The 125160-nt window shown below is 33.9% G+C and overlaps 6 protein-coding genes across 8 annotated transcripts; 2 read left to right on the forward strand and 4 right to left on the reverse strand.

Moving 5' to 3' along the window:
• Positions 1–29215: 29215 nt before the first annotated feature.
• LOC134714025 (homeobox protein HMX3-like) lies at positions 29216–32580 on the forward strand. Its single transcript, XM_063575274.1, has 2 exons — positions 29216–29884; positions 32102–32580. Exons 1-2 carry the CDS (start codon positions 29617–29619, stop codon positions 32467–32469), a joined length of 636 nt encoding a protein of 211 aa, XP_063431344.1. The 5' UTR covers positions 29216–29616; the 3' UTR covers positions 32470–32580.
• Positions 32581–38917: 6337 nt separating this feature from the next.
• On the reverse strand, positions 38918–44106 carry LOC134714026 (U6 snRNA-associated Sm-like protein LSm1). Its single transcript, XM_063575275.1, has 4 exons — positions 43983–44106; positions 40259–40327; positions 39626–39741; positions 38918–39375 (listed from the first exon to the last, which is right to left on the reverse strand). The coding sequence occupies exons 1-4, from the start codon at positions 44026–44028 to the stop codon at positions 39205–39207; spliced, it is 402 nt and encodes a 133-aa protein (XP_063431345.1). The 5' UTR covers positions 44029–44106; the 3' UTR covers positions 38918–39204.
• An 11000-nt stretch (positions 44107–55106) lies between these two features.
• Positions 55107–59424, reverse strand: LOC134714027 (uncharacterized). The gene is made up of 5 exons (XM_063575276.1): positions 58976–59424; positions 58320–58585; positions 57326–57713; positions 56387–56566; positions 55107–55427 (listed from the first exon to the last, which is right to left on the reverse strand). The coding sequence occupies exons 1-5, from the start codon at positions 59043–59045 to the stop codon at positions 55216–55218; spliced, it is 1116 nt and encodes a 371-aa protein (XP_063431346.1). The 5' UTR covers positions 59046–59424; the 3' UTR covers positions 55107–55215.
• Positions 59425–86473: 27049 nt separating this feature from the next.
• LOC134715617 (NHL repeat-containing protein 2-like) lies at positions 86474–95432 on the reverse strand. Its single transcript, XM_063577913.1, has 11 exons — positions 95313–95432; positions 92872–93035; positions 92055–92644; positions 91478–91612; positions 91087–91219; positions 90588–90681; positions 89739–89964; positions 88607–88732; positions 87864–88055; positions 87184–87376; positions 86474–86717 (listed from the first exon to the last, which is right to left on the reverse strand). The coding sequence occupies exons 2-11, from the start codon at positions 93026–93028 to the stop codon at positions 86479–86481; spliced, it is 2085 nt and encodes a 694-aa protein (XP_063433983.1). The 5' UTR covers positions 93029–93035; positions 95313–95432; the 3' UTR covers positions 86474–86478.
• Positions 95433–99700: 4268 nt separating this feature from the next.
• LOC134715618 (negative elongation factor A-like) lies at positions 99701–117241 on the reverse strand. Of its 2 annotated transcripts, XM_063577915.1 has the most exons (12): positions 117009–117241; positions 112376–112408; positions 111154–111322; positions 110613–110774; positions 110095–110184; positions 108239–108381; positions 106543–106606; positions 105664–105791; positions 104268–104367; positions 103140–103399; positions 101932–102031; positions 99701–99950 (listed from the first exon to the last, which is right to left on the reverse strand). In XM_063577915.1, exons 1-12 carry the CDS (start codon positions 117207–117209, stop codon positions 99772–99774), a joined length of 1629 nt encoding a protein of 542 aa, XP_063433985.1. In that variant the 5' UTR covers positions 117210–117241; the 3' UTR covers positions 99701–99771. The 2 variants fall into 2 exon arrangements, with proteins under 2 accessions (XP_063433985.1, XP_063433986.1); XM_063577916.1 differs by lacking the exon at positions 112376–112408 and having other exon boundaries at positions 117009–117240.
• On the forward strand, positions 117159–120719 carry LOC134715619 (uncharacterized). Of its 2 annotated transcripts, none has more exons than XM_063577918.1 (2): positions 117159–117256; positions 119769–120719. In XM_063577918.1, exon 2 carries the CDS (start codon positions 119796–119798, stop codon positions 120576–120578), a length of 783 nt encoding a protein of 260 aa, XP_063433988.1. In that variant the 5' UTR covers positions 117159–117256; positions 119769–119795; the 3' UTR covers positions 120579–120719. The 2 variants fall into 2 exon arrangements, with proteins under 2 accessions (XP_063433988.1, XP_063433987.1); XM_063577917.1 differs by having other exon boundaries at positions 117223–117332.
• Positions 120720–125160: the final 4441 nt, after the last annotated feature.

Genomic DNA, 125160 nt, shown 5'->3' on the forward strand with positions numbered 1-125160 from the left:
GTCTAATGATGCCTTTTTCTTTTTTTCTGGCAGGGCGCGTCGCTGATGGAATCGCAGGTATGTTTTCTGTTAAGACCTTTGTGTATGTCTAATGATGCCTTTTTCTTTTTTTCTGGCAGGGCGCGTCGCTGATGGAATCGCAGGTATGTTTTCTGTTAAGACCTTTGTGTATGTCTAATGATGCCTTTTTCTTTTTTTTCCATTAGGTCGTGTGGCCTACAGGACATTTGAGGGTATGTTTTCTGTTAAGACCTTTGTGTATGTCTAATGATGCCTTTTTCTTTTTTTCTGGCAGGGCGCGTCGCTGATGGAATCGCAGGTATGTTTTCTGTTAAGACCTTTGTGTATGTCTAATGATGCCTTTTTCTTTTTTTCTGGCAGGGCGCGTCGCTGATGGAATCGCAGGTATGTTTTCTGTTAAGACCTTTGTGTACGTCTAATGATGCCTTTTTCTTTTTTTCTGGCAGGGCGCGTCGCTGATGGAATCGCAGGTATGTTTTCTGTTAAGACCTTTGTGTATGTCTAATGATGCCTTTTTCTTTTTTTCTGGCAGGGCGCGTCGCTGATGGAATCGCAGGTATGTTTTCTGTTAAGACCTTTGTGTATGTCTAATGATGCCTTTTTCTTTTTTTCTGGCAGGGCGCGTCGCTGATGGAATCGCAGGTATGTTTTCTGTTAAGACCTTTGTGTATGTCTAATGATGCCTTTTTCTTTTTTTCTTGCAGGGCGCGTCGCTGATGGAATCGCAGGTATGTTTTCTCTTAAGACCTTTGTGTATGTCTAATGATGCCTTTTTCTTTTTTTCTGGCAGGGCGCGTCGCTGATGGAATCGCAGGTATGTTTTCTGTTAAGACCTTTGTGTATGTCTAATGATGCCTTTTTCTTTTTTTCTGGCAGGGCGCGTCACTGATGGAATCGCAGGTATGTTTTCTGTTAAGACCTTTGTGTATGTCTAATGATGCCTTTTTCTTTTTTTCTGGCAGGGCGCGTCGCTGATGGAATCGCAGGTATGTTTTCTGTTAAGACCTTTGTGTATGTCTAATGATGCCTTTTTCTTTTTTTTCCTTTAGGTCGTGTGGCCTACAGGGCATTTGAGGGTATATTTTCTGTTAAGACCTTTGTGTATGTCTAATGATGCCTTTTTCTTTTTTTCTGGCAGGGCGCGTCGCTGATGGAATCGCAGGTATGTTTTCTGTTAAGACCTTTGTGTATGTCTAATGATGCCTTTTTCTTTTTTTCTGGCAGGGCGCGTCGCTGATGGAATCGCAGGTATGTTTTCTGTTAAGACCTTTGTGTACGTCTAATGATGCCTTTTTCTTTTTTTCTGGCAGGGCGCGTCGCTGATGGAATCGCAGGTATGTTTTCTGTTAAGACCTTTGTGTACGTCTAATGATGCCTTTTTCTTTTTTTCTGGCAGGGCGCGTCGCTGATGGAATCGCAGGTATGTTTTCTGTTAAGACCTTTGTGTATGTCTAATGATGCCTTTTTCTTTTTTTCTGGCAGGGCGCGTCGCTGATGGAATCGCAGGTATGTTTTCTGTTAAGACCTTTGTGTATGTCTAATGATGCCTTTTTCTTTTTTTCTGGCAGGGCGCATCGCTGATGGAATCGCAGGTATGTTTTCTGTTAAGACCTTTGTGTATGTCTAATGATGCCTTTTTCTTTTTTTTCCATTAGGTCGTGTGGCCTACAGGACATTTGAGGGTATGTTTTCTGTTAAGACCTTTGTGTATGTCTAATGATGCCTTTTTCTTTTTTTCTGGCAGGGCGCGTCGCTGATGGAATCGCAGGTATGTTTTCTGTTAAGACCTTTGTGTATGTCTAATGATGCCTTTTTCTTTTTTTCTGGCAGGGCGCGTCGCTGATGGAATCGCAGGTATGTTTTCTGTTAAGACCTTTGTGTACGTCTAATGATGCCTTTTTCTTTTTTTCTGGCAGGGCGCGTCGCTGATGGAATCGCAGGTATGTTTTCTGTTAAGACCTTTGTGTATGTCTAATGATGCCTTTTTCTTTTTTTCTGGCAGGGCGCGTCGCTGATGGAATCGCAGGTATGTTTTCTGTTAAGACCTTTGTGTATGTCTAATGATGCCTTTTTCTTTTTTTCTGGCAGGGCGCGTCGCTGATGGAATCGCAGGTATGTTTTCTGTTAAGACCTTTGTGTATGTCTAATGATGCCTTTTTCTTTTTTTCTTGCAGGGCGCGTCGCTGATGGAATCGCAGGTATGTTTTCTGTTAAGACCTTTGTGTATGTCTAATGATGCCTTTTTCTTTTTTTCTGGCAGGGCGCGTCGCTGATGGAATCGCAGGTATGTTTTCTGTTAAGACCTTTGTGTATGTCTAATGATGCCTTTTTCTTTTTTTTCCTTTAGGTCGTGTGGCCTACAGGGCATTTGAGGGTATGTTTTCTGTTAAGACCTTTGTGTATGTCTAATGTCATGTTTTCTTTTTTTCTGGCAGGGCGCGTCGCTGAAGGAATCGCAGGTATGTTTTCTGTTAAGACCTTTGTGTATGTCTAATGATGCCTTTTTCTTTTTTTCTGGCAGGGCGCGTCGCTGACGGAATCGCAGGTATGTTTTCTGTTAAGACCTTTGTGTATGTCTAATGATGCCTTTTTCTTTTTTTCTGGCAGGGCGCGTCACTGATGGAATCGCAGGTATGTTTTCTGTTAAGACCTTTGTGTATGTCTAATGATGCCTTTTTCTTTTTTTCTGGCAGGGCGCGTCGCTGATGGAATCGCAGGTATGTTTTCTGTTAAGACCTTTGTGTATGTCTAATGATGCCTTTTTCTTTTTTTTCCTTTAGGTCGTGTGGCCTACAGGACATTTGAGGGTATGTTTTCTGTTAAGACCTTTGTGTATGTCTAATGATGCCTTTTTCTTTTTTTCTGGCAGGGCGCGTCGCTGATGGAATCGCAGGTATGTTTTCTGTTAAGACCTTTGTGTATGTCTAATGATGCCTTTTTCTTTTTTTCTGGCAGGGTGCGTCGCTGATGGAATCGCAGGTATGTTTTCTGTTAAGACCTTTGTGTATGTCTAATGATGCATTTTTCTTTTTTCTGGCAGGGCGCGTCGCTGATGGAATCGCAGGTATGTTTTCTGTTAAGACCTTTGTGTATGTCTAATGATGCCTTTTTCTTTTTTTCTGGCAGGGCGCGTCGCTGATGGAATCGCAGGTATGTTTTCTGTGAAGACCTTTGTGTATGTCTAATGTCATGTTTTCTTTTTTTCTGGCAGGGCGCGTCGCTGATGGAATCGCAGGTATGTTTTCTGTTAAGACCTTTGTGTATGTCTAATGATGCCTTTTTCTTTTTTTTCCTTTAGGTCGTGTGGCCTACAGGACATTTGAGGGTATGTTTTCTGTTAAGACCTTTGTGTATGTCTAATGATGCCTTTTTCTTTTTTTCTGGCAGGGCGCGTCGCTGATGGAATCGCAGGTATGTTTTCTGTTAAAACCTTTGTGTATGTCTAATGATGCCTTTTTCTTTTTTTTTTGGCAGGGCGCGTCGCTGATGGAATTGCAGGTATGTTTTCTGTTAAGACCTTTGTGTATGTCTAATGATGCCTTTTTCTTTTTTTTCCTTTAGGTCGTGTGGCCTACAGGACATTTGAGGGTATGTTTTCTGTTAAGACCTTTGTGTATGTCTAATGTCATGTTTTCTTTTTTTCTGGCAGGCGCGTCGCTGATGGAATCGCAGGTATGTTTTCTGTTAAGACCTTTGTGTATGTCTAATGATGCCTTTTTCTTTTTTTCTGGCAGGGCGCGTCGCTGATGGAATCGCAGGTATGTTTTCTGTTAAGACCTTTGTGTATGTCTAATGATGCCTTTTTCTTTTTTTCTGGCAGGGCGCGTCGCTGATGGAATCGCAGGTATGTTTTCTGTTAAGACCTTTGTGTATGTCTAATGATGCCTTTTTCTTTTTTTCTGGCAGGGCGCGTCGCTGATGGAATCGCAGGTATGTTTTCTGTGAAGACCTTTGTGTATGTCTAATGATGCCTTTTTCTTTTTTTCTGGCAGGGCACGTCGCTGATGGAATTGCAGGTATGTTTTCTGTTAAGACCTTTGTGTATGTCTAATGATGCCTTTTTCTTTTTTTCTGGCAGGGCGCGTCGCTGAAGGAATCGCAGGTATGTTTTCTGTTAAGACCTTTGTGTATCTCTAATGATGCCTTTTTCTTTTTTTCTGGCAGGGCGCGTCGCTGACGGAATCGCAGGTATGTTTTCTGTTAAGACCTTTGTGTATGTCTAATGATGCCTTTTTCTTTTTTCTGGCAGGGCGCGTCGCTGACGGAATCGCAGGTATGTTTTCTGTTAAGACCTTTGTGTATGTCTAATGATGCCTTTTTCTTTTTTTCTGGCAGGGCGCGTCGCTGACGGAATCGCAGGTATGTTTTCTGTTAAGACCTTTGTGTATGTCTAATGATGCCTTTTTCTTTTTTTCTGGCAGGGCGCGTCGCTGACGGAATCGCAGGTATGTTTTCTGTTAAGACCTTTGTGTATGTCTAATGATGCCTTTTTCTTTTTTTCTGGCAGGGCGCGGCGCTGATGGAATGGCAGGTATGTTTTCTGTTAAGACCTTTGTGTATGTCTAATGATGCCTTTTTCTTTTTTTCTGGCAGGGCGCGTCGCTGATGGAATCGCAGGTATGTTTTCTGTTAAGACCTTTGTGTATGTCTAATGATGCCTTTTTCTTTTTTTCTGGCAGGGCGCGTCGCTGATGGAATCGCAGGTATGTTTTCTGTTAAGACCTTTGTGTATGTCTAATGATGCCTTTTTCTTTTTTTCTGGCAGGGCGCGTCGCTGATGGAATCCAAGGTATGTTTTCTGTTAAGACCTTTGTGTATATCTAATGATGCCTTTTTCTTTTTTTCTGGCAGGGCGCGTCGCTGACGGAATCGCAGGTATGTTTTCTGTTAAGACCTTTGTGTATGTCTAATGATGCCTTTTTCTTTTTTCTGGCAGGGCGCGTCGCTGAGGGAATCGCAGGTATGTTTTCTGTTAAGACCTTTGTGTATGTCTAATGATGCCTTTTTCTTTTTTTCTGGCAGGGCGCGTCGCTGACGGAATCGCAGGTATGTTTTCTGTTAAGACCTTTGTGTATGTCTAATGATGCCTTTTTCTTTTTTTCTGGCAGGGCGCGTCGCTGAGGGAATCGCAGGTATGTTTTCTGTTAAGACCTTTGTGTATGTCTAATGATGCCTTTTTCTTTTTTTCTGGCAGGGCGCGGCGCTGATGGAATCGCAGGTATGTTTTCTGTTAAGACCTTTGTGTATGTCTAATGATGCCTTTTTCTTTTTTTCTGGCAGGGCGCGTCGCTGATGGAATCGCAGGTATGTTTTCTGTTAAGACCTTTGTGTATGTCTAATGATGCCTTTTTCTTTTTTTCTGGCAGGGCGCGTCGCTGATGGAATCGCAGGTATGTTTTCTGTTAAGACCTTTGTGTATGTCTAATGATGCCTTTTTCTTTTTTTCTGGCAGGGCGCGTCGCTGATGGAATCGCAGGTATGTTTTCTGTTAAGACCTTTGTGTATGTCTAATGATGCCTTTTTCTTTTTTTCTGGCAGGGCGCGTCGCTGATGGAATCCAAGGTATGTTTTCTGTTAAGACCTTTGTGTATGTCTATTGATGCCTTTTTCTTTTTTTCTGGCAGGGCGCGTCGCTGATGGAATCGCAGGTATGTTTTCTGTTAAGACCTTTGTGTATGTCTAATGATGTATTTTTCTTTTTTTCTGGCAGGGCGCGTCGCTGATGGAATCGCAGGTATGTTTTCTATTAAGACCTTTGTGTATGTCTAATGATGCCTTTTTCTTTTTTTCTGGCAGGGCGCGTCGCTGATGGAATCGCAGGTATGTTTTCTGTTAAGACCTTTGTGTATGTCTAATGATGCCTTTTTCTTTTTTTCTGGCAGGGCGCGTCGCTGATGGAATCGCAGGTATGTTTTCTGTTAAGACCTTTGTGTATGTCTAATGATGCCTTTTTCTTTTTTTCTGGCAGGGCGCGTCGCTGATGGAATCGCAGGTATGTTTTCTGTTAAGACCTTTGTGTACGTCTAATGATGCCTTTTTCTTTTTTTCTGGCAGGGCGCGTCGCTGATGGAATCGCAGGTATGTTTTCTGTTAAGACCTTTGTGTATGTCTAATGATGCCTTTTTCTTTTTTTCTGGCAGGGCGCGTCGCTGATGGAATCGCAGGTATGTTTTCTGTGAAGACATTTGTGTATGTCTAATGATGCCTTTTTCTTTTTTTCTGGCAGGGCGCGTCGCTGATGGAATCGCAGGTATGTTTTCTGTTAAGACCTTTGTGTATGTCTAATGATGCCTTTTTCTTTTTTTCTGGCAGGGCGCGTCGCTGATGGAATCGCAGGTATGTTTTCTGTTAAGACCTTTGTGTATGTCAAATGATGCCTTTTTCTTTTTTTCTGGCAGGGCGCGTCGCTGATGGAATCGCAAGTATGTTTTCTGTTAAGACCTTTGTGTATGTCTTATGATGCCTTTTTCTTTTTTTCTGGCAGGGCGCGTCGCTGATGGAATCGCAGGTATGTTTTCTGTTAAGACCTTTGTGTACGTCTAATGATGCCTTTTTCTTTTTTTCTGGCAGGGCGCGTCGCTGATGGAATTGCAGGTATGTTTTCTGTTAAGACCTTTGTGTATGTCTAATGATGCCTTTTTCTTTTTTTCTGGCAGGGCGCGTCGCTGATGGAATCGCAGGTATGTTTTCTGTTAAGACATTTGTGTATGTCTAATGATGCCTTTTTCTTTTTTTCTGGCAGGGCCCGTCGCTGATGGAATCGCAGGTATGTTTTCTGTTAAGACCTTTGTGTATGTCTAATGATGCCTTTTTCTTTTTTTCTGGCAGGGCGCGTCGCTGATGGAATCGCAGGTATGTTTTCTGTTAAGACATTTATGTATGTCTAATGATGCCTTTTTCTTTTTTTCTGGCAGGGCGCGTCGCTGATGGAATCGCAGGTATGTTTTCTGTTAAGACCTTTGTGTATGTCTAATGATGCCTTTTTCTTTTTTTCTGGCAGGGCGCGTCGCTGATGGAATCGCAGGTATGTTTTCTGTTAAGACCTTTGTGTATGTCTAATGATGCCTTTTTCTTTTTTTCTGGCAGGGCGTGTCGCTGATGGAATCGCAGGTATGTTTTCTGTTAAGACCTTTGTGTATGTCTAATGATGCCTTTTTCTTTTTTTCTGGCAGGGCGCGTCGCTGATGGAATCGCAGGTATGTTTTCTGTTAAGACCTTTGTGTATGTCTAATGATGCCTTTTTCTTTTTTTCTGGCAGGGCGCGTCGCTGATGGAATCGCAGGTATGTTTTCTGTTAAGACCTTTGTGTATGTCTAATGATGCCTTTTTCTTTTTTTTCCTTTAGGTCGTGTGGTCTACAGGACATTTGAGGGTATGTTTTCTGTTAAGACCTTTGTGTATGTCTAATGTCATGTTTTCTTTTTTTCTGGCAGGGCGCGTCGCTGATGGAATCGCAGGTATGTTTTCTGTTAAGACCTTTGTGTATGTCTAATGATGCCTTTTTCTTTTTTTTCCTTTAGGTCGTGTGGCCTACAGGACATTTGAGGGTATGTTTTCTGTTAAGACCTTTGTGTATGTCTAATGATGCCTTTTTCTTTTTTTCTGGCAGGGCGCGTCGCTGATGGAATCGCAGGTATGTTTTCTGTTAAAACCTTTGTGTATGTCTAATGATGCCTTTTTCTTTTTTTTTTGGCAGGGCGCGTCGCTGATGGAATCGCAGGTATGTTTTCTGTTAAGACCTTTGTGTATGTCTAATGATGCCTTTTTCTTTTTTTCTGGCAGGGCGCGTCGCTGATGGAATCGCAGGTATGTTTTCTGTTAAGACCTTTGTGTATGTCTAATGATGCCTTTTTCTTTTTTTCTGGCAGGGCGCGTCGCTGATGGAATCGCAGGTATGTTTTCTGTTAAGACCTTTGTGTATGTCTAATGATGCCTTTTTCTTTTTTTCTGGCAGGGCGCGTCGCTGATGGAATCGCAGGTATGTTTTCTGTTAAGACCTTTGTGTATGTCTAATGATGCCTTTTTCTTTTTTTCTGGCAGGGCGCGTCGCTGATGGAATCGCAGGTATGTTTTCTGTTAAGACCTTTGTGTATGTCTAATGATGCCTTTTTCTTTTTTTTCCTTTAGGTCGTGTGGCCTACAGGACATTTGAGGGTATGTTTTCTGTTAAGACCTTTGTGTATGTCTAATGTCATGTTTTCTTTTTTTCTGGCAGGGCGCGTCGCTGATGGAATCGCAGGTATGTTTTCTGTTAAGACCTTTGTGTATGTCTAATGATGCCTTTTTCTTTTTTTCTGGCAGGGCGCGTCGCTGATGGAATCGCAGGTATGTTTTCTGTTAAGACCTTTGTGTATGTCTAATGATGCCTTTTTCTTTTTTTCTGGCAGGGCGCGTCGCTGATGGAATCGCAGGTATGTTTTCTGTTAAGACCTTTGTGTATGTCTAATGATGCCTTTTTCTTTTTTTCTGGCAGGGCGCGTCGCTGATGGAATCGCAGGTATGTTTTCTGTGAAGACCTTTGTGTAAGTCTAATGATGCCTTTTTCTTTTTTTCTGGCAGGGCACGTCGCTGATGGAATTGCAGGTATGTTTTCTGTTAAGACCTTTGTGTATGTCTAATGATGCCTTTTTCTTTTTTTCGGGCAGGGCGCATCGCTGATGGAATCGCAGGTATGTTTTCTGTTAAGACCTTTGTGTATGTCTAATGATGCCTTTTTCTTTTTTTTCCTTTAGGTCGTGTGGCCTACAGGACATTTGAGGGTATGTTTTCTGTTAAGACCTTTGTGTTTGTCTAATGATGCCTTTTTCTTTTTTTCTGGCAGGGCGCGTCGCTGATGGAATCGCAGGTATGTTTTCTGTTAAGACCTTTGTGTATGTCTAATGATGCCTTTTTTTTTTTTCTGGCAGGGCGCGTCGCTGACGGAATCGCAGGTATGTTTTCTGTTAAGACCTTTGTGTATGTCTAATGATGCCTTTTTCTTTTTTTCTGGCAGGGCGCGTCGCTGAAGGAATCGCAGGTATGTTTTCTGTTAAGACCTTTGTGTATGTCTAATGATGCCTTTTTCTTTTTTTCTGGCAGGGCGCGTCGCTGACGGAATCGCAGGTATGTTTTCTGTTAAGACCTTTGTGTATGTCTAATGATGCCTTTTTCTTTTTTTCTGGCAGGGCGCGTCGCTGACGGAATCGCAGGTATGTTTTCTGTTAAGACCTTTGTGTATGTCTAATGATGCCTTTTTCTTTTTTTCTGGCAGGGCGCGTCGCTGACGGAATCGCAGGTATGTTTTCTGTTAAGACCTTTGTGTATGTCTAATGATGCCTTTTTCTTTTTTTCTGGCAGGGCGCGTCGCTGACGGAATCGCAGGTATGTTTTCTGTTAAGACCTTTGTGTATGTCTAATGATGCCTTTTTCTTTTTTTCTGGCAGGGCGCGTCGCTGATGGAATCGCAGGTATGTTTTCTGTTAAGACCTTTGTGTATGTCTAATGATGCCTTTTTCTTTTTTTCTGGCAGGGCGCGTCGCTGATGGAATCGCAGGTATGTTTTCTGTTAAGACCTTTGTGTATGTCTAATGATGCCTTTTTCTTTTTTTCTGGCAGGGCGCGTCGCTGATGGAATCGCAGGTATGTTTTCTGTTAAGACCTTTGTGTATGTCTAATGATGCCTTTTTCTTTTTTTCTGGCAGGGCGCGTCGCTGATGGAATCGCAGGTATGTTTTCTGTTAAGACCTTTGTGTATGTCTAATGATGCCTTTTTCTTTTTTTCTGGCAGGGCGCGTCGCTGATGGAATCGCAGGTATGTTTTCTGTTAAGACCTTTGTGTATGTCTAATGATGCCTTTTTCTTTTTTTCTGGCAGGGCGCGTCGCTGATGGAATCGCAGGTATGTTTTCTGTTAAGACCTTTGTGTATGTCTAATGATGCCTTTTTCTTTTTTTCTGGCAGGGCGCGGCGCTGATGGAATCGCAGGTATGTTTTCTGTTAAGACCTTTGTGTATGTTTAATGATGCCTTTTTCTTTTTTTCTGGCAGGGCGCGTCGCTGATGGAATCGCAGGTATGTTTTCTGTTAAGACCTTTGTGTATGTCTAATGATGCCTTTTTCTTTTTTCTGGCAGGGCGCGTCGCTGATGGAATCGCAGGTATGTTTTCTGTTAAGACCTTTGTGTATGTCTAATGATGCCTTTTTCTTTTTTTCTGGCAGGGCGCGTCGCTGATGGAATCGCAGGTATGTTTTCTGTTAAGACCTTTGTGTATGTCTAATGATGCCTTTTTCTTTTTTTCTGGCAGGTCGCGTCGCTGATGGAATCGCAGGTATGTTTTCTGTTAAGACCTTTGTGTATGTCTAATGATGCCTTTTTCTTTTTTTCTGGCAGGGCGCGTCGCTGATGGAATCGCAGGTATGTTTTCTGTTAAGACCTTTGTGTATGTCTAATGATGCCTTTTTCTTTTTTTCTGGCAGGGCGCGTCACTGATGGAATCGCAGGTATGTTTTCTGTTAAGACCTTTGTGTATGTCTAATGATGCCTTTTTCTTTTTTTCTGGCAGGGCGCGTCGCTGATGGAATCGCAGGTATGTTTTCTGTTAAGACCTTTGTGTATGTCTAATGATGCCTTTTTCTTTTTTTCTGGCAGGGCGCGTCGCTGATGGAATCGCAGGTATGTTTTCTGTTAAGACCTTTGTGTATGTCTAATGATGCCTTTTTCTTTTTTTCTGGCAGGGCGCGTCGCTGATGGAATCGCAGGTATGTTTTCTTTTAAGACCTTTGTGTATGTCTAATGATGCCTTTTTCTTTTTTTCTGGCAGGGCGCGTCGCTGATGGAATCGCAGGTATGTTTTCTGTTAAGACCTTTGTGTATGTCTAATATGCCTTTTTCTTTTTTTCTGGCAGGGAGCGTCGCTGATGGAATCGCAGGTATGTTTTCTGTTAAGACCTTTGTGTATGTCTAATGATGCCTTTTTCTTTTTTTCTGGCAGGGCGCGTCGCTGATGGAATCGCAGGTATGTTTTCTGTTAAGACCTTTGTGTATGTCTAATGATGCCTTTTTCTTTTTTTCTGGCAGGGCGCGTCGCTGATGGAATCTCAGGTATGTTTTCTGTTAAGACCTTTGTGTACGTCTAATGATGCCTTTTTCTTTTTTTCTGGCAGGGCGCGTCGCTGATGGAATCGCAGGTATGTTTTCTGTTAAGACCTTTGTGTATGTCTAATGATGCCTTTTTCTTTTTTTCTGGCAGGGCGCGTTGCTGATGGAATCGCAGGTATGTTTTCTGTGAAGACATTTGTGTATGTCTAATGATGCCTTTTTCTTTTTTTCTGGCAGGGCGCGTCGCTGATGGAATCGCAGGTATGTTTTCTGTTAAGACCTTTGTGTATGTCTAATGATGCCTTTTTCTTTTTTTCTGGCAGGGCGCGTCGCTGATGGAATCGCAGGTATGTTTTCTGTTAAGACCTTTGTGTATGTCAAATGATGCCTTTTTCTTTTTTTCTGGCAGGGCGCGTCGCTGATGGAATCGCAGGTATGTTTTCTGTTAAGACCTTTGTGTATGTCTTATGATGCCTTTTTCTTTTTTTCTGGCAGGGCGCGTCGCTGATGGAATCGCAGGTATGTTTTCTGTTAAGACCTTTGTGTACGTCTAACGATGCCTTTTTCTTTTTTTCTGGCAGGGCGCGTCGCTGATGGAATTGCAGGTATGTTTTCTGTTAAGACCTTTGTGTATGTCTAATGATGCCTTTTTCTTTTTTTCTGGCAGGGCGCGTCGCTGATGGAATCGCAGGTATGTTTTCTGTTAAGACATTTGTGTATGTCTAATGATGCCTTTTTCTTTTTTTCTGGCAGGGCCCGTCGCTGATGGAAGCGCAGGTATGTTTTCTGTTAAGACCTTTGTGTATGTCTAATGATGCCTTTTTCTTTTTTTCTGGCAGGGCGCGTCGCTGATGGAATCGCAGGTATGTTTTCTGTTAAGACATTTATGTATGTCTAATGATGCCTTTTTCTTTTTTTCTGGCAGGGCGCGTCGCTGATGGAATCGCAGGTATGTTTTCTGTTAAGACCTTTGTGTATGTCTAATGATGCCTTTTTCTTTTTTTCTGGCAGGGCGCGTCGCTGATGGAATCGCAGGTATGTTTTCTGTTAAGACCTTTGTGTATGTCTAATGATGCCTTTTTCTTTTTTTCTGGCAGGGCGCGTCGCTGATGGAATCGCAGGTATGTTTTCTGTTAATACCTTTGTGTATGTCTAATGATGCCTTTTTCTTTTTTTCTGGCAGGGCGCGTCGCTGATGGAATCGCAGGTATGTTTTCTGTTAAGACCTTTGTGTATGTCTAATGATGCCTTTTTCTTTTTTTTCCTTTAGGTCGTGTGGTCTACAGGACATTTGAGGGTATGTTTTCTGTTAAGACCTTTGTGTATGTCTAATGTCATGTTTTCTTTTTTTCTGGCAGGGCGCGTCGCTGATGGAATCGCAGGTATGTTTTCTGTTAAGACCTTTGTGTATGTCTAATGATGCCTTTTTCTTTTTTTTCCTTTAGGTCGTGTGGCCTACAGGACATTTGAGGGTATGTTTTCTGTTAAGACCTTTGTGTATGTCTAATGATGCCTTTTTCTTTTTTTCTGGCAGGGCGCGTCGCTGATGGAATCGCAGGTATGTTTTCTGTTAAAACCTTTGTGTATGTCTAATGATGTCTTTTTCTTTTTTTTTTGGCAGGGCGCATCGCTGATGGAATCGCAGGTATGTTTTCTGTTAAGACCTTTGTGTATGTCTAATGATGCCTTTTTCTTTTTTTCTGGCAGGGCGCGTCGCTGATGGAATCGCAGGTATGTTTTCTGTTAAGACCTTTGTGTATGTCTAATGATGCCTTTTTCTTTTTTTCTGGCAGGGCGCGTCGCTGATGGAATCGCAGGTATGTTTTCTGTTAATACCTTTGTGTATGTCTAATGATGCCTTTTTCTTTTTTTCTGGCAGGGCGCGTCGCTGATGGAATCGCAGGTATGTTTTCTGTTAAGACCTTTGTGTATGTCTAATGATGCCTTTTTCTTTTTTTTCCTTTAGGTCGTGTGGTCTACAGGACATTTGAGGGTATGTTTTCTGTTAAGACCTTTGTGTATGTCTAATGTCATGTTTTCTTTTTTTCTGGCAGGGCGCGTCGCTGATGGAATCGCAGGTATGTTTTCTGTTAAGACCTTTGTGTATGTCTAATGATGCCTTTTTCTTTTTTTTCCTTTAGGTCGTGTGGCCTACAGGACATTTGAGGGTATGTTTTCTGTTAAGACCTTTGTGTATGTCTAATGATGCCTTTTTCTTTTTTTCTGGCAGGGCGCGTCGCTGATGGAATCGCAGGTATGTTTTCTGTTAAAACCTTTGTGTATGTCTAATGATGTCTTTTTCTTTTTTTTTTGGCAGGGCGCATCGCTGATGGAATCGCAGGTATGTTTTCTGTTAAGACCTTTGTGTATGTCTAATGATGCCTTTTTCTTTTTTTCTGGCAGGGCGCGTCGCTGATGGAATTGCAGGTATGTTTTCTGTTAAGACCTTTGTGTATGTCTAATGATGCCTTTTTCTTTTTTTCTGGCAGGGCGCGTCGCTGATGGAATCGCAGGTATGTTTTCTGTTAAGACCTTTGTGTATGTCTAATGATGCCTTTTTCTTTTTTTCTGGCAGGGCGCGTCGCTGATGGAATCTCAGGTATGTTTTCTGTTAAGACCTTTGTGTATGTCTAATGATGCCTTTTTCTTTTTTTCTGGCAGGGCGCGTCGCTGATGGAATCGCAGGTATGTTTTCTGTTAAGACCTTTGTGTATGTCTAATGATGCCTTTTTCTTTTTTTTCCTTTAGGTCGTGTGGCCTACAGGACATTTGAGGGTATGTTTTCTGTTAAGACCTTTGTGTATGTCTAATGTCATGTTTTCTTTTTTTCTGGCAGGGCGCGTCGCTGATGGAATCGCAGGTATGTTTTCTGTTAAGACCTTTGTGTATGTCTAATGATGCCTTTTTCTTTTTTTCTGGCAGGGCGCGTCGCTGATGGAATCGCAGGTATGTTTTCTGTTAAGACCTTTGTGTATGTCTAATGATGCCTTTTTCTTTTTTTTCCTTTAGGTCGTGTGGCCTACAGGACATTTGAGGGTATGTTTTCTGTTAAGACCTTTGTGTATGTCTAATGTCATGTTTTCTTTTTTTCTGGCAGGGCGCGTCGCTGATGGAATCGCAGGTATGTTTTCTGTTAAGACCTTTGTGTATGTCTAATGATGCCTTTTTCTTTTTTTCTGGCAGGGCGCGTCGCTGATGGAATCGCAGGTATGTTTTCTGTTAAGACCTTTGTGTATGTCTAATGATGCCTTTTTCTTTTTTTCTGGCAGGGCGCGTCGCTGATGGAATCGCAGGTATGTTTTCTGTGAAGACCTTTGTGTATGTCTAATGATGCCTTTTTCTTTTTTTCTGGCAGGGCACGTCGCTGATGGAATTGCAGGTATGTTTTCTGTTAAGACCTTTGTGTATGTCTAATGATGCCTTTTTCTTTTTTTCTGGCAGGGCGCGTCGCTGATGGAATCGCAGGTATGTTTTCTGTTAAGACCTTTGTGTATGTCTAATGATGCCTTTTTCATTTTTTCTGGCAGGGCGCGTCGCTGATGGAATCGCAGGTATGTTTTCTGTTAAGACCTTTGTGTATGTCTAATGATGCCTTTTTCATTTTTTCTGGCAGGGCGCGTCGCTGATGGAATCGCAGGTATGTTTTCTGTTAAGACCTTTGTGTATGTCTAATGATGCCTTTTTCTTTTTTTCTGGCAGGGCGCGTCGCTGATGGAATCGCAGGTATGTTTTCTGTTAAGACCTTTGTGTATGTCTAATGATGCCTTTTTCTTTTTTTCTGGCAGGGTGCGTCGCTGATGGAATCGCAGGTATGTTTTCTGTTAAGACCTTTGTGTATGTCTAATGATGCATTTTTCTTTTTTCTGGCAGGGCGCGTCGCTGATGGAATCGCAGGTATGTTTTCTGTTAAGACCTTTGTGTATGTCTAATGATGCCTTATTCTTTTTTTCTGGCAGGGTGCGTCGCTGATGGAATCGCAGGTATGTTTTCTGTTAAGACCTTTGTGTATGTCTAATGATGCCTTTTTCTTTTTTTCTGGCAGGGCGCGTCGCTGATGGAATCGCAGGTATGTTTTCTGTTAAGACCTTTGTGTATGTCTAATGATGCCTTTTTCTTTTTTTCTGGCAGGGCGCGTCGCTGATGGAATCGCAGGTATGTTTTCTGTTAAGACCTTTGTGTATGTCTAATGATGCATTTTTCTTTTTTCTGGCAGGGCGCGTCGCTGATGGAATCGCAGGTATGTTTTCTGTTAAGACCTTTGTGTATGTCTAATGATGCCTTTTTCTTTTTTTCTGGCAGGGTGCGTCGCTGATGGAATCGCAGGTATGTTTTCTGTTAAGACCTTTGTGTATGTCTAATGATGCCTTTTTCTTTTTTTCTGGCAGGGCGCGTCGCTGATGGAATCGCAGGTATGTTTTCTGTTAAGACCTTTGTGTATGTCTAATGATGCCTTTTTCTTTTTTTCTGGCAGGGCGCGTCGCTGATGGAATCGCAGGTATGTTTTCTGTTAAGACCTCTGTGTATGTCTAATGATGCCTTTTTCTTTTTTTCTGGCAGGGCGCGTCGCTGATGGAATTGCAGGTATGTTTTCTGTTAAGACCTTTGTGTATGTCTAATGATGCCTTTTTCTTTTTTTCTGGCAGGGCGCGTCGCTGATGGAATCGCAGGTATGTTTTCTGTTAAGACCTTTGTGTATGTCTAATGATGCCTTTTTCTTTTTTTCTGGCAGGGCGCGTCGCTGATGGAATCGCAGGTATGTTTTCTTTTAAGACCTTTGTGTATGTCTAATGATGCCTTTTTCTTTTTTTCTGGCAGGGCGCGTCGCTGATGGAATCGCAGGTATGTTTTCTGTTAAGACCTTTGTGTATGTCTAATATGCCTTTTTCTTTTTTTCTGGCAGGGAGCGTCGCTGATGGAATCGCAGGTATGTTTTCTGTTAAGACCTTTGTGTATGTCTAATGATGCCTTTTTCTTTTTTTCTGGCAGGGCGCGTCGCTGATGGAATCGCAGGTATGTTTTCTGTTAAGACCTTTGTGTATGTCTAATGATGCCTTTTTCTTTTTTTCTGGCAGGGCGCGTCGCTGATGGAATCTCAGGTATGTTTTCTGTTAAGACCTTTGTGTATGTCTAATGTCGCCTTTTCTTTTTTTTCTGACAGGGCGCGTCGCAGATGGGATTGCAGGTAGGTTTTCTGTTAAGGACTTTGTGTAGGTCTAATGTCGCCTTCCCTTTTTTTCTGGCAGGGCTTGTCGCAGATGGGATTGCAGGTATGTTTTCTGTTAAGGACTTTGTGTATGTCTAATGTTGCCTTCTCTTTTTTTCTGGCAGGGCGCGTCGCAGATGGGATTGCAGGTATGTTTTCTGTTAAGGACTTTGTGTATGTCTAATATTGCTTTCTTTTTTATTTTCTTTAGGTTGTGTGGCCTATGGGACATTTGAGAGTATGTTATCTGTTAAGGTCTTTGTGTATGTTTAATGTCGCATTCTCTTTTTTTCTGGTAGGGCGCGTCTTTTCATTTCTATACACACATTATGTAAACATGGTAATTATAAAAAGTACATTAGATTACAACTAGGATGATAAAGTTCAATTTCATTGATATAAAACTTTGACCAATATATAAATGTATTTGTTACTCTATATCATATATGCTGTATAAGATGAATCAATGTGCTTGTAACTTTGGATATAGTCTCATGAAATGGTAAAAATCACTGTATCCCAGTTCACAGGTTTGTCAATAAATGAAAACATAAAATTAGCAGAACTTAGTACTAATACATATATTACAACAACACTTTAAAGAGTAATTTTTTGTTGTTGAAAACTTGGATCAGATAAATATAGAAAAATATATTTTCTATTTATCAAATCTATTCATAACTTCTGACAGTCTACTTTCACTTTTTCCTCTCCCAAAGCAATTAAACAAAATTTAACAGTTTTAAGTTTTGATGTCACATGCTTGTTGAGTAAACATGCGTTTATAAGTATGACATTTGATTTCTATGATTTTTATACTTACAATTATTTTAAACATGATCATACATGTACTATTCATAATTTGCATGTTTTATAATATTTTCATTTCTGTTTTGTAGATTTTCTAGAGGAACTACATATTGAGTTACATTACACACATAGAGCTATCACAGTCACACATAATGTCTTAGAAGCAGAATTTCATAAGATATCAATAACTAGTCAAAGACATTAGACATACTACATTGTACCCTTTTGTGATGAATTATAGCCTGAAGAAGTTTTGATCTGACATTAAGGAATGGGCCATACAGCTTTTGTCCTAATCCTTCAAGTGGTTGTTTAGAAGGGACTGAATTGGCTTGTGTGTGTCTGCATCTTTAAAGGAAAAGACTTGATTGACTATTTGTAAACCAAAAATTTTAAAGAATTAAAAAGAAAAAATGCTAACTGATTTTTGTATTGCCTTTGAAAATATAGCTCTATATAAAATGTTCATCTATGAGAGACTTAAAGATTTACTGATTACTATATGGCTGCAGCAATGTAAACTATTTGTATAAAGCTTTATGTTTTAGAGGGGAGAAGACATGGATGCTTCCAACCTTTTATGCAGATACTTTATGCTAAGAAGTTTCCTTCTGTCAGGTGTACCTTTTCCTTGACAACATTTTCATGTTTCAACAAAAATATATCAGGTAGTTTGATCTGCTCCTGACCTCATTTTCATGATTCATTGGTCAATGTTAAGTTTTGTGTTTTGGTATGTTTGTCAATGATCATAAGCAAAACAAGATATAACTACTTTAGTGTACTGAAGTGAACAACTGTAAAATGTACATGTCTGTCTGACCTTGACCTCAATGACTCATTGTCATGGATCTTTAAAAAGGGGGCGCAAATACCTTTAAAAGGTTGTTTGAAAGATGTAAGTATAGCATCAATATTTAATATTTTTGCTCCTTACAATGATTTTGTACAGAAAATGATAGTTTGAACAAATTGTTTAAGTGATTTTAAACAAAGATTTTGTAAATCTAGGCATTTGTCTCCATGACGACCAAATTTCCTTCTCAGCTTTATTTCATCATTTTGAATATTTTGATGTTATAATGTATTACATAGAGAAAAATTAAATGCTTAATTTCTTTTTTATTATAAAGCATACATTTATCAAAAATGTGAAATTCTCAAAATCGGTGTGTTCTGTTTCCATGGTAACTGGTAGTTTGATTTGAGGATATCGCTTAATATTATTATAAGCAACTGTGTTCTTTACTTTGTTTCAATATTTAGGTGTTATAGAAGATAAAAAGACACAATCAAATGAATAGTGGTATAAATACATGAAAATAATTTAGCTTATTGAAGGGAAAAAAAATGCAAAAAAAAAATGAGACAAAAAAAACTTTTTTTACTGAAAAATCTAAAGGTGGTTACAAATGATTATTTTTTATATGTAATAGACAAAGGTATAATGAACAAATGCAAACAAACAGGTAATCCATAGGACCCTGCTCTTGGAAGAATATAAAATTTGAAAAACGTAAATTTCACACCTTTCAAAAAAATGAAAAACTGCAACAATTAGCTGCCATAGAAACAAGAGTTGCCATAGTTGCAACTTCTGTTTATCAACTTAAATTTTTAAAACAAATGTGGAACTATGATAACATATATTTGTTTTATCGAAATTAATAAGCAGTTTATAAAAAAATCTGTGATGAAAAATAGAAATTTTTAAGGTTTTATGACTTAAATTAAAGGGTTGTTAGGGTGCCATCGTAACCATAGCAACCAAATGTACAGCACATGTGTAATTGTGTTTTTTTTAGTATCTTATCAAAATGAACATATGAAGCCCTAAAAAGTCAATTTGACAACTATCACTGTATCACCTTCTGCATGATTTCCACAGGTGGAGCCATACTTAAATATGAACACAATCATTTTTTTCTATTTTTTTGCATTCAAAGCAGTATGACGGCAAAAGACACAAATATTGCTTTAATAAATTTGATCTAACAAAACCTATTAATGTTTTTGTTTGGGCTGTAACCATATGAAATGCATGTATTTTTAATGGTAAATGACTAAAGAACTCAATCAGACTAAAAAAATGGAAATAAATTGTTTTCAATGAGTGGTTAAAGGTGGCAGGTACCAGTTTTGGTGTACCAGAACATGTGTCCCACGCAGACATTTTGTTATAGTTAAGCATTGAGGTATATATTTGCATCATGTGGACTAAAAAAAATAAATGAATGTAAATTTTAGGCTAGTGCACTACACAAGTAAGTAGTTGCATATAGTATACACAGGTTGGGGATTTCCTTCACACATGGGTCCAATCAGATGTGGTCTCCTCACTTGATGGCATCCAATCAAAGTGGGGAAATATTCATTTTTTTGTAAACAAAAATATCTTGAGATTTTGATGGTAAGGATAGGTTCGGACAAGGCTCTAATTCACTAACAATCCTTTATCCCTTGAATTTTGCCTAAAATTCTTGTCGGCTTTAAGCAGGATTCTACATTAGATTGGTATCAGAGCATCAGATTTTTTGCCTTAGGCAGCAACCATTTGATTTTCGGGGGGTGGGGGGGGGGGGGGTGGCTATGGGTTTTTTTCTATGCAAAAACAATCTATTTTTTTAGCGACAAGATGAAAACAATTTTTTTCTTTCAATTTTAGCATTACATATAGTGGCATCTAAGGGTGAAACAAACATTTTTTTTTCTCAGGGTCAAAAACAAATATTTTTTTTCTCCAAAAACATGAAACAAAAAAACAAACCAGAAAATCAAATGGTTGCTGCCTTATTTGCAATGCATTTATAAATTTATAAAATTTTAAATATCCATGCTGGACAGACACCCACATTTAAAGGTTTTCTATATATTTACATAAGCACGCACACATCTTAGTTCCTTGAAACCATACATTTTATTTGTATATAAGCTTGAATGAATTTTCAAGAAATGAAAATCTTAAATCCATGAAATTCTAAAGATTTATTGTAAAATAACTGGTTTCTGCCACCTCAAATTTAGAAACGGTAGATCTCCCTCACATTTAGAACGTATGTGAAAGTAAGCCTACTCGAACAAAAAATAGTGCATTGGATTGTTTACTTAAACTACCAAACAAATTTGCAGAAATGGAACCTTTGGTGAAAGAGAAATATATTAAAACCATTTTGAACCCAAATTTACTTGCCTATGAGTTGACATTAAAAAATGAGGATTAATGCGCTCCATAATATACTAATTTAAGATTTCAAGAAAACCAGGGGTTATTTTTAGTGGTACATCAGTTCGGAATGTCTCTGCTTTCTTATATGGCTTTAAAGCATTCGGCTATCCTCGGTAGTATCCGCTACTCTCTATGAGGGTACGGAATCGGCCGAGTTGAGACGAATGGGCTTTAAAGATCTTCAAAGGTATGTTGAAAATTGACATAAAAAAAGGTGATACCTGTACGATTTAGGACATACGGTTACCTTCTTTGTAAGAGGTTAAACTTAAGATAAAAGATTTAGAAAGCTATGAAAATTGCAAAATTTGGTTGAACAGAGAGGGATTAACACCTCCATGTGTTCGGACACAAAATGCATGTCAACTTTTGATCACTTTTTGCCTCGAGCTTTTTGCACCGGAATCTTGCCCTAATGAAAGTAAAAAGGTGGACTTTCCCCTTCTCGGAAACTCTCTGGCTTTATCCATACCGGTGTCCCTATGTTTGTGGTTACAAGAAAATGAACAGCTAAGTTTTCTGAATTTTTGGTATGTTTTGGGATAAAAGTCAAACTTTCTTATCGGAAAAGAGCCGGTGAATATTTCTTAATTGTCATTTTGTTTTGATAGACAACTAGGGGAACAATATACTGTGTTCTCCGGCCTAAGAGGAAAAAATGGACATTTTGGTCCCCTGATATGCACAAGTTGTCTCAAATTTGAATTGCAAAGATATTTTATTGTTAATTTATAGAAAATGATTGGAAAATAATTTTTGGTGCCTATTTTACCATATTTTGGGGTTGTTAAGTTTAAATGTTGAAACGTATGCGTCAAATCTCCAACCATGTGCAGGGGGCTTATATTTTTTCTATTTTGAGAGCCTACTCATTCTGATAAGAAATATTTCATTTAAATGACTTATTCAAAATATTGAGCAAAATTACAAGAAAAAATTCCCCCAAAATAACATTAAATTTCACATATCTTTTTGAAGGATTTGGGTGATCCTTAAAAGGACCTTTGGTTGAGTTTCTGGGTTGCTTTCTCATCCATGGTGCTGTTGGTAGTTTTCTCTTGCAGTTAGTACTATGGCAAAGAAAGGCAGGCACTGGGTCCAACTGTACTTTTCTGTAAACATCTTGCTCTTTACTTTTTAGCTTGGCCTTTCTATCTTCCACTATTTTTCCCACTCTGTGTAAGACGTCTACATTTAACTTCATTTTTTTCCCATAGTCTTGCTTGCATTAACCATTTCTACCTGTTATGGTATTTATTGCTCATTGTTGAAAGTTGTATATGAACTTGTTTGTTTGAATCACCGTCGTTTTGTCTTTGGCGGATAGTTGTGTTATTTAAAAAAAAACTACAACATATTTAGAATTTCTATATATTCAAGCCATCTTTCAGTTATCAACCTTTTTGAGTGCTTGGTGTAGTATAGAATATTCATTGGGGTAAATGTGATCTCCGTAACTGCAGTTACGTATATCCAAAGATGTCGGGTGATGTTTCTGGACAATTTTTCTTTTGTCAATTTTGTTATAATAATGTAGTTCTTCGGTGTTTCGTGTCTTTTTTAACGTTATACTAAATTTGAAACTGAGATAATAAGTGTTTTATTCATAATTCAACCGCGAAATGGAGAAAACAGCCATTTAAAATGTTATGATGATATAGATAACTGAGTTAAATAAATTGTCAATGGTATACGTAACTGGAAATATTGATATCCGTAGCTGAATTTGTTTCTATAGAATTCAATCATGTTTGGAATGAAATAAATGTCTCCGGTTATTTACAGCCTATCTCATTGAGTGTGTAGGGAAAGGTAATATGTATTCAATCTAATTAAAATGTTGATCTCTGATTACGTTATACTACATATGAGTATAAAATAATCAGAGATCAACATTTTAATTAGATTGGAGTTATTTAGCCACGACAATAGTCTTACTACCTTGAGTTTATATTTTCAATGAGATGTACTTGTGACGAAAAAATTACAATACGGTGCAATAGTATCCTTATAAAAAGAGCACTTTTTTTTCTCTCTGCATTTCATGAAAAGGGTGTGTCACTTCAAATTAGCGTTATATTGACTGATTGGCCGCTCGAATTCGCATGAATTTATTATTTACGCCAAGTTATCAATCAGCCTTATTTTTTTGTCTGTTCAAAATCTGTAACATCTATGAATCTGTCATGTGTTGCAATGCAGCTGGTTAAATTCCATGCGTTTTCTTTGGAATACTAAGGCTTTTCTACATCAGGGATATATTACCTTATGCCGGCGTCACACATTGGCGGATAGACCGGCGTGCACCAAACGTACAGAGAAAACTGACAAAGTCGGTGTACGTTAGTTGCACGTCATAAGAACGCTAAGCAATCGTGCAAAGCGCGTTGATAAGTTTGAAGTACGTCGAAATACAAAGGTTAAATTGAGAAAGGAAATGGGGAATGTGTCAAAGCGACAACAACCCGACCATAGAACAGGCAACAGACAAAGGCAACCAATGGGTCTTCAATGTTGAGAAAAACTCCCGCACCCGTAGGCGTCCTTCAGCTGGCCCCTTAAAAAATATGTATACTAGTACAGTGATAATTGACGTCATAAAAAACTCCGAATTATACACAAGAAACTAAGATTAAAAATCATATAAGACTAACAAAGGCTCCTGACTTGGGACAGGCGCAAAATTGCGGAGGGGATAAACATGTGTATGAGATATCAACCCTCCCCCTATACCTTTAGCCACTGAAGGAAAGGAAATACGCTTGATGAACGCTACAACCCGAGGAAATTTTTATGCAGCATAAAAAGCATACAACATACGCCAACATCTGATTAATGTACTTGTTAACTATGTAACTGACAAATTGGTGCCGTTCATATCAATGAAATAGAATCCACTTGATATATGCGACCATTCTTTGATGAAATTAATATTACTTTGATTTTACACTTTTTAAAATCATTTCTAAGACTATCAATTTTCAGATTCCATTTTCTAAACTTATGTTTCATTGTTCATGTTTTGTTTAAGAAATAATCCCTTCATGTCATGCTCTATGCTCATTTTAACATGGGTAGGCATTATATTTGTCGATATTTTACACTGAGCGTTATTCTAGCCACTAATCTTGAGCCTATCTCTTTATTCAGATAACACCCTATATAGTAATTAAATTATACTAGTAATGTCATTCATAACTCTTAACAGACCAATTAACAGACCGGGTTTTATACATCCGACCCATTTAAAGACCATATTTTTATCAAAAATTGATTTATGTCACCAAAAAACAGTTTTTCGTGTAGATTTTTCACATATTGATGTTAATATGGTAAACAAACATAATGCCATTCTTTTTTCGATGTTCAAAAGATTGCATGCAAGTAAACTCAACCAACTTGTCATTTTTGTGTACATTTTGTGAGTGTTAAATGTGTATAAATTTACTGATGAGTAACTCGCCTTTTCATTTTATAGATCGTTTATTGAAGCTAGAAAAAAAAAATTACACCACTGGATTCAGTACTCCAAATCATTTTGTCAGACATGAATAGTTTTTATGATATAAATATAATTAAAAAGTTATACAATGAAACATAATGACCTTGCACTGATTTTCACGATAACACATAATTAACAGACTTTAGCCAACCCGATTAACAGACCCACCACCGATATAGCCGCATACTCAATATAGATTAACCGACCTATCTCTCGGTTAGCCGAGTGTCGGCCGTGTTTTTGACATATTTTTGACATGTTTTTTTTCAGTATTTGGAAGTTTCAAACTGTTCCCTTTGCTCTGACGGTAGTGACAACAACTGTAGTTTCATATGATATTGGTTTCGCCTTTGTTAAGATTTTTTTTTCAAATGGAGATCTTAGATTTAAAAAAAATAATTAACGGACTTGGACTCGAACATTTGTCAATCTTGATAAAATCTTGATAAAATCATTAATGATATCATCCATGTTTATGTTCGACAACGAGGGGACTTTGATATGTTTTGTGAAAATTGCAGTGTTGGACCTAAACCAACTATATTTCTTTTATTCATTAGTTATAAAAAATCTATTTTTGTATATAAAATAAGGCCGTTTTTTTATGGGTTTTTTATGTGATTTTACACAAATAATGTTTGGTCCCTTTATAGCTTACTTTTCAGCAACGAACCTATGATTGTTTTGACGAGAACGGCTTGTCATACTGACCTACTTCCTTCTTAGTCTGAGTTTTGCATCGATGGCAGTTTAAATTGACATAGTTAGTCATTTCAATGAAAAATAACCTATTAAAACTTTAAATAGATAAAGGAAGATGTGGTATGAGTACCAATGAGACAAATCTCCATTCAAGTCACAATTTATAAAAGTAAATCATTGTAGATCAAGGTACTGGATTCAACACGGAGCCTAGGCTCACACTGAACAGCAAGATATAAAAGGCCCCCAAAATACAAGTGTAACACCATATTTTCACTTGTTATATATATATGTTCTGGACCATATGAGTATTTGGACCATACGCGTATGGTCATGACTATATACGTATATTCATATGGTCCGACCATACGCAAGACACAATTATCGTGTTGAATCACTACTAGACCCCGTATACGTAAAGTAACAAAACTTTCTTTCACAATATGTGCATTTATTTTTGACATCCGTTCTTCTGTTGATGAATTAGAGGTGTAGTAAGGCATGCATGAACGGTAGACATAAGGTCTATGACCGCTCACGACAGCGCCCTTGTAGGGTCTTGTCTTCGCTCCCTGTAAGCTCGGAGAACTAAAACACAAAAAGAACAAATTCAGGCCGGTTGGATTTTCTGTTTCTTAACAGTTCCTTTGTTTTGTTTTGTTTTTCATTTTCTTTATAATTGTTTTTATGGCAAGGTCTGATATATAAAATTGATAATAGAAATGGGGAATGTGTCAAAGAGACAAAAACCCGACTAAAGAACAGACAACAGCAGAAGGTTTATATATATAGTTGTACTGCGATAACCCGACAAGAATATGGAATTATTCAGTGAAGACATTTTTAAGTTAATAAACCAGAATAATCTCAAGCTGGTTATTTGCCAATTGAGTATATTTTAGTACTAGACGGAAACACCTCGACCTTCAGAGAAAGATGCAAACTTTACAACATTGTTCTATCTATCTATCTATCTTCATATTTCCGCACTCAGTCACAACTCTGACTATTACGTGCCGTTCTATGTATATATATAGGTAGTAATGGGATATTATGCATTTTATGCAATACAAAAATAAGATGAGCTATGGTTGCCAATAAGACAACTCTTCATCAAAGACCAAATGATGTAGAAGGCTCCCAACTTTAAAATATAGGTCACAGTGAGCAAAGCCCATACCGTCGCACCGTCGACTATAAAAGTCCCCGAAGTGACAAATGTTTGCTTGACACACCGACATGTGTGAACCATAAAAAAATGCATGTTATAGTCAAGTGATAAAGCAACTTAAAGACAAAAATTAAAAAGTAAAACGGTAATATATGTTAACATACACATTGAACACTTCTAAATCATTCTTAAACTTAGTTTTTCAAACATCCAAAGCACATGCATTTGTCTCAGAATTTTGTTTCCCTACACTATTTACCTTAATATAACGGTATACAGGATATTTTTTTCAGAGACAAGTGCCTGTGGTCCAAAGCATGCAAATTGTATTGGCAGAAATCAACGTGTCATACAGCTTCTATTCTGCTTTCCGCTCTGAAACTCGCATTTAGATTGTTTCATAGCGGAAAGTAGTTTTTTTAAAGTAATTATTATACAGATGACCAGTTTTATAGTTCAAAGTATATCATCCCCTTTTTAAATATTGATTATTATACATTGTAGTTTGAATTTACCCAGTAAGAAAGGGGAACTCGTCGTAGTTCACCAATTTGTCTTAATTAAATTTCAAGTTATTATCCCTCGTCACGTCTTCTTTCGGAAGTACTCCAATATTTAAGATAGTTCGTAAGACATATTACAGAACTCGCATGCTTTATTTGCTGAATCGGATGAATTTTTAGGCATACACCTATAAAAAAAAAAAAAAAGATGTGGTATAATTGCCTATGAGACAACTCTCCACAAGAGACCAAATGACACAGAAATAAACAACTATAGGTCAACGTACGACCTTCAACAATGAGCAAAGCGCATACCGCATAATCAGCTATAAAGGGCCCCAAAATGAAAAATGTTAAACAAATTCATAACTAACGGCCTTATTTGATAGGCATATATGTTTTATCTTGTCGTTTCTTATCCTTTACTTTATCTTTTTTTCTTTTTTATTTCAAACAAGGAACCCGTCTTTAACATTTTTTACAAACTCATTATAGTCCATTATTTTGAAAAATTTAAAACAGTGTCACACTGCATGACTCATAAGTGTCTCATAAGTCGTTTTTGATTGTTTTATGTGTATACATGTATATTTATATAATGTTGTTTGTATTTATGTCAATCAATATGTGACACTTAATAAACTATTTACTTACTTACTTACATGACAATTTTCCCCGACATTTTGAAAAATGAGCGAAAATTATTAGCAAATAATCATGCTTTAAAAATTGAAATTAAAAAAAAATATGTACAAAAATTTGTAGACATTCTGAAAAAATGCCGGAAATTTGCAGACAGTTTACAAAATGCATGTACAGTAACATATACATATAGAAAGGTCATATTGTTCTTTTTAGATTTTCACATTTACTCCACCCGGAAAAAAAAATCAATTGATTTTTGGACCAGTGGGTTACTCTCAGTTATTCTTAGGATATTTTAAAGAAAAAAAAGGTCTTTGTAACACAACAATGAATGTTGATGGCTGTTCCCATTGAAATTAAACAAATATACAAAAATAAAGTAAAAAGCAAGATAAGACAAGATAAAATAATTATAAAACATTTTTTTTTAAACTTTGAAGAATTTGTTCAAATTAAATATGGTTCTCAATTGTATATAATGTTTTTATTTGTTTTTTGTATTTTCTGATAGCTAACCGTCCAACATTATACATTCCAGGGAGAGACCGCCTCTTTAATTTCCCTGATGTAATGTTTTGACTGACTGCTTTAGGAGCTATCATTTACACTTTGTGGTCATTGAAAACATATTTGAATGGCTAGATAAAAATGGAGATCTAATTACATTTGACCATTAACAATTGGTCCTGTTACGACTGTGTTAGATTGTATCTATTTTGACTTATCATAATGTACCATCTTAATCACCTAGTACTTTATAGAAATGTAGTCGTGTTGGTCATAACACCTATTTTAACTGTAATCATTTAAAGTCGGCATTGAGTAATTCATTTCGATAGAATCGTCAACAAAGAAATTATAAATACTTTACTTTATTTGAGGGAAACACTAATGTTCTTTCTCGCCTATTCATATTTTGAGTATAACGAACGCATAAAATGCAAGCAGATAGTTATAATCTTTATATTTTCCAACTTATAAACGTAATACTAAAAATAAATTAAAGACTGAAAGTATAATTATATACATAATACCTTAAATTATGTTATATGAATTTAAGGCGCAATTACTACATAAGTAAGCCGCCTTCCAAAACCAATAACAACAATTTTCCAACTTATTTTTACGAGACTTCCTTTTCTTTACTATTCCTACACAAACGTTTTTTTTCAACATTATATCGCTGTATGCATGACTTTGTAAATAACAGACATATTGTGGCAAATTTTATATATTGAAGGTAAAACTGACATATTTTTCGACTTTAATTTTAGGAGTATATAAAATTAAGGTCCGTATAATCTTGTACTTTGACATTAAGATTACTTGAGAATACTACAATATTTATTTTTTTCCTTCCAATTTCTCACTTCCCACCCACAATATTGTAACTTAATTATCGTAATGGTAGCGCATCTTATTTACCCAACTCACAGCAATACACATAAATGGAAGTTACTATAGTGCTTGCATTGACTTAATATTTGTTCAAAAGAATAGGGGTTTCATCCAAGATAAGTGTACCCATTCCCCCTAAATACACGAGTTTTCGAATACAGAGTGGTATATTTGTAGACATCGGCCACCTGGTTTTGTGACACGTGTTTTTTTATGCTGAACTATCTTCAACTATAAAAATTGTAACTTTCTTTGACTTTCAAAGTTCGTTGAAAAGTTTGGCTACATGATTTTTTACATTGCTTTTACGCCCCAAATTAATATCAAATCGTTACTAAATGCACATTCAAAGATTTTCTTAAACCAGAAGTCACTTTGAATAGAAGTTAATTTGTCAGTTTCTCTTTACTAAACTGTGGTCTTTTTCTGCTTTTACCAGCATTGTTTGAATGAGGGAAAGTACGACTTAGATACAATAATAGTTCCCACCATATGCCAAACAGATAGTCTTACACTGCGATAATTATACCCGTCTTATTTGTACCTCGTCAAATAAATCTGCTGCTAAAATTAAATAAGATAATGACAGGCTTTAGTACTGTCAACTTTCCTACAAGTACACTAAATTTAATTATTACATGTGCACAAAAATCATTTATCATGACTTAGGACACTCCACCAGTGGTCAAATCTCTAACAAGCGATTGGTCATTTTCACTGTCATACCTTTATGGTCAGTTTAATACCTATCAGTAGCTATATCATACAGATGATACTTATTAACGCCCTATTAAGATTAAACGCCCGTGGGTGTGATGGCAGATAAAGATACAAGTTATTAATCAGCGGTCACCATACCCTAAGAAAGTCGCGTTATCGCTTTCGTCATCGCGAGAGAAAACAGTCAATAATTGCTACCAATGATTATCGGTGCCTCATTCACTTGACTCCAATTTAACAAATGTTTCTCTACATCTTAAGACTAAATGTTTCAAGTTCAAACAATTAATTTTATCACGCAAATATCTTGTCCATCAATCTGGAACCAATGTCGTGTTGACCAGAACCAATCCTTTGCTGACCATCTACACTTGACAAATATTATCACCACAAATAAGTTTGACATTCTTATTCGGTGTTTGGTATTCAGCTAACCTGCTGCTTCTGAATAGTATTTCCAAACATTCAAATTTGCATGCAATCGTTCATATCAAATCCTTAGCATAAAACTGTTCCAACAGACTTTAAGCAATCGGCTAATTACAACAGAAGATCTTTATGTCGGTTGAACCGACGGAAGTGCAGTTTATTTTAGAAACTAACTGATTTTTTCGAAGAAAGACTTTCCCACGAGAGAGAAATGGCAGACCAGGATAATGTAGAGAGGGTAAAAGGACACTCGTTTCTTATTGACAATATTTTAAGTAAAGACGACCGACCGGCAAAAAGTTCCAAGGACCAACACAGTACAAGAGAATGTCCGAACCAATCATCTGATTATAGTCCAATAAGCACGTTCGACCGAGTAACAAATTGTTCTACTGACCAATACAGTCCTAAAAGTAGGGACGATGGAACAACAAATAATTCCAATGACCAATACAGTCCAAGACTCGAAGAAATACAAGGTAGTTTAAATTTCTGGAAATAATTTATCTTACATGGAAGCATAATGTGAAAAGAATAAAATAAATTCTGTTGAATAGAATTTCTATTTTTCGAAACTAATGCTTGATTTATGGATTGTATTTTATTATCGATTAATTTGTTAGTTATTTTATTTTTAAATAAGCTGTTAACTTTTTTCTGTCGATATAAGAAGCACTTTATAGATTGTTATTCCTGAACGTAAAGTTGTAATGACTTTTTGCGTTTAAGATTTTTATATTCAAACTACTTTCATTTATGCAAGGATCTTTAATATACGATAATATTTTTTGTTGTTTATTTCATACTCCGAAAAGACCATATGAATAGTTAAACATATCACAAAATATTCCGTCTATCATTAAAAAGTAAAAACTTGTTATTTCAACATGTTTACTTGTATTCTTTTTTTTAAGTTCGTCTTGGTTATTCAAAACTGAAAAATGAATTAATTTTAATTCCCAAATATAAACTGTAATTTATAAAAAGAAGATTCTCTGCATATAGAAGAATGGCAAGTGTATTTCATTTTTGGTTAATACAATCATTTATTTAATGTCTTAATATAAACATTATAGCGACTATATTAATTTCAAATAAATCAAACATTGGGCCTACATCGGAAAGTATAACCGAAAGAAATTCCATTTATAATTTCCAATCTATACATTTTTTTCTTTTTATCCTTCGTGTTTATCAATTATTTTTCAAGCATTTTATGTTTCAATTACATGGAATATGTTCTGAAAAAAAAGGCTGTTAACAACTTTACTAAAATAAGGAATAATTTGTTGTTTTTTAAAAATTCCTCCATAGTTTATAAACACTCAAGATTTATTTACGGAAAATAATTTTCTTCTAACTAAATTGATAAATTTGGAAGAAAATTATTTTCCGTAATAAATCATCAACAGCATATGTCTTTCGTAGACAGGACCAGACTTGTGGCTATAGTTTGTCTTTGTTTCTAGATATATCTTAAATCATAATATGTAGTTATTATTCCTTATGCATGTGTAAATGTTATTAATGAAAAAAGATTGTCTCGTGTTGTTAGAAATAATGAATGATAGAAACAATTAATATGTATTTGTCTTTGGAATTTGCCGCATCAGGTTTGTTCAATTTTATTTCTATCTTTGTAATATATTTTTAGTTAAGAGATGAATTACTGGTCGTCCTCCGTGTTTTTTCTTCTTTTGATAATGCAAATTAATACACCTGCAGTGCAATCGATTTATGTATCTGCGAAATGAAATTAAAAAGTACCTATTAATCCACATATTTTTTTAAGGAGAGACGGAGGAGAGTACATTACAGAGAAATTATAATATTTTTTTTTTAAATATTTGAAATTCCAAGAGTTAACAAAAATTTAACATTCCAAGATGAAACAAAAAATTAAACAGAACACGAGAAAACGGAGTTACATTCCTGATCATGGGGGTAAAAATATCGTGCTACAATTTCCATGTAGAGATACAACTTCGACGATTTGAACATTGTTAGAAAACCGATATGCGCTAATCTATTTGATGAAATATGGTTAAATGAAAACAAAACACAAACACAAAAAAAAAAACCAACATCATATCTCTAAAAGTATTGCTTTAAATAGACTTTTCAACGGTTGAAAATGTTATAGCTAGATTTTCAGCTGAAATGATTTTATGTAATTAAGCCGACTAACCAAGCTTGACAAGAGACTGCATATACATGAGTTATATTTCTGGTTTGATATACTTCAAACAATCTATATATTTTATAAAGTGTGCATTTGTATCAGCTTGAAGTCATCCATAAAACACTGTAAATGTTAGACCACTGAAAAAAATATATTGTTGTGAAAATTTCAACGGATTGAGTTATTCGTCTTTGTAAACTTTACTAGTCCGCTCAAAATTCATAATCGTTAAAACGAAGATGAATTTAAAAACTGTTAATAAAAAAGTCATGATCGAAATGGCTTAATATAGTTCGCCGTTTCATTATAAGATTTCAGGCAAATGAATTTTCGACAAAACAGAAATAAATAAAAGATACCAATACAACACATTGCCTTATATATATTATACGACAATAGGCAGTGACCAAACAAAACATTAGTGAATACTATTAAACATGAAAAGGGTGACAAATTGTCTCATTTAAAAAAATTGCCTATAAAACATACACTTATTCACTTCTTGTACTTTCAGGTATATGTAGTTGTTCGGAAGATAGCAGCAATGCCTCTCCAGACTGTCATTTGAAACTAAGACATAAGAAAAAAACGCGCACCGTGTTTTCCCGTCATCAAATATTCTACCTTGAATCCGCATTTGAAATGAAGCGATATTTATCTAGTACAGAGAGATCAGAGATGGCAAGAACATTAAAACTAACAGAAACACAGGTTAAAGTCTGGTTTCAAAATCGACGAAATAAATGGAAATCACAAATGAGTGGACAGGATTCATATTCACCAGAAACGCCAATGTACCCTCCTTTCCCACCAATACCTGTAGATCCAAGAATTCAACAAAGACTTGCAATGTTGCATCATGTAGCACCATTTTATTATTGAAACACTTGACATTCTGTGTTATATGTTCATATTGTCACATTATTATCACCATACACTAAATATGTAATTATATTATAGTTTTGTTGTGAGCTATGCCGATTCAAACAAAACTTAAACACGATTTTTTATAAATAAATTAAATCCTCGTCGTATTTTATAAACAAGATCTGTATTAATACATCTCTATATGAGGTGTTAATCTGATATATAAACACCTACATGACCTAAAGCATAAGATATGTAGATGTCAACATACCGTGGTCTTCAGCATTACACAAGTGGTATCACTGGTTGTCTTTCGTTTTGATAGAATGCTGATAGTTTTAAAAGAAACCACCAAAGATTGTTCAACATTCCAAATTTTTAGAATTTTGGATTTATAAGTGTACACAGAACAACAACCAATACAACCACTAAGATGGTACAACGCTACCACAACAAAGCTCCTGACTTGAGACAGACACATTAACGTGTAGTTTTTTACTTCTTTTATTCAGTGAGCACTCGCCTTGTTTCATCAAATTAGTGGAATCACAAAAGAACAAAAGAAAAACATTTTAAACATTGATATCCTGAATTACTAAATATACTGAACTTTCAGGAAATTCAGGATACTGAACTAAGAGAATTGATCATTCAAAACGGAAAGTCCTTTTTTCAAACGGTCAAATCAAAAATATAAATACTAAAGTACATCAAACCAATCGGATTTGGATAGTAAGACAAAACAATACAAATATTTGATCAAACGATTTTAAAACAACTGTCTTATTCCTTACTTAATGTTTCCGATTAAATCTAGTTTTAAGGTTAACTTAACCTCTCTTTCAAAGTTATGGCAGTCGCATATATAATAATTCCAGCATATTTACAACATTGTGTGAGCAATGAATTTTAAACAGACTCAGTAGGTAAAATTGTCAGGTATTGAGATTAAACAGTCAACGTGTTATAATCTTAATCACTATATTAAAAAAACTAAACCATTTTAACAAAGTAAAACTAAACGGCATTCCATGTTTCTTCATTTCCATGTATCAAATCAATCACTCATTTCCATGTAAGTACTTTTAAATATGTTATGGTATCATTGTCTTCTAATTTCAGACTAGTATCAACCATGATACTTTGACAAATTAGAATTATCGACAAACAAGAATTATGTGTCTGGCAAATCAGAAAAGGGTTCACACATTACTTGTTATTGTAAAGCTGCCGAACAAATTAATATGAAAAAAATTCTAGTAGTACTTACATCATGTGTACTGAGTCAGAGATCAGTGTAACATACATGTAGCTATTGCTTCGATGAACAAGAAAAAACGGATAAACAAACATAGTGAATATTATAAAGTCTACATGTTTATTGCCATTTCACGAAGTAGTGTATTTTATAATGTCTCAATATAAAATTCTTGGACATAATATATAGTATTGTAGTCCCATAATGCCCATTCTGTTGGGTATAAAAGAGGGACGAAAGATACCAAAGGGACAGTCAAACTCATAAATCTAAAACAAACTGACAGCGCCATGGCTAAAAATTAACAAGACAAAAAGACAAACAATAGTACACATGACACAACATATAAAACTAAAGAATAGACAACACGAATATAAACTGTTTGATATTTTAGTCTTGGAAAAATTGATTGTTTATTAGTTTAAATATGTTTTATTAGATTTCAGTAACTGTGAGATCCTTTTGATCAGTTCTTTGTGTATTTTTGTCATTTTTGGGGGGTTTTGCTCATTGTTGAAAGCTTTATTGTTACCTTTAGATTTTTATATTTCATACTTTATTACTTTGGTTGATATTTGTCTCATTGGCAATCAAACACATTTTTTTTTTATTATGAATATGCATACAGAAACATACATCATGTGACACATAAAATAAAAGAAAATACAATATTCCATCTTAGCTTTTGTTGTTACAAACTTAAACAAGTCCTGGTTAGATATGCATTGAAAATTGGCTCATCTTTAACCTGTTCCCTCAAAACTAATATTTAACTTAAAATAGTGTATTGATATAGTATAAAAAAAATACCAATTGATTTTTTTAAAGAATTATACAACATTGTTTTTTTTTTATTTAATGCATTACTGACTAAGGGACACAACTCTAAAACACTGTACACGAACTGTGACACATTTAAACTGCTGTATGTCAGAATAGTTTTTTGTTTATTGTTTTGTATATAAAACCAGGCATTAGTTTTTTCTTTGTTTTGAATTTGAATTGTTTTACTTTTGTTGTTTTGGGGCCATTCAAAGTTGACTATGTGTTATGGGTTTACTCCTTGTTGAAGGCTGTATGGTGTCCTATATAGGTTAATTGCTGTGTCATTTTGTATCTAGTCATCTAGTGGAGAGTTGTCTCATTGGCAATCATACCACATCTTCCTATTTTTATAAAAACTCCTGTTTGCAATCCTGATAATATGTTTAAATTTCATATTATTTCAGTGATGTAAATAATCTCTCATATCAAACTTGGGAAAACTTGTACACAAATTAATTGGTACAGTATCCCTAGAACTATGTTCCACTCCAATAAATGGATAGTACAGACAGCATACTATCATAATAAACACCAAACAAAAAATAGACATTAACATCCAATGGCTTTTAAGCAAATATATTGCATATGTTAACCATATACAAGAGCCAAAAGTTTACAGAAGTTTTGACAAAATTCCAGGTGTGAATCCAGCCATTTTAAAAAGGGGGGGGGGGGGGGGTTGGTCTGAACCCAGGATAAAGGGGGATGTTCAAGCTATATGTCCCCATTCAAAAGCTTTGATCGGACAAAAATAGGGGGTTCCAACCCCTGGAACCCCCACCCTGGATCCGTCAATGAATTCGGTTATATGAAGGATCTAAACTACTACTAGTGAGTGTTTATTGTTTCAAAGACATAACTATCCATAAGGGTCTAACACAGTTGGTGAAGATCTTAAAAGGCTTGAACTTGCAATTTTACTTAATCATCAATGTTGGGAAGGTTCTAATAAACTCTGCAAGAATAGAAACAAACCAGGAAAAAAATCTGATATACTAGAATGTCTCCTTTTTCGTTGTTTTACAAATGTTAAATGATATTGGCAATATTTGCTGTCAAACATTGTAGTCAATATGATGGAATTCTATGTGACAGTCATACAAATGAGGTTTAACTACCTATTAAACTAGGTTTAATCCAACATTTTCTACATCAGGAAACTTGTACCAAGCAAGGAATATGATACCGGGTAGGTGTTTTCCAATCACTGGTGTGTTTAAGTCTTGATTTTTTGGGATTTTGTTTGCCATTTTACTCAATACATTTGAAGTCAATGGACCTGATCCAATGCTTATATGTGTGAACCAGATGCTCCGCAGGGCATAGCTTTATACGACCGCAGAGGTTGAACCCTGAACGGTTGGGGCAAGTATGGACACAACATTCAAGCTGGATTCAGCTCTTAATTTGGATTGTGATTAAATAGTTGACACAGCATAGGTTTCTGACACAGAATGAATGTGTTCTAATGAACTTAAAATTTTTGTTTTCTCTTAGAGCAATTCACTATGCTGTTGAATATTAATCCTCTCAAAAAAATGTTTGAAGAAATTTTCTTTTTATTTATGAAATTTCAAATGAGAAAAATTGAACCCAATTTTTTAAACACATCCCCCTTTCCCTTATTCCAAAACTAATCTCAATTAAAATATTCTAATGGAGTTTGCAACAATAACTACTCATTTAAATACATCATAAAATATTAAGCTGTAAAAAAACTGCTTGTTATCACTGAATGGTAAAGATTATTTAAATTTATCAGTTGGTAGTAAAACGTGAATATACATTGTATATTGTATATAACAAAGATTTAAGTTGATTCTGGACAAAGAAAGATAACTCCAATTAAAAAAAAAATCTTTGCTATTGCACAATAAGATATTTCTTGATTACTATTCTGGACAAAGAAAGATAACTCTAATTAAAAAATACTGTGCAATTGAAAAGACTTGCTATTGCACAATACTTAATATAATAATTTTAGATCCTGATTTGGACCAACTTGAAAACTGGGCCCATAATCAAAAATCTAAGTACATGTTTAGATTCAGCATATCAAAGAGGCCCAAGAATTCAATTTTTGTTAAAATCAAACTTAGTTTAATTTTGGACCCTTTGGACTTTAATGTAGACCAATTTGAAAACAGGACCAAAAATGAAGAATCTACATACACAGTTAGATTTGGCATATCAAAGAACCCCAAGATTCAATTTTTGATGAAATCAAACAAAGTATAATTTTGGACCCCAATTTGGACCAACTTGAAAACTGGGCCAATAATCAAGAATCTAAGTACATTTTTAGATTCATCATATCAAAGAACCCAACCGATTCATTTTTTGTCAAAATCAAACAAAGTTTAATTTTGGACCCTTTGGGCCCCTTTTTCCCTAAACTGTTGGGATCAAACTCCCAAAATCAATACCAACCTTCCTTTCATGGTCATAAACCTTGTGTTTAAATTTCATAGATTTCTATTTACTTATACTAACGTTATGGTGCGAAAACCAAGAAAAATGCTTATTTGGGCCCCTTTTTGGCCCCTTATTCCTAAACTGTTGGGTTCTAATCTCCCAAAATCAATACCAACCTTCCTTTTGTGGTCATAAACATTGTGGTTAAATTTCATTGATTTCTATTTACTTAAACTAAAGTTATTGTGTGAAAACCAAGAAAAATGCTTATTTGGGTCCTTTATTGGCCCTTATTCCTAAACTGTTGAAACCAAAACTCCCAAAATCAATCCCAATCTTTCTTTTGTGGTCATAAACCTTGTGTCAAAATTTCATAGATTTCTATTAACTTAAACTAAACTTATGGTGCGAAAACCAAGAAAATGCTTATTTGGGCCCTTTTTGGCCCCCAATTCCTAAAATGTTGGGACCAAAACTCCCAAAATCAATACCAACCTTCCTTTTATGGTCATAAACCTTGTGTTAAAATTTCATAGATTTCTATTCACTTTTACTAAAGTTAGAGTGCGAAAACTAAAAGTATTTGGACGACGACTACGACGACAACGCAGACAACGACGCCAACGTGATAGCAATATACGACAATTTTTTTCAAAATTTGCGGTCGTATAAAAACTAAATACCAAATACTATTAACCTTAATATTATTAATGGGTTCCTTCAAACTTACCTTTTATAGCTGACTTTGCAGTATGGGCTTTGCTCATTGTTGAAGGCTGTACGATGACCAAATAGTTGTTAATGTCTGTGTCATTTTGGTCTTTTGTGGATAGTTGTCTCATTGGCAATCATACCACATTTTCTTTTTTATAAATATAAACTTTTATTTCTAAACTATGCAAAGTTTCAAAGTTAATAGACCATCACTGAGGGGGACAGAGCTAAATAATCTCCATGCAATGCGATTTTCTAATACATATCGATGTCAACTATCATTGACTTTCCACTAATGGTTACCCTAAATTGTTCTGAACACAAACTAATGTATGAAAATTAAGCAAAAAAATCAAACTTAATACACAATGATGAAGTCGATGATTGTGGGGCCAAAAATCTCAATGGAGATAGATTCACCAATGTTGAAAACAATTGCACACATATCTGACATTGACCTACCACTAGTGGTTCCCCATAAACTGACGGAGCAATGACAAATTAATAAATTGTTGAATGACACTGCAGCCCACCAGTCTTCCTTCTTCCAATTTGTTGAAACCAGACAAAACATAATTTCATTTTTGAAAATACTGATAAAACAATTTCTATTTATAGCAAAAACTTAAATGATTATGCCCTGTATATCATTAATCTGATAAAAATATGATGCCGTTTTAAAGTGAAAAATCAATCAATAATAGATCACATTAAGACCGGTGATATTTTTACACTCCCAATATGTATCTGATCAGTCTCTTCTTCTACCACTAAATTATGTAAGGCAAATGGAAAGCCAGAAAATATAAACTTCATTGGCTTTGCTCATTGTTGAAGGCCATACAGTGACCTATAGTTGTTAATGTCTGTGTCATTTTGGTCTCTTCAGGACAGTTGTCTCATTGGCAATCATACCACATCTTCTTTTTTATATTAATTATCTTGAGATTTTCAATGGATCTGTAATAAAAAGTACATTTACACAAATCACAAAATCAAGATAATCATACTCTAACAAAAAAAGAGGGGGTACAATAAGGGGGGTCCTTATCCTGAAATCCAGGGCTTAAAAACACGAATCCTAAGGTCCCAAATTTAAATGAAGTTATATTCTGGATTCCGAAATTTGAAAAAAATATTTCCCAGATCCTGAAGAGGTTCATCCCAAAATCCCAAGCTTAAAAAATACCTGATCCCGGAGTCCCGATAAAAGTCCTATCCCCCCTCCATAAATAATTTAATTCAAACATATAATTGCAAGTTGAATTATCTTTATTCAACATAATTATTTATCATATAAAATTCATGTAGTTTTTATGTAAACATTTGTGAATTCCTTTCACAAAACATGTCTGACATCTGTAGAACAAAATATTGTATGGCAGATCATTATTTAAGCACTTTTTAAAAACATTTTTCATGATTATATGTTAAGTATAAATCTCCACATTGTGAATTCAAAGATCACAAGACTGTATTTTGCATGAACTAATTAAATCCTGATCGCTGTTTCACCTAGATGATGGAAAATTAGAATTTTAAAACATGTCATCATGTAGTTCAGAATGAGGCTGTAGTCCACGCTCCAACATTGCTTTCTTTTTCCGTTCTTCCTCTTCTTGTTTAACTAATTGTTCCTCCCTCTGCATTTCTAAAATTTCATCAATTGAAACTTCTTCTAATGGTAGAGTATTTTCATTTGCTAAATCCTAAAATAATAGAAACACAAACATTTCATTAAGACTGTTAAACCACATCATATTTATTTTAAAACTTATTGTTATATAAACAAAACAAAACAAGTTAATATAAGATTAGATATGTTAGAACTTTGCCTTTTCACCGAGTATTACCACCCTTATCCTTCCATAAAATTTAGAAAAAATGCATAATTCTCAATTCAGAAAAGAATAATTTAGGAGACAGGTATAATTGTACCCACTGATTCGAAGTACTTACAATTTCTCCAAGCAGGACAACATTTTCTCCTCTGACTACAAATATACCTCTTGGTATGTCCCCATACTTCTTACCAACATGTATCCTCTCTATTGTTCTGTGTAAAACAAGATTAGCTGAAAGTATAGACAATATTAGACTGAAAATAATTAATATTTAGATTATTCTTTTAATGATAGCCTTTCTACAGGAATATAATTTACTGAATGATGACTTAAGCTTAATCAAAGTATATAGTTCATTTATAACATTCTGTAAATAGCATTGGGGATTCAATAAAGGGTATTCAAGAAGTATATTTAAGGGTGATAAAGATTTTATTCAAAACATCTATCACAGTTTAAGGGCCCTTTTTTTTAACAGTAAGAAAATTTTCAAAAATTGTCTTCTATGACTTCATGGTAATTTATATATGCCACCTTCAAAAATTCAAACATAATAAATGTCCCAGTATTCTGTGTTCATAAATAAAACATCCTGGTCTCCATGGTCTCCAAACAAACACTCAAAGTTTATCACATTTTAAAACTTACATAATGAGTATATATTCACACAATACATGGAACTCTAAAAGTCTCAAAAAGTTGACATCAAAAGACAATAAGCCAGATGGAACAGGAAATAAATACAAACCAAATTGGTCAATGCTCCTGAGAAATCCAATTAGTGTTCTGCCGTCTCTTAGTACAACTAGTAACTTCTCTGCAATATTAAAAGAATAACATTTGTAGTTTCTGTTAAAATAAGCATGATTTAAAGAGAGATAATTCTGGTCCAGAAGACACACCTACATCATTGTACATAACCTATTAACATGCAGTTAAATGTATAATGCCACATTATATCAAACTTCAGGAATTTGGGAAAATAGAAGATACATTGTAGTCTAAATTAACCAAATGCAAAATCCTTTACTTTAAAAAATAAAAAAATTGAACAGTTTAGCATGCACATTACCTTTTTCTGGTTGGGCAACAACTAGTCCAAATAATTATGACGTCTGGCAAGGCTATGTCCTAGGAAGGCGTCCCAGAAAAAAATTAAAATAGCCTTGCCAGACGTCATAATTATTTGGACTAGGCAACAACCTGTTCTGTCCTGTATGATGTGTTGATAGACTCTAGCATGTTGTATATAATTTCATGCAAATTTGTCAAAAAGAATTTATTATATTATAAGGAGATCGAACATTTTGAACTTATTATGTCTGTGTATTATATACATACAAATTTTCTTAATCATTGTTAATAAAATGATTCTTAAGTTTATTTAATATATACAGGGGTTAAAAAATCCACTAGCCCGACGTACGGGACTACAGCAATTAGGCCTCGGGTAACCAAAACTTGTAACCCAATATGCCCGACGGACTAGTAAAAAAAATTCTTGGCGTTTCCAAAATAGAAAGTTGAAAATCCCCTCATCACTATTCTATCTTAGCTAATCAGATTCGACTACGTCATCCGGGATTCCCAGAATTTGAACTGATTTTTTAAAATAGAACAAATAACTCGTGGTGGATCCTGTACTTTCAATATCGATTTGTCAGTACAGGGGGTATTGTACATTGCCAATGCAACCAGAGAAATATAATGTAACCCGATTGTACCAGTAACCTCCTTCTGAAAAATTTATTTCAATATAAATGTGAATTCCTTTTGGCAGCAGAAACCTGACTTTTGTCAGATATAAATGTGTAACATGTGCACATGTTATGGATGCCATTTTGTCTTTGTTTACATACTGTGAAGCCTCCAGAACCAAGACCTAAACATTAACAGTCTTCAGAAAACTTAAACTTGATGCAATAATATTTCTTCAATCATGTTTATCTTCATTTATATTCAAATTAGTTTGATTTTTGAAGAAATAAAATTTATAACAAATACAATTTCAGTTTAGAGACTGTGCTCAGTTTGTTATCTATTTATAGCCCACAATTAGCTTAGCTAAAAAATAAATGTAAATATGGATATTACTGCACTTCATTTATAAAACAAAATGCTAGGTGATATTTTCTGATTATTACATGGCATTTTTCATATCGCATGTATTATCAGCCCTAGGTTCAATATCAGCCCAAGAGCCGCATGGCTCGAGGGCTGATATTGACCGAGGGCTGATAATACATGCGATATGAAAAATTGGCATGTTATGATCTTTTTATCATATGCTTCAACGATGGAGAAAAATCACAGATTTATATATTGATCCTTTTACGTGGTTCCCAAATAGATGTTCAAAGAGTGAAAAGATCACGGATGTCAGACCCCAAACTTAGTACATTCGATATGAAATCTTTCTATCATATGCATCAACATAGAAGAAAAACATTTAAATTTTGACGAAACGACAAAAAAATAATTCAAAATATTCATAATGAACACTGTTTGGAAAAGTCAAATTTTTTGTATAGTAACTTTCTAAATTATGTTTGAAACTTTTAAAAAATGCATTTATTTAATAATTTGATTTGTTTTTGTTTTGCTTTTGTTTGTTTAATTATTTTACAAAATATACTTTCCGGTATCCAAATAATTGTTTTGTACACTACTTTGTAATGTTTTTCAGTGAAAACGTAGCATTGAGGTGAATTTTCCGGAATTTGCAGAGTTTCACCGGAATGCCATGCGATAACGCTACGGAAAGGCATGTGATAACACTTGAAGCATGTGATAAACTTTTCATATCAGCCCGCTAAGCACCAATTAAAAAAATATGTTATTTACGTTAATCAAATGCTATTATCATACAGTAAAAATCATATGTTATTTAGTCGACTAAGTATATGATAATTATTCTTATCAGTCGCCCCACTGTCTATATCACTCTGTTCAGCTCTAAATATTATTCCGTATCATGTCTTTGTGACGTCAAATACGTTTACCGGGCCTGGACATATCAGCGACGTCATAATGTTTGAACCGACGTTAATAACTTTGACCCGAACTTATCAAGTCATCTGTTGTGTGCTGGTGAAACAAAGAAAACACTTCCCAAACACGCAAATATAGCCCGATAAATCGATTATCAAATTATCTGCATATTGATATTGTTAAATATCAGCTGCTTGACATTATACGTAGGCTTTTTGATCTCGTTCGCTACGTTCACTCGACAAAAAGCTTCATATTATGTCTCGCAGCTGATATTTTACGATATCAACATGCAGATAACCTGATAATCAGTACATATAAATATTTGAGGTCATTTGATTTATTTTAATAAATAGAACTTTAAAACTGAAAACAAATATGAGCATGATGAGCATTACATATAACCAGCTGATAATTCTTTTACACAAACGTGATGATGTATCTAATAGAAATCACTCCAATCCTCTTTTATATAACCATGTATATCAGTGGTCAAGACTTGTGTCATCTCAGGATTTGGACAAATCTTTATTACAGAATATTCAATTATCGATTAATTGAATATCTATATGCTAATGGGATATTTTTTGGGTATCCAATCTGCTTAAATCTTCTATACAACGGATAAAAATTGTTAAGTTTATAGAATTCATTGTATATTGCAGCAAACTCTGAATTTGTAGGCATACTCGGGCTAGCAGGTCAATCATTCAATTGTGTTGGGCTAGTAGTTCTTCCAACAGGGCTAGTAAAATCCTGCAACCAATTAGCCCTGGGCTAGTGAGCTATAACAAAATTTCTTAACCCCTGTATATATTTTAATTTTGGATGTAACACGTCTTCTGATTGGCTGACATTATTTTGTTATGAGCCCATAGACATAATTTAGTCATGTGACAGTAACGTCAACGTTTTTTTCATGGTTTTCTACGGTTTAAAATGGAATTTGAATTAAATTATAAGAAATGACTGTAAATTTTTTTCTGTCTATTCAAAATAAAATAAAAAATTTGGTGCACACTGTTAAAAAACCTGCTACGCGTGTTATTCAGTGTGCACCAAATTTTTTATGTTATTTCTTCATAGACAGAAAAAATATTACAGTCATTCCTGAAATAAGTAAATAATATTTACTTCTTCAAGTAAAAACAATACTTGTAAAAGTAGAACCCATGACTTTCACAATCAATGTTTAAAAGTCAACAATATGTGCTTATATCAAAATTCCAAGAGTTATTCGGTCATTACAAGTGTTATTCGGTTTTAGGTCATTCGAGGTACCGGCCTTCCAAGATGTCATAATTATTTGGACTATCATCCGGCCTTTCAAGATGTCATAATTATTTGGACTATCATTTTATATGAGGATATGTTCTCCCCAACATGTTTACGTTTTTCCTTAGTTCGACATGTCGTATTTGTCTTTTAAAGGTTAATTTAAAACTTATTTGTCTATATTATGGATGACGACACAAACATACTATCTATTTCTTCAATTAAACTTGCGGTGCCAGGTAGGTAACTCATTTTTCACATTTTTTGCAAAATTACAATTTTAAAGATCGGTGTTGTTTAATTGCTTCGATGTAATTGTAAAAATATCATGATTTCAAACGCACGAGTAACAAAGATGACAATCAAGTCTAATACCACAAAGTTAAATATGCAGTATTAGGTAAAAACGAACCATAAAAAAAAATCTTATTTTTATTGTTGTATAAAAAAATATTTTCACGTTTGATAACACTATGATTTCTTGCATTTTAGGTTATGAATGCATAGCCACAAATATACATATTTTGAGTGGTATATGATTTTAAATGGTATGTTTTAAAGATGTAAATTGTATTATCTGTTTCTGTCCTAGCCTTTACTATTAGCATTTTTAATAGTATTAAACAATGTTGTTTTCTTATATGTCTCTAATTTATGTCTAATCTTACGTACTTGTATGTTATGTCATGTTAGCTTTTTATAGGGCCCTTCAATTGGAAACTCAATATTCTTATTCTTATTCTATTTCATTTTCAGCTATTAAAAAGAAATTATGATATGTCGAAACTGAAAGAGAATCCTTGAATAAATGGGTACCTCATTTAATATACCAAGCCTTTTTGTGCTAATGCGGCGTAAAGCAACCAACAATCAATAATATACCAATTATAGGCTTTTATTCGGGGTGGCATTTTGTTATTGACATATTCATAATTAACTTGCTTTTTGAGTTATTTATTCTTTTCGCTTTACGATGGTTGATGGTACGAGGAAATGTTATGGTAAGGCTTATATGATAATTATTATTTATATAATTTATGAATACTGAACTTGAACATTCATTGGTCAAATAAGTTTTTTGTGTACTTACTACTGTAGCACAGGCACTTGTCTCCAAAAAAAATTCCTATATACCTTAATATAACACAAGGTACTTAACTAAATTTTTTGAATAATGAAACCCAGCCCCGAATTCCCGTTATTTTTTTTATTTCTCGGTTGTCAAACCTACTTAAACTTAATATGCCGTAAATCTAAAATTGATTTATCTACACAATGGTATATGACACGACTATCATTGTTGTCGGGATCATTAAGGTATATAGGATTTATTTTTTTGAGACAAGTGCCTGTGTACTGTAGTCGGTATAAAAAAATATGTGGCGTGATTGCAAATGAGAAAAAAAATAACACAACAAATAAGAACAATTAATAGGCCATTGTGCGGCCTTAAACAATGAATAAAACCAACACCGAATATACAGCGATGAAAGGCCCAAAAATAACTAATGTAGAACAATCCAGACAAAAATCATGTTTATCTAACATAACTCAAACAGTCCTTCTCGAAAACGCAATATCTGAAAAAATTCCAGTAACATCAGGCGTTCATATGGGCACTGTACTAGGACCAATACTCTTTCTTATCTACATTTATTTAGTGACTTACCGGACTACCCTAAACACAGCCAAAATAAGACTCTTTGCAGACGACAGCATTATCTACCGGCCTATTACCTGCCAAAATGATTGTCTTAAGCTTCAAGAAGACATAGAAGCAGCTATAAAATGGTAACAAGACTGGCTCATGTCATTTCACCCTGACAAATGTAACATCTTTAAGAGTATCAACAAAGAAAAAACAAATACACTTTTATTACAACATGTACGGTCATATCCTATAACAATCAGCTAAATATCTAGGCATTACAATCTCTTCAGATCTCAAATGGAACAAACACGTACAACAATCAGCAGCAAAAGCAAATTAATCTTTATCATATGTCGGACGCAATCTAAAAATTAGTTCAAAATTAGTGAACATGGTGAAGGAAAGAGCATATCAAACACAAGGACTTCTATATACGTCCCTGTCAAACAATAGTAAGACAAAAACTTGAATACTGCTGTACAGTTTGGGACCCATACACATCAGAAAATATATACAGACTGGAACAAGTACAAAGAAGAGCTGCACGATATACTTGCAACAGATTTCACAACACCAGCAGTGTATCTGATATGCTTCAAAATCTGAACAGCTGGCAAACCCTACAATAACGAAGGCTTAAAACCATGCAGATTACAAATATTCCACAAAGTAATAAATAACGAAATTGCACTACCATCTCAGGATATTCTCATAAAAAGTCAGTCCAAAACAAGATCTACTCGACAATTCACATTCAGACAGCTCTTTCTTCACTTAAACTAAATGTACCTATTGTTTTTATCTTAATCTAATTCAAAAATGAATTAAAAAATGTGAAAATTAATAGTTCAATAAAAATTGTAAAGTTAAAAATTAAAGAAAAATTGAAATTAATTTTAAAAAGCAACCTCAATCAGGCATTTGCCAGAAATCCTTTTCGTCTCAAGTGCAGGATTTTATCCCTGTGTTTAAGATCGCCAGTCTGGTGGCCTTTGTCTGTTTTCTGCTCTTTCTTCTTCTTCTTTAGTTACAGAAAAACATCAACATTTTGAATATTAATTTCATTCGTTAGAACGCCCATTTTAGTATTTACGCATACCAACACTGCTTTCTTTGACTTTAATAGACAGTTTTCAAACAAGCCATTTCGTAAAGTAGGACCAAAATGGCAGTGTGCTCTCTAATACAACTAGAGCTATACATCATAAGATCATATAGTAACTGCAGTCGGTTTAACACTGAGTAAATGGCCCTGTACCTCATTATTGAAAAAGAAACAAAAAAATCACTCTCCAAATTATCAGTCTCATTTCATTTACAGTAAACTTTACAACATCAAAAAATAATTAATCAAAGATCAATCATTTACGAAGTAAATATTTATTTACTATGTTGCACTGATATATAATCATTTTCTTTTAGAAGTAAAAAATTGTTGAAACAGTTTAAAGATGGATACTAAGTACTATAAATCTATTGTAATGCGCAGTTTTCGAAAACTTAGGCTTATGTTAAAGCATTCACTTGTAATAGTAATATATATATACCAGATGATGTATTTATTTGCACTTTGATATACCTCGTATATTTTCGACTTTTTGTAAGGTCATTCAAGAAGATAAGCTTTGGTGAATTATTTCCTCTCGAAATCAAATTATTTATTCATTGTAACTTAGATTGGCCTTTGTCATCTATTACGGGGCGCCGAATGGGACTCTTGTGGTTTTGTACTCAAAATTCAATTTTGTACGGACAAAAGTGACTTTTGTTCAACAAAAATGAGTTCAGTTTAACAAAATTTGTATCATACTACAAATTTGAAATTTTGTCATACAAAATTATCTATCAGCGGACAAAAGTCACTTTTGTCATGACAAAATTCATTTTTGTTACACAGACTTGACTTTTGTTACCTAATTTGAAAATTGAGCGACAAAAGTCAATTTTGTATTTAAATTAGTTTAGTTTGGTTTCTGTGAACTAATTTGCATACAAAATCGACTTTTGTTACACAAAATCGACTTTTGTTACACAAAATTGACTTTTGTTACACAAAATTGACTTTTGTTACACAAAATTGACTTTTGTTACACAAAATTGACTTTTGTTACACAAAATTGACTTTTGTTACACAAAATTGACTTTTGTTACACAAAAATTACTTTTTTTACACAAAAATTACTTTTGTTACACAAAATTGACTTTTGTTACACAAAATTGACTTTTGTTACACAAAATTGACTTTTGTTACACAAAATTGACTTTTGTTACACAAAATTGACTTTTGTGAGACAAAATTGACAAAATTGACGAAATTGACTTTTGTCTCAACAAAATTGACAAAATTGAATTTTGTCTCAACAAAATTGACAAAATTGAATTTTGTCTCAACAAAATTGACAAAATTGAATTTTGTCTCAACAAAATTGACAAAATTGAATTTTGTCTCAACAAAATTAACAAAATTGAATTTTGTCTCAACAAAATTAACAAAATTGAATTTTGTCTCAACAAAATTGATTTTTGTCTCACGAAAGTCAATTTTGTCTCACGAAGGTCAATTTTGTCTCACGAAAGTCAATTTTGTCTCATAAAAGTCAATTTTGTTGTTACAAAATTGAATTTTGTCATCACAAAAATGAATTTTGTCGTCACAAAATTGACTTTTGTCTCAACAAAATTGACAAAATTGACTTTTGTCTCAACAAAATTGACAAAATTGACTTTTGTCTCAACAAAATTAACAAAATTGACTTTTGTCTCAACAAAATTTACAAAATTGACTTTTGTCTCAACAAAATTAACAAAATTGACTTTTGTCTCAACAAAAATGACAAAATTGAATTTTGTCTCAACAAAAATGACAAAATTGAATTTTGTCTCACAAAAGTCAATTTTTGTCTCACAAAAGTCAATTTTGTCTCACAAAAGTTAATTTTGTTTCACAAAAGTCAATTTTGTCTCACAAAATTGAATCTTACCGTACACAATTGACTTTTGTGATTTAATTTCCATATCAGGTAACAAAAGTCAATTTTGTATGCAAATATGTTTATATTTGCATACCTTTAAAACAAAATTGACTTTTGTCATGACAATTATGAATTTTGTCTACAAAAATGAATTTTGTCATGACAAAAATGAATTTTGTCTACACAAATGAATTTTGTCATCACAAAAATTGAAGTTCTCACAAAACAAGTCTGTAGCACATAGTTTTGTAAGACAAAAATGATTTTGTTATGACAGAATTGAATTTTGTACAAAACCACAAGAGTCCCATTCGGCGCCCCGTATCTATGTCTAACTATGAATAACGAAACATTTAATACAACTTCTGTTTATTATGTAAACTTGACTTAAATATGTCCTGAATTACATCGTTTCCATTCAGTACACGGGTCAGCGCCGTTCATTTTTTCCATTGAGCACTACATTTTGGCAAGCTGGATAGTGAACTTGAACTATTGGAGAAAAAGGGTCATACTAAGCAAATGTGAAAATCATACCAAAGCACAAAGTTGTCTCTACTCGAGACTTTTAAAAAGATTTACAGCATGTCACCTAATCTAATCATCATGTCGTAACTTCTATCAATCTGACAACCTGTAAACCTATCAATCTTATTTACAGATTACTCCATAATTAAACTTACTGATGGTGGCATAATTAAAAGGCCTTTAATCTAAATACTAACTTTGGTCCAAATTTTTAAATTAAATTACCACTATATCTTTGAATATAATTATCAAAGTTTAGTAAGTAACACTGAAGTAATAAAACCTCCTGCCTTGAACTAATTTGTTTGTTGAAATGTCGAAATTGTTTTTGAATGAGAATCAAAAAGTGACCTGAACGGAAAATTTGCATGGATAGTTAAGCCCCATTTTATTTAGTTCATGCTTATGGCCAACGAACAATACATGCGATATTTTCCCTTCATGTTGTAAAAGAAGTAAATACTATTTCTGTGATTTGATGAAAATAAATTTCATACCTGCCAACTTTTCAAAGCCAACATAGGGGATATCCCTATAAATATACAATATATGTACACTGTCGGAAAATATAAACTTTAATTTATTTGTATGATCTTGGATCATCTTGTATGACTCAAATTATCAGAGCTTTAGAAACAGGACGGAAAGCGATGCTCGCTGTATCGCAGCGAATACAATTATTTTTTATATTTTCCGACAAATGAATGTTCACATTTTGTTTTTATCCAAAAATGTATCACCAACTTTAGTTATCAAATCAAAATCATTGTCTCTAAATTCTCAAAATAATCAACATCATTTAAACGCGGACCGCGAAGAGGACCCCAAAATGAACTGGTACGGTAAAATAAATATTCACATTACCGATGCTCAACATGGAAGCGGTGTAACATAAGATCAAGTTTTATTTGCACAAACTGTACAAGCAAACACATATTGAATAGTACCCTTTTTTGTACACAATTAAATTGGTTAATTGCAGGATACAAATTGAAAAGGGAGGGTGAACGTGAATTCTACACAGCATCAAAACGACACAAATAACATAAATACATGCAAATAGACAATTGTTATACATGTTACATTTCTGTTCTCTAAATAGCATTGCATATATGGTATTGTTTAAACTGATATTGCTATATGCTTTATTCTATTCTATTCTATTTTGAAATTAATGATAATGATTAAGTAATGCTATAAAATAACCACTGGCGATGTTTGAGTCAAATCTAGGGTCAGACACATGTACAAGTGGGGGGATCACACTTGTTTTGTTAACATTTCAATCCTCTCTCTTTTTCTTTCTTAACCGATTGTTTGTGTGTATACTTTGTTGTACTCACGATTCTGAAAAGTAATGTTTAACCTCGAGTGTTTAACACTTTTCAAAATCACATACAAGTGGTTTACAAATATATATGATATGTTTTGCTGCCGAGCGATAATTTAGCGATACAAACTGTGATTGCACCATGTTTGGACGTCTATTTGTTTTGGTTTATTTATTCTTATTTGACTATTTTGATCAAGGAAATGGTAAAATTAACCAATCAACATAAGGGATAGACGATTGGCCAAAATGTTTGGTCAATAACCTATTATCTGGATTTACGCTGATCTTCTTTTCCATAATGCACACCCCCACCAACAAACAAACACTTCATTTCGTATTGAATGTGTAAACTTTTTCTAATGTTAGAAAAACGTGAGAAATATGTGGCGGATTGCCCTTGGAATGTCTGTATCTGTCGAAATTATCAAAAATATTTAATTTAATAACTAGACACCACCCAGATAACAGACAGGGGAAGGTGCCATCATGACAACCACACAGAGTGTCAACGGAGGATTAGTTTAAATGATATTTATGTCAAAGATGATAGAATTATGATTATAAATTATGCTGTTTATACGCCTCGAAAATACATACACAGCTGTTAATTAATTGATAATGAACATGCAATATTAGATTATATGTTTCAAATAATAAATCCTTTAATCCAAGAGTTTGCATATAGTTGTCAGAAAACATGCATTCTCCTTTGAAGTCAAGTTTAATGCTTATAATATCTGGTTTCCATTTAGCAAATATACCTATTCGTATCTGCAGTAATAAAAACAATTCGTCTTCCTCTTTAAAAAAATAGTGTAAATTTAATCAAAGGTTTCGTAATATTTCGGTTTAAACATTTCACACCTAAAGTAAATATCATAAATACTTGACAAACCATTGCATTTGGAATAATGACTATTTCCTTTGAAGTTTTTTTCCTTCTAATGTACTGGCGATTTTGAATACCTACTGGTCTCTAAAAAATGAATTTGATGTTAATGCTTCATGAAATTTTTTAGTACATTTATTTAAATTTTTGAGCTACAGTATTCATTCAACAGGTGTCACAGTGCAGTAAACGTTCTGTAGACTACTGTAGTAGCGAGCACATTTTGACACAGGCACTTGTCTCAGATTTCTTTTAATCTAACCTGGGAACAGTATATCAATATATATGTTTCTGATCTAACACACCTTAATATAACACGTTATATCAAGGTTCATAGGTTGCTGCTTTTCTTAGACAACTTCCTGTGCATTTTAACCACCCTTTCCAATTACTAGTTTGTATTTTGTTTCCTTCTTTAGATTAGTGGTCATCCTGTTCTTAAATGGAATGTGCAGTATTTTACTTATATTTAAGACTTAAGTGTGCTGGTGGAAAGCACATGTAGATTATTTTTACTAACATACATTAGTGTTATATAAAGGTAAAAAAAAAGGTCTATATTAGTGTGTGCTGTGGAGAGATTTGTGAGCACGTCCAGCTCAGCACGTCGGTGTGGTTTCTTCCAACAACTATTTGCGCTTGTGTCTAATATTGCTTTTTTGAAGATTTGTTGTTAGTTGTTCTTTGTCTGCTTTTTATTTATTTGTTTTTTATTAGAATTTTGGTGAGAGCGTTTGCTCCATGTTGAAGATATCTCTGTATTAACATTGGGACGAAGAACAGAGATTGAAGCGCAGCTTTTTCTTCCGGTGTTGTCAAATGTGTACATGATTTGTGTAGTATGTTTTTGAAATACAGCATGCCCGATCTATTATGATTTTGTCGGATTCTATATATTCCAGGAATTTGCAATATAGACATTGTCTTTTTCTCAGAATTTTACGCTTCATAAAAATAGAAAGTCGCGTTCCATCCGGCACAAGATAGGAGGATAGAAAACTAAACAAAATACCAACAGTAGTTTTGCCAAGCAACATATTACTAGTTATCGGACCACAGATGTATTATCACGTTGTGATTGGTTAAACGCCGTCACGTGGTGACCCCCTATGAGACCGTATGGGGTTAGTAAGTTTCATATGGGGTTCATGACGCGTTAATGGCGACGTCATCTATTACTGTTGTTGTGTTTCATTGTTTATTTTTCAACAAAACGCCGCAGAAAAGTCCAGCGTCCGATAAATTCGTTATACGGTTAACTACTGACCCCCTACGGATCCATAGAGGGTGAATAAAATTCATAGGGGACTCGGCCTCCGGCCTCACCCCCTATGGATTTTACTAACCCTCTATGGATCCGTATGGGGTCAGTAGCGAACCATATAACTTATATAATGTACCCGACTGTTCAAGGACTAAATACAACGTCTTAAGCAGTGTTCTGACAAATCTTTTTTTGTTTGAGAGTGATGTGTTTCCCTCAGTTTAAGTTTGTAACTCGGATTTGTTTTTTCCTCAATCGATTTATGAATTTCAAACAGCGGTATACTACTGTTGCCTTTATTTTTTGTTGGTGATGATATTCTTGTTTAGGGTTGATCCGTGATATAATTCGTTTAAGTCAATCTAATTGAAATGTTGATCTCTGATTACGTTATACTGCTCATATGCAGTATAACGTAATCAGAGATCAACATTTCAATTAGATTGCGTTTAAGTTATTTACAATGATTTTGTCTCGCGAGGTTGCTTGGAAATTGACACAGTTCCCACATTGGTGTTGCCTTTATTTTTTGTTGGTTATGATATTCTTGATTAGGGTTGATCCGTGATAGAATTCGTTTAAGTTATTCACAATGATTTTGTCTCGCGAGGTTGCTTGGAAATTGACACAGTTCCCACATTGGTGTTGACTTGAATACGTAATTGGAATTTAACGTTTGGAATGCTTCGGCCAATAATATCATTCAGCAAAAATAATGGAATCGTATGACATCTCTAAACATTATAATTATATATACAAAAAGGAACGATTTCACGTTCCTTATTATCAATTTTCCTTTTCGACAGTCATTTAATGTTCCTTTGACCAATTTAAACGTGCTAACTCTTTCGCTATACATGTATATGTAACCCGTATGTTTAGTAGTGGTATTGCCTTTTAAAAATGAACATATTGTATGATGTTTCGTTTATACAAATAAACGAAAGTTCATCTAGTTCTTTTATATGCATTAATTTGCTTTCGAGGTTTAAAAAGGTTTGGAAGTTCCCGGATAGGAACATACAAAAGCCGTAAATCCAAGAAAATTAGTCCCATGAACAAGAAAAAGAGACCATAACACACTTCACAGAGACTTAAGACAATCTCATTTAAAATTATTCAGACCTCATAATAACGAAATCAGAGGTCTATATTTTAAATTGAAACTAAAGATTATTTGCACGAAATCACTGAAATATAGGATGAACTCAGGTGACCCATTAACAGTAAACAATTTCAGTTTTACCGAAGGCACCTTTCCCTCATTGGAAGCGGAACACAACCGAGGAAAAGTATACTGAATGGATATGTATGATAAATAACAAAATCAATGTTTTCTTTACTGTAAATTACTTTTAAGTTTTATCTAATTCGACATAGATAATATACACACAGAGAAGTTATTGGCTTCACCTTAAGCAATAGTATGAGAAATGGCTGACCCCATCCCAATTGTGATTGTAATGTTATTTATAAAGCTCGAAAAATAAACTGTAATTTTGTTTCATAAACTTCAATTAAATATTTAAGTAAGATCTTTGCCTTTTCTGAACTAGTATCAATTGTATTACCAATTTAGTTTGATACATAACTAAACATATATTGCTTTTCAGTTATGGATCATGTCGATACTTATATAAAAGGCAATGGACAAGATCAAGTTCTTCTCTGTATACTAAATCTCATGGAAGTGCATCGGTTTATACTGTAATTTAGAAAATATGGTCTATCGGTGGATATGGTGGAAGTTGTGCATTGAGATAGATTTCGATACTCTTGGAACGGTAGTTCATGTCTTTGACCATTTTGTAAGCTATGTTTGTGAAAATTGCAAATAAGCGAGTCAAGTCCCTTTTAACTGATTTTTAAAGGGACTTTAAAGTTTGCCCTATCCCATACAGCGTTAGACCTGGGATAGACGTTGGTTATCATCTGCCACAGGTTTTGTTTTCATTTAGTGTAATTTTTCTTAAATCTGACAGATATTTCTTTCACTTTTCAAAGCTTACAACTAGTATATGGCTTGAGTTTTGTCGATACAGAAGGCCGTTTTGTGACACGTAGTAATTTTTGATTGCATTTTTATGTGTATAAGATGGCTATTTGTTTCATTGGAATCATACCACATCTTTTTTTCAATTAATGTATTTTTTTTATATCTCAACCCTACCGAGTCAATTGTTAACCTACTGATTCAATCATTTCGTCATACATTGCTATATCGGCTGCTGAACCGAGTAGAATTAACAAAATTATAACAGTCATGCAATATGAGCGCTACTGCAAGCACAAGTAAAGGTAAGTGAAACGCAGTATTTATAAGCTAATATATTTTCATCTTTAATTCAATATATGCATTATTTGTGTTTCTGTCTTTATGAAGAAAATCGTTATGATTAATCTAGACGTCTGCAAAGTCCAACTCCTCATTCAAATCTTTTAGCGACAAGGTTCGATTAATATAAGCTTTACATTGACAATTTTGTTATTTCACTGGATCTTCTGGAAATTATTTCATAATACAATATATCAGTCATAACTGATGCAAATGTTCATTAAAGTGTAAAACAGTTTTGGTAATGTATTTTTTCTCTTGGAAAATTAGTAAAAACATTATAACTGCTTGAATTTTTTTATTCAACGTCAAAAAAACCAACATAAATAAAAAACCAAATCAAGAATTTACACAACAGCTTGCACTTATCCAACAATAGAAGCTAAACCGTCTTTGCGCGGTGGTATAACAGATCGTTTATCAGTGGCCAGATAACAAATCAGCTAGGTCTAAACTCAGCTTGCACTTTATCCCACAATAGGAGCGAACCCGTCTATGCGCGGTATTATATAAGAACGCTTATCAATGGCACAATGACAACCTGTTCTAACTCTCTGTGTGTACGGCTCCCATTCATCCACATCAACTACCTCTCCCGTCCTAATCATCATCCGACAAGACCCAGGACGACGTCGTAAAAATGTTAAATTAATTATACCGGGAATGCATGCACCCTGTGCTGAAATACAGAAAACAGAATATTACTACTTCAGTCATTTATTTAACGTATACACGATTCTATTACAAAGTTAAAGTATTTTTTTTATATGTTAACATGGTGACGTTCAAAAATAAGCTGGAACCTGTTACAGATTAATAATTCTAAAAGGGAGTATAGACGGGCATCCATACTATCGCTTATATTATGTGGACTAAAAATATTTAATTGCTCCTTGACGACGGTTGTCTTCTGTCATATTTTTTTCATTCGAAGGCTTTGTTAATGACAAAAAATCGTTTAAAGTCTCTGTTAAATCTTCTCGCAACAGTTGTTAATGACGCCTATATCTACGGTTGAGAAATGCGTGTTGACCTCTAAATGACTTTTTAATACTGATTTCGTTTTGTGTCTATCTCTTTGACGTCAACCCCCGTCTCCTTTATTTTCTTTATGTTTCATGTTTTTCTCACAGGCACTTGTCTCAAAAAAAAATTTCCTATATACCTTAATATAACATTAAGGTATAATATAAGACAAGTGCCTGTGGTTTTTCTTCTGCCAGGCAACCAATACTATTAATAATGTGTGGTGCATGTAGAACGGTGAATTTTCGATTGATTGCTTGTTACGTTTTTAGCGTCCAGTGACAAATAGTTCATGCACTTTCAGTATCATTCCCTACACCGTACACGTATTTCAAAGCAACTTAAAAACTCATGATTCAAACGTATCAATGTAACAGCAAAGAATTCTAGAAAGGTGACAATTCGTGAGAATAAGTTGTATCTGTAACTTTTTTTGAATATATGTGTTTTAGTACTACTTAGGTCATGTAACAACCTATAAATGGTATAAGAATGACACGATCGAAATCACTGACTGATGCAGGGGATAAAAAGGCGGTGCAACGAATATTAAACCAATAATATAAAACATTTGTTTTTAAATTAGAAAAAAGTTTCTAAAAGAGTACTTACGCCGTCCACTAAAGCTCAGACATGTCAGATCCTTGTTATCACACACAGCCTCGTTTAGTTTCCTAGGATACCGGTCTTGTGGTAGTAAAGTCGTAACAGCACATTCGCCACACAGGCTCAATAAACTGTTCTTAACAGGAGCACCTTTCTTTACACAATATTGTTGTATAGATGTTGAACCTGAAATCGGCAATGTTATTTTATTTCAATTACTATAGTTATTCAGATATTACCAAATAAGCTTTCTTCATTTCGTACAGGGATAAATTAAAAAAATCCGACTTTCCAACAAAGTGTTATTATATAAATTTTACATGAAATTTGATTTATTCTAATCGTACGAATTATTGAAACTGAAATAAACTGCTGTCACACAGATATGCTTGCATGCATAACATTATACTTTTATAATGTAGATGTTAAAATTAAAATAAAAACAGTTTTAAAAACATGTAAAAAGGACCAACATGGAAATAAGATGAGTCAATGATAAAATTCACTACTGTAAAGCAAATATCATTGACCTGCCATTAGTGGTTCACCTTAAACACAGGCAATTCAAAACTATTTAAAAGTTCACCAACCATGGCTGTTGGGTGGGCTATATAACCTCACAAGGGAATAAAATATATTGATTCTAAAAAACCTATACAAAACAATTTTAACTGGCTAATGGTTCCCTTATAAAAGCGAACAATCACAAAATTAACATATTGATAAGGATGCAACCAGCGTTTGCGGAAACAGCACGAGATCCCCGAATTCGTGGAGTAGATACAAAAGACCATTGTAAATAATACCGTGAAATTTAACATACTCGTCCTGTTTTCTTAAAATTTCCTCCGACTTTCCCCTCGGCTGCAATCTTAATGTAGGAATTCCCACCGAACATTTTGACCTCTCCTAAAATAGTACAACACAATATTTGTGACAACTCACCTCCTGCGTTTCGTTTCTTTCTTTTGAATTTGTGTTGTTGTAATGACATCAAAATTTTTGGATTAGTGGAAATTTTCATAGATTTCACATAGTCCAATAATTGTTGTAATGTTATGCCATTTTTTACGAGAAAATCTGAGATGGTATGATGAATTGCTGAGTTTGAACTCTCTGTCGTATGAATTTCCATAGCTGGAATGGTTGTATTGATATTATTATGAACAATGTCACTTGTAGATTTAAGTAAAGTTGTATTAGCACTTTTTGAACTATTTGCACTTTTAATGGAATTAATCACATGATTCCACTTCCGTAAATCGTCTTCAAGTTTGTCTTTATAAAGAGGAGATTTTACACTTTCAAAATGATTGTCTATACCCTCTTCATCCTGAAAATAAACAATAATTAAATGTATGAATAAATACTCTACCAAAATACACGAGGTTACACTAATGAGTACATGCACTCAAAAATATGCATAGCTCATAGAGAATTCTCTTCTAAACAACTGAATGCATTTTACAGTGGCATTCCATAATTCCGTGTCTACAACTATTAGGGCTTCAATTCAATATTCCACAACTCATTCATATCAAATGAGGGGATTTCAATGTAACTTCCCTGCACTCCACAGGGTAGACAACTGAGTGCATTTCAACTTCTCACAACTTCTCATTCCACAACTCCTTCTAGCGAAAAGAGTGGATTTCAATAAAAAAAAATTCCAAACATATATATATATATATACTGTGCAACCCTATTTATTATCGTTCATAATGTTTTTGGTTCACAGTGCACAGCAGAGACGTAAAACAAAATTTCAAATAAAAAAAAGAAAAAAAAAAAGTGTTTTTTTAAGATATGGACTGCCACGGAGATATTTTTTTTTGTAGCTCTATTACCAGTTTTTTCTAGTATTTATTATTATTATTATAATTATTAAATCTATGATTAATATTAATATCATCAATTAGTAAATTACTTGACAACGTACCACGAATGTTCCCAAATTGAGCAAGTTTTTAAATTTTCTTGCAGAATCATCCTCCGTCGCAATGAGTTGTGGTATTATTGCTCCCCCTTTTTCTAACAGCATGCTTTGTAAGCTATCTGCTGAATGTGACATTCTTTTTCGTATAATCTTATTCTGTGGACATGTAATTGGTACAGATTCGTTCACTATTGCCCTATATGTTTGTGCAGTAAGTTGTACCGGAGAAGCAGTTGGTGGCGGCGGTGTTGGGTATCTTTTAAATCTTCCTAAAATAAAAACGTAAAACTATAAAAAATAAAATAAAACAATAATATCATACAAATACTGAACTCCGAGGTAGATTCAAAAAGGAATGTTCCTATAACTCATTATGACTCTTATAAATGCAATGATTAATAATTTTAAATTTAATAATTGCCGATGATAATATGGTATGAAGAAAATCAATTTAATTTGCATTCATTCATGAAGAATTTACAGATTTTCTCACTCTCTCTTTAAATATATAGAGATACGAAAACAGAGTTTAAGTTTACCAAAATGTATATCTCAAGTTTAAAGAATTCATCAGCGAATAAATTATTTTATACGCGTCTGACAAGAAAAAATATCAACAAACATTTCATGTTATGGAGTACCGTCTATAAAAAGCTTACGTTTTAACATGAATCCTTCACTTAACAATATTAATGATATAAGCCAAATATTTAGTTGTAAAAAATCCATTCCTGCTTCTTAAATCCATTTGCTCATCTTACATAACGGCTTTTAATTGAAATGACTTTGGCAGAAGTCGTGAAGTAAGGATAAGACAAGAAAACCACGTGATTTTTTCACCAATGACAGCTGATAAATTTAATTCCAAAATATTAAGTAAATATTAATGTTTGTCCAAAATTACATATATCTTGATAAGTTATACACAACTATTCCTCTAAATTCATAACACGTCGATCTTGCTGGATTATCGTGATTATTTTTGGGGTTTGTTTGGTCGAGAAAGCATTAATGAAAGTAACAATATTAAAATAGAAAATGTGCTCTCTACGTAAAAACGTCATTTACCAATTTTATCATTTCATTTAACACGCATTTTTTATATTTGTTTAAGTAATTATTAGCATATGATTACAAATGAAAATATGAAGGAAGTAATGTCCTTTAAAGTTGACGTTCCAGAGGAGGGTGTGTATTGGTGATTCTTTAATGCATGTACGTATGTCGTAGTATACCTACGTCTGGATTTTAGCTTAAATGTTATGCACATAATTCTTTTGAAAGCGTGCAATTGAAGGTGCATTTGTTTGGTCATCAAACAATCAAATTTACTGGAGCTTCGTCAATCGACTCGTTACAATGTCTCGTCTGCGTAGCTGAATGATGAAATTCAGACCAATACACTGATAAAAATATACAGAAGCATATTACCCTTTGTCATTGAAAGCTGTAAATTGAACAAGTCGACAGTTCTTTACTGACTAAGGTGTATGAGCTTTGCTTAGTGTTGAAGGTCGATCATTGCATATTTAATCATGTACACCTTCAATCATTACATTTTTTAAATATGGTTGACCTTATTGCATATATAGCATCTATAAACTATACTTAACGAGGAAAACTTGAAATTGATCAATGAACCATGGCAATGAGGCCATGGTTAGATAATTCCCAGACAAACATATATACCTTGCAATCATTCCATACACCAACAGTTGACCTATCGCAGTATTAGAAACACAGAAAAAATAACAAACTTAACATTGAGCAATGATACATGAAAACGCGGACTTCTACACCTATATATGATGCCATAAATCACATATAATTGACATATTGCTAATAGTATCTAAGATAAAGCGCTTGAGCTCGAAAACTTGAACTCGGCCTTGAAAACTGGACTTTTAAAGGATACAATTTCGTGATATTTTTTACTGATAAGTATGATGTCTAGGAAAACTAATATGCAAAATGATCATGTGAAAGATATTTGGTAGCTCACCAGGCAGTAGCATCTGCCCTTTATATTTAAATTTCTAAATTTGTAACATTCTCTTGAAATAAGCACAATAGTGCATACGCTGAAATATCTCGCCTTCCTTACTAATCATTGGTATTACTAGAACACACCCGAGATATCGCGGGTCCGTGCCTAAATTAAAGTATATAACTATGCGCAAGCCTTATTTTAGTATTATTAGTCACGGTCATCTGAAAAAGTCATGCCAATTATAAGATACACAGTTTTCTCTGCTTTCAAATCTTTCCGTTTGAACCCGTCGAACTGGAACTGATCAATTTTTGGTAATAAAAATTATTTGGAAAACAAAAGGTCCTGGAATGGAGTATTTTTTAATCAACAGCATTGTCCTATATTAGTTATAAATAAAGTTGAATTCTTTGATTCGCTGTTTTACGTCATGCCTATACGCCTTATTTTTAGTCCAGATTTTTAGTATTCGTATTGTTATCTTAGGAAGTCTTACTGATTAAAATACTACAATAGGTAATTGACAATTTAGTAGTGTCAACCCTGTGATTATATAAGTCCTGAATACACCGTTTGTTGGTGCGCCTGTCAGATGCGGAACGTACAGATAAGGTAATAGGTAACAGATGAATATACTATTGGTTCGGTATCGGACTGGACCCGGAACTTCTTAATTATTGGCAATATTAATAACGCGGAAAACAAAAAGGCCTGGAGTGGTGTAATTTTTAATCTACACCTTTGTACTATATTAGTTATATATAAAGTTGAATTCTTTGATTCGTCGTTTTTACGTGATGACGGCTGACAAATTGGACCTCGTAATTTTAGTATTATAGATATTGATAGTCCTAAATATAAAGCTTTATTACAAGTCTTCCTTACTAATCATTGGTATTATATTGATAGTCCTAAATATAAAGCTTTATTACAAGTCTTCCTTACTAATCATTGGTATTAAATTGATAGTCCTAAATATAAAGCTTTATAACAACTGTCACATAAACTTAACATCAACCAAGAAAACTAAACATTGAGCAACGAACCATGAAAATGAGATAAAGGTCATCTGAACCATGCCAGGCAGACATGTACAGCTAACAATTCTTCCATACAACAAATATAGTTGAACTATTGCTTTTAGTTTGATGAGGTCAAGGTCAGTATAGGACATACAATCGATGTATTAACAAAGAAAAGTTTAAGTTACGAAACTACTATGGAACACGGAAATCAAGAATCTAACTGACTATTTGAAAAAAAAGGATAGAGAAAAGCGATAAGAGACATATACATTTAAAGATCAGAGAAAAGTATTATTGGCAAGATTTATGTATAAATACAGTGCATTCAATTTAACTTTTGCACTTTTAAGGTATGGGAATTCTTTTAGGTTTCATTGGTATTTCCTCTTGTACTTTTGCAATGTTTAATTCGTAATATATATTCATGACCAGAACCTTAGCTTGAACAATTATGTTATTTGTTTTAACTTTGCATACTTAGACTTCCTAAACATTAATGTACATTTGAACATTAACATGAAATAAAATTGAATAAAATTGCTATTGAAATACAATTACATCCGATTAGAATTAAACTTGAATGAAACTATTCTGATAAAAGTACACCAAAGGACGAAGGTTATATATACTAATATTGAAATGAAAGACGTGATATCCATTTTTCAATCAAATGAATATGCGACAGAACTATGGGCCCCATTATAAGTCGATTGAGGATAAAAAAAGAAGACGAAATGCCAGCGCACTTGTTAACTGGAAATATGTTGTTGTTAGAAAAGAAAACTCTAAGTAAATTAAAAGGCATTTCTTATTTTTAAAGTTTTTTAAGTTCAGTTTATGTTTTGTAGAAACGAAACGAAATAACTAATTTTTTTAGAAATGTCATATGATTGCTTATGAGACAGACTCATACAAAATACACCAAATGGAAGAGAGGCGAGGGATACAAAAGGGACATTTAAACGGATCTATAGTGCTAAAAGAAGAGACGATTTCAACTTCGCCAATTGAAACTCTTGGTTTAACAGCTTTCTTTTGAGTAGTGACCCTTAGCCAAGGAAATTAGGATAGGAAACACCAGACATCGAATATCGTAACAGCTGGGAAATATATAATCCGTATGCAGGCGCTGCTGAAATGTTGCTTCTTAGAAATGGAAAGTTCACAATTGGAAGGCTTAAATCATCTGTTTTATCGTAAAGTTTTGTTTTTAAACGATCATCATTGTTAATTTCTATATGTAAGTCAGCATATTAGGCTGATTTAACTGTATCTCTTGTATGCTTTGTCTCCTTTTCGATGAGATAGATGCTTTCAACATAGTCACCCAACAAATTTTGAATTATTTAGTGAGAGAACATCATCTTCATTGCAGAAATTATCAGTTTATAACCAATATACAAAGTTTTTGATAGACTGGTACCACGATAACTATAGTTTCTCAAGCCTTTTTTTACAGAATTCAGAAAAAGGAACTCCCAGACATTGAACTGAAACCACATTTTGGCAAAATTGAAACAGAACAGAGCTTAGCATAGCTGGTAAGGGATAGTTCTGTATAGAGATTGGAAAAAAAGGTTAATAGTTGAAGCTTTGGTTGTCGATCTATCTATTGACGGGATAGTTGGTTTAGATTTTAAGAAAAAGAATGATTGCAAAATAGATTTATAACAGGAAATCCTTCAGTGCAAAAGAAACACATATTCTATGGCGTTTTCTGGTAAAATAGGCTTTTACCGTATTTCAGTCGCAGAGGATATCAGTATATCATCAGGAAAAGAACCTTTATTTCGCATGGTAGGTTAAACGACTATGATACTTCAACCAGTAAACTGCAGATTGACATTCTTGAACCATGCGAGAATTTTGTAAAAATGCATAACGCTTTACTGGCAAACATCCTGGTTGAAGCGCGATAACATGTGCCAATAAGTTTAATCAATGTTTCAAACAATGTCACAACAATACGAGCCGGAACAATTGTTGGACAAATAATTCTAATAGGAGATGTCATCACCATGACTGGAAACACTAGCAAAAAGTAAAATCACAAAAATACCGAACTCAGAGGAAAATCAATACGGAAAGTCCATAATCACATGGCAAAATCAAATAACAAAACGCATCAAAAACGAATAGACAAGAACTGTCATATTCCTGACTTGGTACAGGCATTTTCAAATGTAGAAAATGGTGGATTAAAACGGGTTCTATAGCGCTAACCCTCTCTCTTTAATAACAGCTAATAAAGAGCACAGAAATCAAAAACTGGACATCGAACTACAGAAGTTGGTCAATGAAACAAGTTCCTATTTGTCGGAGAAGAAAGTACATCTAGTTAATAACTGTTTGCAGCTATACAAGTTGCTTTTTTACATAGGTTTATACATAATCATGTTAACAGAGGAAAAACTTCGGCAGAAGCAATATCATGACACACAATTAAGTTGGAATTAAACAATGTGTTTATTTTCTTTCCTGTACGTAAACTCGGACAATCCCCTAAGTTAGCAAGATATTGGCGGGGTCCCTTTAATGTGTTGAATCAAAACTCAGATGTAACCTACCCAGTAAATTGTGACAGAAAAGGCAGACAACAGGTATTTCACGTTCATCGCATTAGCAATTCAAGGAACAACGTTTATTAGGTGAACCATTACTAGACGCGCATTTACAAGGAATCGAGCTGTCAAATCAGGTACTATATCATAAATGAACGATCATGCTCAAGATGTTGGCAAAAGCGCCTCAATTAAATTTGATCTTAAAAAGAGAATTAATTGAGACCATTAAACAAGACGAACACAGAGAAGAAGACATCCAACATCGATATGAGAAATAGACGATACAGACATTAAAAGGGAGAAGCAAAACCCGTGGCCCTGTCAAATGTTCTCGGAGAACCAGAGAGCCAAAAAAGTAAAACAAGTACCTCTGTTGGCATCATAGCTCATCCAGGGCAGAGTGATAAGGAAGACTACTTCACCCCTTAACTAGGCTACCGGTGGCCCATTCCTCAAGAAACAGGCAATTAGACACCAAGAAGAGTTCTTTTGGACCACATAAGATAACGTCAATCTACTTCACATTACCAAGAATGCCAGCAAACACGATGCCAGCCACTACCGCAACTATAGTGGCACCTTCTTTAACCAGCTCGTTCTTGGTTTCGAGGCTGGTTGAAACTGATACAAATGAATCTTTAATGTCAAACCCTACACCGTTGTTGTTCTCATCCTTACCAATGAATGTAGAGTGTATTACAACAACTACAAACGGAACCATCCCAATACCAGCACATGTTGTAAGACTAGCTGCCACTTCTGGATTGGTGCTGGCTGAGAGAAAATCGTGAGACGATACAAAGAAAACGACAGAAACAGAAATATGCAAATATCATAGCCAGGTAGACTTGATAAACAAGTCAGAATACAAATTTCTATAGCTTAGTTCGCGAGGGATCGGACAATACAATTTCGGTCCATTGCATGAAAGGCCCAAATGCCCACAATTTTCAAGAAAATTACAGAGGAATCATATGTATTATAGGAAACATAATGACCCAAACATCTCCTTCTCCTTGACTTGCAGCTTAAAATATGGGCGTCAAGTTGGTTACCTATTCCCTATTCCCTATTCGTTACCTATTCCCTATTCCCTATTCGTTACCTATTCCCTATTCCCTATTCGTTACCTATTCGTTACCTATTCCCTATTCCCTATTCGTTACCTATTCGTTACCTATTCCCTATTCCCTATTCGTTGCCTATTCGTTACCTATTCCCTATTCCCTATTCGTTGCCTATTCGTTACCTATTCCCTATTCCCTATTCGTTACCTATTCGTTACCTATTCCCTATTCCCTATTCGTTACCTATTCGTTACTTATTTGATTTTTAATATCCTTCCCCCTTTTTAATTATGGCATGGAATAGTTTAATAATGGCTGCCGTTACCATGGAAACGGCACAATTTTGAAAAAAATCAGTTTTTGGTTTTCGGTGAACTGTTTGGATATGCTTCAACTCAGAATCATCATATTTTAAAACAATGTAGGTGCCCACTATGTTCAGGTGTTGGATAATTTTGGCTATCATTGGAACTACTATTTTGCTATGGAAACTACACCAAAATTTTCAAAATTCTCCAAATGCTCAAAACTTCATAAAACTTCACAGTAATGAAGAGCAACATTGGTAGATGTGGCACTTGGAGTTGGAATTTCCAAAATAGGTCTTGTTTCCATGGAAACAATGCAAAAAGGTCTAAAATTTCAAAAATAAGAATTTTCAGCAAACTGGATGAATCTTTACAGGAATGGTAACTGGCATAGGCAGAGTTGGATTTTGAAGTTGGAATTTTCAAAATGGCCGCCGTAACCATGGAAACAGGAAAAATATCAAAAATTTTAAAATTTTCAATTGTGTCCGTGTCTCTGGTGGTAAAATTGTGTTTTTAGAGATGACAATACCCTTTTAGCGCGCATGTTCCCGTTCCAGCGCTCAGTTAATACCCTGTTACATATTCGTTACCTATTCACTTAAATAAAACGTTTGTTGTACGTTGTCCCTTTTAGAAAGGAATTTTCAATTGTGTCCGTGTCTCTGGTGGTAAAAAAGTGTTCTTAGAGATGAAAATACCCTAATTAGCACAAATGTACCCGTTCCAGCGCTCGGTTAATACCCTGTTACATATTCGTTACCTATTCGTTACCTATTCGTTACCTATTCGTTACCTATTCACTTATGATACGTTTGTTGTACGTTGCACCTTTGAGAAAATGATTTTCTATTAAATTCATATCTCTAGTGGTAATAATGTGTTCTTATAGATGAAATACCCCTATTACCGCGTATGTACCCGTCCCAGCGCTCAGTAAATACCCTGTTACCTATTCGTTACCTATTCACCTATAATACGTTTGTTGTACGTTGCACTTTTTAGAAAAGAATTTTCAATTGTGTCCGTGTCTCTGGTGGTAAAAATGTGTTCTTAGAGATGAAAATACCCTATTAGCACGCATGAACCCGTCCCAGCGCTCGGTTAATACCCTGTTACCTATTCGTTACCTTTTCACCTATGATACGTTTGTTGTACGTTACACCTTTGAGAAAAGGATTTTCTATTAAATTCATATCTCTAGTGGTAATAATGTGTTCTTATAGATGAAATACCCCTATTACCGCATATGTACCAGTTCCAGCGCTTAGTAAGTACCCTGTTACCTATTCGTTACCTATTCACTTATAATACGTTTGTTGTACGTTGCATCTTTTAGAAAAGGATTTTTAATTGTCTCCATGTCTCTTGTGATAACAATGTGGTCTTAGAGATGAAATTATCCTATTAGCGCGCATGTACCCGTTCCAGTGCTAGGTAAATACCCTGTTACCTATTCGTTACCTATTCGTTACCTATTCACTTATAGAACGTTTGTTGTACGTTGCACCTTTTAGCAAAGGATTTTCAATTAAATTCATATCTCTGGTGGTAATAATGTGTTCTTAGAGACGAAAGACCCCTATTAGCGCGTATGTACCCGTTCCAGCGCTCAGTTAATACCCTGTTTTTTATTCGTTCCTTATTTGCTTTTTATGCACGAGGTATACGTTGCACCTTGAAATAAATCGTTTTTTAATTGTGTTCCTGTCTCCGGTGGTAACAATGTGTTCTTAGAGATGAAATGACCCTATTAGAGCGCATGTACCCGTTCCAGCAGTCGGTAAATAACCTGTCATCTATTCGTTACTAATTCGCTTTTAATGCGCTGGGCATACGGTGCACCTTGAAATGAATCGTTTTTTAATTGTTTTCAAGTCTCTGGTGGTAATAATGTGTTCTTAGAGATGAAATGACCATATTAGCGCGCATGTTCCCGTTCCAGCGTTCGGTTAATACCCTGTTACCTATTCGTTACCTATTCGTTACCTATTCACTTATGATACGTTTGTTGTTCATTGCACCTTTTAGAAAAGGATTTTCAATTGTGACCATGTCTCTGGTGGTAACAATGTGTTCTTAGAGATGAAATAACTCTATTAGCGCGCATGTACCCGTTCCAGCGCTCAGTAAGTACCCTGTTACCTATTCGTTACTTATTCGCTTTTAAAGCGCGGGGTATACGGTGCACCTTGAAATGAATCGTTTTTTAATTGTTTTCAAGTCTTCGGTGGTAACAAGGTGTTCTTAGAGATGAAATGACCCAATTAACGCGCATGTACCCGTTCCAGCGTTCGGTTAATACCCTGTTACCTATTCGTTACCTATTCGTTACCTATTCACTTATAATACGTTTGTTGTACGTTGCACCTTTTAGAAAAGGATTTTCAATTAAATTCATATCTCTGGTGGAAATAATGTGTTCTTATAGATGAAATACCCCTATTAGCGCGTATGTACCCGTTCCAGCGCTCAGTTAATTCCCTGTTTCTTATTCGTTCCTTATTTTCTTTTTATGCACGAGGTATACGTTGCACCTTGAAATAAATCATTTTTTAATTGTGTTCATGTCTCTGGTGGTAACAATGTGTTCCTACAGATGAAATGACCCTTTTAGCGCGCATGTACCCGTTCCAGCGTTCGGTTAATACCCTGTTAGCTATTCGTTACCTATTCGTTACCTATTCACTTATAGTACGTTTGTTGTACGTTGCACCTTTTAGAAAAAGATTTTCAATTAAATTCATATCTCTGGTGGTAATAATGTGTTCTTATAGATGTACTACCCCTATAAGAGCGCATGTACCCATTCCAGCGCTCGGTTAATACCCTGTTACCTATTCGTTACCTATTCACTTATAGTACGTCTGTTGTACGTTGCACCTTTTAGAAAAGGATTTTCAATTAAATTCATATATCTGGTGGTAATAATGTGTTCTTATAGATGAAATACCCCTATTAGCGCGTATGTACCCGTTCCAGCGCTCAGTTAATTCCCTGTTTCTTATTCGTTCCTTATTTTCTTTTTATGCACGAGGTATACGTTGCACCTTGAAATAAATCGTTTTTTAATTTCGTTCATGTCTCTGGTGGTAACAATGTGTTCTTAGAGATGAAATGACCCTATTAGAGCGCATGTACCCGTTCCAGCAATCGGTAAATAACCTGTCATCTATTCGTTACTAATTCGCTTTTAATGCGCGGGGTATACGGTGCACCTTGAAATGAATCGTTTTTTAATTGTTTTCAAGTCTCTGGTGGTAAGAATGTGTTCTTAGAGATGAAATGACCATATTGGCGCGCATGTACCCGTTCCAGCGTTCGGTTAATACCCTGTTACCTATTCGTTACCTATTCGTTACCTAATCACTTATAATACGTTTGTTGTACATTGCACCTTTTAGAAAAGGATTTTCAATTGTGACCATGTCTCTGGTGGTAACAATGTGTTCTTAGAGATGAAATAACTCTATTAGCGCGCATGTACCCGTTCCAGCGCTCAGTAAGTACCCTGTTACCTATTCGTTACTTATTCGCTTTTAAAGCGCGGGGTATACGGTGCACCTTGAAATGCATCGTTTTTTAATTGTTTTCAAGTCTCCGGTGGTAACAAGGTGTTCTTAGAGATGAAATTACCCTATTAGCGCGCATGTTCCCGTTCCAGCGTTTGGTTAATACCCTGTTACCTATTCGTTACCTATTCGTTACCTATTCACTTATAGTACGTTTGTTGTACGTTGCACCTTTTAGAAAAGGATTTTCAATTAAATTCATATCTCTGGTGGTAAATATGTGTTCTTATAGATGAAATACCCCTATTAGCGCGTATGTACCCGTTCCAGCGCTCAGTTAATTCCCTGTTTCTTATTCGTTCCTTATTTTCTTTTTATGCACGAGGTATACGTTGCACCTTGAAATAAATCGTTTTTTAATTTCGTTCATGTCTCTGGTGGTAACAATGTGTTCTTAGAGATGAAATGACCCTATTAGAGCGCATGTACCCGTTCCAGCAGTCGGTAAATAACCTGTCATCTATTCGTTACTTATTCGCTTTTAATGCGCGGGGTATACGGTGCACCTTGAAATGAATCGTTTTTTAATTGTTTTCAAGTCTCTGGTGGTAAGAATGTGTTCTTAGAGATGAAATGACCATATTGGCGCACATGTACCCGTTCCAGCGTTCGGTTAATACCCTGTTACCTATTCGTTACCTATTCGTTACCTAATCACTTATAATACGTTTGTTGTACATTGCACCTTTTAGAAAAGGATTTTCAATTGTGACCATGTCTCTGGTGGTAACAATGTGTTCTTAGAGATGAAATAACTCTATTAGCGCGCATGTACCCGTTCCAGCGCTCAGTAAGTACCCTGTTACCTATTCGTTACTTATTCGCTTTTAAAGCGCGGGGTATACGGTGCACCTTGAAATGCATCGTTTTTTAATTGTTTTCAAGTCTCCGGTGGTAACAAGGTATTCTTAGAGATGAAATTACCCTATTAGCGCGCATGTTCCCGTTCCAGCGTTTGGTTAATACCCTGTTACCTATTCGTTACCTATTCGTTACCTATTCACTTATAGTACGTTTGTTGTACGTTGCACCTTTTAGAAAAGGATTTTCAATTAAATTCATATCTCTGGTGGTAAAAATGTGTTCTTATAGATGAAATACCCCTATTGCCGCATATGTACCAGTTCCAGCGCTCAGTAAGTACCCTGTTACCTATTCGTTACCTATTCGTTACCTATTCACTTATAATACGTTTGTTGTACGTTGCACCTTTTAGAAAAGGATTTTCAATTAAATTCATATCTCTGGTGGTAATAATGTGTTCTTATAGATGAAATACCCCTATTAGCGCGTATGTACCCGTTCCAGCGCTCAGTTAATTCCCTGTTTCTTATTCGTTCCTTATTTTCTTTTTATGCACGAGGTATGCAGTTGTATATAAAGCATTGGCATGTCTCATTTCCATGGAGATTATTTTGCTAACTTCTTAAAAGCTTTATATTTTAGAAGGTGGGAGACCTAGATTATTTCATCCTTTGTATGCTATAGATGGCTCATGTTACGACGTTTCCGTCAGTCACATGTCCAATGTCCTTGGCCTCATTTTCATGGTTCAGTGACCACTTGATTTTTTGTCATGTTGAATTCTCTCCGATTATAAGTAGTAGGATATCATGGATTAGTGATCAAGGTTAAGTTTTGAAGGCAAGTACATATCTCAGATGCTATAAGCAATAGGTCTAGTATATTTGGTGAAAGGAAGGCCTGTAAGCTGTACATGTCATCTAACCTTTTCATGGTTCAGTAGTTATAGTTAAGTTTTTATGTTTTGGTCTGTTTTTTTCATACTTTATGCAAAAGGTCTACTATATTTGTTGTATGGAATGATTGTAAGGTGTACATGTGTAGCTGACTGATATCATCTGACCTTGACCTCATTTTCATGGAAATGTTTTATGATCTATATGTCAGCAGGGTAGGTTTTATTTGACCTTGACCTAATTTTCACGGTTCATTGCTCAGTGTTAAGTTTTTGTGTTTTGGTCTGTCTTTCTTAAACTATAAGCAATAGGTCAATTTTATTTGTTGTATGAAAGAATTGTTAAAATCTCTGCCTGGCATGGTTCATCTGACCTTGACCTCTTTTTCATGGTTCATTGGTCAAGGTTTAGTGATCTTAAAAAAATTGGTAAATATTAACTTTAGGAGACACTTGTGATAAAGCTTTATTCATGTTATATATAGGACTATTTACATAATATCAATGATTAGTAAAGAAGGCGAGACATTTCAGCGTGTGCACTCTTCTTTATAAAAAATACATGGTTTCTTTATACTGTTGCCAAATATAAGGGAGATAGATAATTGAAAATTTCTGATTGTAAAGCATTTGTTACACTCAGACATGACAAAATAATTGTCTTTTTGATTAATATAAAATTTTAATAGATTATTCTATGCCAAATTTTATTTATCAAAAGTGTTTTTGAATTTTTTTTTTAGGTAGACTCTATTGCAACCAGAAGAAAAATCCGGGAAGATCTTGGTTTGTAGAGAATACCCAAGTTGCATCTATTTTGACTATTTTTAAACTGCTTTTTTTTATGATCAAGACAAACATTTCCATTTTGTGTTTATTTTGTAGCCATATCCTTCTTTATTATATAGGTACACCAACTTGATTTTCAATTCATATGAAATCCTAGAAAAATTGGTCTGAACTAACCTCCAAATCATCAATTATTTTGTAATGAGGAGTACCCAAATTGGACATATCGCATCCATGCTCAAATTTGCATCATAAGAAGTCGAATAACAGAGTATTTGGTTTTTTATGCCCCACCTACGATAGTAGAGGGGCATTATGTTTTCTGGTCTGTGCTTCCGTTCGTTTGTCCGTCTGTGCATCCATCTGTCTTTCCCGCTTTAGGTTAAAGTTTTTGTTCAAATTAGTTTTTGATGAAGTTGAAGTCCAATCAACTTGAAACTTAGTATACATGTGCCCTATGATATGATCTGTATAATTTGAATGCCAAATTAGAGTTCTGACCCCAATTTTACGGTTCATTAAACATAGAAAATGATAGTGCAAATTTCAGGTTAAAGTTTTTGGTCAAGGTAGTTTTTGATAAAGTAGAAGTCCAATCAACTTGAAATTTGGTGTACATGTTCCCTTTGATAACATCATTCTAATTTTAGTGCCAAATTAGAGAATTTATTCCAATTTCATGGTCCACTAAACATAGAAAATGATAGTGCGAGTGGGGCATCAGTGTACTGTGGACACATTCTTGTTTTTTAATATTTTGAACAATTGGATATTTGTACAAGCTTACTCTTCTTTTGTTAAGAAATGGATACTTGAAACATATTGTATTTGCTAGTTTTAAAAAGATGACATTTTGATGGCGTCGCATGTAAACGTTTCAGTACATTTTGCTTTTTCAGTAAACACTTCCTCTGTTGATAAATACTGTAAACGTTTAGTGTTTATCTAAATATATTAACCTATGTTGGAAGACGTGCATACTATCGGATCATAAACATACAACTTGTTTAGTCTCTAGGAAATCTTGTAAGATTTCCACTGCTATGTTTGCTAAATAGGTGCAGTTTGAGTACTCGTTGCAATTTGGGTACTGTTACGTTATATACAGGAAAAACAAAACATTTTTTGGTATGTTTTTTTACAGTTAAATTATAGGTCAATAATTTTGGCTCTTTGTTGAACTTGGCAGCTGGGTGTGAAAATCTCATATTGTAATACCCAAAGCTTTTTTTTAAAACTGTCATTTTAATATGATAGCTAATGATTCTTTGCCACTGTGTAATGGACTTATTGCAGTCCTGGAAATTGAGGTTTGGCATTCACAGGACCAAATGATGAATCCTCAAAATTTTCAATGCAATGTATAATTTAAGTAACAAGAAATCATCAGACCAAATACAATTTTTACAGGATATATCCTTCCAATCCTGTTCAAATTTTCAGGGCTGCATTTGTTCTTTTTTTTATGAAAATGTATTTTTTTCGAATTACAGGTATTAGGTTTTTGTCATTCTTTAATAATAGTCATACGACTTTCAGAAACTGTTAAAATTCAATAATCCTTAGGGTAGACTTTGTCCTTATAGCACAATTTAAAGGTTGCAGTACAATGATTTAAAAATGGAATATCTTGTTTTTAATGTACCCTGAAGAGATATTTTTCAAATTGTATAATGTCAAAGCAGGAATCTTGATTGCTGTACTTTCTTTTTTATGTACCATATATTTCTTTTAATCTATGCACTGAAGCGGGTTTTTTAGGTTATCTGGTGCCTCTTATTCTACTTGCAACTTTATAGAGATCAAGTTTGGTTTAGATTATTTCATGGTTAAATGTGGTTTAATAGATAACTTTTTTTTTAGTTAAATGTACTTAATGAAAGTTTTAGTGATGACCAAGTACCTACATACAATCAAAGGAGTATGTTCGATAAGGTCCGAAAATGGCCCCCTTTTTAAGCGTAAATTTCAAATTCGGATTAATTGATCAATATCATAATGAAGTATAGCTAATTTTAAAAGTGACTAGATAGGAAATTAGCCATTTTGTTAAAAAAATTACGTGTCTGCGTTTCATTATGACGTTACAAGTTGTACTAATATTGATTTTTCATGAAAAAATCAATGAAACTGGGAACATTTCCTTAGATTATTGGACGAGCAACATAGAGTGCATACGTCGACAACAAAGATCTTTTAAAATAATGTTTGTAGAGACATTTGACATGTCTTATTTGAATATTAAGTTTGTCGACGACTGCGGTCTATGTTTCCTGGTCCTCAATGTGATTGAAATTCAGCTGATTTTGTCAAATTTCACTGAAATCCCTCATTTTGACCGTTTTGGGATGTAAAAATCAACGTGTTAGAATCAAACTTTGACAAAAACAGTTCTGTTTAACTTTCTCACATGTCTTTAGGGCAACTTAAAACATTTATTGTCTTGTTACTATGAACTTTTGGGGCCAAATATGGTCCTTACCGAACTTACTCCTTTATTATTGAAAACATGTTTTGGTACCTTCTATGGTGTTAAGTGGGCTTCTTTTTTGCTCCGTTTCATACATGTAGAAGAACCAGATAAATTGTAAATGATATATGCCCATTGTGTTTATACTTTTTATGTGTAGTGTAGTATGTTCAGACTTATTTTTGTTTGTACATTTTGGATGATTTTGATTAAATGTTTCATGTGTAATGGCAGTGTAAACATTCAGAGTTTTAATTTATAAGAATAGTAAATTTAACATTTAAGAGAAAGCTGTACTTGTCACATAGCTGCTACCAAAAAATAGGGATATTGCTTTATTTTTATTCATCATATGTGATTTTGAACTATATTTGTCAGGGTTCTACAAGGAAAATATGTGCAAAAGCAGAAACATGTTAATACTTCAATTTTATATAACAGATGCTATTAATTATTTATGAAAGGATACTGTGTTTTCTTTGATGTAAATGTTGTGCTCAGTTTTAAATCTACACTCTTAGAAATTTTACTAAAGCTGTATTGAATTTGATAAATAGCAAGATAAGGACAGAAGCCCTAAGTAGACCATTATAAATATATTTAATATGATTGCTTATATCTATATGCTGTTATGTAAATAAATGCATGTACAGTTGTTAGTTGTTTTGATATATTCCTACACTGATTTCTGAAATGGATAATGCACCAGGAACATTAAGCATCTCTGTTTTTTGTTTGATACATCATATATGTTATAACATATGTCACTTATTTTAAAGCCAAGAGACAGTGATAGGCAACCTGTTCTATCTTCGTTTCTACAGTATCTAAAACTCATAAATGAACAGCTACTTTAAATCAATATAAGTAGTTTATACAAGGAGGTAAAATAAAAAAAAAACTGAAGTCCTAGGAAACTTTGAAAAGGTATGTCCCTATAATCAAATGACAAAATCAAAAGCTTAAACAAACCTAAAGAATAGATAAATGTTTTATTCCTGACTTGGTAAAAGTAATTTTATTAATTGCTTACAAAACCAGATCATCTTTCTTTATTTAAACTTCATTATGTCCAATCATATTGACTCTGACAAATGACAAATCAGTAAATAAAACCAAAAGGTAACAGGGTATCAGTCAAACACAGAAAAAAAAACTGTGAACTTTTACTTAATAACAAACGTATTATAAGTGAAAAGGTAAAGAATAGGAAACAGGTTTTTTACCGAGCGCTGGAACGGGTACATGCGCGCTAATAGGGTAATTTCATCTCTAAGAACACATTGTTACCACAAAAGATACAGACATACTAGTAATTCAAAAACCTTTTTTAAAAGGTGCAACGTACAACAAACGTTTTATAAGTGAATAAGTAACAGGTATTAACCGAGGTCTGGAACAGGTGCATGCGCAATAATAGGGTGATTTCATCACTAAGAACACATTGTTACCACCATAGACATGAGCACAATTGAAAATCCTTTTCTAAAATGTGCAACGTACAACAAACTTGTTATAAGTGAATAGGTAACAGGGTATAAACAGAGCGCTGGAACTGGTGCATGCACACTAATAGGGTCATTTCATCTCTAAGAACACATTATTACCACCAGAGATATGAACTTAATCAAAAATCCTTTTCTAAAAGGTTCTACATACAACAAACCTATTATAAGTGAATAGGTAACGAATAGGTAACAGGGTATTAACCGAGCGCTGGAACGGGTACATGAGCACTAATAGGGTCATTTTATCTCTAAGAACACATTATTATCACCAGAGATATAAACTTAATCAAAAATCCTTTTCTAAAAGGTTTTACATACAACAAACCTATTATAAGTGAATAGGTAACAGGGTATTGACCAAGCGCTGGAACGGGTACATGTGCGCTTATAAGGGTATTTCATCTCTAAGAACACATTATTACCACCAGAGACCTGGACACAATTGAAAATCCTTTTGTAAAAGGTGCAACGTTCATCAAACGTATTGTAAGTGAATAGGTAACAGGGTATTAACCGAGCGCTGGAACGGGTGTATACGCGGCAATAGGGTTATTTCATCTCTAAGAACACATTGTAACCACCTGAGACATGGACTTAATTAAAAATCCTATTCTAAAAGGTGCAATGTACAACAAACGTATTATAAGTGAATAGGTAACGAATAGGTAACAGGGTATTAACCGAGCGCTGGAACGGGTACATACGCGCTTATAGGGTCATTTCATCTCTAAGATCACATTGTTACCACCAGAGACATGGGCACAATTGAAAATCCTTTTTTAAAAGGTGCAACGTATAACAAACGTATTAAAAGCGAATAAGTAACGAATAGGTAACGAATAGGTAACAGGGTATTCACCGAGCGCTTGAACGGGTACATGCGCGCTAATAGGGTCATGTCATCTCTAAGAACACATTGTTACCACCAGAGACACGGACACAATTGAAAATCCTTTTCTAAGAGGTGCAACGTACAACAAACGAATTATCAGTGAATAGGTAACGAATAGGTAACAGGGTATTTACTGAGCGCTGGAACGGGTTCATGGGCGCTAATAGGGTAATTTCATCTCTAAGAACACATTGTTACCACAAGAGACATGTAGACAATTAAAAATCCTTTTCTAAAAGGTGCAACGTACAACAAACGTATTATTAGTGAAAAGTGACGAATAGGTAACGAATAGGTAACGAATAGGTACCAGGGTATTAACCGAGCGCTGGAACGGGTTCATGCGCTCTTTTAGGGTCATTTCATCTCTAAGAACACACTGTTATCACCAGAGTCATGAACACAATTAAAAAAGAATTTATTTCAAGGTGCACCGTATACCCAGCCCATTAAAAGCGAATAAGTAACGAATAGGTAACAGGTTATTTACCAAGCGCTGGAACGGATACATGCGCTCTAATAGGGTCATTTCATCTCTAAGAACACATTGTTACCACCAGAGACATGGGCACAATTGAAAATCCTTTTTTAAAAGGTGCAACGTACAACAAACGTTTTAAAAGCGAATAAGTAACGAATAGGTAACGAATAGGTAACAGGGTATTTACTGAGCGCTGGAACGGGTACATGCGCGCTAATAGGGTAATTTCATCTCTAAGAACACATTGTTACCACAAGAGACATGTAGACAATGAAAAATCCTTTTCTAAAAGGTGCAACGTACAACAAACGTATTAAAAGCGAATAAGTAACGAATAGGTAACGAATAGGTAACTGGGTTTTAACCGAGCGCTTGAACGGGTACATGGGCGCTAATAGGGTCATGTCATCTCTAAGAACACATTGTTACCACCAGAGACACGGACACAATTGAAAATCCTTTTCTTAAAGGTGCAACGTACAAAAAAAATATTATAAGTGAATAGGTAACGAATAGGTAACAGGGTATTTACTGAGCGCTGGAACGGGTACATGGGCGCTAATAGGGTAATTTTATCTCTAAGAACACATTGTTACCACAAGAGACATGTAAACAATTAAAAATCCTTTTCTAAAAGGTGCAACGTACAACAAACGTATAATAAGTGAAAAGTGACGAATAGGTAACGAATAGGTAACGAATAGGTAACGAATAGGTAACAGTGTATTAACCGAGCGCTGGAACGGGTTCATGCGCTCTTTTAGGGTCATTTCATCTCTATAAACACACTTTTACCACCAGAAACATGAACACAATTAAAAAAGGATTTATTTCAAGGTGCACCGTATACCCAGCGCATTAAAAGCAAATAAGTAAGGAATAGGTAACAGGGTATTTACTGAGCGCTGGAACGGATACATGCGCTCTAATAGGGTCATTTCATCTCTAAGAACACATTGTTACCACCAGAGACATGGGCACAATTGACAATCCTTTTTTAAAAGGTGCAACGTACAACAAACGTTTTAAAAGCGAATAAGTAACGAATAGGTAACGAATAGGTAACAGGGTATTTACTGAGCGCTGGAACGGGTACATGCGCGCTAATAGGGTAATTTCATCTCTAAGAACACATTGTTACCACAAGAGACATGTAGACAATGAAAAATCCTTTTCTAAAAGGTGCAACGTACAACAAACGTATTAAAAGCGAATAAGTAACGAATAGGTAACGAATAGGTAACTGGGTTTTAACCGAGCGCTTGAACGGGTACATGGGCGCTAATAGGGTCATGTCATCTCTAAGAACACATTGTTACCACCAGAGACACGGACACAATTGAAAATCCTTTTCTTAAAGGTGCAACGTACAAAAAAAATATTATAAGTGAATAGGTAACGAATAGGTAACAGGGTATTTACTGAGCGCTGGAACGGGTACATGGGCGCTAATAGGGTAATTTTATCTCTAAGAACACATTGTTACCACAAGAGACATGTAAACAATTAAAAATCCTTTTCTAAAAGGTGCAACGTACAACAAACGTATAATAAGTGAAAAGTGACGAATAGGTAACGAATAGGTAACGAATAGGTAACGAATAGGTAACAGTGTATTAACCGAGCGCTGGAACGGGTTCATGCGCTCTTTTAGGGTCATTTCATCTCTATAAACACACTTTTACCACCAGAAACATGAACACAATTAAAAAAGGATTTATTTCAAGGTGCACCGTATACCCAGCGCATTAAAAGCAAATAAGTAAGGAATAGGTAACAGGGTATTTACTGAGCGCTGGAACGGGTACATGCGCGCTAATAGGGTAATTTATCTCTAAGAACACATTGTTACCACAAGAGACATGTAGACAATGAAAAAATCCTTTTCTAAAAGGTGCAACTTACAAAACTCGTAATATAAGTGAATAGGTAACGAATAGGTAACAGGGTTTTAACCGAGCGCTGGAACGGGTTCATGCGCTCATATAGGGTCATTTCATCTCTAAGAACACATTGTTATCATCAGAAACATGGGCACGATTGAAAATCCTTTTTTAAAAGGTGCAACGTACAACAAACGTATTAAAAGCGAATAAGTAACGAATAGGTAACGAATAGGTAACTGGGTTTTAACCGAGCGCTTGAACGGGTACATGCGCGCTAATAGGGTCATGTCATCTCTAAGAACACATTGTTACCACCAGAGACACGGACACAATTGAAAATCCTTTTCTAAAAGGTGCAACGTACAAAAAACGTATTATAAGTGAATATATATATAGGTAACGAATAGGTAACAGGGTATTTACTGAGCGCTGGAACGGGTACATGGGCGCTAATAGGGTAATTTTATCTCTAAGAACACATTGTTACCACAAGAGACATGTAGACAATTAAAAATCCTTTTCTAAAAGGTGCAACGTACAACAAACGTATAATAAGTGAAAAGTGACGAATAGGTAATGAATAGGTAACGAATAGGTAACAGTGTATTAACCGAGCGCTGGAACGGGTTCATTCGCTCTTAAAGGGTCATTTCATCTCTAAGAACACACTTTTACCACCAGAGACATGAACACAATTAAAACAGGATTTATTTCAAGGTGCACCGTATACCCAGCGCATTAAAAGCAAATAAGTAAGGAATAGGTAACAGGTTATTTATCAAGCGCTGGAACGGGTACATGCGCGCTAATAGGGTCATTTCATCTCTAAGAACACATTGTTACCATCAGAGACATGGGCACAATTGAAAATCCTTTTTTAAAAGGTGCAACGTACAACAAACGTTTTAAAAGCGAATAAGTAACGAATAGGTAACGAATAGGTAACAGGGTATTAACCAGGCGCTTGAACGGGTACATGCGCGCTAATAGTGTCATGTCATCTCTAAGAACACATTGTTACCACCAGAGACACGGACACAATTGAAATTTTTTTTCTAAAAGGTGCAACGTACAATAAACGTACTATTACTGAATAGGTAACGAATAGGTAACAGGGTATTTACTGAGCGCTGGAACGGGTACATGGGCGCTAATAGGGTAATTTCATCTCTAAGAACACATTGTTACCACAAGAGACATGGAGACAATTAAAAATCCTTTTCTTAAAGGTGCAACGTACAACACACTATTGTAAGTGAATAGGTAACGAATAGGTAACGAATAGGTAACAAATAGGTAACATAATATTAACAGAGCGCTGGAACAGGTTCATGCGCTCTAATAAGGTCATCTCATCTCTAAGAACACATTGTTACCACCAGAGACATGCACACAATTAAAAAACGATTTATTTCAAGGTGCAACGTATACCTCGTGCATTAAAAGCAAATAAGGAACGAATAAGTAACAGGGTATTATCCGAGTGCTAGAACGAGTACATATGTGCTAATAGGGGTATTTCATCTATAAGAACACATTATTACCACCAGAGATATGAACTTAATTGAAAATTCTTTTCTAAAAGGTGCAACGTACAACAAACTTTTTAAAAGCGAATAAGTAACGAATAGGTAACAGGGTATTTTCAGAACGCTGGAACGGATACAAATGCACTTATAGAGTTATATCGCCTCTAAGAGCCCAAATCTTCCACCAGAGACAACAAAACAATTGAAAATGATGTTTTAAAAGGTGCAACGTAAGATACTCGTATTATAAGCAAATTATAAGCGAGTAATCGAACAAATTAAACAAGGTAATAGCATGCTCCGAAACGATGTAGACCCTGCTTACATGTTTAACTCCACCACATTATGTTAGTATGTGCCTGTCCCTAGACAAGAGCCTGAAATTAAGTAGTTATTGTTTGTTTTTGGGTTACATATTTCCGTTTATTTTTTTGTATATGAAATACGGCGGTCAATTTTGTTGTTTGAATTGTATGAGGTTGTCATGCCTGGGCCTTTTATATGTGACTACACGGTTTGGGCTATGCTCATTGTTGAAGGCCGTACAGTTAACTATAGTTGATAATTTCTAAGTCATTTTGGTCTAATGTGGAGTGTTGTCTCATTGGCAATCATACCACATCTTCTTGTTTATGCAAGCGCTAACACGGTGATTTCATCCCGTCGAACCAAGATCCATCTTCAAACATACGGACAAAAAGCAGTTAAAAGGTAGAACGTATAAAAAAACAAGTAAGGAACAAATGCGTATCGAACATGAAGTAAAAGGATCGGTTGAGCACAAACACATATAAATAGGCCATAAAAAGATCGTTTTACCTCAACAAATTTAGAACTATTGCCATATGTAAGAGTATTAACAACTAGATTTGTAATTGCTAGCAATAACGGATGGCACCCTCCCCCCTATTACCAGGTGAGCGGCAGCCATTTTGACAATTCCAAAGTCAAAGAGAGCATCTACAGATGTCTAGTAACATTTTTGCAAAGTTACATTTTGAAATGTTTTATATTTTTGCTGTTTCCATGGTTACGGCTGCCATTTTGAAAATTCTAACTTCAAAATCCAACTCTGCCTATGCCAGTTACCATTCCTGTAAAGTTTCATCCAGTTTACTCAAAATTCTTATTTTTGAAATTTTTGACCTTTTTGCATTGTTTCATGGTAACAAGACCTATTTTGGAAATTCCAATTCCAAATACCACATCTACCATTGTTGCTCATCATTACTGTGAAGTTTCATGAAGTTTTGAGCATTTTGAGAATTTTGAAAATTTTGGTGTAGTTTCCATGGCAACATAGTAGTTCCAATGATCGCCAAAGTCATCCAACACCTGTATATAGTGGGCACCTACATTGTTTTAAAATATGATGATTCTGAGTTGAAGCATATCCAAACAGTTCACCAAAAACCAAAAACAGATTTTTTTCACTATTGTGCCGTTTCCATGGCAGCCATATTAAACTTTTCCATGCCATAATCAAAAAGGGGGAAGGATATTAAAAATCAAATAAGTAACGAATAGGTAACGAATAGGGAATAGGGAATAGGTAACGAATAGGGAATAGGGAATAGGTAACGAATAGGTAACGAATAGGGAATAGGGAATAGGTAACGAATAGGCAACCAATAGGGAATAGGGAATAGGTAACGAATAAGCAACGAATAGGGAATAGGGAATAGGTAACGAATAGGTAACGAATAGGGAATAGGTAACGAATAGGTAACGAATAGGGAATAGGGAATAGGTAACGAATAGGGAATAGGGAATAGGTAACGAATTAAAAATTAAAAAACGATTTATTTCAAGGTGCAACGTATACCTCGTGCATTAAAAGCAAATAAGGAACGAATAAGTAACAGGGTATTATCCGAGTGCTAGAACGAGTACATATGTGCTAATAGGGGTATTTCATCTATAAGAACACATTATTACCACCAGAGATATGAACTTAATTGAAAATTCTTTTCTAAAAGGTGCAACGTACAACAAACTTTTTAAAAGCGAATAAGTAACGAATAGGTAACAGGGTATTTTCAGAACGCTGGAACGGATACAAATGCACTTATAGAGTTATATCGCCTCTAAGAGCCCAAATCTTCCACCAGAGACAACAAAACAATTGAAAATGATGTTTTAAAAGGTGCAACGTAAGATACTCGTATTATAAGCAAATTATAAGCGAGTAATCGAACAAATTAAACAAGGTAATAGCATGCTCCGAAACGATGTAGACCCTGCTTACATGTTTAACTCCACCACATTATGTTAGTATGTGCCTGTCCCTAGACAAGAGCCTGAAATTAAGTAGTTATTGTTTGTTTTTGGGTTACATATTTCCGTTTATTTTTTTGTATATGAAATACGGCGGTCAATTTTGTTGTTTGAATTGTATGAGGTTGTCATGCCTGGGCCTTTTATATGTGACTACACGGTTTGGGCTATGCTCATTGTTGAAGGCCGTACAGTTAACTATAGTTGATAATTTCTAAGTCATTTTGGTCTAATGTGGAGTGTTGTCTCATTGGCAATCATACCACATCTTCTTGTTTATGCAAGCGCTAACACGGTGATTTCATCCCGTCGAACCAAGATCCATCTTCAAACATACGGACAAAAAGCAGTTAAAAGGTAGAACATATAAAAAAACAAGTAAGGAACAAATGCATATCGAACATGAAGTAAAAGGATCGGTTGAGCACAAACACATATAAATAGGCCATAAAAAGATCGTTTTACCTCAACAAATTTAGAACTATTGCCATATGTAAGAGTATTAACAACTAGATTTGTAATTGCTAGCAATAACGGATGGCACCCTCCCCCCTATTACCAGGTGAGCGGCAGCCATTTTGACAATTCCAAAGTCAAAGAGAGCATCTACAGATGTCTAGTAACATTTTTGCAAAGTTACATTTTGAAATGTTTTATATTTTTGCTGTTTCCATGGTTACGGCTGCCATTTTGAAAATTCTAACTTCAAAATCCAACTCTGCCTATGCCAGTTACCATTCCTGTAAAGTTTCATCCAGTTTACTCAAAATTCTTATTTTTGAAATTTTTGACCTTTTTGCATTGTTTCATGGTAACAAGACCTATTTTGGAAATTCCAATTCCAAATACCACATCTACCATTGTTGCTCATCATTACTGTGAAGTTTCATGAAGTTTTGAGCATTTTGAGAATTTTGAAAATTTTGGTGTAGTTTCCATGGCAACATAGTAGTTCCAATGATCGCCAAAGTCATCCAACACCTGTATATAGTGGGCACCTACATTGTTTTAAAATATGATGATTCTGAGTTGAAGCATATCCAAACAGTTCACCAAAAACCAAAAACAGATTTTTTTCACTATTGTGCCGTTTCCATGGCAGCCATATTAAACTTTTCCATGCCATAATCAAAAAGGGGGAAGGATATTAAAAATCAAATAAGTAACGAATAGGTAACGAATAGGGAATAGGGAATAGGTAACGAATAGGGAATAGGGAATAGGTAACGAATAGGTAACGAATAGGGAATAGGGAATAGGTAACGAATAGGCAACGAATATGGAATAGGGAATAGGTAACGAATAAGCAACGAATAGGGAATAGGGAATAGGTAACGAATAGGTAACGAATAGGGAATAGGTAACGAATAGGTAACGAATAGGGAATAGGGAATAGGTAACGAATAGGGAATAGGGAATAGGTAACGAATAGGGAATAGGGAATAGGTAACCAACTTGACGCCCATGCTTAAAATTAACATCACATGATTTTGAAACCATGTTACACAGTTGTTTGTCAGAACAATACTAATTAGGGTAAGCCTGTAGCAACCACATGTTTAGGTAAATGTGGTTTATCTTTGATATGCAACAATCCAATATATAAGGAACAATTTCTTGTCATTCCAGTTTTGGAAACATTCTTATATGTTTGTTCATTATGTAATAGGTAAATGTAATTTTGTAATTCATACTTTTGTGTAGAGGGTAAGTAAAAACAAAACTAAAGTTTGACATTAGTTTAGCACCTGTTCCATGTAATAAAAATATAAAATACATCATTATCACAGTAAGTATACAAAAACATATAGGCAGCTTAATATATATATACACATGGAAAAAAGTATTGCAACACCAAATTGAAATTGAAATTAAAAAAACACTTTTTATTTTTTTTGTGATATAATTTGGTAAAATAGAACTACTATAACATTATTTAAGTATCGCCTGAGTTTAATCAATAAATATTGACTTGGTAAGTTTTTATCTGCACATGCAGCTACTGTAACTGTAAACAGTAAAACAGATGTTTTCATCCTCATTGTTTTCAACACTTTGAATAACAAAGTTTTTGAAGTTATGTGATTGACATCTTGCAATGGGTCCTCCACAACTCTAAACTGCAGCAAGGTGGCAGATTATCAGCATGAGAGAAGCAGGGATGTCGCTGTAACAACTGCAAGTATTGTTGGTCATCACCATTCCACTATAAGTTGTTTTGAGAATAAAAAAGGCACTAAACGATGTTGAAGACCTTCCGAGATGAAGAAGACCCCCTATACCATTTGCTAGGGAAAATAAAGCATAATGAAGGTTGGTCAGAAGGAAACCCATTGCATACAATGCAATCATAAAAAGAGAGTGGTGGGCATACAGGAGCCTTTTAACAAGAACGGTTCGAGAACGACTCATTGCTATTGGTTATCGTGCGATAAGACCATTTAAGAGACCTTTGCTTATGAACAAACAGTTTTCAGTATCCAATGTAGTGCAGAGCTCGCTAAAGTTGAAAATTAGCATCGTGGAGGAAGATTCATTGTTTCAATGTAATTTGGGACATCTTCCTTGGAGGGATCGTAGCCCAGATTTGAACCATATCGCGCATATATGGGACACTATTGGGCGGAAAGTGCGAGAAAGGACACCCCAGTTCAAACACATCATGAAATAAAGAATGCCCTTCATCAGAAATGGTTGCTGCTACCTTAGCAACAAATTAGTCAATTTTTGGCAAGAATCAGAAGACATTTAGATGCTGTTATCCGTTTGAATGGAGGCTGCGCACAAAGTACTAAATCTTTGGCGTATAATGATCAACCATGATGTGAACAGTCATCTGAAAATTAATTTTGAAATGTCTGACATTGCAAGGTTTGACTACAGTACAAGTTGTAAAATGCATATTTTTGTACAAAAAACACTTCATTTTGCATTTGTTATTAAAATTGTGGTTACATAAATTAATTTTTTTCAAACATTTGTTGTTCTTTTCAATGCCAATGTTATCATAAACTGTGTTTCAATAATATTATACAAATATTTTATTATATTTCATCCAAAAAAAGAGGCTGATTTTTCAAGTTTTAAAAAATCCAGGTGTTGCAATACTTTTTTACATGTGTATATATAAATGTTTAAAAATACATTGTATATTTCAGCAATCTTAAAATGCATGTTATTTTCTTCCTCCATTATTAAAACAAATGACAAGGTGGAGACTTTCTTGTCATTTCTTGCCTATATGATACTGGTCTGTAAACCAACTTATTTTGATGTATAGCCATGTCTATTCAACTTCACAAAGATTTGTTTTCATAATTTTCTAATTTCATGAATTTCCTGATGTATTCATATAAGAGAAGATCGAAATTAAACATATCCATAACTATTCATATACTAAAACTATTTTCTACTGGCAAAAGCATAGTTACTGAGTTACATTCAAACTTAATTATATTCATAACAAAGTAAATCAAAAGACTATAACTAACTAATACATAAATTGTTAAAAATAGATAATAAAAATATGAATGTATTTTTAAAAGATCTCTTCCATTGCCCACTTCTTCAAGTGTTATTAGTTCAAGAACCATGTTACAAAATACTTCTCTTCTTAAGATTTGAGCTGGAAAAGCAGTGGCTAAGCAAACTAACAGAAAAATGTCAGACCAGTGGAGACCAAAAAAAATAATTCTGCAATATAAACTATCACTCACATATTGATGATAACAGTCAGAGAGTGGTCTGATTATGTTAGTGTTTTCAATCAGTAGAGTTTTATAAGTCAAGGGGAACATGGGGATTCAATATTTCACCACTTATTGCACGATCCTTGTTGAAACTGGTTCTGATTCTCAATTTGACATCAATACTGAACACATACTGTATTTGTTTTAATGATGATTATACTGGTAGATAAAAACATTAAAAGGGTGATTTCTTGTCAAAATACGGTGACCACTGAAAAATGTCAATTTCAAAGAGAAAATATTCGGGAGAATCTAAAAAAAACTGTTAGAAGCAGGAAACAGCTCAAAAGAGGTGACCATTTAAACTGGTTTAACTGTATATAGTATAACTGATTGATAACAAGAATTCTGTCATTTCAAACACTGTAGTGTATATGACTGTGTCTCGTTGATGTTGATGACTGTGGATCTATGGTGACTACTTGTTTGAATGTTTTATGTGACATTTTACATACATTATCTACACCACAATGTAAGACCTTACACTGACAATAAAATGTACTGGAATCTTCTTTGACAGAAACAGTACATATATCTGAACTTTCTACACTTTTAATTTCTCCTTTGAATTCTTCGGTATATTGTCCATTCTTTTCTAAAAAATAGAAAAAAAAATCTTTTTCTGACTGAAAATTCAAGTAAAATATAATTTTTGTCACTGAAGCTTAATATTCTTCTTAAAAACTGATATGCAAGGATGTTAATCATATGGCATATAAAATATGGCAGGTCTATCTTACAACAAAACATTTAACCCATTTACACTACAAAATAAGAAATTCATTGGTCCCCATACACTCATAAAAAAGTGGCAACCATAGAAGAGACTGATGAAATCTTATTTAAATAAATACAAATGATGTGTCCAAGCTTCACTTTTAAGGATCTGATAACATTCTACTTTCTTCTCTAATGATAATTACTTCAAAATCATAATGACGTATCTAGAGAATCTTCAAAAATTTGGTGAAACTCAAAGTGAAACAGAAAGGTATTAGCAAAGCTTAGACACATGTTCTTTAATCAGATTGCATTCATCAGAAACTGTCAATGTTATTTACCTGATAACAAAACCCATCTTGAAGGAGAATCTTCTGTCAGATGTGAACCCTCAGGTAAATTTATCTCTAAAGTGAATGTAAGGTCACCCATAGATGGCAACACTAAGCTTTCCATATCTTCAATCTGTCCTTTAAGGTTAATTGGCTGTTTTGGTTTTGAGTCAGTTTCATCTTTTGAGAAGATAACAGGAAGCTAAAAAAAGATGAATAATTCGTAAGTTACCTAGTATGACCTTTTGAAAAATTGTGCTTTAATTATTCATATTGTAAAAAGGTTTATCACTACAATGTTTGAATTTGAAAATACTAGTGCCAAACCAGTTCATGTTGTGAAACCTGTTCATGTTGTACAACCTGTTCATGTTGTAAAACCTGTTCATGTTGTAAAACCTGTTCACAAGGTCTAATTCTTCATTTCTATAATGTGTTTCATTCTGATATAACTTGAACATTACATTTATGAGATATTTCTATGATTTTATCGTTATCAAGAATTTACTGAAAATTGGCAAATTGCAAAAATTTCCATAAAAAAGAAGGAATAAACATTGAAAAACTTTTGAAGTCTATTTCAGGTAATCCATCCATCAACAAAATGGCAAAGACACAAGGTAAATAAATGGAAAAATAAAAACGTCTAAAAAAAATCTATAGTTATATTTCTGATTTGATGTACTTACTGTAGATATAGACAGTGTCTTGATATCTAGAACTCTGATTTGGTGGTTGTTTGTATCAGCTATATAAACTTTGTCCTGTGATACACAAAGACCACCTGGTTCATTTAGCTGGAACTTTATCACACCATCATTATTTGTTTCAAGGCCAATAACTGTTTTACAAATAGAAGTTTTCAGATCTATGGATTTTATCTGTAATAATCAAAAAATAATTGATGTAGAACTACAAATTAAACATCTATCTATGAAAGCCATAGTTCATGAAAACAGAAATATATATATTTGTGTCCATAGCAACACTATGCCCCACTTGCCCTGTCATATTTTCATGTTCCGTGAACTATGAAATATTAGTCATAACTAAATATTTTACGTATATTTTGAAGAGTACCCTTCATAATAAATCTGTGCACTAAGTTTCAACTTAATGAGAATTTAAATCATGCGCAGAACAGAACCTAATGCCCAATAACTATTGAGGGGCATGAAAAAAAATATCTATAAAACAAAAGGCAACTGGAAAATAAATCCAACCTTGCAAAAGGTTATAAATATATTTACCAATAATTTTACACTGACCAACATTCATCATGTACTTATTACAAATCAGCACGAAATGAAAGTGAAGGTAGATTTATATAATATTCTATTTATGACACTTGAAGGTTAAAAATTTTGATAATGATGGATAAGTATTTAACTTCCATTTGTAAATACATGGCAGTTTATAAGATTTTAAATACCTTATGATTATAAGAATCAGCAACCAGCAATGGTCCATTTTCTTCTGTCACTATGGCAACACCTAATGGATGTTGAAGTTTACAGTCATAGCCTTTACCATCTTTGTCTCCATATGCAAATAAATTCTGTGAAAAAATTAATAGATGATAAAAACAAGGCCTATCCTGCTGTATATGCATATCCAGTTTAGTTGAGTTCAGCAATGTGTACATTACTAGATATGGACAGAAATAAAAAGTTCCCTTTGCAGACATGTACACTAATTACTGGTTAAACAATTCTGGTGAAACAAATGTCTACAAAATTCCCAAACGGACAGCTCCTTAGGTCACTTAGTCTTTCTACTGGTAAGGGGACATTTGAATTGTTTTAAAGCTACTCACACACTACTGAAAAGAAAGAATAAAATGTTTTGTAGACTTGTTATGTTTTCATGTTTGTCTACATTGCTTTACCATTTTTTTTTTAATTATCAGTTTTTAATGTGACCGTGGTACATGTATCTTCTGGATCTTTTTTTAGATATAAATATCTGCTATTTTAATAATAGTACATGTATACACAGGTATTCAAATATACTTTATATATATTAGTTAAGTCTTTTAAAAAACTCTATCCTTCATGTCTTGCCTTCTTTACTGATCATAAGTAAATACATGTTGAAAAGATTTCTAATAAATGTTTTGCTAAAGACATCAAATAACTTCACTTTACATTGTATTAATAATTCATGAAAACTAGTTCAAGGTCATGTGATTCCTGCAAATATATGTAAACAATACACTATGTATTGTATAATAATTGTAGTTGACCTACTGTTTATAGTATCTAATAAACAGACCTAGCAATAAAAACTTAACACCATCATATGAACTGTGACAATGTGGTCACTATCTATATTAGACAGACATGTAACTGTACAATCATTTTATACACCAAATATAGTTGACATGTTGCTTATGGTATCCGTGAAAGATACAATATCTACCATATAATAACCCAACATTGACAAATAAACTTTCACCATGAAAACGATGTCAAGGTCAGATGAATCCTACAAGATAGATATGTACGCCTTACAATCATTCCATTTATCATGTAACTCAAATATCATTAACTTAATATTCATACCATTGGATCAAACTCTCCTCCAACCAATGCTTTGACACCCCCATCTTTCAGTGACACTTTTCTAACAGTAGAACTCTCACTGTCTGCTACAAACATTAAACCAAGTGTTGATGATAGAGCCAACCCTGATGGCTGAGCAAATCCTGCTTTAGTAGGGTAGCTGTTGTTTCTATTTTCCTCCTGTCCACTGCCAGAAAATCTTAGACAGGTTCCTCCAGAATGGTGACTATATTAATATGAAGAAAATAATTAAATTTTAATATTATTTTTTGCCACAGTGACTATGTTTTTGTGTGTTTATAATATTGAATCATTTCGTAAAATATTCAACAGTAGCATAAATTTGGCTAAGCTTTGCCAAGATAGATCTAGTTGCTTCAGAGAAGATTTTTGAAAAAATTATAACTACTACAAATGCTAGGTACAATGTAATGGCAACAGCTGAGCTATATTTAAATAAGATTGTATTATTTTTTCATAATGCTATAGTATGGTACATTATGTAATCATAAATTTAACAGGACATCTTTTATAATAACTTTGTTATAAAATTCATCAATAATCAATGTTGTCAAAGTATTGAAAGTTAGCATATGTTATCATAGTTTCCCACATCCACTATTTCATAAGTAGCTGATGATCCCAAGGATTTTGCTGTCTCTTACCATTTTTTAATAATTAAAAGGGAAAACAATTATAACAACAACTTTCCCTTACTAAGCTTTTTAAATATGGTTACCACTTTATGTTGAAAACTGAATGAAAATAAATGAAACATTGAAGTATACCTATACCAGAAATAAATAGGTTGCATGATGAATTAATATTCAATTTAAAGAAAAAACAAACCTTTCTTTTAACCAGTCACTATCCTGTAAGAAGTAGACCCAGATCTGATGAATTCCAGCCATAGCTATATATAATACATTTTCCTTATCACTTTCTGAAGAAATAAAGTTAGCATGCATAATGTTAAACATGAGTGGCACAAAGTTTTAAATTCATTTTGATAATGCATATATTACTCTTGTTGAAAAATGTCTTCCGGTAGTCTGGTATCTGACTACCATTCTTACATCAATAAGAATACACCTGTCTTTTGTTGCACTATTGTGTCCTCTATATTACTTTTGTTTTTTGCTGACTCAATGTATTGCCATATATCTCCTTTTATTCAGAACGAAAAACGTCAAATGTTTTGCTAGAGTTTGCCACAAAACATTAAATTCAAGTGAAATTTATCAAGCAATAATAATATTTGTATTTAACTCTTTCAAAGCGTCAACCTTGTAAAGTTTTGGAAAAACTGAAAATTAATCAAGAATTAAATCATACCATTTGTACTTACCTGGAGAATTTCCTAGAACTACATCCCATGGGGAGGATAACTCTTGATTTGTTCCAGATTTACCTCCCTCTTTATCCTGACCTTGAACTCCTGTTCCTGCCAATGTCCTTACTGTTTTAGAGGTCAAATTGATCTAAAAATATATAAATCATTAAAAGAAACATTTTTTTTTGTTTGTCTAAGTTGATAATACTATTTATAATTTGTGCTCATTTCAACATTAAAATGAAAATTAAAAATGTTACACATATTCTGAAAGTCAATCTGACACCAGACTTTGAATGGAATAGTATGTTTAGGACTAAACCAATTATTCATAGTCCTCTTGCTTAACTTGTTAAATTCTTCATTTTACAAGTATTCATAGCCTCATTTTGTAATTAATACAAACCTCTCTAATTGTATGGTTATCTGTGTCAGCTACATAAACAATATCTCCATTGATGGCTACACCTTGTGGAGAATTAAATCTGGCCTGTGTAAAACCACCATCTTCATTACCTCTATCTGTACCTCCAATACAGTGCTACAAATAAATATAGGCAAGATGATGCAAAAAAAAAATCAGATGAAAAAAAAAATTGGCAAAAAGGCATCACAAAGTCAAGTCATTTTTTGTGTGTGTTTAAACGATTTGATGCACTGTATTTGATAAATTGAACTGTCATGTCATCCAAATCTAATAATAATGTTCACTGAGATAGTCAGGACAAAAAAATTACAAATAAAGCCACATATTTGTGAGTGGAAAATGTAAAGCATCATACAAGCAAGTTCATTCTACCAAAGAAATATTTTTAATATACATGTATTGTTCATATAGAAATACACTGTGGTTTTGCTGATATATTTTGTTGAAAGAGAAGAGAACTTGCAGAAATCATAAAATAACAGGCCACAGCATGTCACATGCATGTGATGGCATTCATAAATAATGAGGCTGACAAGAAGAAATGAGATATGTATACCTGTACAACACCTAATTGTGACAACACTAAAATTCTATGGTGGCCTGTATCTGACACTACCAAAATTTTACCATCATTAGAAGTGGTAACTTTCCCTGGAAACTGAAGAGGAGCCTCATTTACTTTATCCTTCTCCAAAGATAATTTTAAATCACAAGGATTTATCTTGTCTTTAAAATATTCTAATGACTCATCTATAAACTCAAGTAGATTTTCTCTGTGGCCTTCTCCAACGAATGTTTGAAGAAACTGACCGTTGGGTCCAACCACAACAAAAGTTGGCCAGCATTGGATCTGAAGTTTGTTCCAAAGTACAGCATCATGGTCATTAACAACCGGATGGTGAATGTTGTATCGTAGTATTGCACTCAGAATGTTGGCAGACACTTTTTCATTTTCAAATTTTGCAGAATGAACACCAATGATGGCTACCCCATCATTCAGTGAATATTTCTGTTCTACCTTCTCCAGATCTGGTAGAACATGGACACAATTTATACAACAATAGGTAAAGAAATCCAAAACTACAATATTTCCCTTTAAATGTTCGTAGAGTGATAAGGATGATGCTATATTTAGCCATGGTAAATCTGAAAATAAAACAAAAGACATTTCAGGGTATATGCAATGTATAATCATTTATCATTTTGAAGAGGTAGTCTTATTTGAAAATTGAAAATTTGTCAATGGAATCCCTTTACATGTTGCAATCACTCATTAAAAAAAATGTGCATCAAAAGTGATACATGATATTTAATCTCATAATGAACTGTGTTTGTTATTGAATGCAAAGTAAAACCTGAATAAATTTATCTACCTTTCTCAAAGTCTGGGACCTGATATTTCAGTTTGGTATCTACTGTATGTATATGTTTTCTTATTCTTTCCTTTCTTTGATTATCTCCCCTGCTTAGATTTGACAGATCTTCATCTAGTTCAGAACACAATGTCAATAGATCCATTAAGTCAGCCATGTTTAATCTGTAAAAATCATTAAACAATATATTTAACATAATTATGATAATGACTCAAAACTAACAAAAAATATTATATGATGTATCATAAAATTTAAGTTTCATATCATTTGCTTTCAATGTTATTCAAGGTTCAACATTGAAAGTAAATAAATATTCGATAAAAAACATTGAATGCAATTCCAAATGATATGTACCTTGTATTCTTATATTATAGGACTAGCATATAAGCTTACTTTGATAGTGTCTCTATATGTCAATATTATACAAGTCTCAGATGTAACTAAGCATGAAAACTGATTTGGCCTACAAAATCCAAATAATTATGGTGAACCAAATTGAACTTTTCATGCACATAATTGAAATATGGAAACTTGCATAAGATTTTGTCAGGAAAAAATCCATTCTGCAACTTCCAGAATATTAAATGTTTGTTCCCTAGTAATTCATTTTGGGATTCCTAGTCTGTAGCAATTTAATCTTAATTCAGAAAATCACTCTGGACACAGAATTCAAAAAAGAGAGGGGATAGGACATTTATCGGGACTCCGGGATCTGGTGTTTTTAAGCTCGGGATTTCGGGATTGACCCTTTCAGGATTTGGGAATTCTTTTTTCGAATCTCAGGACCTCAGGATTTCGTATTTTTTAAGCCCGGGATTTCATGTTTTTAAGCTCGGGAATGCGGGATCAGGACCCCTCCTAACCCCCCTCAATAAAGGATATATTTATATATGGGGCAATATGGGCAATTGTTTCTCCATAGGCCGTAATGGTTACAATTTCTTCTGTTGCTCAGCCCATATCGTAAACTTGTATATGTATGATGGCTTGTTTCTAAGCTGAGACATTTTTACATATGTGGTTAAATTTTTCGGGTACGAAGTGTGATTCATTTTTCCGTAATCTAGCAAACCCCGAGTATCCTTTTGCGATGTGGCTCCTCATGGTAAAAAATCCCACTTTTAACACAATAAGTTCTTTGAAATTTTAATACTTTGAACACATTTAATAGCTCCATAGTTTTTACACATTTATTCTGTGTTCCCTTACTTTCTAAATTAACATAAATGGTTCAGCTCAGTCATTTGTTTATCATAGAAATGTGTCAAATATCACTACACAGAGATTTTTTGTTTACACGTGACTTTTGAGTTCCTCATTTCAAGGCGCATTAGGGGTATTGTCCCATATGTCATGTATGTCCCCTAGCTATTGAAATTCAATAACTGAGGGAGCTATCAGGGAGCAACTGCGTCATATTATAAATTTGTTGTTTGGTAGTCTAGTGGTTAAGACGGATGGCTACAGTGCTGAAGATCCCATGTTTGATCCTGACTCTGGGCTCTTGAAATTTAAGTACATATTAGAACAGTGATTTTCACCCTCCCACACACATCCCTGCTCTCTAAACTGGAGTTTAAAGTGGAATGGCTACTAACTAATTTGGGGGATTCTGTTTGTCAAAGTGGCTCCGAATTTCACCAGGAGATCAATCTCAAATTAGACAAAGATTACTCTGATGTTTTGCCAGACAAGCTTGGGTCCCATCCCAATCTCCGACTATCTTCAAATATCTCTTGGTTTGTCTGTTCCCACTGAGATACCTAGTATTTTGGCTCCCCTGATCATTATAAAAGACTTCCAGGTCTCCTGGCACTTCTGTGGTGATGGGTTGGTGTTTGTCTTTGATGGTGGATTGTATATACAAAATATTTGCTAGTGACACATCTCCATTCTACATGGCTAGACTACATCTATACTATTGATCTGCAGTTGAAATATTCATTATTCATATTACTGTTAGGGTGTGTTCATGGATACCCTAGCAGCTTTCGAACCAAATTTTAAACTGTAAAATACCTACATGTACTCCTGATGAATTTTGAAGATTATTCATAATGGTATCGACCTGGGCATCATGAGTACGCAAACCCTGATCTGAACTTGGTTGAAGGTACAATCACAGGAGAGAACCTCTACTGTGTTAATCAACTTTGGTATATTTTTACCCCCTTATTGATAGGATTCAATAGAAGCTCTACTGTGATCGTCGACTTTGGTATATTTTTACCCCCTTATTGATAGGGTTTCAAACATCTTTGGAGAGAAGCTCTACTGTGATAGTCGCCTTTGGTATATGTTTACCCCCTTATAATATTGATAGGATTTCAAACTCCTGTGGTACAGTGCACATTTAGTCGGAAGAATTCCTGACACTCCCCCCTTTTTTAAACTTTTTTTTTGAAGGACCGTTTCGCAATTTTGATTTTCTTAAAACTTACTTTAAATTGTCGTAATCACATGTAAATAATGGATTAAAAACGTTTACAAAAGTGGTTTGGGATACCTCATTTGTTTCCAAGTTTTGTGTTTTTCCCGGAAATACAAAGAGTAACTTTTTAGCCAACAACGGAACGGGTCTGTGTTAATTACGGAAACAAGACGTTTCGAAAATTAGGTGATTCAACAATCATTCTGGACAAAGAAAGTTAACTCTAATTTATTGTCTTGAAACTACAAAAATGCTTGTTTTAGGCCCCTTTATTCCTAGACTGTTTGCCCCAAAAAACCTTAAAATATATCCCAACCTTCTACTTATGGTATTAAACATTGTGGTATGATTTCAGAACAATTGAAATACTTATACACAACTTATTGTCCTGACACTACATAAATGCGGAAAAACACAAGATGTTTGAAACCCTGTAACATATAAGAAGTAGTAAACTACTATCTCTATATACTTAATTAAATTCTAGATGATATAGCTGAGTACTACATAGTTAAACCATAACTAGAGAATATGAATGTTAATTGTAGATCCAAATTGTATTGACAAATTTTACTGTTTTACATAAAACTAATTTTACAAGTTTCTTTTTATTCGTATCCTATACCATTTTAGATTTTAAATACATATATATATAATTTAATTATGAAACCATATGCTAGCCCATAAAATTCAACCCATTACTAGTACGGATTAGTAGTTCCTTTCAATTTCCTTTGTTAAGGGGAAGTTAAACAACTGATAAGATATTATTTTTATCCATTTTAAAATTTTAAGATGTATAGTGAACATACAAGTTCCTGTTTTTAACTAATTTTTAGTTATATCCTATTCTAACTCTGTTACTATTATTTTAAATTTTAACTAGTAGATAAGATTTTAAATAACGCAATTTTAAAAATAAACAAAATTTTTAAATGCGGTGACCCTGCAGATAGGGTGGACTTCCTGAAGAAGAAGAAGAAGAAGAAGAAGAAGAAGGTCCTATAAAAAGAGGGAACAATGTCAATAATGTTTTGAAATAATGAAATTAAATAACAAGTTGTTTTGGGGTTCACCCCCTCCCCCCTTGTGAGATCAAGGATTTGTTTAGCAGGGGCGGATCCAGCCATTTAAAAAAGGGGGTGGTGGTGTTCCAACTATATGTCCCCATTCAAATGCATTGATAGTTATCCCCAAAAATAAGGGAAAAGGGGAAGAGGGTTCCAACCACCTGTAGATGCCCTCCAGATCCTTGACTATATAGTTAGACTATATGAATCCTTGGTGAGACCGAAGCCTTTGTCACTTAAAAATGTCAGAACAACGGTGCTTGCACTTTTTTCAATTGTGGAGTTAAAGTTTTTTTTTAAAGCTTGATGAAAATTTGCAATTAAATGAAATTATATTTCATTATACTACAAGCAGAGAAGACAGTTAATGATTGAAAAAAAAATTGTAAGGGTTCCGTGGAACCCAGTACTAGTGTCTTGCCTACTTTTGCTGTTAATCACGGGCTCAATAAAAATGAGGAAAAAAATCAATAAAAATATTCATCTAGATACTAGCTTTTGATTATAAAAAAGCTTCTGTCCAAGTTTAGTACATATCCAAAATAGTATAAGAAAGTTATCAAAATTTTAAAAACTTTAACCACAGTTAAATTGAAAGAGTGAAAGTGTTGTTCCCTGGCAGAAAATTTAAGTCCATTTAAAAGTAAAATACCGAAAAAAATAGATTTATTTTTTACAAAATGTACTTCTGGATACTCTCTTATGATCATACACAAGCTTCTGTCCAAGTTTGGTATAGTATAAGAAAATTATTAAAAGTTTTAAAAACCTTAACCACAGAGCGAATGTAATGTTTCCCAGCAGAAAAACTAAGTCCATTTATAAGTGAAATACAGAAAAGATGATTTTATTTTTACAAAATTTATTTCTAAATATTATCTTCTGATCATAAAGTTTTTAAACAAGCTTCTGTCCAAGTTTGGTACAAACCCAGGATAATTAAAGAAAGTTATTAAAATTTTAAAAACTTTAACCACGGAGTGAATGTAGTGTTTCCTGGCAGAAAAGTCCATTTATAAGTAAAATACGGAAAAAAATGAATTTTTTGTTCACAAAATTTACTTATGGATACTATCTTATGATCATTAACAAGCTTCTGTCCATGTTTGGTAGAAATCAAGTATAGTTTAAGAAAGTTATTAAAATTTCAAAAACTTTAACCACAGAGTGGATATTTGTGGACGCCGCCGTCGCCACCAACAGAATGTAGGATTGCTCAGTCTCGCTTTTTAGAATAAGGTCGAAGGCTCAACAAAAATGTATCGATTCATGAAAAACCAAAAGCAAAGGAACAAGCTGTTATTTCTGGTCTTCTCAATGTCACAGTGTGGCCTTCTGACATGGAGCAAAACCTCTAATCCAACTGTTTGAAGTTACACTCTTATGTCCTCTATGCTAGTTGTTGAAATTTGCAATCTCACTATAAATATGTGCATCGAAACATATAGTGTTTGGTAATATCAACAAATATAGCAAATTAAATCTGGAATTTTTTCTTATTATTTGAATAGTTGCTCTTATTATGAACCACAACTATTTCATCCGTATAGTTATAAATGCTTTTTCCCCAGCATAGTATGGGACTACCTTGGCTATCGAAACTCTTTGTTAAAATGTCAAGTTGTATGATGATGTGTGTTAATTCATACCATCTCTTGTGAGGTTACATTTGTCATTTCATGTTCTTTTTATCTGGCTATTTATTATTATTTTTTTGTACATGTGTCCACACTATTTCTACAGTATTTTTAGGTTTAACTTATCTCCTGCCTAACACTACTATTTATCCTCAGTACAGAGACATCATTTATAAGTGTAAATCATCATGCAGACATCTTGACCATTCAGGTGTTTCACCTCCAATCTTTTTTGTTGATATCCTTTACACAGCACAAAGGTGTCGGCACTCTCCTCAGAGGTTGGCCCGGCCTCTGGACAGACTTGTTTGGAGAGGATATGATTGAGGTGCTTTTGATGAGTCATTAAAGATGACATATTTCATGTAATATTGATTAACTCATAGGGTCTTGGATCAGAAATAAACACAATTATTCAAAAACCAGTTGTTGGCATGATACAAGTTTTGTTTTTCCATATATTTTATGATCCTATGATACTAAACCCCTAACAGAAAGGACTGTACTTTAATTTTCATATGATGAAGACATAAAGCTTTCAATCAGTTTAATTTGAGTCTGAAGCTGGCATGTCAGTTACTGCTAGTAGTCCTTTGTTTATTTATGTATAATTGTCATTTTGATTAATTTCTTTTGTTATCTATTCTGACATCAGACTTGGAGATCTTTTAAAGTGAGTTTTACTGTGGGTATTGCTGTGGTTTTTTTCTACATTGGGTAGAGGTATAGGGTGAAGGTTGAGATAAAAAAAAAAACACATTGCTTAACCCCGTTGCATTATGCACCTGTTACAAGTCAGGAGCCTATGGTATTTGTTTGTCTTGTGTGATTTTTAATTTTTGTTCATTTATATGTTTTGGAGTAAACTGAACTAGTACACATTTTTATTTATGTGCTAGCTGAAATCCACCTCGAGTGTGGGATTTTCTCACTTTGTTGAAGACCCTTTGATGGCCTTCGTCTGTGTTCAGTTCTATTGTCCAGTTATTGTCTCTTTGACACATCCCCCATTTCCAATCTTAATTTTATCATTAAAAATAGGAAGTAATTTTTGATTTTTGCCTGTAACTATTGGAACCAGCATATATTGCTTTAAAGATTTTCAATTAGTATTCTACAGTTAGGTTACATGTCACCCAAATATGTCTAGCTGTTAAGGAGGAGTTGTGTTTACAAGCCACACTGACAGTCCATCACACATATTAAAAGCAGTAATTAAGATTTATCTCCCCTTACATTTTGAACTAGGATCCTTAGTTTGTCCTTACAACTGTGTAATACATTATTAATTGTCTAGCCATTAAAAAGGAGTTGCAATTACAAGGCATACAGACAGGGTAAAGTCTTCACCACACTCTTATAATCAAATGGATTATTCATCATAAAAGAAAAAAAAAAGATGTTGGCTATAAATAGCAAGGTTCTTTTTCCCCCTCTTAACTCATTAATAGAAATGTGACAAAAAAATACTTCCATAAAAATATGATACATATTTTGTAAACAAAATATTATATAAAGTGCCTTTGTTGAAATGGCATCAAGCAATCACCAATCAATCATAAAGTGTCATTTTCTCCCAGCATTCCTCTATTAACAGAAAAGTTTTTCATTATCTCTTCCAAAAACCGAAAATCTATTATTAGAATTACACATCTCCGGTCAAAAGTCAAGAGGTAAATAAATACTACAAATATTGCTGACACAAATTTATAAAACAACACATGACATTTTATTAATAAATAACAATAACAATTGCAACAATTTATAATTGTTCACATTCCCGATATTTTTTAATCCTTTTCCATTCGCCAGTTTGATAGTTCATTTGGAAAAACACATCAGCTAACATAGGTTTACTTGTACTATCTGCTTGTAGTACCATCTCCTTTGTTTCACTAAGTCGTATACTTAAAATATGACCTTGTTGAGGGCATGGGTTATCTACAAAAAATAATAAATACATCACACACTGTTATTGCTGAGGACTGGAAACATTAAACGAAGAAATAATACCTAGTCACTTAATGTATATAGGACATGAGTTATTAAGTAGGTTATAACATAAAGAAAACAAACTTTCTTAGCTTTCAATTTCATACAATGCAAAACCTATAATAATAAATGCACAGAAAGAAATGCATCTCGAAATTTATGAAAATACAAAATATGGTTTACTTCTCAATATGATTTAAAGCTTGAAATATTGTATATTTTTTATGACTGCATGTTTCCTCATGATGTTTTGTTTATTTTTGTTGTTGGATTTCTTTCTCATTGACATATACCCAACATCTCCTTTAATGCATTCCAATAGAAAGTAAGTCAGGATGAATAATGTCTACCTACACTTCTGTTTTTTTTCTTCCAACTTAACACCAGGAATCACAAACAAATTGATTCAAATAAAGCCCATAGTTTGGTTTATTTCGAAAGCTGCTTATCACAAAAAAAAAATACTATCTCATTTCTTTAAATTCTAGAATTTTGTATGAAACAAATTTACCAATCATTGACTAGTCTAGGCTCTCTTAAAACAATGGACTAATCAACCTATTGATAACTAGAGGCTCTAAAGAGCCTGTGTCGCTCACCTTGGTCTATGTGAATATTAAACAAAGGAAGCAGATGGATTCATGACACAATTTTTGGTGATGGTGATGTGTTTGTTAATCTTACTTTACTAAACAGTCTTGCTGCTTACATTTATCTCTATCTATAATGAACTTGGCCCAGTAGTTTCAGTGGAAAATGTTAATAAAAATTTACAAATTTTATGAAAATTGTTAAAAATTGACTATAAAGGACAATAACTCCTTAGGGGGTCAATTGACCATTTCGGTCATGTTGGCTTATTTGTAAATCTTACTTTGCTGAACATAATTGCTGTTAACTGTTTATCTCTATCTATAATAATATTCAAGATAATAACCAAATACAGCAAAATTTCCTTAAAATTACCGATTTAGGGGCAGCAACCCAACAATGGATTGTCAGATTCATCTGAAAATTAGAGGGCAGATAGATCTTGATCTGATAAACAATTTTACCCCATGTCAGATTTGCTCTAAATGTTTTGGTTTTTGAATTATAAGCCAAAAACTGCATTTTACCCCCATGTTCTATTTTTAGCAGTGGCGGCCATCTTGGTTGGTTGACCGTTTCATGCCACACATTTTTTAAACAAGATACCCCAAAGATGATTGTGGCCAAGTTTGGATTAATTTGGCCCAGTAGTTTCAGAGGAGAAGATTTTTGTAAAAGATTACTTTAATTTAAGAAAAATGGTTAAAAATTGACTTTAAAGGACAATAACTCCTTAATGGGTCAACTGACCATTTCAGTCATGCTGACTTATTTGTAAATCTAACTTTGCTGAACATTATTGCTGTTTACAGTTTATCTCTATCTATAATAATATTCAAGATAATAACCAAAAACAGCAAAATTTCCTCAAAATTACCAATTCAGGGGCAGCAACCCAACAACGGGTTGACCGATTCATCTGATAATTTCAGGGCAAATAGATCTTGATCTGATAAACATTTTTACCCCATGTCAGATTTCCTCTAAATGCTTTGGTTTTTGAGTTATAAGCCAAAAACTGCATTTTACTCCTATGTTCTATTTTTAGCCGTGGCAGCCTTCTTGGTTGGTTGACCAGGTCAAGCCACACATTTTTTAAAATAGATACCCCAATAATGATTGTGGCCAAGTTTAGTTCAATTTGGGCCAGTAGTTTCAGTGGAGAAGATTTTTGCAAAAGTTAATGACGCTGGACGACGCCGGACGCAAAGTGATGGGAAAAGCTCACTTGGCCCTTTGGGCCAGGTGAGCTAAAAAGGCAAAACCACATTTAAATCCTTTTCACCAAGGTTGATCAAAACATACAAGATGTTAACTTTAAAACTTGATTATAACATACCTCTGGAACCAGCCATAAACCCTAAAATTAATGCCTTCTCAGGTCTTGTCACAATATTGGATGTTCTAAACATTTCTTGTGCTTCTAACATTTGTTCTCTCTGAAATAAAACAACATTTTGGAACAGACTTAACAATTGTGAGTGAAATTTCTGAAATTAGATTTATTGGTACAAAATGTAGTTTGAAAAGTTTAGAGGTTGTGTTGTCCAGCTCAGTTTTTCAATTACAACAATGAGATATTCAATGTTGACAATATAAATTTTCATTCAGAAATTAACTATATCATATATATTCTTTATTCTAATATGACTTTCTTCTATAGCTTTGGGTACAAAGCCATGTTCTAATTTGAAAAGAACATGGGCTGCACGTGATTGACGTCACAATTGAAATTGCAACGTCACATGAATTTTGAACAACGCCAGAGATCAAAATGGACATTTTTGTTGGTGATGCTCGCTAGGAAATTAAATAAAAGAATTTTAAAAGTAAGTTTAAATGTTTCTGTTTTTTTTATTGATAAACTGTTTATTTTTCCATAACGTTTTTGTTCATCAAATCAAAATGGCGACATTTCAAGCGTCTACTATAGGTCCGCTTCGAAGTACAAAAGTTAAAAATATTCCTACTAGAATCGAAATAATTCTATCATGCCATGCTCTATGCTCATTTTAACATGGGTAGTCATTATATTTGTAAACATTTAATACCTCGCTAATGCACAGTATTAAGATATTAACAAATGTAATGCCTACCCATGTTAAAATGAGCATAGAGCATGGCATGAAAGAATTATTTCTTAAGTAAAGGACAGTACATTTGTTCCTCTGAGAGGATTAATTTGTCTGGAAATTATCTAAACAATGCTTTAGTATTTGTTCATTTCAGAAAAGTGTTATATGCCATTTATGTGTTTACGTACACCTCATTAATTTCTCTCTTTATTCCTTTAAAGAAAAAGAAATTTAAGGACTTCTTGACCATTTTGTGACACAATAATGGTAAACAATTCTTTAAGTATCCATTGGTTAAATTAAAGTTATGGGAAAAAGGGGGAGGGGCAAGGAACAGCACAATAAAAATTGTGAAACGTTCCCCATAATGTATTCACATTTTATAACCTTTGGACAGATATATGCACAGTAGGGAATACATATAAATAATTTCACAACCTACAACAGAGATATACAAATTAATTAATCTTACTGTCAAAGATAATCCTTTTTTTGGAGCATTTTGCTGCTGTGGCGTCTGCAGCTGAGGCTGTTGATTGTTTAATTGCTGTATTGGTTGTGTAGGCGGTTGCCCAGGTAATGAAACAGGAGTGGGTTGTAATGGATTCTGTGATTGGACAGGCAGTGATGACTGTGTTCTGATCTGTGATTGGCCTAATTGTTGTTCTAACTGTTGCTGTAAATTATCCCTAGCCTGCTGTGTTCTGGTTGCTGATGTCATTGCAAGTGGTGCTGTGTAAACACAAAAAGCATTTGTCAGAACCAGTGCAAAATTAACTGTGTAATTGTAGAAATTTTTACATGCATTTGTTTTGGCCTTTTTGTAGGATAAACAAACTAAGCCCAAAAATGCCTATGCACATTTTCAACAATGGAAAATTTCTGACATTGTATTTTTTGATGATCATCTTTACTATACACAATTTCTTTCTATCTTTCCTTTTTTGCCCAAACAAAATAAAGGGTAAAAAAAAATCATCATCTAAACCCAATTACTCCTATAATGAGTCTACCACCTATTTGATCTATTTGTAGATCTTGTCTTGCAGGACATATTTACTATTTAAAGTGCCTACCTATCTATAACAGTATTCAAGTTAAAGGCATCAGAAAGCAGTAGTGAACTGATGAGTTTTACCATTTGATTTATTTGTATATCTTGTATTGCAGATAATTTTTGCTTATTTAAGTTTCTATTTATCTATTGTTGTTTTTCAGTTATAAGACAAAAAGGCAAAATAATTTGATAAAAAATGTCATCTAAGGGTAATAAATCCAATAAATTCCATAAAGATTTGACAAATAAATTGATGTCTGAAAAACTTGAACAGCGACCTTAATATTACTATTTCGCTTACAATAAGTGCTGATAAAACAAGAGTGCATTAATCTAATAAGTAAAGATAACCCATTTTAACATCTGCAGAAATGCAACAGACAACTTATACATCAGAAGAAATGGCAAAAATCATTCAACACCAGGATAAAGTTTGAGTCTTAGAATTCTGATATGTAAAACCTAATCAGACTTATAAGTGGATCAGCTTTAACTCAATTATCAACAGTCATTCATAATCAACAAAAAACTTTATTATATTACCTGTAAGCTGTGTATTAGCTCTAATCTGTGGAACATATGACACTGAAGGCCCAAGTGATGGGGTAGTACCAGTAACAATGGCTTGTATTGCTGGAAGTTTCTGAAATGACAAACAACATTTTCTTTGAATAAATTCTTATAAAATCATTAAAATATATAAAAATCATCTTACAAAAGTTTTAAATTTATTTAATCATTATCATATTATGGATATACATACTGAAACAAAAAATTGATTTACCAGTCCAGGATAAGTCTGGTATATAATATACTGTTGTAGTTTAGGCTTGTTAGGCAGCAATGGATTTACTTACTGAGGACTTACTGAGAAAGGGCAGGATGTACCAGTCCAGCAGAATAGTCTGGTATATAGGACTCTGTTGTTGCTGAGGCTTGTTCTAAATTGGGTCTACTTACTAAGAAAGGTACCAGTCAAGAAGATAGTCTGGTGAATTTTTACCATACACACATTTGTGTAGTCCAGTAGCATAGTCTAATGCATAGGACTCGAGAAGCAGAATATACCAGTTTAGAATCAGTCTAGTGTATTAGACACTGTTAATTGTTGAGGCTTACTAGGCACTTGTATGTGAGGCTGTCTAGACAGCAAAGAATATACTTACTGAAGGGACAGCAGCATAGTCTGGTGTATAGAACACTTGTTTGTGAAGCTGTCTAGACAGCAAAGGATATAATTACTGAAAGGACAGGACTTACCAGTCCATAATATAATGATAAGGAGACAAGCATAGTCTGGTGGATAGGACACTTGTTGTTATTCAGACAGACTCTGCAGTGGGTATAACTACTGTTGTTGCAGTGGCTTGCTAGGCAGCAATTGGTATACTGACTGAATGAGCAGGAGATACCAGTACAGAATAGGATACTGTTGTAATTTGGGCTTCCTTGACAGCAATGTGTATAGGACACTTGTATGTGAGGCTGTCAAGGCAACAGTCATTATACTTAATACTGAAGGGGCAGGACATACCAGTCTAAAACTTTTCTAGGCAGCAGTGGGTAAACTTACTGATGGGGCAGGATTTACCAGACCAACAGCATAGTCTGGTGTATATGTTACTGTTACTTACTGATGGAGCAGGATTTACCAGACCAGCAGCATAGTCTGGTGTATAGGTTACTGTTACTTACTGATGGAGCAGGATTTACCAGACCAGCAGCATAGTCTGGTGTATAGGTTACTGTTACTTACTGATGGAGCAGGATTTACCAGACCAGCAGCATAGTCTGGTGTATAGGTTACTGTAACTTACTGATGGGGCAGGATTTACCAGGCCAGCAGCATAGTCTGGTGTATATGTTACTGTTACTTACTGATGGAGCAGGATTTACCAGACCAGCAGCATAGTCTGGTGTATAGGTTACTGTTACTTACTGATGGGGCAGGATTTACTAGACCAGCAGCATAGTCTGGTGTATAGGTTACTGTTGTTGCTGCAGCTTGTTCAGCAGCAGCAGCTGCAGCCTCCTTTTCTTTCTTAGCAATCTCTGCAGCCTCCATTTCTGTAAGAAATCAAGACCAATAAAAAGTTATTAACCTTGTGTATCATTGTGGTAAAAATTTATTACACAAATATCATAAAAAAGCAGGTCGTCCACCTAGTTTATAGTTTTTTTGGTCTCTCTTAATCTACTCTCTTCAGTCAACACTCTGCTTTAAACCATATATATATATATATCATCACATGTTCTTATTTTGACAGAATAATCATCTAATTGTTAAAAAGTACAAGCATTTGACAGCTATTGATCAGCTAGAATAAAAAATCTCTGACTTCAACTACAAAGAAACGGTACAGTGTTTGAAATAGGTCATTTTCTTCACCAGAAGCTTCATTTGAACAGGTAAAGGTTCTTTTGTACCTTCCCAAAATGTTTAAGTGAATATTCATATACAAGAAAAAATGTATGTGTGTTAAATAAATTGTTAATTATCCAATTAACTTGTCTTTATTTTTTACAATCTATGGTCAAGTGTAAAAATAATACATTTCGAAATCAAAATAACTTGAAATTTCTAGTATTTACTATCTTTTTAACTCATTTTACCCTTCCTGCCAGTTTCAAATAAATTAAAAGCTCCATGAGAAGAGTATTAGCTTTGGTGCACTAATTTGAAATGTCTAAGGATATTATTTTTTTTCCTTAGAAATTGGCATCTATGTTCATTAACAATTAATAAAGATAGCTTATTTTGTCCTTTTTTTCAATAATATCAAAACTAATGAAATGATGATTGTATATAATTGTTTACCTGCAATTTTCCTCCTTCTCTTTGCCTCTTTTGCACCAAGTGGTAATTCTTCCATGTCAAGTAACTATACAATAAACAATCAATTTTATTAACAAATTAATTATATTTGTGTAATAGTCCTGCACTATTTTGGCTAAAATTACCTATGATTTGGCATGCATATAGGTGTATAACTGATCAGAAAAGCACTTACACATGTAAAAAGTCATCTCCCAAGCTGCTGACTACGTATAGTCATTCTGTTCATACATATAAACGTTGAAGAAACTATGAATTTACAACAGGTTGGTGTCTGCAAGATCCTAAAAGCAATCGTGCATTACAGCTCGTCACTATCAAATTACTATCTAAATATGAAGCAATTCTGTTCATTAGTCCTGGAGAAACATGTGATGGAAGTATTAAGTCAATTGAACACATTGTTAATTCCGAGTATCAGCACTTTCATACTAAGAAGGTGTTTGGCATTTCTGAATATAAGCTCCAAAAGGAAATAGATATTTCCCAATTCTTATTCTAAAGTGCAAATTTGGAGGATTTACTAAGTGTATAGAAATGAGTATGGTTTATAGTGAAAAATATATAGAAAACATACTTTTTATTTATTGTATTTTAACACTTGTCTATCGATGAAGACTGTATGTCAGGTTTTTTTTTTGTGGTTATGGATTGCTGTCTGTTTGATCAATACCACACAACCAATTTAATTCATATATAGACTTGAAATGAAAAAAAGATTCTTTTTTGTACCTACAGATACTGCAGATGGCTAACTATAGAAATTCACCATGCTGTTCTTAATCGAAACAAAATCATAAATCCTTGTTGTAATAACTTCTATTTTCAGAAAATGATTTCTATTATAAGACCTGATAATTCATAATTTATATGGCGTCAACAGGCATATGCCGCATATTCTTAATAACTCAAGAAGCATATATATTTGTAGTTTTGGTAATTTTGTTATGCAACAATGCTACCAAAATCACAAATTGGTAAAAATGAAGTCTATAGACATTTTCATTAAGTCTTACATTTAGTATTTTAAGTCTTCTAAACTCTGTCAGACAAACAGAGTGAACACTTTGGTGTGACAACAGACATATTCAACTCTTTTCCAGTCTGCATGGTTAGCCACTAGTCCAATGCCTCAGACTAGTAAAATTTCATTTGGACTAGCAGTTTTTGAAAACTTTGTTTGGCCCAATAAGAAAACTGTCAGAATATTGGTCTTCAAATTAGTAGTTGAAAATGTTTTGATGCAGACTGCTTTTCGATGACGACAGACAATGTTGAGCACTCAAATCTTCTTTGACAGAATACTTCACTTTTATGGAATAATGCCATTTCTGTATAAAATATTTCAGTCAAACATTCATAATCCTGTATTTTTCAGAACTCTTAAAACCATTTTGCTCGGCACATATGAATCCCAATTATATAATTCAAAGTTTGTCATTTATAATATAAGATTTACAATCAATCATTTTTTTTCCAAGGATGCCTCTATGATAAATTAATTTATTAACCCAAATCTACTAATATATATGCCTTGCTTCTCTAATTGGGATTTCTTTCTTTAACATCCAGTTATAGTTATAAACTTGTTCCATTGTTTAAATGAAGAATATAGACTTCCTTTAATGGCACTGAAAGACACCAAAAACATCTGAAATTACACAAAGATCAATCTCACCTTTATACCAACATCTTTACGTGTTGATGTAGGCCTGGCTATAGGTGCTGCCGATGTAGGAATGACTCTACTTGGACCAGAAGTTCCTGGTGATCTAAATCCACTGGATGGTGGCGTCCTATTTGGCAGTCCTTTAAGTGGTGCTAAATATGTCCAAATTATATATGAATTAATATAAATAAGAGCAAATGTTTCAGTTAATACCATATACATTGTATATACAGTGTGTAATAATGGGGTATTTATAGACAAAGCCAAAATCTTTTCAAACAATACTAATTTCATTTATCCTATAACAAATAAACTTCCAAATAAAAATTTATACTGCATCTAATTTATGCTTAATGTATTACAGTTAAAATTATTTGAAGTGATTTCTGTGCTCTTTGACTGTAAAGATCAACTTTGTCTAAAAGAATTGCAACCTTTGCTTAACAGAAAAATAAAAAAGAGGTATTGTTATACATAATGAAAATACCAAAGCACTGGGCAGGTGGCACCCTCAAAGACTGATAAAAAAGATAAATGATGCCTTTGCTCACAATTTCACAAAACACAAAGCTGGACAAAGTCCTTACACACTGTTTACAGCACATTTCAGCGAGTATGAAGCTACAGGTAGATTCTTTGGTTAGCTTCCTCGTTAGCTCAACCATGAAATGATTATTACCTAAAAATTGGGAGGAGCATAGCACTTATTCATCAACCAATGAAAACACTCATATCAATGGCTTAATTGTTTATAATATGCATGTTTCATACAAACATGTTTACCTAAACAACTTTGCAAATAAAATTTTATTTCATTAAAGAATTAAAAAATTCTTTGTATTACAATAAATTAGAAGCAGAGTTACGGTTTATGTTTTGTTCAAGGATGATAACATTTAGTGTTGATTCAATGCTAAACAAACGGAAATTTTATAGAAAATCCACAGCGTTCCCCTTGTACTCTCATAGTTGGCAATTTGGTGTTTGATAGATGGAGGATTGCAAGCAGTGCTAGCAATGATTTCCTTAAAACAAGTTTATATATTTATTAGATATTGTTTTAAACAAATGTAAATATGGACCAATTCAAATACGCTTCTAGGGTGCAATCGACTTTTGTGACTTTTTAAAAAATTTAAAGGTTCATTAGGACTTTTTGTAAACAATTAATGCTAGTCACATCATAGAAAATCAAGTGAGTAATTTATATCTTTGACTGTCCCTCTAGTATCTTTCCTCCCTCTTTTCTATGCTAAAAATTTTATAACAAAAATACCTTTTCCAAAATAAAAACTCTTGGTTTATTTGCCACAAAATCCCTTTTAACTTTAAATGCAATGAAACTATAAATAATAATACTTGCTTGAGGTTTCCCCTTTCATTTGTATATGTTCAAAATAGCCCATCTTTATTGTTCATTATCTTTGCTGTTTTTATACTATTGGAAGTTTGATAAATTCGTAATTCAAAGGCAACAGAAGGGGTCACAAACCTTATATTTACGCCGTGATTGTAACCATTGTAAAGTACATACACATACATGTAACAGGATTTATAAATGAACTGAGTAATTGATTGAAATAAAATTGGCAAATCAAACACACCTTCACATGTTATCAATAAATTTAAATTTTAGATTGAAAACTTATTTTTAAACTGACTTGTAAAACTAGTTTTACAATGTTTATATTCTGTCACTAGTTCTGATTGGTTCTCTTTTTAACTATTGACTCCACCCAAAGGCTTGTTTATCTTACCTAATAATCATTTCATGGTTGAGCTAGCAAGGAAACTAACCAAAGAATCTACACGAAGCTTCATACTCGTTGGAATTTGCTGTAACACCAAGATAGTTTCATACATACTTGCATCATCCATTTTCTTAGCAAAACTTCTGACTTTCAGTGGTAAACTACTGCTTGGATTATTTTTTTTACTGCTGGCAACTTCTGTGGCTGTAACAAATAATGTTCATTTTAAGTAATATATATTTATATATATACATGTACCTATTTTCATGGATCGTGGGTGAATGTTTCTAGATATCCTCTAATTATGTATTCATTTTTATGGATCATGGGTAAATGTTTCTAGATATCTTTTTGTTGTGTGATAATTTTCATGGATCGTTGGTATGAGTGAATCATTAATTCATAAGTTTCAGATCGAACAAAATTTCCAATTTTTTTGTTTGAAAAAATGACCTCAAGTATCCTTTCAAATACAATTTTTACTGAATTTTCAAATTGTTACCCAAGAAAATAAATAAATTCACGGTATAACTAAGTCTATGATCTCAATTTGGATGGTTAAAAGATGCAAACTAGGGCCTTAAAAGAGGATAGGTGTAAGATGCAAACTTAAAGAACTGTGTTATGCTTACATTTTTGCAGTAGTTCAGCTCTCAGAATTGCAGATTTAGGTTTTCTCTTCAAGGCGAAATGTTTAATAGGTTGTGGCTGCTGTCCTGTAGCTGCTATCAACGCTGTTTTGTTCAGAAACTGACATTCCAATGGTAACATACGTGCTCCAGCTGCTTTCTTTACTGTTATTAATTCAAAAATTGATGATTAAAATAAAGTGCATCATATTTTAAAAAGAACATTGTCATGCTATCCTGCTTGTTGTAAATGTTAATAGTGTGTGTGCCTTTGTGACGAAGACCCTTTAAAAAAACTTGCATCAGCATGAAAGATAAGTCAAATGAAAAATACCTGTGTTTATGGTTTCCCTATTTACTCTTACATTTGATGTGTTGGTCTCAATATTTTTATTGCAACTTTTGATAGCTGTGGCTTATTGTAGAAATGAGAAATAATTTCCTATATACTCAAAAGTATTTAAAGTTCAATCAGCAAAATAAAAAAATAAACAGACATCATCATCGATACAATTGTTATTTTTATATAAGAGGTAAATCATACCAGCTTTATTTAAGTCTGAAGTCATTTCAGAAAATATGCCGTTATCTTCCAGATCTAGATTTAATGTTCCCATGGATGGAAATGTCTTGAGAATTTCACCAATCATGGACACCCACTGGTCAGTGTCATGTGTGGCCATCAAAAGTATTTCTTCCAGATCGGCTCTCCACTGAAAACATGCAAATACAATGTATAGTACATGTATAGTGAATTAATTGAAAGTTTTTTAACAGCATCTTTTAATATTCATACTACATGTAATAAAAAAATTCTTTTGAACTGTAATGTGAATGTGTATAAGATTAAGAGATCTAGTTCAAAGGTTTTCAATACATTTCTACCAAAAAGCATGTTTGGTAGCTCTTATTCTAACTTACATGTAGAAAATATTTAGCTGTTAGCTCACTTGGACAAAATCATACTAATTTTCTAGGCCTTAACAGCCATTGCATTAGCATTACAGTTTTAATGCAGATATACAAGAATAACTATTTGACCGTTGACTGCATTAACCAATTGATTAATCATAATATTAATGACTTCAATGATGAATGATATCAGATAAAAGGTTTTAAGAATAAATGTTTTAATTTGGTTAACAAAATAACTGAAGAATAATTATCAAGCAAAAAACATGAACAGCTGAAAACCATATTCCATTTACCAAAATATGCACCATGAGTTCATGACCATATATATTGACTACTGAAAACTGTAAAACATGAAAATATATAAAAAAAAAATCTAAAATGGATGATGTATCAATTATCTTTCTCAATATTTTAACCATGAATATTGGCTGTTTTGGGATTTAATATTACACAGTCAGAGTGCTATTCATCTAGTTGAGTCAGTTTTAAATTGATGGAATGTCCTGTATGTAAGACTGAATCTAAGGCAACTGATTGTATCATGCAAATTTTCCCTTTTCCTTGTACTTAGTAATAAAAGGTTGTGAGAAAAAAGTCAATTCAATGACCATGTGGACAACAAAATATGATATATCCAAGTGTCGAGGAAGCTTTCAAATACATAAAAACCATTTCCTCAAGTTAAGCTATTCAATTGTTTAGTTTTGTTTTTATCTTTCACTGTCTGCATATAATTAACATTAATCACTTTATAAATTGGTATACTTTACATGTTTTTGCTTGATATTTAACAAATAAACTGTAATAATCAACAAAATTAAGATCAAAATCAAATCAAGTAATATGCTCACCTCCATTTGGCATTTAGAATGTTTGGAATATCTCTACCAATTTGTATATAATTCATATATCATTTGTGTATGTCATGTGTATATACAAACAATGTATAGAAATAACATGCAATAAACTGTAGGATGCTTCTGTTGTATTGTTTAACTTTATGATCTATATATTGTAACTCTTTCATAATCATATACATATAATAATATACAGTTTATATTTTAATGGGTTACAGGAATGACCAAAGACCACTGTTATTATCCAAATAACACTTGTAATGACCGAATAACACATGAAATTTTAATACTAGCACATACAAATGTACAATGCAAGTATTGGTGACTTTTAAAAACGAATTATTTAAGAAATAATTCATGGAAGCCATAGATTTGTTGGAAATTTACACATGGCCTGGGCCGTGATATTCGAATTTTATCCTGAGTGTTAGCGAGGGATAAAATTAACGAATATCACGGCCCAGGCCATGTGTAAATTTACAACAAATCTATGGCTTCCATGAATTATTTCGATTCTAATAGGACAAATAAGTTAATTTAAATACTGAAGCGAGGGTTGGTATGCCGTGTGTGGAGCTGTTCTTTTTTACTCCTTGTTAGATAAAGCTCAAATATTCTCATACATCTTTAACTTGCATTAATTATTTCGTTAATAACCGCTAGGAAAATATGTTTAATTCTCAAACCCAATATTTCCGATTTTTAATTTACTTGTTTTCTCGTAAGCTACCGTCAAATCCAAAATTGACATTTCGTAAAGAAGGAGCTGTCATGTTAACTCGCTGAATCAAAGGCAATAGAATAGAAAACCTCAGAATTCCATTTTAATACAATATTACACGAACTTCGTTGGTTACAAAAAAGTTTTTATTTTTGTGATATTGACTAAATATTGTTTTTATATTGCAACTTAAATTAGTATATTGATATTTTTTAAATCGTAACACAAATATCAAGCTTATTTGCATCCCTTAATGAACCCCTCATTGTAGAGAAAGTGTTCCATGATGAAATTGACATTGCATAAAATATACAGTGTTACTATATTTAGGAAATAAACAAAACTAGTTGCAATACATTAATTCTTTTTATTATGCATCTGAATAAGAATAAAAGTTCTGTAATGTTTTTGTTTAATTAAAATTAGTAATACAATAAATTTGGCAAAGCGTTTGCAATGTAGGTTCAAATACATGTGGATTTAAATTACGTGGGAGGTATATTGTAACATCCATTATTATGTATATCTCTGAGTCTGAGTCTGCGATAAGTATAGATATATCGAGAATTTTCACACAGTGTTGTTTACAAAGCGAAAGAAGCACGTCATATTAGAATAAATAATAATATATTATCGATGTATTTTATAACTTAAAAATAATTAACAGAAAGCAGATAAGTTCATAAAGATCATTTTAAATTTAGTGTGTACATCGAACATGGCGGCCATTGTGATTTCTGTGGTCACCATATTGAATGTACACACTAAATTTAAAAGTTTTTTAAGAACTTACATGTATCTGCTCTGTTAAGGTTCATGTGACCCTATGGCTAAAATGGCTGTATTTTAACCTCAAAATTACAGACAAACCTGTGCATCTGGAAAAGTTTTAAGGCATAGCATGCCCTGATAAATAGAATTCAAATACATTGTATGATTTAGAAAATTTATGACTAAACTGGATTTTGCCGTGCACTTTTTTTTGTCCCTGTAGAAGATGATAAAATTAACAAACAGTCCAGTTTCCCTTGATATGGTCCACTCAGGCACACAGTTAAATCACCAATTATTGTCAGGTATCTATTTTTATTGTCAATAAATACAGCTCACTTCAATTCTAACCTGTGGGGAAGTTCTCAAACTGTTTCCCAACTTAGCTTACTTTGGCACCTTCTGCAGGAATGAATAAAAGTGCACTTCAAAATCCTGGTAAGATTTTATTTTTCTAAAACATAAAACATGTTTGAAATTTATTTATCTAGGACATGATATGCCTGAAAATGTTTACAGATGCACAGGTTTGCCTATACTCTTAGTAAATTTAGAGGTGAAAATACGGCCATTTTAGCAAAAGGGTCAACATGAACCTTTATCATTTATAAGTTATAGAATACATCGATAATATACTATTATTTAATAATCAGTGTTTAAAAGTCACCAAAATGTGTTGATATTAAAATTTCAAGTGTTATTCAGCCATTAAAAGTGTTACAGTGAAGCCCCCGGTATCTGCATGGCCGGTGATATCACACGTTAGCTGATTTCGTCATATCAACACAGTTACACAAATAAAATCGTTCTTGTAATTGTTTTAGCCCCCCGAAGGAATGAAAAGAATAAAATTGATAAGTTCAAGAGTTAATTAATAATTGCAATCCTAGGATTTGACATATTTGACAAATTTCCATTAAAAAAAATATATTTACATCATCAGACATGTCAGATAAAATTTGTTTTAATTAAGTCAAAATTATATTAGCCTAGGATTTGACATATTTGACAAATTTCCATTAAAAAAAATATATTTACATCATCAGACATGTCAGATAAAATTTGTTTTAATTAAGTCAAAATTATATCAGCCTGATATAATTTTGACTTAATTAAAACAAATTTTATCTGACATGTCTGATGATGTAAATATATTTTTTTTAATGGAAATTTGTCAAATATGTCAAATCCTAGGATTGCAATTATTAATTAACTCTTGAACTTATCAATTTTATTCTTTTCATTCCTTCGGGGGGGCTAAAACAATTACAAGAACGATTTTATTTGTGTAACTGTGTTGATATGACGAAATCAGCTAACGTGTGATATCACCGGCCATGCAGACACCGGGGGCTTCACTGTAACACTTTTAATGGCTGAATAACACTTGAAATTTTAATATCAACACATTTTGGTGACTTTTAAACACTGATTATTAAATAATAGTATATTATCGATGTATTCTATAACTTATAAATGATAAAGATTCATGTTGACCCTTTTGCTAAAATGGCCGTATTTTCACCTCTAAATTTACTAAGAGTATAGACAAACCTGTGCATCTGTAAACATTTTCAGACATATCATGTCCTAGATAAATAAATTTCAAACATGTTTTATGTTTTAGAAAAATAAAAACTTACCAGGATTTTGAAGTGCACTTTTTTTCATTCCTGCAGAAGGTGCCAAAGTAAGCTAAGTTGGGAAACAGTTTGAGAACTTCCCCACAGGTTAGAATTGAAGTGAGCTGTATTTATTGACAATAAAAATAGATACCTGACAATAATTGGTGATTTAACTGTGTGCAATGTGTTAGCTTCAAATTCAACTATTTTTCGTAGTATAAAATCCTTCCTTTATTTGAAATAATCTATTTTTGGAAGGCATACGCAAAATTACCGGACATTGGAGGAATTTTCAGAACAGGGGTTTCCCTAATTTTGATAACACGTTATTTAAAATATTGAGGGTGAAAACAGTATCAGGTTTGTTCGCGCCCAATACACTTTCCCACCCTACATGTTCGCACTCCGCATGTTCGCACCCAAGGTCCGTTCGCACTCTACACATTCGCGCCCAATTTTAATTCAAATTGCAGTTGAATAATTGGAAAATCATGATTGTTGTTATAAATTGCTTTGGTGTAAGTAAAACATTTAAGATTTTAAAGGAAAGACACAAAAGATAATAGTTTTTAACAATTTGGTCCTTTTGATCTTAAACAATAACATACAGCACAATGATACACTATTATAACCAAACCATGATAAAATTTATTCAACACACACAAACAAAAAAACGTAGTCAGAATCTCACTTTACTTTGAAAAAAGTCAATGAAACAAAGTTAAAGCAATACACTAACCAAAACATGATTCAGAGTTTTTCAACACAAAATAAAACGTTGACAGAATCCCACTTTATTTAGAAAGGATTTTTTTAACAATACACAATCCAACACATCATTAAGATTTATTCAACACAAAAACAATGCTGTCTCACTTTATTTTGAGACAATGACAATAAATGTAAGAATACACTTGCCAAAAATTGATTACAAAGCTATAGTTATTAAACACAAAACCAATTAAAATTGGGCGCGAATATGTAGGGTGCGAACGGACTTTGGGTACGAACATGTAGGGTGCAAAAGTGAAAGGGGGCGAACATGAAAAATATTAAGGGTGAAAACATAATTTTTTTATGAAATAAATGTATGTTATGAATGTGTTCACACAATATTATCCAATAATCATGATAATTGGTTTTATCAGTTGAATTAAGTGAAGTATTAAGTCTTAGTTGCGCAGATACACGGACTGCACCATATTCAGTCATTTGATGTACCTTACTTTCATTGAAGATAAATGACATTTGATGAAAAAAATCAATTACTGTGTCAACTGTTTAGATATTTTTCTAATTCTAATTCTGCAGAGATTGTCTAATTTGGACAGTCACAGAATTTTATCATGGACGACTTGACCTAGGCCGAAAAGACCATGGACGTACCAGCAGTATGGCCGAAACGTCTTGTTTCCTTAAATAAAGCTTGACTGAATTTGATTAACTTTCACGATCAACTATGACAATAGATTAGTTAGGATTGTTTTGAATGGAAACATAGTTGATCTACCTGCTCTACATTCCTCCTCGGCAAGTGCAGAAATGACAACATTAGCTTCACTTTCACGTGTGGTTGAAGTGCATTGTAGCAAGCTTGGATATTTTGTAATTTTGCTTGGTTTATTTGTGAACATATTGTCTTTCCAGACCATAAATCGTCGGTAGAACCTAGCTTGTTGTGCAGCCACAGAGCTGTGTCACCAGCAGCCATCTTGGAGAGTCTACCGAAATACAAAATGAAAGGAAAACAACAATTGGGTGATAAAAATAGCTTTTAATTAACATAAACTTCCGGTCAAATAGAAAGTAAACACATTGAATGTTTACAAAAAAGGTAAAAGAAAAAACTATTTTTCTAGCTTCTCAATTAATTGCATTTGGTTAACCACACCTATCATTGATCATCATTTATAGGACAGTGTCAGTTATAGTGGCAGCAAATATTACAAAAAATACAATATTCATAAAAAAAAATATATCATGTTTTGTTTACATTCCAATTTCCAAACCTAAAAGATAAATTGAAAGATTAACTGAGTTTGCCCTCTTTTGATTTGTTTTTATAATAAAAATGAATGGCCAACTTTGATACAAGTATCTTGTCTTCACTGACTGACCAAGAACTTTTAATAAGGAAGGGGGGTCACTGACTGATCTCACTTTAAATGGTTGGTGAGCTCCAGTATTTTTTAGTTATTCACTATAATTCAAGACATGCATTTCCTGTAAGAATGTAGGACAGAAAGTCACAGGACAAAAAGTCACAGACAAAAAGTCAAGGACAAAAAGTCACAGGACAAAAAGTCACTTCATTTTTTTCTGATTATTTTCTTTCAATAAAAAATGCTTAATTTTTACAAAAACATTTTTGTATTTTTCTTGAAGTATTGTATATTAAACATCTTTGTAAGCAAAATTTATCAAAAAAATATCTTAGATGATCAAATAATTGTTAAGAAAACAAAATGTCAAAGTAGATTGGCACTTGAATGGCTTCATGGTGCCAAGAAATATGTCCTTTGTATCATTAAAATTAAATAAATCTTCATTTTTCTAGTAAAATGATAAATTTCATTAACTTTAATATGAATATATGTATTAAAAAGTAAATGTTTCAAGATATTTCTCTTATATATTCATACAATTGTCAAAAAATTATTTGTGACTTTTTGATCTGTGACTTTTTGTCCTATAAAATTTGTGACTTTATGTCCTGTGACTTTTTGTCCTGTGACTTTCTGTCCGTTTACCTCCTGTAATAGGTGATGGAGTCCTTATCATATATTGTTTATAAATCAAACATATTTTAATGTTGATAAAATATACCGCAAAGTTTCTGATGTTGGTCCTGTAGTTTTAGTTGTGACATCATTTTGGGACAGATAAATCCTAAATTATTCAAAACAAACAATTCTCTGAAAATGACATATTCTTTATAATCAAGATGCTTGATTTCTTGATTGACAATATATTTGTAATGACAGGAGGATGTTTTTCAACAAAACAATCAGCATTCTCATGGGAACAAACTGTGCACCTTTTCTTGCTGACTTGTTCCTTTATTCATATCAGACTGATTTCATACAGGAACTTCTTAGGAAGAAAGAAAAGAAGTAAGCAATATCCTTGAACTTCACCTTTCGCTATATAAATCATGTTCTCTCACAAAATATAATTAAAAATTTTTGAATGTTGAACACATCTATCTCATCAAACTTGAGATAAAGGATACACCAGTTACAGTTACGCCTCATATCTTGAACTAACAACCAGTAATTCCAATCCTGTCCCCTTTTCCCTGAAAGTGACCTATAGATTTAGACTTATTACCAGGTTTGTACTAATATGAGAAACAGGCCAGGTACCACATGTGGAGAAGGATCTGTTTTCCCTTCAGAAGCACCTGAGATTAACCCCAGTTTTGGTCGGATTCATGACTTTCATGTTGCTCAGTCTCTAGTTTTCTATGTTTCTGACATTTTCTAATTTACTAATTCCAAATCTTAAGATATTCCAATATGTACTACAAATCAGAAATGAATCTAAGAATAGACCACTTTCGAGTTCACCCGTCACCGGAAAAAACTCGTCAATTATACGCGCCTTTATCATCGTCATTTGTGCGTTTAGGGGCGTCGTCACTTCCTTCCAATGTTGAGCGAGTGGTTGGAAAACTATAATTCTATATTGTACGAATTATTCGGCAAATTGAATTCTCAAAATTGACAATCAACACTGCTGTCATTAGGGAAATGTCAGTAAGTACCTACAGAGCAACCATTATTTCTAGTTTTTCCTGCACAAAGACGATCACTAAGACGCTTGATGAACGTAAATAGTGCAGGGATACAGGCGAGCCCCTCTATCTGGTAAATGACGTGATAAAGGCGTGTATAATTGACGAGTTTTTGCCGGTGACGGATGAACTCGAAAGTGGTCTATTGTTTTACATTGTCTTATCGGGGCCTTTTATAGCTGACTATGCGATATGGGCTTTGCTCATTGTTGAAGGCCATACAGTGACCTATAGTTGTTAATGTTTGTGTCATTTTGGTATTTTGTGGATAGTTGTCTCATTGGCAATCATACCACATCTTCTTTTTTATATACTAAGGAATTGATATATTGATGGTTACATCCAGCATTTTTTTGAAGACACAGATAATAATGTTGTATGATACTGAGACAAGAAATGAACAAAGACGAATTTGACTTGGTATTTGGTCATGATTACTAAAATATGTTTATTTTATTTTTGTTTTTTTTGCAGACTTATTTAGACCTACTTTCCACAAATATGGATTTATTTAGTTTGCTGAGGAATAATTTATCACCATCCAAAAAGATGATACATGCAATAAACTCAAAAGATGTTTCATTAATAGAGGACATTTTGAGGTCTGGATTTAATGTGAATTCAAGAGTATACGAACAAGGAGGCGAAACTGCTCTTCATATAGCTGTATCTAAGGATAACTATAGCAAACCTGTTATTGAAAAACTCATAGAATACAAAGCAGATCCTTCTGTCACAAATGATTTTGGTGTCACCTCTTTACACAGAGCAGCTTCAAATGATGACGCAGACATTGCATTCTTATTACAACATGACAAAAGTTCCACATCTATAAATGACTTCTGGGTCTCTTTCACAAGGGATTTTACTCGCTGGCTGCAACATCATACTGTATCACCAAAAACTTTAATGATTCTACTATTAGCCACCCCAAACTTTGCTAAATACCCAGAAAATATTAGAAAAACTATGTTTACAACTGTTTTAAATGAACAGACACCATTTTATAACTGTTTGAAAGTTATGGCTGTGATAGATAAAGCCTTGAGAAACCAGCAGATTGCACAAATTCCTGATGATGACGAAAGGAAAGAATTTCTGGAATGGTTAGACAATTTTAAACGTAAGGTACCAACTCTTCAGCACTGCAGTCGGATGGCTTTAAGACAAGCATTTGATAACAAATGGAATGTGATATATGGAACTGAGAGGTTATATTTACCAAAATCTCTAAAACAGTTTGTTAAGTTCAATGATATAACCAGTGTTGGCTTATCAACTTAAGGGATTCCAAAAACTGCATTTAATTTAGTTGTTATTAAATATTTTAAAAATGAACACAGTTTCTCATGTATAATGTTTTATATAACTATTTTACTTTTAACTTTTTTTCACTAAGAATACTTCATTAAACAGTAAATTGTATAGCTTATGTTTTTCTTTGATATGTCAAAAGTCAGAACTTAAAATCAGGATTTATTTTTTACATGTTTGGGGCTCATGTTTCCCATTTTAATTTTTAGTTACCCTTCATGAACCTGAAGTCCAAAAACCTGATAAATTATATATCACAAATTATCATTTCACTTCATATATATAAAAACTGAATATTTTAAAAAAGATCCCTGATACACCTATGCAAAATTTTAAAGGTCAACACACACATTAAAAGGTCACAAGGACTACTAGTACTGTCTACTACACATGTATTGTTCATTTTGAAGGTCTATATACAAAAAGGATCCAAGACCTCGTGCAGAAATGCCCTGAAATTTTCAGATGAATCAGAGAACCCGTTGTTGGGTTGCTGCCCCTAAATTGGTAATTTTAAGGAAATTTTGCTGTTTTTTGGTTATTATATTGAATATAATAATAGATAGAGATATACTGTAAACAGCAATAATGTTCAGCAAAGTAAGATTTACAAATAAGTCAACATGACCAAAATGGTCAGTTGACCCCTTTAGGAGTTATTGCCCTTTAAAGTCAATTTAAACCATTTTTCGTAAATTTTATATATCTTTTACAAAAATCTTCTCCTCTGAAACTGCAGTGCCAAATTAATCCAAACTTGGCGACAATCATCTCTGGGGTATTTAGTTTAAAAAATGTGTGGCGTGACCCGCCAAACCAACCAAGATGGCTACCATGGCTAAAAATAGAACATAGGGGTAAAACGCAGTTTTTGGCTTATAACTCAAAAACCAAAGCATTTAGAGCAAATCTGACAAGGTGTAAAATTGTTTATCAGGTCAAGATCTATTTGCCCTGAAATTTTCAGATGAATCAAACAACCCGTTGTTGGGTTGCTGCCCCTGAATTTGTAATTTTAAGGAAATTTTGATGTTTTTGGTTATTATCTTGAATATTATTATAGATAGAGATAAACTGTTAACAGCAATAATGTTCAGCAAAGTAAGATTTACAAATAGGTCAACATGACCAAAATGGTAATTGACCCCCTAAGGAGTAATTGTCCTTTATAGTCAATTTTAAACAATTTTCATAAAATTTGTAAATTTTACTTCCGTAACATTTTCCACAAAAACTACTGGGCCAAGTTCATTATAGATAGTGATAATTGTAAGCAGCAAGAATGTTCAGTAAAGTAAGATGTACAAACATATCACCATCACCAAAACATAATTTTGTCATCAATCTATCTCCTTCCTTTGTTTAATATTCACAAAGACCAAGGTGAGTGACACAGGCTCTTTAGAGCCTCTAGTTATGTTTTGGTCTGTTTTTCTTATACTGTATGCAACAGGTCTACTATATTTTGTGTATGGCATGATTGTAAGGTGTACATGTCTAGCTGGCAGGTGTCATCTGACCTTTACCTCATTTTCATAGTTCATTGGTTATAGTTAAGTTTTTCTGTTTTGGTCTGTTTTTCTTATACTGTATGCAATAGGTCAACTATATTTGGTGTATGGAAAGATTGTAAGGTGATTTTCTAGCTGGCAGGTGTCATTTGACCTTGACTCATGGTTCAGTGGTCAAAGTTAATTTTTTGAGTTTTGGTATTTTTTTCTAATCTTTTATGCAATAGGTCAACTCTATTTGGTGTATGGAAATAATTTATGATCTATATGTCAGTTGTGCAGGTTTTATTTAACCTTGACCTCATTTTCATGGTTCATACTCAGTGTTAAGTTTTTATGTTTTGGTCTGTTTTTCCTATAAGCAATATATGTCAACTTTATTTGTTGTATAGAAGAATTGTTAGCTGTACATGTCTGCCTGACATGGTTCATTTGACCTTGAGCTCATTTTCATGGTTCATCGGTCAATGATTAGTTTTCTTGGTTAATGTTAACTTTGTGTGACAGTTGTAATAAAGTTTTATATTTAAGACTATCATTTCATGTTTGCCTCTATAACAGCACAATTTGTTCATTCTACAATATAAAAATGCACAGGTCCAATTTCAGTATTGGTCTTCTTTTATATAAAATTTGTTCGCCGCTGTTGTCCTTGTCATAGACATCCAAATACATTTGGTTTCAAACAATAACTGTGATTTAAGAGTTTTGATCTGTATGAAGTTGTACCACAATTAAGGTTCCATACCTCAAAAGGGAGGCTTGGGATTTAGAGACCAAATCACCAGTATATTCTGGTTCCACAATAACTGGAGTATAAGACGGTTCATTTAAGCCAAAAAAGTGTCACACGAAATTGTGTCTTCTTGAACTATATTTCACAGTTCATCTGGGAAATTTCGTTCAACGACAGAATAGCACATTCATAAACTATATATAGTGTCTCCCTAAGAGATAAATTGTACCTAGTACTTGGACATAATTTTATGGATGTTTTATCAAAATATGTCACAAGGGACAATTTTTCATAGTACATGTATAGCTACTTTTGTTCTGTCCCTAAAAAAGAGAAATAATTTAGCAATCATTGAAATGCTTTAATCAATTAGTTAAATTGTAATTGAAATTTAAATCAAGACAATACAGATGTAAACAAAAATGGAAAGTGGTGAATATAAACAGCTATATGACTTTTCGTGTTATGGTCAATACCCTACTATTCAGAGTTTAAAAATATTAAAAGAAGGTCATTTAGAAGGATGAAATGTTTTACATGTAGTTATACATGTTGACAAAAAATACCACAGGAGAAAACATTGTCTGTTCTATGGTTGGGTTGTTGTCTCTTTGGCACATCCCCATTTCCATTCTCAATATGATTAAAACTTGTTAATCATGAGGACAAACTTATACAGGTATTGTACCTATGCAATAATGAGAGTGGTGCCCTCTTGGGGTTGATAAGACCTGTTAATCTGAAAAATACTACTTATTTATCAATTTTTGATGAATGTCAGCATCAAAATAAGAAAGCCAAATATGTTATGTCAGAGTTGATGTGCCTTGGACATGATTTTAATATTAAAAAAATATCCAACAAAGGTCAAAATTGAATATCTTTTCAAGGGACACTTTTTAAAGAAGTGGACAATGATTTATAATAAAATTCTGTCCTCGGTCATCTCCTGAAATTTTGTCCATGGGACATCATTTCATGGGTACACTTTTTAATCCTACAAATTCTAATTATAAGAGGGGCGAAAAACTCTCATGTATGTCAGCATATCCATTCAACCAAAATAAATGACTAACGACATGTTGTAACTAACAATTTAGTATATATAGATGTTGTTGATATCTTATACAGTTTAAGAAAAGAAGTCCAAACAAGCCAAAATCAAAATTCAGAATATGACCTTGACCTAAAAAAAAAATTTATGGACAAAAGACCTTAAATCCAAAGACCCTAAGTCTCTATTACTTGTGGTATCCAAATAGCTTTGGTTTAAATGGTCATCCTAATCCTGAAGTTGTAACTAGCAGTTTGGTAAAAATCATTAATTTGTAATCTTTTACGGTTGCGATGGAGAAGTGAACAAAAGAAAAACATAGTTTGTGGACTTTGTGGAGATAACTCTCATAATAGTCAATTCGTAAAGCGTATAAACTGTTAGATATCATATTCCAAAAATCTAAGTGACATGTTGTGAAACAATACTGTGCAAGAAAAATTAAATAATCAGAACATAAGCAAAAGGTCTTTCCGCGGAAAAGTTGAAGACCAAATTATTGAAAATTTGACCAAAACTGGCATTACAACACAAATAATGCATATTTAAGGGGTCATACCTCTGTCACTTTTATTGTGATGTGCCAAAATGCCAACTATTTCTATGTGAAATTTGTAGTATTTTGGCCTGATTAAAACAAAACATAAAATTCTAAAGGCCAATTTTTACCATTCATGTCAGAACTTACTCCTTTTGTCTCATAGTTTCACAAGATTTATTTAAAAATTTACGAGGGAAGCCAAGTGACGACAAAAGCTAATTTTCAGCAGAATCTGCACTACACAATTTACACTTTTCAATGAGCATGTTAAACAACATATATAAACTGACCTCTTAAACACATCTTCGCTATTATTTATATGTATGTAATAATAGTACTATAACTGAATTTCAGACGAAATATATATACCTAAATATTATACAAAATACCATTTTTTATGGTAAACTATGTAAACTAGTAATTCACTCTGTTTTTGTTAGATGTATTTTTATATGTATCAATCTGATGAGTTATACAAGCCTTTTTCAACTGATTTTTATAGTTCGTTCTTATGTTATACTGTTACACTACTGTCCAAGGTTAGGGAGGGTTGTGATCCTGCTAACATGTTAATATACCCCGCCACATTCAGTATGTATGTACCTGTCCCAAGTCAGGAGCCTGGTATTCAGTGGTTGTTGTTTGTTGATGTGTTATACATATTTGTTTTCCGTTCTTGTAAATAAATTAGGCCATTAATTTTCTCGTTT

Source organism: Mytilus trossulus, chromosome 4, assembly GCF_036588685.1.
Source record: "Mytilus trossulus isolate FHL-02 chromosome 4, PNRI_Mtr1.1.1.hap1, whole genome shotgun sequence".
Taxonomy (NCBI): domain Eukaryota; kingdom Metazoa; phylum Mollusca; class Bivalvia; order Mytilida; family Mytilidae; genus Mytilus; species Mytilus trossulus.

Coding starts and splice junctions, on each gene's coding strand:
- LOC134714025 (XM_063575274.1), top strand. CDS start 29,617: ATGGCAGACCAGGATAATGTAGAGAGGGTAAAAGGACACTCGTTTCTT. Junction 29,885..32,101: donor AAGACTCGAAGAAATACAAG/GTAGTTTAAATT, acceptor TTGTACTTTCAG/GTATATGTAGTTGTTCGGAA.
- LOC134714026 (XM_063575275.1), bottom strand. CDS start 44,028: ATGAGTTACCTACCTGGCACCGCAAGTTTAATTGAAGAAATAGATA. Junction 40,328..43,982: donor TTTAATTGAAGAAATAGATA/GTATGTTTGTGT, acceptor TTAATATTGCAG/AGAAGTTACTAGTTGTACTA. Junction 39,742..40,258: donor CAGGAGCATTGACCAATTTG/GTTTGTATTTAT, acceptor CTATACTTTCAG/CTAATCTTGTTTTACACAGA.
- LOC134714027 (XM_063575276.1), bottom strand. CDS start 59,045: ATGGATTTTTTACAACTAAATATTTGGCTTATATCATTAATATTGTTA. Junction 58,586..58,975: donor TGAAGGATTCATGTTAAAAC/GTAAGCTTTTTA, acceptor TTTTTATTTTAG/GAAGATTTAAAAGATACCCA. Junction 57,714..58,319: donor TCAATTTGGGAACATTCGTG/GTACGTTGTCAA, acceptor GTTTATTTTCAG/GATGAAGAGGGTATAGACAA.
- LOC134715617 (XM_063577913.1), bottom strand. CDS start 93,028: ATGGCTGACTTAATGGATCTATTGACATTGTGTTCTGAACTAGATGAA. Junction 91,220..91,477: donor ATAACCATACAATTAGAGAG/GTTTGTATTAAT, acceptor ATATATTTTTAG/ATCAATTTGACCTCTAAAAC. Junction 88,056..88,606: donor CTGATTCTTATAATCATAAG/GTATTTAAAATC, acceptor TGATTATTACAG/ATAAAATCCATAGATCTGAA.
- LOC134715618 (XM_063577915.1), bottom strand. CDS start 117,209: ATGGCTGCTGGTGACACAGCTCTGTGGCTGCACAACAAGCTAGGTTCT. Junction 110,775..111,153: donor TTCAGACTTAAATAAAGCTG/GTATGATTTACC, acceptor AATTAATAACAG/TAAAGAAAGCAGCTGGAGCA. Junction 110,185..110,612: donor AGCTGAACTACTGCAAAAAT/GTAAGCATAACA, acceptor TATTTGTTACAG/CCACAGAAGTTGCCAGCAGT.